The sequence below is a fragment of the Phoenix dactylifera genome, chromosome 9 (genome assembly GCF_009389715.1).
Source record: "Phoenix dactylifera cultivar Barhee BC4 chromosome 9, palm_55x_up_171113_PBpolish2nd_filt_p, whole genome shotgun sequence".
NCBI classification, from domain to species: Eukaryota; Viridiplantae; Streptophyta; class Magnoliopsida; order Arecales; family Arecaceae; genus Phoenix; species Phoenix dactylifera.
In genome coordinates this window covers 8,175,894-8,320,072 of record NC_052400.1, presented here as the reverse complement: position 1 = coordinate 8,320,072, position 144,179 = coordinate 8,175,894, and the positions used below count along the sequence as shown (strand labels likewise).

The following is a 144,179-nucleotide window of genomic DNA, read 5'->3' as shown; positions in this document are numbered from 1 at the left end:
GTCTGAAGCTTGAATGAATATCCTCATTCTAGCTTTCCAATATGTGTAGTTTGTGCCATTAAATAGAGGTGGTCTATTTGTGGATTGCCCCTCACTCATAGAACATCCCACTTGGGTTGTCATGATCTTTAACTCTTGATTGTGAGATCAATGAGTACTATTAGAGCACCTTGCTCTGATACCACTTGTTGCCCAAGGTGACAAGCCAAGGGGGGGGGGGGGTGAATTGGTTTCTTTTTAAATTTAAACTATCTTACTCAAGTCAAATGGATGGTTAGTAAGCTAAAGCAAATCACAACACAAACAACACAAAGTATAGTGGTTCGGTGCTCTCCTTAGCACCTACGTCCACTCCCCAAGCGACCCCTTGGGAATTCACTATAATCTCGCGGATTACAGTTGGATTGTTTTCCGGGCTCACAATCCAAAAACCTTTGTTGGTTTTACGGGCTCACCAACGAACCTTTACACTTTGGTTTTTCGGGTTCACCAAAAACCTTTGTTGGTTTTACGGGCTCACCAACGAACCTTTATAATTGGTTTTCCGGGTTCACCAATCAACCTACTCCGTTGGTTTTCCGGGCTCACCAACCAACCTTTACAAGTTGTTTAACAAATAAAGAAGGAAGATTTAAACTCCTAAATGAGCAAATGAAACAATATAAACTACAAAGAAGAGTATAGAAAATATTTATCGCTTTGAAGTGGCTTCTCTCTTCTTTGTCAAAAATGCTTCACTCTACAAGGGAGGATGGAGCTCTTGATGACTCTTTGAATCTGCTCAACCCTTTCCTTTGATTCTTGAATGAAGCACTTGGATGAAGAAGATTAGGGCACTTTTATTTTCTTGTGTACTCTTTGATATTGCTTTCAAAAGGTTGTTCTATCTGATGAATAGTGCCACTTTAAATAGTCTCCTACATCCATTGAATAAGCCCCAATGGTTAGAATTCAAAAACTAGTCGTTACTGACTTTGGGAAGGACAAAAAGTATATCTGCAGAACTAGCCGTTATGCTTCAGTCCGTGTTTGGGTCGGCTCAACCTGTCCTTGGGTCGACCCAACTTTCACTAGGGTCGACTCAAACATTCCTTGGGTCGACTCTCTCAGAAAACACAGAAACTTGAAATTCAGCCTTCCTTCCCTTGGGTCGACCCAACCATTCTTTGGGTCGACTCAAAGTTCACTTGGGTCGACTCAACTTCTTCTTGGGTCGACCCTCTCAGTAATTCCAGGGAACCATTTTCTGTCTTCTTTTCTGTCTTGCCTTTGGGTCGACTCAAGCTTGGGTCGACTCAACTACTTCTTGGGTCGACCCTCTCAGTGAATCCAGAGAACCATTGTTCTGTCTTATTTTGAGGATCTTGATGTTTGGGTCGACTCATGCTTTCCTTGGGTCGACCCAACTCACTGTTCATCTGTGCCATTTTTGCAGAAGTGTGCCAAATGATTTCTTGATGTGCCGGGGTCGACCCAATCATCCTTTGGGTCGACTCAATCCACACTTTGCTGCATCTCAAGGTTAGATTCATTCAAATAAACAATGAAATGTATCTATATCAATTTATACAAATATCCTGAGAGTAATAGTCTTATAAATGAAGTATCAATTTAACTTATAACATACTCTAGATAATTGCTTGTTAATCATCAAAATAACACTATCATCCTCAATATTCTTATATGTCCATGAATTGTCCAAGAAATTAATAAGATAAAGATGCATATTCTCAAGAGTTGAGAATTTGAGACATGTATCATTGGTGATTAATTCCTGAATTGCTCCTGATCGATGGATCATCACGAGGACGGTGATCGATTCGCTGAACTTAGTGCACAGATCACTTTCTTTGATGAACGAGTCTTGAGTCCACAGTGTGGGGATACTGGAGTGATTGTGCAAGTGCTTGTTAGAGAACAATAGTACCGAGCGTGACCATAGCAAGTAGCCAATTGGATGTCTATCCACTCGTCAGTGACTTACTTGATGCTGCAGTTGTATGACTGGTCCTTTGACTTGCGATGCTTTGGCTATTCACAGTGAGGTTGCTATAGTTTGACGAGCACATAAACATGGTCCCTATCCATTTGGATCCTTATGCTGCAGATTGGCTGCAGTAGGTTCATTGTAGGAATAGGGGTGCATCTAGATGGAATCTATTGACCTTGACAGATTAGGAGAGATTCTATGTGATTTATGAGACCGAGTTCGTAAATTCTTGGCCAAGGTAGTTTTTGGAAAAAAAGTTTTTTAATTTCGATCTAGAGTCGAATAAATTTTGACATATGATAAATGATGGGGTTTGACGAGTTATCCATGACCTCCATCATGTTGGGATCCATGATAGAAGGACTGTATCATACATTAACTGTACCTAGAGGTTCATCATTCCATTCTGCTGGGTTGCCACTACATACTGTTAGGTGTCACTGGCAGATCGTGAGACTCCAAGGCATTCACTTGGTAATCAGTGGACCCGAATGAGAAGAGTTGGAATTGTTCCAACCCATTGAAAGGAGTTTCAAGGATATTGTGATAGAGATCATAATATATCTCACTACCAGACAAAATAGAACCTATAAGGTCACACATATTAGAGGTATTGACCGATCTGATGGTTGAATTATGATTTGGAATCACAACAGTTTGTAATTATCAATTTGATTGATAATTGGTTTAAGAGTTAGTGAGTTGAAGAAGAATAATTGCAATTGGATTGCAATTTAATTGAATCAATTGAATTTAATTAATTAGGCTTGATCTTATTAAGTAAGAGTCATACTTAGAGTAGGATTTCTAAAGTTCTAATTGGATTAGGACTAAAATTAAATGAGTTCTAATTGGATTAGGATTCCTAAAGTCCTAATTGGATTAGGACTGAAATTATATAAGTCCTAATTGGATTAGGATTCCTTAGAGTCCAATTAATTAGGATCTAATAAATAAGATGACTCCTAATTGAATAAGGATTGAAGAGTTTAATCGAGTCATAATCTTAATGGATCCTAAATAGATTAGGATGCTTATGATTGGCCACCTAATCCTCGTTAGAGGATTAGGATTCACCACATAAGAGGAGGGGGCGTGCGCCCCTCCTTTTGGTTTTTCCTTGGTGCGGCAAAGGGAGGGGCGTATGCCCCTCCCAAGGATAAGTTTGGAGCTCTAAACTTTAGGAGCTCCACACGCCAAACTTAAAAGAAAAGAGGGAGGGGCATATGCCCCTCCCCTTGGCAAATACGGGATGAAAGAAAGGAGGGGCGTACGCCCCTCCTCTCTCTTTATGGATAGACTTAGAGCTCCTAATTTTTAGAAGCTCCACACACCTAGAAAAATAGGGCATAAGGGGCGGCAGCAAAAGCCCTATTCTCCCCTCCTTTTTCAGCCGTGAGATAAGTCTTGATCTCCCCTCTTTTGAGCCGCAAACAACTAAGGAAAAAGGGTGTGGCATGTGGCCTTTCTCCCTCTCCTATTCCTTCTTCTAACGCAAAAAAAAGAGGAAAAGGCTGAAAGGGTGGCTCTTCTTCCTCCCTTTCAAGTTCTTCTTCCTCCTCTCTAAGGCAATCAAGAGTTGATTCAAAAGAGAGGATTTCAGCCATCAAAACAAATCTCTGCAAGGAAGCTAGTACTCTGAGAAGATTCAGGCATTTGGATTGGTCCTCTGCCTTGTGTGGATACCCGTAGAGGCCGGATGCGTGTGCGGCTTCAAGCGAACCTTCCTACAATACCACGATCATCAGATTGCAGTGATCATCGACACGCACAAGATGAAGATATGATCTTCCTAATCTTATAAAAAATAATTAATCTTAATTTAACTACGAACATCGGTTTTAAAATACGTTCATGTGATGAACGGATTCGTGCATGCCTCTTGCTGCATCTCTGATTTTTCTGCGGCATGCGCGGGATCCCAACAATTGATGCATAAATTAGAGAGCATCAAAATAAAGTCTTCTCTAGCATATAGATCTTTTTAGTGGTATAGATCATAAACAATGGTATGGATCTTTAATTTAGGTGCTCCATTATGATTTTTTTCAACCTAAAAGGAGTGCATACTCTTTCCTTTCAAGAGGACCATAGTTCATCTTCTCTCTGTATATAGAATGGGCTACGCTCCTCTCAAGAGAAGGTACATACCCTCTCAAGTCTCAAATCAATAATGATACTCAACTCGAAGATCTAGATATTGATCATGATTTATACCACCAAAAATATCCCGACACTAAACATCATGTATTTCGGTTATCTCTAACCTATGCATTATCTAACTGCAAAATATGTAATTAAAATGATATGAGACCATATTTTGCCTGATCTAAGTATTAAAATCTATTGATTTTCATTCTATATATGTTTAACATATATAGATCATAATCAGTAAGGTGGATTCTCTTAAATTTTTTATCATATATTTTAATGCACTAGCTCTATAGTAACCAACAATTTTTTCAATTTAATGCAAATGTTAGAGACTGCGAAAACACATGATTTTGGTTACTAGATATTTTTAGTAGTATCAATCATGATCAATAGTCTAATCTTTGATTTGGATATTTTATTATTAATTTTAGACTTGAGAGGGGTAAATATTCTCTCCTTTCAATAGGAGCATAGTCCAACTTTCTCTCTTTCTCTCTTTATATATATATATATATATATATGAACTGGGCTCCTTTTGAAAGAATTTAGGGTCAAATTCTGAATCTCAAACCGTCTGATTGATAAGAATCATAGAGTGGCTATTTCCCCCTTTAATGTTAATGTTTGTCATTTGGGAAGAAAAAAATGAAAAAAGGAACATTTAATGTGATGGGATCGAAGGCCGCACACACTCCCATCCCTCAATCTCTTCCTTTCAAACCAGTAGGCTCTCTCTCTCTCTTTCCACAACCCTCTCTCTATTGAATCCCCCCACCTCTCTCTCCTCCCCGTTGAACCCTTCCACATCTTTCTCTCTTGCCAAAGCCCTAACCTCTCCACATCTCTCTCTTGTCAAAAAGAACCCCAACCCCCCAGCTCTCTCTTTCTCTCGCCAGAGGAAACCCCACCCTCCCATCTCTCTCTCTCTTGCCAGAAGAAACCTCTCTCTCTATTGAAACCCCCACCTCTCACTAGAAGAAGCCCTCTTCATTCTCACAAGAAGACACCCTTTGTCCCCTCTACGCAAGTTTGGTAGACCAGAGGTTCACCCCTTTTCCCCTTCCTTTTTTTTGGTTTTGCTCCAAGTTAATTGCTAGAATAGTCAATCATTAGAAATGATTGCTCCAAGTTGTTTCTCCATAGCTTATTTCCATTCATGTTGCATTTCGAGGATGGTATAGTTCCCATAATGCCACTATTGCATCCTTGGAGCAGAAAGCCATCAACTTACAGTCATTGTATTACATTATAGATACAAGAAAGTCTTGCAAATTACATTGGCTATCCAATTATTATGATTCCAAATTTGATGTTGTCGGTGATTAATTAGAGGATGCACTTTAATTTTGGAGTTCATAGAGTCTAGCCTTAAAAAAGACTTAAATCATTCCATAAATGGATTCTGAAGGAAATATAAACTTACATGAATCTTGATGTACTACAAATGTATTCAAGTTTTAGAAATATAATAAAATATATAATTAAATAAATATTCTAACAATATCTATTGACTAAATATATTTAGAAAAATGGTTTTAGATCTATTTACTTGCTAAACATGAGTTTGATGGGATTGGCTAAATCACTACATTGCCTCACCCTTCATTTGTTTAAGTTCATTCACAAATGATCTTTCTTTATTAGAATTGCACACAACCTTGATCGACAAAAGCATTAATATTTTTGTCATATAAGGAATTTAAAAGAAACCTCAATCATTTATTTGTACAAGATTAATTTGTTTCTTTCATAAAAGAATGAAATCATAAGCCATGAAATCTAATGGTTGGTTGAAAATATATGGGTCAAATTTGTCAGTTATCCAACCTTTGACTTATTTTTGACACAGGCTTCCAAGTGTATTGTAATGTTAGTTCAGAAATTTTGAATGATGTATGTAAACATATATTCTAATAAAAAAATTCCTTATTTTCTCTAAGAAAATAATAATCATATAAAGATGCTTATACTCCCAAAAATATGGAACCAAATTATGTACATGCTTTTGAATGAACTTAGAAATACTCTAAACATAGCCAATGATTACTCTGATAAAGATGCCAACATTACAAAACTTTTAGCTTACTAGTAATTTTTTGAAATTATTTTAGTTAATATTGCTAATTTTTGTCAATTTTGATAGTGTATGACATTACAATGGTATCTTCTGCATGAAGCATTAAAACAGTAATGGTGTTGCTAGCTACTTCTTAATTTCTTATTGCTAGATTGAAAGATACAGGATTAAAACTGCAACAGTATGATGCTGAGCTAGGAACAACAAGCATAATCATGTTGATAATTGATTATATCCATAGGAGCAAAACTACATAATTATATTAGCACACCGAAACACTATGATACTTCAATAATGCCAGAATATTCCCTTTACGATAATTATATACTCTAATCTGCCACATTATGTAAAATACTTAATCTATTTGTGCTTAGCATCAGTTGAAGGTTTAATGATTCATTTGTTTGTTTATTAGGCTCACTGATCTTGCAACCTAGACTTATGGTTTAGTGATGCATCTGTTTGTTCATTGGCATAAGAGACAAACCTTTTATGAATGAACAAGAAGATTGATTTTGGTATAGATTAGCTTCTATTTTTGTATGATCAATATCACATGTCTTGTGAACTCCTTAGTATGATCTTTTATAGATTCACTTCTATTTATTTACATTTTCTAGTAGTCTCATGCAACAAACTAATCAATTTCCATTCTTACATGCAGATGGATCATGCAAAGTCTAGTAAGAAAGCTCGAGGGGAGACCATCCAAATTTTCAAAGAGCAGAAGAAGCAGAAGAAAGCTCTCTGGTTTTTAATAAACTACCGGTTCTATCTTAAAAAAAATTATAAGGGGCATTCATGAGAGATTGATGGATGCCCATAGGATGCCCATAGGATGATGTTAGGGATGATGCCTTTCCATTATATGCTCGACATCCTGGTTATAACACAACAGTGGGTAGATAGACTAGCTTCTTCATGGTTGGGATGAGAGTTTTTAGATTGGGAGGCCAAATTTTGGTCTTCCACTCAGAGGACGTCGCCATCATTCTTGGACTATCCTTTATGTGTTGAACACAACACACTTCCAAGAGTCGAGAGTTAGGAGGGGCGCATTGGAATATAGAATACCGATACTATTACTTGATACTTCTTTTGATAGCATCCGTTCTACAATGTAATTGCTTGTTGTGTACCTTTTATGTACAATTTTCTTTCCTTCATCCACTCTTAGCATTGTACCGCGCATCCTCTCCTACATTGACTACATAAGTAAAATTGGTTGTTTTGTTTGGGTCAAAAAAGTCCATGAGCACTTAATGGAATTCATCCCTGGGGCTATTGAAAAAGTTAAAAGGAGGGATAGAGATGCCAAAGAGAGCACCGAATACTATGGTTGCATTACTGGTCTAATGGTAAGAGCTATATTTTATTATTATTTCATGGATAAATTTGATAAGTCATGAATGAATTTGATAACTAATTGTTGCTTACTTTTCTTATTGTTCACTTTTTTTTCCAAATTTAGCTTTTTGAGAGGATGGGCATAGTCCAACCAGAAAATTATGGATTGCTTCCAAGAATCATGAACTTGGAGAGACCCCAATTCATAAAATGGGCCTACTGTGGATAGTTGTTGAAGAGCTTGAAGGAGGAAGATGTAAGATAAGTTGTGACTTTATGCCATTTAATGTTTGTTTTTAATTGGAGGATTAATATTTTTTAATTGCTTTTAGATTACCAACCCACTACAAGCAACGAAGGATGAGGAGTTGCTCTTTAAAGTTGGATTTTTCAGCTATCCTATCAAGAAGGATGAAGGTCCTATTAATAGGATTAGGGCATCAAGAAAAAGAAATGATATTGAGATGGCACGCAACATTGTTGTGGTATCAACATATTATTTTGTTTTATTTTTTGACGTTTCGCTTCTTTTTCTTTTTCGTTTTATTTGTTGTCTATTTTTGCCTAGGTGAAGCTCCTTTGTATCTACCTACATGTGGCTATAGAGGTGGAGGGCCATGGAGAAGAATGCCGAGATTAAAGATCTAAGGAAGATTATTGCCGAGCAGCAGAAATTGATTACTGAGCTACAGGAGATAGTCAACGTGATGAAGCGGGAGACCGTTGCTGAGAGATCGAGCTATGAGATGGAGGCTGATGTGCCTTCTTCTGAGTTTGAGAGTGGTAGTAGACCAAGAGTGCTCAAGAGCAAGTGGAGATTTAGCTTATTGAGAAATGGGTGATACAGAAGATACTTAAGGGCTCCCTTCTCTTATGCAGTCCCTTCAGCCCACTATCATCGAGTTACCTTACTCTTGAAAGAAGGTAATGAAAAAATAAAGCCTGTAAAAGGGACGATAGGGAGGTAAGTGGACTCACAATTTAATTCAATATACATTTTCATTCTAATCCAACATACTTATATGTTTCATTGGAGTTTATTGAAAGTAAAGGTGATTTCCCCTGCTTGAAACTTCTAGAGGATGGGGAACGACAATATGCCATCAACTTCTTAGGGCAAAAATGGATTGATATGTACAAAAATTGTTAAATTTGGCCTTATTTGCTAATTGACCATAATTTTTGGTTTAAAATTCCAACCTAGGCTATTGGTTTGGAATGAAGGCATCAGCATCATCAATAGGCTGCAGGTACATGAGATCTTGGCAAGTAACATGATTGATGATGATGGAAGTATTAAATGCAAATTATGCACAAAATTAAGTATTATATGTAAATTATGATCCCTTTCATGATCGCTGCTGTGCAGGTCATAGATGCATTTTGGTCCCTAATGCAACAACATGCTTTGGGCAATCTATTAATGCCTTTGCAATCATGCTATTTTTTATGACCCTTCTTCATGGTAATTATTTTTTCTACTTATTGTATTGTTCTGCTTTAGTTTACTTGATTGAATGACAACATATGGTTTAAATTTATTTTCATTTAGAACATGTTGGTGAGGACATGGATGGTTGCTAAGAAGGCTATTAAAGACTTGATGCCACATTCCTTGTTGGAATTCAAGCCAATGTTAGTGCCCTTATGAATGGTAGCACCTGGGCACTTGTTGACTGTTGATCTTAGTGAAAGATATTTTACACACTATAGATTCATTTTTGAAGGGGAGTACAGAAGAGTCACCCGCAAATTTGTGAGCACCAATTTTGAAAATGGAAGATTTAGCAGATTAATATCATGCATTGTTATTCCTTCCATGTTGATTATTTCCAATTTTATGTTGTAGGTGAATTAGTTAGGCAAGGTGGCGCGAGAAGTCTTCTCCATTGGTGATATGGGTAGTTGACATCAGAAGCTTTATATATGGCTCTCATCTCTAACACTTCATTTTTTAGTAGATTCTTCTTCAATTGTACATACTTTTATGATTGGAAACTCCACTTCCTTCATATCATGATCATATATCTTGTGGAAGGTACAACCATCATAAGCTAATCTTAAAAACTTTTTACATTGCCCATTATATCTTATAGCTTTTGACGACTTGTCCTCCTAACCTTCAGTTGCCCTCATAGTCGTATCCTTTGTATATTTGGTCCCACGCTTAAATATGTACAGTGCAGGGATGATGAATTTTTAGATGAATAAGAACTCTTAAGACGTGAGTGCAGAGAATATCATTGAATTCAAATATTAGACACATACTAGAAAATTTCTCATCTGTCATAACACATGTTATATATAATATGGTGTTCTCTTGTTTTAGTTCCCATTGGAAGCATCGATCTAATGATCCAAGTTGCACTCCTCAACCTTCTCCATATTATACATGATGGTCATTTTGAGTTGCACCCTAAACACTTCAAATACACTTAGGGTATACAATTCAAGAGCATGCTTCTTAGTTCGGTATGTAGGCCATAAAGCCAACTGTGAATGCATCGTACAGAAGTCCTCATCCTCTTGGTCATATTGGCTCTCCAAGACTGCTGCTTCATATTGAGTCCTAAACTTGAAAATGTTCATATGATTGTCAACAAAATCCTTGAATAGGGAGTGAATACTTTCATTACGTTGTGTTGTAGATATGGAAGTGAAGAATATGTGTCTAGAGTATGGAGGTACCCGTTAGTCTCGTATGCTGAATGGGAGTTGAAGGAAAGTGTTGGACTCCAAGGATTGCTTTTTGATAAAGACATTCATCCGATAGTCAAATTGCTCTAGAGAAATAGAAGCATTGATGCAATGGTGAAGATCATCCTTCAGTCCTTCCTTTATATTAAACAGAATAGTCAGACGTTCTCTGACATTCTTCATGACATGCCACTTGCAAAATCGGGGGACGATATTAGGAAACACTTGCTCAATTGACTTTTTCATGGCTAGGTCTTGATCGGTGAAGATGTATTTTGGGTGCTTGCCATACATTACCTCTAGAAAATTTTGGAAGACCCAAATAAAAGATTCTGTGCTCTCATCTTGTACTAGTGCACCACCTCTAGTCTAGGGCCCTAGACCTGGCGGAGAACTACTTCAGCAATAATAAATCCTAATCCATCAGTGCCGTAGATAAATGGGTCATTAGAAGGATTTACTCGGGAAAGCTTTTTCAACTAGGTGATACATTTTCAGATATTATTTTATGTGAAAAGTCATCCGATAAAAGTTTGACTTTAAGGCAGATATAATCGGATCAAATTTCACCCACTTTAAAATTCATTTTTATAGAGGAAATCCACGCTTCAAAAAAGAAGTGAAGTGAGGCTTTCCAAGCCGAACGAAACGAGGACTTTCCTTTTTAAACTTGTAAGGACTCCCCCCGAGGGGGACGAGGCCATAGGCCGAAACTGCAAGTAGTTGTTAATGCTAACAAATGGTGCTAAAAGGCCATGCTGTATTTATTCGTCATGTACATGGTGTCAAAAGTGACCACACCACTGAAGAACTGGTAAGACATTCTAGATCTCCTATCAATTTAAAAATTATTTTGCGCACTGTTGTTGGCATCTAATTAGATGGCGTAAACAAAGGTTGGATTATCAGCTTGTAAAGATTGGAAATGATTAACTATTGTCTGAAAGTCAATGTTGAATAATTGTTTTCAGAGGTTGGATCTAAGGTTGCTCAGATCCTTCCTAGAAAAGCTTACATTGCATATACCTCTATGTAGTTATGAGATAGCACCCATAATTTGTTGAGTAGCTCATGTAAATTCCTTATAAATTCTCTATCTTCTGCGGTAATCTTTCCGTGTGATTGAGGGAAGCGAGTTTTAGATGGCCTATGAATGAGCTCATAATTGTGAACATTAACAAATATTATGACCTCCCACTTGCCAACTTCATTCTTCCTAATGCTCACTTTTGCTTTGCATCTAGTGCAGATGCTCTATGCATCCTTGCGTGGCATTGTAGGTCTTTCACGAGCTTCTTCATTGACAGGTTTCTTGATCTTAGGCTTATATATTCCTTCTTTGCAACATGCATATTCTTACCTGGTGATTTCATTAACCTTGGAAGATCAATAAGATGATCCTTTCCAAATACCAAACCCTTTGTGATATAAATATTGGTTGCATGCTCCCATTGCTTCTTCTAGACTATCGAAGACATGCCATCATGCAGTGCTAAAAGATCAGTGTTGCAATCAAATAATAGTTGCTCTTCCTCATTAAGAGGCTCATCAATACCATCTGTTGGCTGAGTTGGCCTCTCTACCTGATCACCAGATAGGGAAGTATCGTCGAGTGATATATAATCAGCCATATGCTTCCTCTATCTACAATATTGCTTGGTGTGCTGAAGATGGTTGCCATGTTATCATTGTACATACTTTCCACTTCCATCTGCAGTATAATTTGATATAATTAGTGAAACAAATAATAGAGTTAAGCTAAGCTCAATGCATGAGTAGTACATATATTCAAATTACACTTCTATACTTATCTCAAATTGCTTGAGCATGCTACCACTTACAATGGAAACTGTAATTTGGTTCCACTATGTAGAGTTCTGAAGTACATTCATGCTTCCATCTCAGCTTCTTCCGATCATGACAAGCTTCTCCTTGCATGCGAAGCAAGAGAGCATAGGAGAGGGGGGGGGGGGGGGGGGGGGCGGGGCGGTGTGGGGGGTGAGGGTGAGGTAGAGCAGTGGAGGAAGGGAGGGAGGGAGGCAGAGCAGGGGAAGAAGGTGGGGAAAAATATTTTTTGGCGATGGAGTGTTTGTGGTTTTTTTTTCACCGACAAAAAGAGAGCAAGAGGTACCTAGCAAGAGGGAGGCGGAGAAGAATGGACTTCGACGAGCGGCTGAGAAGGATCGTTTGATGGTTTGAAGTCTTCCTTTCGAGCAAGAGAGAATAAAGTTTTCTTTCCGGGGGAGACAGAGAGAGAGGTGTATGGTGTGTGTGAGAGAGAGAGGAGTTTCCTTACGAGCGAGATAAAGAGAGGGGGATACAAGGTCTTCCTTCTGGCCAGGTAAGAGAGAAGAGAGGTATTTCCTTCCGGCTGAGAGAGAGAGAAGAGAGGTGTTAAGAAGAGGGGGACAGAGAGAGAGGAGTGTGAGAGAGAGAAGAATTTCTCTCCAGAAAAAATACAGAGAGAGAGAGGGAGCCTGCTGGTTTGAAACGAAGAGACGGAGGGATAGGGCCGCGCATGGCCTTCCATCCCATCTCATTAAATATCTTTTTCTTTTGCTTTTCCTTCCCAAATGGAAAACATTAACGTTAAAGAAAAAAAGTGGTCGCTCTATGATTCATGCAGGCTAGAGGGTCCGGGATTCAACCAGCTTCGGCCCCAAATCCTTTTGAAAGAAGCCTAGTTCATCCATCCATACATTATATATGTTTATGTATACATATACATATATGTATATGTATATGTATATATATATATATATGTATGTATGTATGTGTGTGTGTACACACACACATGCACATTGCAAAGTTTAAGCGAGTTCATATCACTATCTCTATAGGGAGTCAGAAGAATGTAGCTCATAGAAGGTACAGCATCCTCTTACAAATTCTTGGTGCACGAGCTGATGACCATAAGGTTTATTATTTCTATTAAAATATGCTTCTTCCTCTCAGCTGCTCTATTTAATTGTGGTGTGTATAAACTAATGATCTCATTTAAATTCATGTTTTTCATAGAATAGGGTTATTTAATTTTAGGTATATTTTTCGCCTGGATCAAACCTAAATATTTTAGTTGTCCTGTCAGTCTAGCTCTAAATAGCAACATTGTCAAACTTTATCCCCGGTAGGAATATTAGTAGAGTCAAGCACATCATTATAACAAGTTTAAGGATTTTGCTGTTTCTTTCTATAGCTCAAAAAGATTTTCAGGTCTTTATCCTGAGCATGAATCTCACATTTAGACATTGGACCTAAGTTCATTCTAGAGATTAGGTTTATGTTCATCATATGTCTAATTCTAGTTTTACATATCTCTGATGACCATGCTGAAGAAGAGAAATTCAACATTATAAATGGAAGAAATTCTTTAATTAGAAAATGAGAGTACATTGAATTTGAACAAAGCCTCACTTGCAAAAACATCTATCAGCGCTCCTTGTTCCTAGAAATTACAAAACCCTCAGTGGAGGCCATGAGAGGGGGAGCGGGGTGACAATTTGCACGGGAATGCAATCACATCTCATTAACAGGTTGGTTTAATACATCATAGCACTCATAGTAGGCAAAAAACCTGTTTCTGTTAATTTTTATTATTCAACCTCTGCCAGATTGCTAGGGTAACCATGTTTTATGCGACATTTAAGATTTGTCTCCTGTGCAAGATTCTCAAATTGTTCGCCCCTTAACTTGAGAGTTTCACTACACGAACATAAAGTAGGTAGGACATAAGATTATTCCTTCCACTTTTTCTAATTGTTCCAGTTGCTAAGCCAGATCAGTGTGCTCCTTGTTGATCAAATTCTAGAAAAAAAGAAATTTCCCTACTGAATTTCTCCAATTCATGTACATGTTATTCGAATCTCTGCAATACAGAAGAAACACGTATCTGAAACTGTTTAATTCTTTCTCCAGTTTAGCATGATTCATGCTCAATGGTATTTACGTTCCATGATCAATACAAAACCACTGGAGTTCTATTTCAAGAGGTCATAAACAAATAGCAAAACCAAACCACAGAATTCTTATGATGGTTTGGTTTCATAAGCTTTAAAAGCTATTAGCCTCCTAAAACTATCAAAAGATTTAAACTTACTTCAGAAGCATTAAACTGCGCCTATCGGCTGCATTTGGATATCTAGTAAAATGCAATAAATCTATGATCTATCCTTGAGGGCTGCCAACCCCATGAGACACGTCAACCTGCTTTTCTGGAAATGTTACGGGTGAAGTCCCAACGGGTGAAGGATTGCTGGCTACCAATCTATTTCCTTGACATCTTTGCTGGTTTTGATTCCTTCTGAAAATTCATAGAACAGAAAAATGGTGCTATATCTTGCTAACTAGTTAACATGAAAATGACTTCAGAAACCAATTTATTCACAACCTGCTTAGTACACAAAGCACACAACTTATCATGAAGTACAAATTATGAGTAGAAAAAACCAACCCAAGTTTATTTAGGACAGCTGATTGCTGGGAACTGAACCACTAGGTTTCACCTAAAGACTGACCAGCTTGAGGGAATCACCCTTCTCTTGCAGGCTAACAAGCAAGCTATCAAAGCTCTTCTTGAAGGAGTCGACTCCTTCAACTTCAAGCTGAGACCCAACCTTGTTCCAGTCAATGCCCAACTTCTGGAGTGCACTATAGACACCCTCAGCCTCTGACAGATTTGAGTCGATGGTCCTCGAAACAGTGCCATGGTCAATGAATGCTTGCAGAGCTTGATCAGGCATGGTTGAAACCTGAAAGCATAGAACAACAAACATGTGCATAATTTAGTAACCAGTGCTCTCGGAAGTCTTTAACCTTTTTTAGGGGATCTGAAGGCCATAACCATCAGCTTGAATTAACTAGAATTAGAATATACCAGACTGAAACCTGCATGCTCAAAATAGTAGCATTTTACATTATCTTTGACAAAAAAAATTAGAATAATGATGTAAGAGCATATAATTCGGTGGCAAAACCAGATTAGAATCCAAGTTATCCACATTTCGAACAAAAAGCCAAACTGTGTGGAACCTATCTAACTGTTGCTCAAGAAATTATAAGTCCATCACCTCACACAGCTGAAAGAATTGCTAAATAATTAGCAAGTGTAAAACTACAATTGAGAATTGATTTGCCTGAATCGCTTTATCAAATAGATGAACTCCATGGGAAATCACCAATTCTCCTAATGCTTTGTTTCCTAGTTAATAATATCCAGTCCTCTGAATCAGATTACTCTTCATCGTATTCAGGTGTACCATATAAGAATGCTCATGTGACGAACAAATCTGGATTTGCTGATGACACTAATATACAGATCAACAAAACAAGAAAAAGAAAAAGAAAAGAAAAGAGCCGCTCTCTATGTAAAACAGCATCTTTTTCTGTAGTATACATGGTGAAAATTTTAGAAGTATAACTGAACAAGAAAGAATTCTGAAGCTCACCGTATCAGGTCCAATGAGAGGATCCACATACAAAGTGTCAGGATATGCAGGATTCTTAACACTGGTTGATGCCCACAACAATCTTTGCTTCTTAGCACCTTTCTTTACCAAAGCCTCCCATCTTGGACCAGAAAATTTTTTTTGATAGAGCTTATATGCCAAAGCTGCTTGAGCCACTGCAGCCTAAAGAAATTTTAAAAATAAAACCATGATTAAATTTCTAGCTTTTCCATCTTTCCAATAAGGTCCTTTAGATTTTTACCTTCCCACGGAGCTCAAGAGCTTCAGGTGTCCCAATTTTTTCAAGCATCTTGTCTATAAGGGTGTCGACACGGCTGACAAAAAAAGAAGCCACACTGGTAATCCTGGACAGGTCATCCAGCCCAGAAGACTCAAGGCCATCCAAATAAGCATCAATGACTGCTTCATATCTCGGTAGTGAGAAGATCAGCTGTCATCAGTAAGATATAATAATCAATCACTTGAACAATATATTGCTAAGGTTAAATGCAAAAGAGATTGCAGATAAATAAACATTGAGTAATTAATTTTCATAGGGAGATGATATGTAGACCAAAATTCAAAAAAAAAAAAAACAATCGAATAACATCAAATTAAGCATCTAACTATAAGAGAAAATAATTGAAAAGGATATAAAATATATAATAGGAAAACTGTGGTGCAATTGGTGGGTGGTTAGACCTTCCAGCAAGAGAGAAGGCAGAGTTAAGATGGAGGAGAAACAGAAGTTTTCTCAAAAGCGTGGGAAAAGTAAATTAGCTATTAAGTTTCATATTATACACATGGCGTTTTAGAAAGGAATTGTTTGTCCAGCAGATTTAAACAACAGATCATAGTATGCCATATTGGTTCATACTGGTGCGTACTAAGCATATCATACTGTACCAGAACCAAACCGGTACACATGATATGGGGGATGTATTGAGTATCGGCACACCGAACCAACCCCTGTATCATAACTAGACAATGTACCAAGATGGTGCCAGTACTAGGTTTGGGACCAAGATTTAGCTTGATAAAAATCAAAAGCATGTAGATATGATTGCTAAAGCAAGCAAGGTAGGAGTAAAGTACATATTCTACAAGTGCACGCAACATTCTGGAATTTTAAAACTAATGTCCAATAAGTAGGTTAGGCAGGTGTAAGCAATGGAACTTACTGTAACATTCACACTTATACCATTTGAGATTACTTCTTTTATAGAAGGAACACATTCTGCAGTAGCTGGAATCTTTATGTAGACATTGGGACGGTTAACCACCTTGTGCAACCATTTTGCAGCTTCAATAGTTCCACTGGTATCATTTGCAAGTCTAGGCGAGACTTCAACAGATACATAACCATCACCACCATCTGTTTGATCATAAATAGGTTCAAAAAGTTTGCATGCATCTTGAATATCCTTTATAACAAGCGCCCAGTAAACACTTTCTATGTCTTTTCCAGCTGATACAAGCTGCCTGAAATTATAATGAATTCAGAGATTATCACATAGTATGAGCTTGAAGGCACACACAATTATCAAAATAGTGAAAAAACAGCTGAATAGGATGAAATACATTCACCAAACTATGTTCACAACATCCATTTTTTTGCTGTCCACCTTCATTGAGAGAGATAGATCACATTGGGCATGAAAACTTCCATTCTAAAAGCAAAAAGGGTCGTGTTGGTTTGCAACATTGATATGGAAAAGGGTTAGACTACAATAATTAAGAAATTTCCTTATTTCATTGGAGGATGCCAATTATCTCTTTTCCCGTGATGTGTTTTCGACGTTGACTGACTTTCAAAAAATCCAACCCTATTTTTTCAAAATTATGGCTCTTGGGTCCTGATTGCCAATAAATAGAAAATGAAAAGTAGTTGTCAATCATGATATAATACATGATGGCGAAAAACTAAATTATGTTCACAACATCCAACATTTGCTGTCCGGTACCTTCTTTCAGAGAGATCCATCACAATGGAATGAATGCTTGCATTATAAAAGATAGAAGGCTGATACTGGTTTGCAACATTGATATGGAAAAGGCCTAGACTATATTAATGAGAAATGAAATTAATTTTATTGGAGGATGTTTTTAGTCTTTTTCTTATGATGTGTTTCACATGGGACTGACTTTCAAGAAAAACAACCCTATACTTTTAAAAATATGTCTTTTAAGCCTCAACTACCAATTAATAGAAAACCAAAAGGACTTTCCAATCATGACATAATATATGATGGCCAAAAAATATAAAGCTTTTGACCATAATAATATAACATTCTGTTTCAAGGCCAACCTAGCATGGTCTGCCACCAATTCGATGATGAGATAATCATGATAGGCAAAGTGAGAAATAATTTACCAGTGAAAAATTACAAATAATATCTATGTCATTGTAAGAAATAGCAATCTCTATGTGCTCATTACTATCCATTATTTGGTGTTGTATGAACTAGTCATTCTTCGCTGGAGGGAAATGGGAAATTGTTAAAAAAAGCCAATGTCAGCACTTTTTGCGTAAGTAATGATTTCTAGAGAATATTCTGCACAATATAGGAGAAAGGATGAACCAAGTAATCAATATGAAGAGTAAACTACCTACATAATAATCAATTGCTATGTTTTCCATAGAATACAAAGGTTAACAAAAATCCAGCAATTGCTGCTGTCCTAAAGATATTATACATCGACCCATTATTTCAGTAGCGACATTCAATTTAGCATTGATTGGAAAAATAAACACTAAAAGTTTGAGTGACAAAATAGGTAAAAATTGATTCATAAAGAAAATCTGCATTAGGTGATGTGGTATGCATAGAGAATTAAAGAGGTGGAGGTAGATACATAGTTAGCCAGATTACCTAAATTGTTCATCATAGGCACTGGATGATGAGATTGCTTTCTGGAAAATCTGCAACAGTAGCAGGCAAAGCGGATAATCAGATTAGAAGCCAAAAGATCAAAAATGTTAAGAAAAGGCCCTTTTTAACTTTCAACATATCTGATGCAGAAATCTTAAGAGAGAAATGTATTAATATATGTAACTATGTATGAAAGTAAAGATAGAATAAGTTACCGTTGGATTGCTAGTAACTCCTCGCACTCCACTTGTAATGAGTGGAAGCAGATCTGTTACTGGGCGGCAAAGATTATCATACCATGGAGATTGCCCTTGCTGCTCATAAAGATCATGGAGTGTTGTACTCTTTGCTGGAGCACCATTTCTATCTTGTTGGGAACATCTCCTGGAATATAGAGTTCATAAAAGAAGAAAAAGAAAAGTCATAAAGTACCAATTCAGAAAACCAGGATAACAGTAAAAATTAGAGAACAGAAAACCTATTGCTAATGGCTGCGAAGGGTTGCATGCACAGGCATGCATACGCTTGCAGATGCATCTATAGACATATACATACACATAGGATGCATGCATCCATGCTTGTATTACTAACACAAAATTTCAAAAACCTTTTTGTTTCTGGAAACTTTATTCACTTGGGGGTGTTGAATTCAGTCTCTCACGGCCCCAAATATCTTAAATTAATATTTTTATTAGGTAGCTCTTTCTCTACACATCTTTTCATCTATTAGAGCATTCTACATCTATATATAAACTGACTAATCCTTTTAAGAGTTCTAGAACCAATGCATTACCTCTACTATCATTTTTTTAACAATAGGAAATGAGAGTCGAGGCTTGCTAATTTTTTAATATTTTGCATCCTTGTGTTTCAAAATCCTTTCCTGTTCTGGGTGTCACTCCGTAGGCTCTCAGTGCAATCCGACATGGAAATCAATTTTTAATGTACCAAAATGCTAATTATCATCCTATTTTAACAAATAACGCTCAAATTCAAGAGAGAGACATTTCAGAACTGATGAAAATAAATAAAGAACAAAAAAAAAAAAAAAAACTACGTAAATAACTTACCAACATAGGTTAGGTCAGTTCAGATTCCTTTGAGACAGCAATACATAGGACCATGTACAATAATTTGAACTTTCAATAAAACTATATATATGCTATTTAAAGCTTGAACAGAGGATCATTTTAGACTTCGAAAGTGTCTAGTTACAAACATAAACCTAATCCAAGTCTATTACAACAAGGAAATCAAACCAAATCAACTCAAGCTTTTCAAGTTCTCAGCCAGTGATAACTAGACCGCCTATAACAGAGCCGACCTCTCCCCATCACCACGACTCCTAATTCATTTATGCTAGCAGAGACTCGAAGGCTCAGACAATCATAAGAACAAGACACATCAAAAATCCATCAATACCAGTAATCAAAACACAAATTTGTAACAAAAAAGAAGCGATCTTTCAGAATCTTTGAGCTACTCTGCTGCTCAAATAATGCATTGAGATCCATAGATATAAAGAAAAAAAAATCAAACCTAAAGCGAGAAAAAGGATGGAGAGATAAGAGAAGCATACACCAAAAAGCTCCTCTCGACGCGATCGGTTCGAATCGACAGGCGGAGAGGCGATACTCGCCTCTGAATCGGAACTCCCGTGCGGAAGCTGAGAGAGAGTTTCGGCTCAGATCGGAGAGCGGAAGAGGAGCGAGGAGAAGAGGCGGCGAGGGGAGGGTTTGAGAGCTTGGAGATCGAAGCCATGGGAGCACAGAGAGAGGAGGCGGTTTATTCTTAGATTTAAGGAGAAATTAAAAGTAGAGGGAGGTAGGTGTAATAAAAAAACAGAGAAGGGAGGTAGGTTGGAGGTAGGTTTATGGACAAACGTTCAACGAAAGGGAGTCGTCAGCGGTGGAGGTCAGAGGGGTAAAATCGGAAGAAAAATACAATTGGTAGGTGAATGGCAACAAGATATAATTTAGGTTAGAGATAAAAGTGATTGAATAATATTCATAGGATCCAGGTACAGAAATATGCACATTTGACTAATATTTATAATTATTTTTATATCTATAAAAAAAAATAGATATGGATATAAATAGATAAATGCTTGATTCATATCCAGATATCTAATTCTATATGTATTTATTTTTATATAACACTCATAAATTTTTTAAAAAAATAAATAACCACATTAATTTGTTATTAACTTAATTTATTATTATTTATTTAGTAATATTTTATATTTTATGGTTATAAAGTTTTATTATCCGAATTATATGTAATATGGTCCAGAGTCGCCATCCCCTGATATCTTGCCTCCTAGCTTAGCCCATCAACTAAACGATGACATATGTCCCATAAAATCAAGGACAATCAAATCTCTAAAAGATCAATGTGATAACATTTAGAGCCCGCCACACTCAAAAAGGAATATTATAATCGTCCAAATCAATAGATTGACACAAGAGAAATGGCCCTTGAAAGCTTTTTTAGAGATTTGAGAGAGATGAAATCTAGAAAAAACAATTACGAGTCCACTAACCAACCCCAAAAGGAGTTGTGGAGTGATTGATTATAACCCTATTTGATTTTGATGAGCTCAAAGCATTTGAGTATATCTTATGTTTACTAATGAAATCAATCTAGTGTTTCAGTAAAATTCTTGTAAATTTATGGTTAAGTGTCTCTAGATTTGGTTCGATACAATTTGGATAAATAAAGAACACAATGTGAACCAAAAGTCTGAGACTCAAGTCGACTCCGGGATATTACGAGTGATCCCAAGCGTATCAGAAGCACTGGCACAGGCTCAAGTCGACTCCTGTACATTACGAGTCGACTCCGACTGAGAACAGACAGACAGACAGAAAGATCCAACTCAAAACCTGTCAACGAGTCGACTCCTGAAGAGCGCGAGTCGACTCCAGGGAGTTACAGACAGAACGACAGAGAAGTTATTTTGGACTCTGAGAGCCGAGTCGACTCCTGAGGAATGCGAGTCGACTCCGATGGTTGGCAGGTCGACTCCAAAGGAAGCGAGAGTCGACTTCCAGTGTAATACAAGGCAAAAGTCAGAGAGCAACTTTCGGACACTGAGAGCCGAGTCGACTCCCGCAAAGCCCGAGTCGACTCCGAGACGGCGCGTCCCCAAAAAGACAGAAGACAGTATTGTCGTCTCTGAGAGGCGAGTCGACTTCAAGACAGTTCGAGTCGACTCCAAGGCAGCGCTACCCCAAAAAGACAGAAGACTGTTTTTCGGATACTGAGAGCCGAGTCGACTCCGAAACAGTCCGAGTCGACTCCAAGACGGCACGAGCCAAAAGACAGAAGATCGAAAGTTCGGACTCTGAGCGCCGAGTCGACTCCCAGAATTTCCGAGTCGACTCGAGTGAGCAAAGTTGAAGAATACATCTATGGATTCCTTGGAATGAGTCGACTCCAAAAGTGCCAGGTCAGCTTCAGACTTTGGGGAGTCGACTCCAGGTTAAGTCGAGTCGACTCCCAGTCGAGAAGAGCACTTTAATTCAAATCCGAAACAGTTGCCGAGCCGACTCCAGAAAAGCATGAGTCGACTCTTGCTGCAGCCGAGTCGACTCCAGATCGCGCGAGTCGACTCCGATCCCAACGGAAACATTGTCAGGATGTGCAGAATGTGCAGAACGGCTAGAAGATTGTGTCTAACGGCTAGTTTCCGTGGGGAATGGCTTAAATAGCCACAGAGAACTGTAGCAAGGGAGAGAAGTCATATTTTTTTGAAAGAAAACACGAAATCTTCATCTGCCAAAAGATTTCAACGGAAAAGAAGGAAGAGGGCCATTAACTCCATTCAACCAACTCTTCCCAGCATTAAAGAAGTCTCCTTCAGCCTTCAAGTCTTCAAGACATTCAAGAGGAAACCCAGAGTTCGAGAAGCCCTCCTCTACATCATCATAAACTTGTTTGAGGGCTCTTAACTTCTCTCCTATTCATATTGCTGAATATCTGCTTGTTTAGAAGCTGTATTTTTCTGTTTGTTTGTCTATTCATTTGGTCCTACTTGATTCAATCAGGGGATTGAATCAAGGGTGTAAAGGTTTGTTGGTGAGCCTAGGTTGAAACCAACGTGTAAGGGTTTGATTGTGATCCCGGAAAAATAATCGGGTGGTTCTAGTCGGTGAGCCTGGAAAAACCGACCGAGTTCGTTGTGATCTCGTAAAACAACAAGTTGGGTTGTGAGCTTGTAAAACAACCGGCTGTAATCCGAGGGGTTATAGTGAATTCCCAAATGAGGCTTGGGGAGTGGACGTAGGAGCAAGGGTTAGCTCCGAACCACTATAAAATCATTGTGTTTGTGATTGCCTTGTCATCTTTTACTTTCATTTCATTCACTGCACATAGCATCTAATTAATCAACTTGCAAAAAGTATTAATTAGTATTTCACAAACTATTTAATTGCAATAATTATTTTAAAACCCAATTCACCCCCCCCCCCTCTTGGGTTGTCTATCTGGGCAACAGGAGTCTAATGACTTCCGACCTAGCCCTCAAAGATCTCAAGTCCCATAGCCAGCTCCCGAGGTGGTAACTGCTGAGCAGTTCAATCTACTTGTGTAGCAAGTGCAAACCCTGACAATGGTAGTTCGAGATATGCAGCACTCGAACTAACAATGGGACGTTGCACCGCTAGATCGTCAACACGGCCTAGCGCAGCATAGTGCCTCTCATCTTAAGAACTTCGGCCAACATCAAGAAGATGATCGCCCCGGTACTTATTCCAAGATGGGCTCCTATTCGAGAGATTCGGAATCCCCCCAGCTAGAGAGGCTTTATAGAAGAGAAGTCGATCTCGATCGGAGGATCGAGAAAATGAATAACAAAATCAAGGCTTTAAGAGAAAGGCAAGTCAACCAGGGAGAAGATCTGGGGATGTCAATCAACTCACCATTCTCTAAGGCGATTATGGCAGAACCGTTACTAGAAGATTCAAAATGTCTACTTTGATGTGTATGATGTAACCTCGGTTCTAATAGACCACCTTGAGAGCTTCAAGTCTTTCATGATATTATAAGGAGCAACTGATGCAGTTCTATGCTAAGTTTTCTTGGCCACCCCAGGAAAGTAGCTCGTCTCTGGTATTTTGCTCTCTAACTAGGACCATTTATTCTTTTGATCAACTCAGCAGTCAGTTCATGGCTCATTTTTTGAGCAACCAGAGGTAGAGAAAGGATGCCAGCCTATTTGCTATGAAGCAGGGAGAAAATAAGTCCCTCAGGAGATACATTAATCATTTCAACATGGAGATATTAGAAATTAGTGACCTGGACAGGAAGGTTGCAGTGTCGGTGGCGAGGAATGGGTTAAAATCTTCTTGTTTCTCTTAGAAAATAGAACTCCAAAAGATTTGGCTAAACTATTGTCCCAAGCCAAAAATATATCCAGGCCAAGGAGGCCATGGCAGCACATAGGGAGGCAAATAAGGGTAGAAATAGCAAAAGTAAGGGCCAAGAAGATGGAGAAGGTTTGAGAAAGAGGCCCAGATATGAGACGGAGAGCTCCCAACGTTTGAGCAGCCTGTCCTAGATTCAAGAGGTATACTCATTCCAACATATCCGGAGCCTAGATTCTGATGGAGATAAAACACCAAGACTACTTGCAATGGCCGAAGAAGATGAGTACCCATGCTCATGGCTGCTAACCCAAGAAATACTGTTGGTTCTACAAAAATCACGACCATGATACCGAGGAATATATTCAATTGAGGGACGAGTTTGAGGCTCTTATTTGACGGGGGCACCTCTATCACTACATGGAGAATCGACGATAAGAAGAAGGAGTGCGATGGGACAGGAGCTCTCCCAAGAAGTTGGAAGACCGTCGACTTATTGTAGGGGTTATAAATACTATTCAAGTGGGCCTACAGCAAGATGCTCAAACTCATCAGTTCAAAAGTTTTGTGCCTGAGCTACATGAGCGGGAGATTTAATTCTAAAGAGACCAAGAGCCAAGGAGGTCACATCTTTCTTGGATGCCAATTTGGAGGGGATGCAGACCTCCCATGATAATGCAGTTGTAATATCTCTTATTGTTGCAAACTACGATGTAAGACGAGTTTTAGTAGATGATGGAAACTCTACAAATATTTTGTTCTACAGGGCATTCCAGAAAATGAACTTATTAATAGATTGGTTAAGGAGGATTAACTCTCCTTTAATCAGTTTTTTAGAAGACCCTATACCTATGGAAGGAGTAATTACCCTTTTGGTCATAGTAGACTAAGAACCTCGGCAGATGACCATCATGCTAGAGTTCATGGTCATTAAGGTCCCTTCTACATACAATGCCATTCTTGGTGGGCCCAAATTAAACATTATGCAAGCCGTGGTATCTACTTACCGCTTTACAATGAGATTCTCCACTAGCAACGGGGTTAGTAAAGTTAGAGACAACCAAGTGGTGGCTCGGTACTATTATGCAGCCACCCTCAGAAGAAATACTAAGCCTCCAGAAACATTGCTCGTTGAAGGTTGGGATGTCCCGTATAAATAGAAGGAGCAGCATAGGGAACCTATTGAGGAGCTTACCTCCATCCTACTTCCTAAGGTTAGCAAACTCCTTGAGGTTGAGATCATTCATGAAGTTGACTACACATAATGGATTGCTAATATGGTGATTATTAAGAAGGCTAATGGGCATTGGAGAGTCTATTAGACTTCACCAACATTCATAAGACTTGCCCAAATGACAACTTTCCACTAACAAGAATTTATCAACTTGTGGATGCTACCTCGGGCAACCAGCTCCTTAGTTTTATGGATATGTTCTCAGAATACAATTAAATTAAGATGTGCACTAAGAGGAAGAGGAGAAAATGACATTTGTCACTGACAAAGGGTTAGATTGTTACTAGATGATGCTATTTGAATTGAGGAACACTGGGATTGCAAATCAATGGCTGGTTAATCACATCTTCAAGGACCAATCAGCCAAATGATATGCTCATAAAGAGCTAGAGAGCCAAGCATCATGTCGCCGATCCATATGAAGTCTTCTAGAGCTTGAGAAAATACTGTATGAAGCTCAATCCAAGCATGTATGTGTTTGGAGTCACCTTGGGAAGTTCCTAAATTTATGGTAATCTAGTGGAGAATTGAGCTCAACCTGGAGAAGATCTGAGCAGTGTTAGGAATGGTAGATCCAAGGTAGATCCAAGGACAGTAAAAAGGGTCTAGGGCTTGCTATTAGGTGACTACCCTAAACTGATTTGTGTCAAGATCAGCAGAAAGATGTCTCCCCTTCTTCAAAGTCCTGGGGAATGCTAGAAATTTCAATGGATTAAGGAATGCCAAGCGGCATTCGATCAACTAAAGTGGTACCTCAGATTCCCTCCACTTTCTAGAGGCCACCAATTTGTTATCCTCGTAAGCTTGGCAAGTATGCCAAGGATCATATAATATGGACGAAATATCGGGCGAGTCTCACAAAGACCATCGATGGTGCCGCACTCGAGCACCACAGGTCGAGCAAGCCTCCCAAGAGGCCACCGGCCTGTTACTGACCAAGAATTGATTAAAGATCTAGTTGAAACTAGTCTCGGATGGGAGAAAGCATGCCTAGCTTGATCACCTAAGTGCTAAGATTCGCCATTTCTTGAAATCTCACCTACTAGCTCACCTCACCGACCAGATGATGATGCATATCCTATGAAATTAACAACCTATTAAATATCCAAATGATCAACATGATAATAGCGCATTTGGTTATAGCTCAATGCAATCTCGGCGTGCCCAAAAAAGAATGCCATAATTGTCTAGATCAGCCGATAAGGAAAGAGCTTAGCTGCTCATCTGCGAATCGTGTGATCTTAACTGCATAGATCGGCACCCTCTCCTCTATAAAAAGTAGGCACAAGGTCTCCTTAGATATGAAAAATCTTCTCTTTTTTTTCAATGCTCTACCTGACTAAGCATCAGAAGATTCTCAGGCCGACACATTCCGACGACCCCTTGATCGATTTCTCTAGTTGTAGATCAAACCCAATGTGGCACAACACTTCTCTGGCCCAATCGAGCATAGCAGCATCGCTCATCGGCTCGTCAACCCATTAGATTGAATTTTGAGTGGCAACAATATCCATATTTATTTCCATACTTTTGGTACCTCATTTATAGCTGCATTCATTTAAATCAAATATGATTATAAATTTTTGTATCCGACTAATATCCATATCCATACCTATATTTATCAAATAAAATAAATATGGATATGAATATAGTAGTATCCAATCTGTATCCGATCCGATTCAGCCCTAATTTATGATAATTAAAATGACAACTTTATCCTCAATTATTCATGAAAGTATATTGTTATATTTGGTTTTGTTGAGAATAGTTTGATGGTGGTTGATTGTAGCATATCTTTGGTTTAGTGGGTTAATAAAGGTTGTTTAATAAAATCTATATTGAAATTATTTTTATCATTAAGAATAATTTTATTTGATAATTGAATGATTCAAAATGAAAATATAATTATTTATTAAATTAATTGAATAATTTTATTTATTAATTAAATTTTAAAATATTAAATTACATAGGCAAAAGCATCAAAATACAATACTACCTTGCACATAACCCACATGATGCATGGAATGCTAATTTTTCTTTTTGTCTAATTGTTCTTGAAATGCAATATAGGATACATATTATAGGATAGGTAACGACAATCAAGTAAAGCATAATAAATATAAAGTCTAATTATTTTCTAAAATAAATTTTTGAAATTAGTATTATGACATACTATCATCATTCAAAATTCAAATAACATATGTGTATTTATTGATATAGTAAAATACTATATTACTGTAAAAATAATAAGATCATAATCCAACTTGCATATAATAATAAATAGAAAAGTATTGGATCTATGGATATTTAAATACAATATAGCAAGATCATTAGTTGTTGCCTTTTATTTTTAAGTAAGATCATAATCATAAAACTACACTAGAGATTAATAAAATATTAGCATAATCTAGTAACCTGCATAGGATATTTGTAGGATACAATACTAATAAAAAATATCTTTTATCAATATTAGTATATATTAAGCAAATATAGTTATTCATAACATCACTAATTTCTATAACAATTTAGTTGAACTAATGAATCATTTGTTTAATAAATATATATTAAAGAAATATAGTTAGTGATAATATTATTAACTTTTGTATCAATTTTGTAGAACTAATCAAATCTTTATCTGTTACAATTTAATAAGCTAATAATCTGATATTGTATTATTATATTTTGATAAAAAAGTCGTATTAAATAAAAGCTATAGATATTATTTAAAATAAGAAGTTCTATTAATAACATCGTTAATATAGATACTACAGATTGAATGGACAGTTCTGCCCAAGCAACATCCCTATATTAGTATAATATATATATATATATATTAGATAACCTCTCTTAGGGATGCAAGTCCTACATAAGCTATACGGTGGCTCTTGCAACTTTGTTTGCGTAAGTACAGTAATACTTCTCTTTTCCAAAATAAATTACTGATAAAACAGGTAAATTTATAAATTGAAACAGTATTTATTACACTACTAATAATATTTGTAATTTTTAAGTTGTGATGAGTGATAATTCTGACGAAGTTGTACATAAAAAAAAGATGGACTTTAACGCTTGGTGATTAATTATTTAATTTAATATTCCTGAATTTTTTAGTTTTTATTTAAACAATGAAAATTAATGGATTAAGCAAATTAGCGAACAGTCTTGTCGCTGGCAAGTCAGTATGCAATTTGGGCGGGGTAAAGTTGGGGTCCCCAGTTGGCACGGCCCGATAGCTACAGTGCCGGGCCGTGCCTGGCACGGCCCATTTAAGGGGGCCATGCTGGGTAACAGGTTACTGGCCCGCGGGCCGAGCCCGGCACGGCCCGCTTCGGGCCTGGGTCGGCACGGCCCGCTCTAGGCCCGCGGGCCAAGCACGGCACGGCCCGCGGGCCAGCCCGGCACGGCCCATAAGGGCCTGGGCCGGGCTGGCTCGCGGGCCTGGCACGGTCCGGGTCTGGGCCCGGCCCGGCCCGATAAAAATTAATGCTTCATAAATTTTTTTAATGAATTAATAAATATTGAAAACTAAGGATTTATGAATATAAAGCCACCGGAATGGTGGGGGGTTTGGTATAGACCCCTACCAGTTTATTAATTTAAATCAAAATGGTACATGAAGGGAGGTTTGGACCTTGGTCTGACCTCCAGAATATAATAAGAAAGGGCCGAGGTTTGGACCTTGGTCTGACCTCCAGAATACAATAAAAATGTACAATTATAAAAAATTAAGAAATCTTACTAATCATCAGTGATTCAGTGAATCAGTATTCACTCTTCAGTCTTCAGTAGTGTTTGTATCATCATCATCAGAGGATGTTGTATTATATCCACCTTTATCTTGAAGTCTTGCCTCAGCATCCAACCAATCTTTGAAGCAGAGAAGCATCTCCACCATTTCGCCCGTTATCCTACTTCTCTTTTCGTCAAGAACACGCCGACCTGCACTAAAAGCGGATTCCGATGCTACCGTGGATATCGGCACAGCTAAAATATCGTGTGCAATTGCAGACATAACAGGATATTGATTTCTAACACTCTTCCACCAAGATAATACATCTAGATTCTCTATTTGATTTTCATCATATGCAGACTGAAGATCATTTCGTAAATAAAATTCTAGTTCACTACTTAAAGATGAAGAAGATGAAGATAAACTTGAAGCATGTGTGTGTCTTCTCTGTGCAATGAATGAAAAAATAGATGACGAACGAGAACTACTAGAAGAAGAAATAGAGGTTTGTATTTGTGTTCTAGATCCACGAATTTTTTCATCATATATAGCATAAATATCATAAAGAAGTTGTTTTACCTCATTTTTAGCAGGTTCAAGATCTTTAATTATATTTTCACAGTATGCATCAAGTAAAATTAGCACGCCATTTAATTTAACTCTAGGATCAAATACAGCAGCTAAGTTATGCATAGGACATATCTTGTCCCAATACTCATTCCATTTAGATTCCATTAGGTCAATAATAGGCATTAAAACATTATCATATCTATGTTCTGAAAATTTTTGACTAATTATATATGCTTGTTGTAAAAATGAACATGAAGTTGGATAATAAATACCAGAAAGAACATTGGTAGCATTATAAAAACTAAGCAAAAAATCTTCCAAAATTTTTCTTTTATTCCAATCAGTTTCAGTCAATGTAAAGCCTAATCCACGATCATTAATATATGCACTTAATAAGTTTTTATATGGGTATGCATCATGTATCATGCTATATGTTGAGTTCCAACGAGTAATTACATCAAGTTTAAATTTTTTAAAACGTTTACCATGGTTTATACATAGTTCCTTAAATTCTTGAAGTCTTGATCTTGAAGCATGAATAAAAGAAACTGCATTTCTAATTTTACCAATCACATCTTGAATCATACCCATGCCAGCTTGAACAGAAAGATTTAAGATATGACATGCACATCTAATATGCAATAAATTTCCATCTAACATGAGATGCAATGAGTCTTTTAATAATGCAACAGCAGAATTATTATTAGATGCATTATCAAAAGTAATAGACATAATTTTATTATTAATATTATATGAACATGCAGTTTGATAAATGATATTTGAAATTTGTTGCCCAGAATGTGGAAAATCAAAAGCACGAAAAGCAAGAATACGTTTATTTAATTGCCAATCATTATCAATATAATGAGCAGTAATGGCAATAAAACAATTACTACCTACAGATGCTGACCAAATATCAGAAGTTAATAAAATTTTTACATTTAAAGTAGAAAGTTTTTTCAATTAAACTTTGTTTCATTGCTAAAAAGTTAGTCATAGCTACTCTTCTAAATGTACGCCTACTAGTTCTTTTGTAAGCAGGTTGTAGGTTTAATTGAACATATTCTTCAAAATTAAAAGATTCACATAAACTAAAAGGTAATTCATCCTTAACTATCCATTTTACAAGTGCTTTTCTTTGATTTTCATGATTTTATGCAAAATTACCTACAAGTAATCCCCCTTGTATATTAATGGTACTTTGAGTTTGAGCATGAGAATCATGCATCCTATGACTCTCTTGATGTCTTTTTAAATGCCCTGTTCCCCCACTACTACTACAACTATAAAGTTTGGCACATTTTTTACATTTAGCTTTCCAGACTCCATCAACCATAACTCTATCAAATTCATTCCATACAGCACTAGTCCTCTTACGAGAAGAGGTTTGATCTTCACTCGGTTCACTAGTTCTAGAGGAACTAGGAACATGGGGTTGGGGATTAGTTTCTTCTCCCTCAGAAACAGGAGGAATGCCAAACTGACTTTCCTTAAAAGATGACATATCTAAATTGATGAATTCAAAAAATAAAAACTAACCACAAGGAGGATTGGAGGAATTGAGTAGAGGGTCGGAGGGCAGAGGCAGAGCCGAGATTCTGAGCTTCCTCTTGTGCTCTCAACAGGAGTGACTTTCTCTTCTCAACAGGAACCTCCTCTTATGTAGCACTTGAACACTTGCTAAATGCAAACTAAAAATTAAATTGCTAGAAGAGCACTTTAGAAGAGAGAAATAATAGTAGTAGAGAAGGAGAGAATAGTTGGTTTGGTGTGGTGAGAATGAGGGAGGAAAGGGCTATTTAGAGAAGCCCAAATTTTTTTTCCCAAAATACCCCTCAATTCAGCCGTTTTTGGACTGTTGGGAGGGGTAAAAATGTCATTTTTCCAAAATAGCAGTTGGAAACGGCTATTTTCCTCCCCCCCACCGTTGCGGGCCGTGCCTGGCACGGCCCGTTTGCGCCTGTTACGGGCCGCCAATAAACGGGCCTGGGGCCGGGCCGGGCTTCCTTTTGCGCCCGAGACGGGCCGTGCCGGCACGGCCCGTTTAGACCTTGGGCCCGGTGGGCCTGGGCCGGGCCGGCCCGGCACGGCCCGATGCCCAACTCTAGTTGGGGAGGACAATCGTTAGTAGCAGGGCACAGATTGTAAGGTTAGGTTGCTTAATATTTACAAACCCAACATTGAGGGCTAGAACAGTCTTTTGGGCCCAACAACAGAAGAAAAAGTTGGTGAGAGCACGGAAGCGGTGTTACGCGTCTCCAGACTCCAAAAATGGAGTTTCGGGGTTGGTCGCCTCTTTTGTCGCTCGAAATTTTTTCTAGACGTCTGCATTAGATATTTTTTTTTTTTTGCTGTTATTACTTTTCTATGATTTGACTGATTATATTTATGTTAGACTTATATAAATGAGTAGTTGTTAAAATAAAAAAAAAAAAGAAAAAGAAAAAAGAAAGAAGAAGAAGAAGAAGAAGAAGAAGAAGAAGAGTTCCGGACTGTCTGTCTTCCGAAGGTCCCAGCTGTATGAGATGAGACGACCTCACGGACGTCTCACATGACGTTGGGGCCGAGTGAGATGGCTCTTCGTCTCGGAGATCGCGGAAAGGATTTCTATCTCGACCTTTCAGTGAAGGGAGGAGGCGCCCTTCCGAGCTTGAACAAGTTTTGATAGATTAAGGAGTCAAAATATGGGATTTGCCGTCTAAAATGTAATTTCCTTACGGCAGCCATCCAGGGAACCTTAAAGTAGGCCCATTTGAGATGAGAGCTGCAAAGTACCTGTGGTGGAAAGCAAGTAGCTACATGAAGGAAAACGCTGATGATACAACAATTGAAAAAGTTTTAGTTGTGCGGATTTTGTCACCTCCATGAATGGTTATATTTAAATTAAAATGATAGGAAAATTCATGATCACTGTATTTGTAATTCAATCACTTTTTGTTCTCCGAATGATGTATATGGTATATGGACTCTTCATATACATCTATACATACATACAAACAAACAAATAACCATATATGTATATTAATACACACACACACACACACACACACACACACACATATATATATATATGTATGTATGTATGTATGTACATATGTGTATGTATGTATGTATATACATATGTGTATGTATGTATATATACATATGTATGTATTTATGTATGTATGTGTGTGTGTGTGTGAGAGAGAGAGAGAGAGAGATAAAATAAGATAAATTTTCACTCAATTTTGGTCAAGTTATGACTGAAGGATGGGAGTCCAACATGGGTTATTTAAACTACTAGATGTAATCTACTACCTCTAAACATTTGACACCCCAAAAATAGTATGATTTGGAGACTTTTAGCTAATGCATATAGAGGTTCAAAATTAAATAATGTAAATAATACAAAGCAATACATTCTTGACTACTTCATGCGCAGGTTAGCAAGGGCAAGGCATGTCAGGGAAACACTGGTAGAACAGGCAAGGGAGAGAAACTAGGAGAGGGGAAGGTCAAGGGCCAACATGGCAAAAAGGAACTGAGAGGCCTTGGTCTTCGATTTGAAGCCAAATGTGGCAAGGAGGCAGGAGTGGCATGGGGTGCAAGGAGCTAGAAGATGATAGCATTGATGAGGGACGAGGAGAGGCTCAGTGATGGAGTGGAGGTTCTAGGGGTAGGAGGCGAAGGGGTGTAGTTAGGCAACAAAGAAGAAGTGGAGGTAGGTGATGGTGTCATAGATGGCGTGGAGTTGTTAGGAGAGTTGGATGAAATGTGTTAGTGGCGGTGTCCTGCAGGACTGGCTCAAGCTTTAGGCGAGTGAGGTGGTCGCTTATGGCCCTTGACCTAAAGAAGGCCCACCGCAGTCTTCACTCTTCATAGTGAAAGGCTGAAGCCTGAAAGCTAGTGCCTAATAGCTACAGGCTCTAGTGAGGTAACCAACCATAACTTAAACTTCAAGACGACAGTCAATAGGATGTGGCTACAACCTACAGGCTCTTCCCGATAGGCTACGACCCCTTTCCGACAACGGACAACCTCCAGCTTCTCTTTCCCCTTCTCTGCCTTTTTTTTGTTGAAATCTGAAAATCCTTCTCTGCCTTTCCCCCTTCTTAGCTTCTCTTCTGGTCTCCCCCCTTCGGCCCTTCTTCTGTTCTCTGCTTCTCGACTTCTCTCCAGTCTCCCTCCTTCTCGGTGCCAGTGCAAAGTCGAAGCTCAGGCTACGGCCCCCTTCCCAACAGGCTGATAACGACAACCTCCGGCCTTCGGGCTTCGGGCCTCCGGCTTCTCCTCCCTTCTCTGCCTTTGTTTTTTGCTGAAGCCTGAAGCCTAAAAATCAGAAAATCCTTCTCTCCCTCCTTCTCGGTTAGTCGGCTTCTCTCTCCCATTCCCGAGTTGAAGCTCAGTTCCCCTTCTCTCAATTCTAGCCTTTTTAGTTTTCACTGAGTTCTCTTCCAGTCTCTTCCCTTCTCGACTTCTTTCCCCCCCTTGGCCCCTTAGGCCCTTCTATGCTTCATATTTTTTAGAAAAAGTTGGAGGGTCTTACCATATATTTTATCCTTTTATTTTTACTAGCAAATATGAACGTGCAATGCACATTTTAGAAAAATTAATAATCAAAATATTGAAAAAATATTTGAAGAAGAAAAAGATAAATTAAAATAAAAATAGTAATATAAAATTAAATAAAATAAAAATATATATAATAGAAGGGATGGATTGCTTGTAAAATAGCAAAATTTTATAAATTATAAAATATAAGAAAAAAATGAATCCAAAAAATGATATAAAAGAAAATAAAATATAAAATATAAAATATAAAAATCAAACACATATATGTAAAAAAATGTTAGATGTATGCCCTAGAAGCCAATCTGGCTGACACATTGTTAATTCTAGAGACATAATTTTGTACTTGACTATTTATTATTGAATAAATAAAAGGCATCTTTTCATTCATATTATTTATGTGTCTATGAATCGTCCAAGAAATTAATAAGATGATGATACATATTCTCAAGAGTTGAGAATTTGAGCCATGTATCATTGGTGATTAATTTCTAAATGCTCCTGATCAATGGATCATCACGAGGACGGTGATCGATCCGATCAGTGCACAGATCACTTTCCTTCTGGATGGACGAGACTTGAGTCCACAGTGTAGGGACACTGAAGTGATAGTGCAGGTGCTTGTTAGAGAACAAGGATACTGAGCGTGACCAAGACAAGAAGTCACTTGGATGTCTATCCACTCGTCAGTGACTTGCTTGATGTTGCAGTAGTGTGATTGGTCCTTTGACCTGCGGTGCTTCGGCTACTCACAGTGAGGTTATTGTAGTTTGACTGCACACATACATGGTCTCTAGCCATATGGGTCAATGCAGTGTAGATTGGCTGCAGTAGGTTCACTGTAGGAGTAGGGTATGCACCTACAAAGAATCTATCGACCTTGATAGAAGAGGAGTGATCCTATGTGATTTGTTAGACTGAGTTCTAAGACCTTGGCCAGGGCAGTAATATAAAGTGGAGAAAGAGTTTTCTACTATCGAACTCGAGTCGAATAAATTTTGACATATGACAGACGATGGGGTTTGACGAGTTGTCCATGACCTCCGTCCTGTAGGGATCCACGATAGTAGGACTGTATCACACGTTAACTGCACCTAGAAGTTCATCTTTCTATTCTACTGGGTAGCCACTACATGCTGCTAGGTGTCACTGGTGGATGGTGGGACTCACAGGAATTATCTCGATGATCGATAAACCCTAATGAGTAGAGTTGGAATCGTTCCAATCCATTGAAAGGAGTTTTCAATGATATTATGATAGAGATCATAATATATCTCACTACCAGTCAGAGTAGAACCTATAGGGTCACACACACTAGAAGTATTGACCGATCCGATGGTTGAAAAGTGATTATGAATCACAAGTAATCAATTCGATTGATATTCAGTTGAAGAAGGAACAAAGGGAATTATTTAATTGGACTTGAAACAAGAGTCCTACTTCGAGTAGGATTCCTAGAGTCCTAATTGGATTAGGACTGGGAATCCTAGTTGGAGTAGGACTGGGATTCCTACTTGGAATAGGATTCCTGCAATCCTAATGAGATTAGGAGTTTTGAATCAAAATTGGATTCCTACTTGAAGTAGGATTCCTAGAGTCCTAATCGGATTAGGACTTCGGATTCAAATAGAGTCCTAATTGGATTAGGACTAAAATTATATATGTCCTAATTTGGATTAGAATTTCTTAAGTCACAATTAATTATTAATCTAATGAATCAATAAGACTCCTAATTGGATTAGGATTGAAGAGTTCAATTGAGTCAAAATTGATTTAAGTTCTAATTGGATTAGGACTTACCTAGATTGGATCCAAATTGGTTCACCCTTGGGCTAAGCCTAATTGGATTAGAGCTTGACCACATTAGGGCATTCCAATCCCTACCTAATATGGATTAGGGTTTACCATGAGGAAGGGGATAAGCCCCTCCCCTTTCCACGTGGAGAAGGGAGAAGAGACGGCGCCCCCTCTTAGGAAAGACATCAAGAACTCCTAAATGTTAGGAGCTCCACATGTCTATAAAAAGGGACTTGTGGGCGGCACCTAGGGCATAGAAGAAGTCCTCTTCCTCCTTGCCGTATGCCTCCCTCTCCTCTCCTCTTGGTTCAGCCGCAAGCAAGGAAGATAAAGCCAAAGGTGTTGGCGGCATCCTCTTCCTCCCTTCTTCCTTCCAACGCAGGGAAAAGAAAGAAGGCTGCGTGGGGATTCTTCTTCTTCCTCTTCTTCATCCTTCTTCTTCCTCCTCTCAAGCACAATCAAGGGTTGATTGAAAGAGGAAATCAGCCATCAAAAGAAGTCTTTGCAAGGGAGCTAGCACCCCGGGAAGACAAGAGAGCTTTGATCGGATCACTGCTTCGTGTGGATACTCGTAGAGGCCGGACACTTGAACGGCTTCAAGTGAACCTTCATCCTAGACCACGAACTTCAGTTTGCGGTGATCATCTACCCGCACAAGGTGAAGATCTGATCTTCTAAATGTTTTAAAAGTTTTTAATTCTTGCCTAACTACGAACGGTTCATGAAACAACGTTCATGCGATGAACGTCGATCCCGCTTATGCCGATTCCGCTGCCATCTGAATTTTTTTAAAATATCAGCAGCATGGGCGGGTTCCCAACAGTGGTATCAGAGCCTAGGCTTCGTAGATTAAGGTAAGAATTAATTATCTAAAGGCTTATTAGATCTGAAAATTGAATGATCATGCATGCTGAAAATTTCTGCATGCAGATTTTTCAGGGGTGCTGATTTTTGCATGCTGATTTTTATGTGATAAAATGATGATTCTAATTGCGTTGTTACTGAGATTACAAAGTTTAGAATCATGATTAGCATGATCAGCAACCTATGTCATGATATAATCAGTTAGTTTTCAGATCTGAAAATTATAATTGTTGCATATGGTGATGATCATAGGATTCAAACCCTTTTGGTATCAAATGTAATGACCTGCGATGTGATCTGCAATGTCATGTAATTTTTCAGATGCTTGCATGCATCTTATTTGATGTTTTGAGAGGCCTGCGTGCCTCCTAAAAGGAGATGTAATTTATTTTTATTTTTATTTTACAATCTGGTTGTATTTGTGTGATGTGATGTACGTCAACGATCAAGTTGAAGACTAGGCATGAGATGAACAGATGATCTAAGTGGTTGATGGCGATTGGATCAAGAGTTGATCAAGGATCAGATCAAGGAGGCTTGGAACCAATTCAAGAGTTGAAGACCAGTTGATCGATTGACGTGCATGTGCTTGTAATACGACCTAACTAGAATCCATGATCATCACCTATTTAAAATTTAGCTTTAATTATTGCTGCGATTATAACTGCCTGCAATGTGCCGTTTGCATGTGATGTGAATGTGAGTCGGATAGATAGGTTTACATGTGATGTAGCAAACCCAATTGAGACCTAAATCAAAACCTTCTCAATCAAATCGAGAGTGAACCGACATGAGCAAGTCATATTAGATTAATTGATCTAATTGGTGTCTAGGAAAGCATGAAAGCTGGTTACTTAATTAGGACCTTACTCTCTGAGTAAGGGGAGCCTCCCACCTGCTTACCTGGCCAATTGTTCGATTACCTCTTATGAAGAGCTCAAGTTGCAAACACTAAGACCTGATTAACCAATATTAAGTCAATAGGTCTTCCACTGTAGTAGAGCTGCTAAGGCCTTTCTGATGTTGATTTGTCTCGGCTGGACACAGTGGTCAAGTTGCATCGGGGGGCTGGACCTCTCTATAGACATGAGATGTTGTAGGGTAAAGGTGGGGTTGGGCACCAATAATTGTTAGGTGAGGACCCAATGACGACTTTATTCTTACGGTTATACGGTGGGTCTGACTTAACTAAGAAATGGAACCAATAACTGTTAGGTGAGGTCTTTATGGCTTAGAGACTAAGTTACACTGCAACATGCTTGAGAAGCATTGTACAAGAGTTGTACACTCATCCATCTATGTGTCACCAATAACTGTTAGGTGAGGTGGCATGTAGATTGGTGAGACCGCAGTACCTACTAGAAACCCTAGTCGTGTGGGATTTCCGTTTCCCTACCAGGGGAGTGTGAGGGATTCGAAAAAATAGTAGGAGTTACATTTGTTCTAAAAGACCTTAGAATAGATTAGGATTAAGTACAAAAGTCTAACTAGAATGTTTACTCTCTGCAGATACAATGTCAGCTTCAAACCCTTTGACCCGTATTCTTGAGACCAACCGACTGACCGGAACCAATTACAAAGACTGGCTTAGAAACCTCAAAATTATTTTGGACTGTGAGAAAATAGGCTACATACTCGATTCAGATATCCCCACATTACCAACACGTCCTACTGATGTTCAGCGTGAGATGCATAAAAAGTGGTTGGATGATGACATTAGAGTAAAATGCTATATGATGGCATCCATGTCAAATGAACTCCAATGCCAGCATGAAAATATGAAGACTGCTAGGGACATACTGGCACACCTGCAAGAGTTGTATGGTGAGCAGAGTTGCACAGCTCGTTTTGAAGTGTCCAAGAGGCTTTTCAAAACAAAGATGCGCGAGGGGCAGTCTGTCCATGATCACGGTCTGACTATGATCAAGGATCTGGAGGAGCTTGAGAAGCTCGGTATGGACATGCACAAGGAATTACAAGTGGATTTGATCCTACAGTCACTTTCTGATTCATTTGGTCAGTTTATAGTAAACTACCACATGAATAAGATTGAATGCACTAAGACTGAACTAATAAACATGTTGGTAACTGCTGAGGGAGCCTTGAAAGGTTCAAGGGGCAATGTCCTTGCTGCTGAGTTGACTTCTGGTTCCAAAAGAAAGTCTACTTGGAAGAAAAAGAAGCCTGCTAAGAAGCAGAAAAAGGACAAGAAGCCAAAGAAGGAAGTTCAAAAGAAAAGGGCTAACGACAAAGGAAAATGTTTCCACTGCAATGTCGACGGCCACTGGAAGAGAAACTGTCCTTCATACCTCGAGAGCCTGAAAAACAAGAAAGGTGACATACCTTCAGAAGATATAGACTTGCTCATTATTGAAACTAATCTAACGGTTTCTTCTACTTCTAGTTGGGTTATAGATTCTGGTTCTAGTGCTCATTTGTGCACTACCATGTAGGGTCTAAAGGAAAGTAGAAGGCTGGCGGAAGGTGCGGTAACCCTTCGGGTTGGCAATGGGGCAAAAGTTGCTGCTATAGCTGTGGGCACCTACCATCTGCGATTACCGTCTGGATTTAGTTTATTACTTAGAGACTCCTATTATGTACCTGCTGCTAGCAGAAATTTGATTTCTGTTTCATGTCTAGCACAGGAAGGTCATATTTTTATATTTGACAAAGACTGCTGTTCTATTTATTTCAGAAATAAAATAGTTGCACGTGGTTTCATGATCGACAGTCTCTATCATTTACATATGGATGTATCTGTGAATGTTACCAAGCAAGAAGTGAGTGCCAAAGGATCCAAAAGATCCAGAGATGAGATAAACCAAAAATATTTGTGGCACCTCAGACTTGGCCATATTGGAGAGGATAGGATGAACAAAATGGATAAAGATGGGCTTCTCGGCTCATTGACTTCCGAGTCATATCCAGTTTGCGAGTCCTGTCTTCAAGAAAAAATGGCTAGACTGCCCTTTGTAGGACATGGAGAGAGGACCACTGAAATACTTACCCTAGTACATACAGATGTATGTGGCCCATTCGATGTGCTAGTCAGGGGACGTTATTCTTACTTCATTACCTTTACCGATGATTATTCACGGTATGGGTATGTGTATCTTATGAGACACAAGTCTGAATCTTTTGAAAAGTTCAAAGAGTTCAAGAATGAAGTAGAAAAACAAACTGGAAAACCTCTTAAGGCTCTTCGATCAGATCGAGGAGGAGAATACCTTAGTGGGGAATTCTGGGACTATCTCAAGAAAAACGGCATAGTCTCACAGTGGACACCTCCGGGTACACCTCAACTCAACGGGGTGTCAGAGAGGAGGAATCGGACCCTATTGGATATGATCAGGTCCATGATGAGCTTCACTGATTTACCTATGTTTCTTTGGAGAGATGCCTTACTTACCACAGTATATCTACTGAATAGAGTTCCCTCTAAATCCGTTCCTACCACACCGTATGAGATATGGCATGGTAAGAAACCAAGTCTTGGTCATCTCAAGATTTGGGGATGTCCGGCCCACGTCAAGAGACTACAGGCAGACAAGTTAGAGGCTAGGACCATAAGTGCTCGTTTTATAGGATATCCTAAAGAGTCATTAGAATACAATTTTTACATCTCAGAGGATCATAATGTGTTTGTGAGCCGTCATGCCATCTTCTTAGAAAATCAGTTTATCCTTGATAGAGGCAGTGGGAGGAAAATTGAGCTTGAAGAGAAAGTCTCTGAAAAGCAACGAGTCATGGATCCTATTGAACCCATTCATACAGAGCCAGTACACGATGTCCCTCGACCACCTCGTAGATCTAGTAGGGTCTCCCATCCTCCCGATAGATACTTAGGTATACTAGAAGAGGATACCGAGGAAATGTTCCTAGTGGGAGATAGGGATCACATACAGGATCCCAAAACCTACAACGAGGCGATATCTGATATCGATTCCGAGAAATGGTTGGAAGCTATGAAGTCAGAGTTAGACTCCATGCATTCCAACCAAGTCTGGACCTTAGTAGACCCACCAGAAGGTATTGTATCTATTGGATGCAAATGGATCTACAAAGGAAGATAGGTTCGGATGGAGAGGTAGAGACCTATAAGGCAAGGCTTGTGGCGAAAGGGTATAGTCAGCGCGAAGGCATTGACTATCAGGAGACCTTTTCACCTGTAGCATGCTAAAATCCATCCGAACATTGCTTGCCATTGCAGCATTTCATGATTATGAAATCTGGTAGATGGATGTGAAAACTGCTTTCCTGAATGGATATCTTGATGAAGATATCTATATGGAACAGCCTTTGGGTTTTACTTCCAGTGATGGAGATCACAAGGTCTGCAAGCTGCAAAGGTCCATCTATGGACTAAAGCAAGCATCTCGGAGTTGGAACACTCGTTTCGATGACGCAATCAAAACGTTTGATTTCATCAAAAACGAAGAGGAACCGTGTGTTTACAAAAAGGTTAGTGGGAGTGCTGTCGTATTTCTTATACTGTACGTGGACGACATCCTACTGATAGGGAATGATATTCCCATGCTAACCTCGGTCAAGGTCTGGTTGTCAAAAGAATTCTCCATGAAAGACCTTGGGGAAGCATCCTATATTTTGGGAATAAAGGTCTATAGAGATAGATCTAAAAGGATGCTTGGCCTTTCACAGAAGATGTACATAGAGGAGGTGCTGAAGAGGTTCAGCATGAAAAACTCCAAGAGGGGTCTCTTACCCCTTAGGCATGGAATTCATCTCTCCAAGAAGATGTGCCCCAACACATCTGAAGAGATTCAACGCATGAGCAAGATTCCCTATGCATCGGCAATAGGAAGCCTCATGTATGCCATGCTATGTACACGACCTGATATAGCTCTTGCTGTGAGTGTCACAAGCAGATATCAGTTGAATCTAGGTGAAGAACACTAGACAGCTGTGAAGAATATTCTTAAGTACTTGAGAAGAACTAAAGATTTATTCTTGATTTTTGGAGGATCATCAGAGTTAAAGGTAGAAGGATACACAGATTCAGACTTCATGACTGATGTCGATGATAGGAAGTCAACATCTGGATATGTGTTCTTGTGCAATGGTGGTACGGTGAATTGGAAGAGTTCTAAACAACCGATCATTGCTGATTCTACTATGGAAGCTGAATACATCGCCGCCTCTGAAGCTGCTAAGGAAGGCTTCTGGTTCAAAAAATTCATTGCAAAGTTGGACGTGATGACATCGGATGCCATAACACTCTACTGCGATAATAATGGCGCCATAGCCCTTGCTAAGGAGCCAAGGTCTCATCAGAAGTCCAAGCACATAGAGCGGCGCTTCCATCTCATACGCGACTATGTTGAGAAGAAATATGTAGAGGTGCAGAGAGTAGACTCCGCGGATAACGTGGCAGACCCGTTCACTAAGCAGCTAAGTCAGCAAAAGACTGAATCCCACCTTGAGAAGATGGGGCTTAGATATATGACTGATTGGCTTTAGTGCAAGTGGGAGATTGTTAGATGTATGCCCTAGAAGCCAATCTGGCTGACACATTGTTAATTCTAGAGACATAATTTTGTACTTGACTATTTATTATTGAATAAATAAAAGGCATCTTTTCATTCATATTATTTATGTGTCTATGAATCGTCCAAGAAATTAATAAGATGATGATACATATTCTCAAGAGTTGAGAATTTGAGCCATGTATCATTGGTGATTAATTTCTAAATGCTCCTGATCAATGGATCATCACGAGGACGGTGATCGATCCGATCAGTGCACAGATCACTTTCCTTCTGGATGGACGAGACTTGAGTCCACAGTGTAGGGACACTGAAGTGATAGTGCAGGTGCTTGTTAGAGAACAAGGGTACTGAGCGTGACCAAGACAAGAAGTCACTTGGATGTCTATCCACTCGTCAGTGACTTGCTTGATGTTGCAGTAGTGTGATTGGTCCTTTGACCTGCGGTGCTTCGGCTACTCACAGTGAGGTTATTGTAGTTTGACTGCACACATACATGGTCTCTAGCCATATGGGTCAATGCAGTGTAGATTGGCTGCAGTAGGTTCACTGTAGGAGTAGGGTATGCACCTACAAGAAATCTATCGACCTTGATAGAAGAGGAGTGATCCTATGTGATTTGTTAGACTGAGTTCTAAGACCTTGGCCAGGGCAGTAATATAAAGTGGAGAAAGAGTTTTCCACTATCGAACTCGAGTCGAATAAATTTTGACATATGACAGACGATGGGGTTTGACGAGTTGTCCATGACCTCCGTCCTGTAGGGATCCACGATAGTAGGACTGTATCACACGTTAATTGCACCTAGAAGTTCATCTTTCTATTCTACTGGGTAGCCACTACATGCTGCTAGATGTCACTGGTGGATGGTGGGACTCACAGGAATTATCTCGATAATCGATAAACCCTAATGAGTAGAGTTGGAATCGTTCCAATCCATTGAAAGGAGTTTTCAATGATATTATGATAGAGATCATAATATATCTCACTACCAGTCAGAGTAGAACCTATAGGGTCACACATACTAGAAGTATTGACCGATCCGATGGTTGAAAAGTGATTATGAATCACAAGTAATCAATTCGATTGATATTCAGTTGAAGAAGGAACAAAGGGAATTATTTAATTGGACTTAAAACAAGAGTCCTACTTCGAGTAGGATTCCTAGAGTCCTAATTGGATTAGGACTGGGAATCCTAGTTGGAGTAGGACTGGGATTCCTACTTGGAATAGGATTCCTGCAATCCTAATGAGATTAGGAGTTTTGAATCAAAATTGGATTCCTACTTGGAGTAGGATTCCTAGAGTCCTAATCGGATTAGGACTTCGGATTCAAATAGAGTCCTAATTGGATTAGGACTAAAATTATATATGTCCTAATTTGGATTAGGGTTTCTTAAGTCACAATTAATTATTAATCTAATGAATCAATAAGACTCCTAATTGGATTAGGATTGAAGAGTTCAATTGAGTCAAAATTGATTTAAGTTCTAATTGGATTAGGACTTACCTAGATTGGATCCAAATTGGTTCACCCTTGGGCTAAGCCTAATTGGATTAAGGCTTGACCACATTAGGGCATTCCAATCCCTACCTAATATGGATTAGGGTTTACCATGAGGAAGGGGATAAGCCCCTCCCCTTTCCACGTGGAGAAGGGAGAAGAGACGGCGCCCCCTCTTAGGAAAGACATCAAGAACTCCTAAATGTTAGGAGCTCCACATGTCTATAAAAAGGGACTTGTGGGCGGCACCTAGGGCATAGAAGAAGTCCTCTTCCTCCTTGCCGTACGCCTCCCTCTCCTCTCCTCTTGGTTCAGCCGCAAGCAAGGAAGATAAAAGCCAAAGGTGTTGGGCATCCTCTTCCTCCCTTCTTCCTTCCAATGCAGGGAAAAGAAAGAAGGCTGCGTGGGGATTCTTCTTCTTCCTCTTCTTCATCCTTCTTCTTCCTCCTCTCAAGCACAATCAAAGGTTGATTGAAAGAGAGGAAATCAGCCATCAAAAGAAGTCTTTGCAAGGGAGCTAGCACCCCGGGAAGACAAGAGAGCTTTGATCGGATCACTGCTTCGTGTGGATACCCGTAGAGGCCGGACACTTGAACGGCTTCAAACGAACCTTCATCCTAGACCACGAACTTCAGTTTGCGGTGATCATCTACCCGCACAAGGTGAAGATATGATCTTCTAAATGTTTTAAAAGTTTTTAATTCTTGCCTAACTACGAACGGTTCATGAAACAACGTTCATGCGATGAACGTCGATCCCGCTTATGCCGATTCCGCTGCCATCTGAATTTTTTTGAAATATCAGCGGCATGGACGGGTTCCCAACAAAAAAAAATCAAAAATAGATAAATAAAATAAAAGTTAAAGGATAAAATTTAGAAATAATGTATATAAATTAAAATTTATAAATAAGTTGCAAAGAAATAGAAGAGGTCCCAAAAAAGTAATAGATATTATAAATTAAAGATATGTAAAAATAAAATAAAACAAACTATATCAGAATTTGAAAAAGAGAGATGGAGATTAGAGGATAGGAGAGGGAGAGACTAGGGTGCAAGGAAAGTTGTGGGAGAACGGAGGGGCCTATAGGGAAGGAAGGGTAAGGGCAGGGGCGGCCCAATACATTTGGGGTCTAAGGCAAACTTGCCTTTTTTTGAAAAATAATGAAAAAATTTGATAAGTACAAAATACTTTAAAAATTTATTTTAGAAATAATTCTGGGTAGTGCTTGCATGGTTCTAGATTTAATAGAGAAGGGTCCTAGGGGCTACAACATTGGTTGTTCAAACAAAGTTCTTGTTCATTGAGTGGTTTATTCAAGCAAATATGAAATGAGTTTCCTAAAGGTTAACACAAATAAATGAAAATTTTATTTGATGTGTCCGAGCCTTATTTCCTCGTCTAACTTTGGTCATAGAATAAAAAAAAACCTTAACAAATAACTAATTGACTTTCTTTAGTAGTCATCCTTAACCCTCCCCAATCAATTAATAATCAAATAGATTGTTCAGACATATAAGATATAAATTCCAATCGCTTTTGAAAACAAGGTCATCTTTATATGATGATCTAAATGTAATTTTGATATTTTAAGTGCATCTGTTTACAATATGCATTGGAACATGGACGTGGCTATTCTCGGATAGTTGTTCAACCTATGTATCACACACTACCTAATGCAAAATTAGTTCAAATCCATAGGCAAGTATATCTAACAAATCAGAATCAAAGAACACCTAGTCGAATATCAATAAGAAGAATCAAGATAATCCATATATTAAGATGTAGTTACTAAATCCAGCTCAATCTAAAACATACAAAAAACTAAGAAGCAGCAAGAATAATATACAACCAAAAAATATCAATATTACTAAACAAACTTTTCACATCAATACAAAAGCGAAAAACAAAATTCGAATTAAAAAAAGCAAATGAGCCAGATTCCCACATCATCGAGCAACAAAATCGAAACCTAACACTCATTTCTAACCATAAACACAATAATTTTAGGAATAGAGAATGCTCACCTAGATGGGGATCCTCCCACAGACTGTGAAAAGAAACCTTGAAAAATTCTTAGAAATGATATAATATAGCACAATCAGAGGATTATACGACCCGCCTTTGGTCGCCTTTCCGAGCCACGAGAAGCAGTAGACATAGACCACCACAAAGGACCCCTTGATCATAAGAGCAATGGGGTGCATTCCCAACCCTAGAATCCCCCACGCCAGGTATCTCAGAACAGATCCCAACCAAACCTATAGAAAAGAGACTAGAAAATTCGAGACAACAAGCCTAAACCAAGGCATTACTCTATCAAGCTCCACCTCTTCATCCGTTCCCTCTTTTCTTCCTCTCCGAGGAGTTGGGGGGGAGGGAGTCGAGCATTTGCTCGTGGTGTTAGAGGAGGAAAGATGGGATCCACTTAGCGATACAAATTGGTGATTGAGCTCATCGAGCTCGAAGCTTTAGAATGGGAGCTAGGAAGAGACTAGCACAGATCGGAAGACTAGATAAGGAGAAGAAGAGAGAGAGAGAGAGTTATGTCAAAAAAGGAAGACGACAACACCATGATGGAGAAGAGTGGGTGTGGCGAGGGCTTCACTATTTTACGGCAATTTTACTGTAGCTCTACTTTATTTGCGGGCTGCGGTGGGACTTTCTTTGAGCCCGGGCCTTAGGCGACCGTCTCAGTCATCTAAGGGTTGGGCCGGCCCTGAATAAGGAGAGAATACTAGAGGGTAGGGAGCTGGGATAGAAAGAGAAGAGTATAGTTGGTTAGGCAAGAGAGATCTGGAGGAGGGCATGTAAGAGAGGAAGGGTCGGAGGACGTGAATGAGAGGGGGTGGAGGAGAGGGGGGTTGGAGAATGGAGAGGAGAGTAGAGAGAGTTGCGAGAGAGATTGTTTAGAATTTTAGTTATTTTATTGACTTTTTGTTAGTTTAATTAGAGAAGTGTTAAAATTTTGATATTAAGAATATATCAATATTGATTGAAAAGATAATTTATAAGTAATAACTATAGAAGACTACAGAAAAATATATCAACATTTTTCATGCTTGTGATAATAGCTTAGGTTGATAATTGGTGTCATTGCCACTTTAATCAAAAGTTACAAAGATGAAAGGAACAAGTTACCTGAGAGGAACCCTCGTAAGCTATCCATTATTACTGAGACGCAAACTAGAGGAACCATTTATTTGAAATAACCAATGACCTCCTCTTCATTGCTCTAGGCATAACCCAAGATGCAAGGCATAGCCAAAGGGGTCCCACTCACAAGAATAGCCTCGGTAAGTGCAAGAGAGATCACAACACATACCGGTAACTAAGCTCTTTGCAGATTCCTTGCTTCTAATTTGTTTGACACCCGTGAACTATTCACAGGAAAATAAAAAAATAGACATCTTATCAATTATACATGAGGACATATAAAAAGATGAAATAAATTCAAATAGGTATTTGAGTTTTGAGCTTACCTGGAAACAACACCAAGTCCATAAGGAAAGTTGTAGAACAATGAGATACCAGTGAAACTATTCACAAGGATAAGGCCGGTATAGAGAGTACTGCCTCAATATAGATCACTTAGTTAAAGCTGTTCCTTACTAAATAGAAAAGTACCTTAGTTTCAAGCTCTATATTGGGCAAATAACTAAAAAATAATATAAAACGCTCAAATGACCACCATTCAAGACTGGAATTAACATCAACATAATATCCTTTATTCCATAAATTCGTTACAAAAATGAGAAGAAAATTTTAAAATATATAATGACTATTACCATATTGTTACAACGGATGGAAGTGCTAGCGTAAGAACTCATTGATCCCTCTAAACCATTCCATTGAGACTTTGCACAAGTAGACTCTGAGTACTTGATGTACAGCACAAGCATGAAGATGGTCAACGAATATGATATGCTTATGAAAAGAGCAGAACCATTATTGGCTCAAGCTATTCATGAACCATTGTTTCAGCTCAACATTACATAAGCCTGCTCAAGCCCAGTTGAACTAGAGCAAGAGCTATGTTAGATTGCTTGAACAGGCCAATCACCCTAGCATAATCCATAGTTTTTCAGCACTTGGGCCTTTCATGCTCTTCTTTAAGTGGGATCTGGAAAGGTTGGCAATAAGCACATCTTGATGGAGCAATGATCAAAGCACCAGGGGAAGGACCTTATATTTAGAGATCATAGCCAAAACCTAGAGGCAGCTAGTAGCTGTCATTCGAGCATAACAAATCCTTCTGAACTGGCAACATCTTACTACGCTGCCCCGCAGTATGATTTCTTTAGTAATATGGAACCGTCAGAAGGCCTTTCATTCAGGTGTAGGTGGCTCCATTTGATCTTCTTTGATTCACAGGGTTCAGAGAGCATCATGCTTTCCTGATGTCAGATAACAAACTCCTATCTGCTAGGATCCCTTAAACTGTTCACAATCTATCTAAATACGAGGATATGATATCAACAAATGTCTCATTCTAGTAACACAAACAACAAAAGGCAACACTATATAATGGAAAATCTTTGCCAAACTTGCGTGGAGCGCATTAAACTCCAATTATGGAGCTCTCCAATCTAACAAATACAAATGACTCTGCAACCCGTAAATGTGACCAAGCCCTTTTTAAAAAGTTGCAGTGTATTTTACCTCTTTCCTGTAACATAAAATGCCCTACGAGGATATATAGGTGATCAATATTTCCAATGAACTCATGTCTCAGACGGTCATAATCAGTATAACTATTATAAAAGAATAACAAGCAATTCATTGAACTATAATGAAACGAAAGATTAAAACACTTCATTTTATGTCAGCTATAACCACATACTGGGCAGAATACATATGCTTACAGAACCTAGCTAATGCTAAAAGTATGCGACATAACAAAAATGAACACATCATGGCGAGCACCATATCCTGATAGTAACAATGATAGCAGATGGAATGGGCTTGTTTGTAATGTCGGTAAGGATCGTTGCTGCCACTACCAAGGTTTCAAGTCACCCACAGGACCGGCGGTCCAGTTCAAGATTTTCTCCCCTGGTTTCAGGTAAGCATTCCTAGGATGTGGAAGCTTACGAGCCAGACCGTTCAATATCTGATGGAAGGCATCCCCTGGTTGGGCAGGCTGTGGGAACAGCATAGCCTGCTTCATTGAAGGGTTGGCAAGTAATCTTTGTTTCCTTAATACAACCTCTGGTGGTATTGAAGTAAGGATTGTGTCCAACTTGGGCACATCCTTCTCAGCTACAAACACACCAATGTCCTCCCACGGGATTGCATCTGCGAAAGGTAGCACAATATCATCTGCTATGATTACTGGGATGCAGCCAAAAATCACTCCTTCCACCAATCTGGGGCTCCATGGGGCCCAACCCAAGGGGCACAAGCAGAAAACAGCCCGTTGCATGTCTTCATAATAAGTAATTGGGTGTTCAGTAGAGATGTCAAATAGAGGGTTGTCCTTAAAGTTTTCCCACACTGAAGCCCGAGCACCTCTGTTCAGCAAAGTAAAAGCTTAATGTATGTGATCAATTAAAATAATCACATCCTATAGTCTTAAGGTGTCTAAGATTCTATTTTCAAACTCCTACCTTGCATAGTAACCACCCTCTGGATCATTGCCCACATCGTAGAATAAACCACGGAAGTAAACAAAGATAGATCGAGGAGTGTCTGGAGGAATCAAGTGAGCCTGCATTTTCTGTGGAGGAGCATATGGAGGAATGATGATGGAGCTCTCCTTCAAGCAAACATGGTTCCGTTGACCGAAGGTCTGAACCAACGTAGCACGTTGCAGCAAGGGTAGAATTCCACGTTCAATAGCTTTTTCTTCCTGGAACCATGATGTTTATTACATGAAAAGGCAAGAGAGTAGGAATTTCAGAAATAACTAATTGGCTGTAATGATAACAGGAAAGGTGTAAACGACGCACCAAAAGTTTTGAAAAGTTAAATAAAAAGAAGAAAAGATAAAATTATTAATGCATCCAACCAAGGTCCGCCGTACCGGTACCGGTCGGCGTACCGGTGGCGGCCCGGACTAGCTATGTAGAAATGGCAATAACAAGAGATAGCAGCAACAAAATGAACAAATACCGTAAATTATTCACATGTTGGTAAAAAGATTGTGAAAGAAATTATTGTAATGCAATGAATAAATCAACTTTTTGGGAAATAACTCAGAGATCAATATCCTAATAATCGTGATTCCTTAGAAAAGCCTTCGTAACTTTGAGAAATTATGGGACAATGGTTCCAAGGAAGAACTTCTAGAACTGGAATTTGTAATTTCATATGCAGGATGCAACCCAAGGAAATCAGTATCTGAAGGCCAATTTCTTACCTGATAATGGAAGCATGCTCCAAAGTCATGTGGAACAACAAAAAAGTGATCTGCCCCTTCCGATCTATTCCAGTAAGGCCAGTTCGAGGCAATTAGCTGGATAGCACTTCGCATCATTCTTGGTGATTTAAAGGGCAAAGGAAGACCATTTGGCGTCAGGTCACAAGTTGTATAAACTGGTGTATAAAACCAATCAGCTTCTTCAGGATTAAGTGTTCGGACTGGACTAGATAATAAGAACCGATGCATGAAGATTTCTGCAGCAAACATGTGAGTAAGGCACCTAGAGTCCTTCTGCAGAATCTTCTTGTTGTATTTGCTAGGCAGCTCATAAACAAACACCTTCAGCCTTCCGACAGGATCATCTTCTAGCACATCACCAGCACTCCCTACATTTTAATGATCAATAACACCATTAGAACAAGGGTATAGGGCCTTTAGTTGATACTTTCAGACAGCTTCAGCCTAAGAGACCAGAGACTAACATATTCTGAGAAAGCAGTAAGGGTCCAAATAGCAATTCAAAGTTTCAAGGAATGACAACTAAGATAATTCCTAAATACACATTGAAAAGAAATGCTGCACATTAAATCACAAAGAATTATCTAAAACAATATGAATATGCATCTTGAACACTTCCCATCCATAGCTATTAAACACAGTCCAATATAACATTCCAAGAATGAGTGTAATATTCCAGAAAACATGTTAACATACTGGTTTGATCAGAAATTTCCATCAAATGGAAATCCAACCTGCCATCATCACAAGTTCTAAATACAACACCAAAATAAAAAATTATGACTGATTATTACAGGTTCTGGAAAAAGGCCAAATTTCACCTGAAACTGATGTGAAGAAAATATACACAATATGACCAATCATGAACATTCCAAACAAGCAATGATGGTGAATTATAATAACCTGGGAATTGTAATAAGGGGACAAAAAAAAGAAAAATCAAATTCCATGAGATGGAGTCCCAAGTGCCAGCAAAACAATATAAAAATTTTAGGTTCAAACTTAGCCAAGATAAGCCACAAGGTTACAATGGCTCATGTTTTCTTATAATTATATACCTCAGTTTGTGATCATGACTACATTTTACACCTCCAACCAAGTGAATTGAGCCTTCTTGATGAGGCAGTAGAAAAATTAATCTAGGGGGAATACATACAAATGCAAAATATTTATTACTTCCTCATTATAGTGGACTCAAATCCAACAATATGTCTAGTTCCATTCAAAATGAAAGTGAGGCAATGAGTTTCTTCACCATTTTCCATTCAATTGTACCTTTGACCTTTCACAGTGAAGAATATACTGAACCTCCTCTTTGATATTCCTACTCCAATAATTGCCTAAAATCTGCTTCTTCAAACATTCACTCCCCATGAAACTGAATAAAACTTATAATCATCACCATCATTCTTCTACAAGCTTTTTACCATCAAATATGGGACAGCTATAAAGCAGAACTCTAACCTGAGAAGGCTCCATAGAAGATATGAACAGATTTTACAACTAGCAGTAAACATGACAATAACCCTCTAGAAATTTATACCAGTTTCCTGGCCAAGGAAATTTAAGCATGACAGGATCCTAAATGAAACCCATATGGTCGGTTGACAAGGATGGAGTTCTACCTTATTGGTCACATTTAAATCTCATGACATCAAGGAGCAACCCTCAAATTCCCCTTGACTTGCATAAGCCAAATGGCAATATGAAATCAGAATGATACATGCAGCTAATCATCAAAAGATGGCTTAATTCGGGGTAATGCCTTAACAATTAATATAATCTGTAGATCAAAGTTTTACCACCTTTCCACCAAAGCTTAGATTTCGTCCATTTCTAGGCTACTTTGAAGCATTTCTTCTGTGTTGCATGAGTATAAGCAACACAGAATGTCCCTAGGCATTCTCCTAGATTCTCCCTGCTCACTAATTCTGAATTTCAAAGGATGTCCCTAGGCATGGGTCTCCCTGCTCACCAATATTAAGTTTTCAATGATGTTGCAATCTTATTCAAGTTAGATTAGATGAAATCAACATTAATTAATAAAGGTTTGATATCAGGCAGTAAGTTATCAAAGATTCTAAAAACTTAATGGATCATCCCAAACCATATATCTGACACTAAGTAGGTGCAAATAGGTTTATCAGATGGTTGCAGGTATTGGTTAAACACAAAGTTTTAATTTGCTCAATTTTATGATATGAAAGCCAACATAAATTGTTCTAAGGAAAACGGCTGAGCCAACAAGCCTTAATTTCAGTCACAAACTCCAACTTTGAAATGATTGTCTCTCTAAAACTAAAGAAAACGTGCACAAGCCTTATGTATAATAATGATAACAGGCAATAGGGATTTATGTAAATGCATGACTTGGACAGTTAAGATGAGGTATGACAAGGTGTAGTAACTACAAAAACATAGAACAAATGTTTATGTTTTCTCTTCAGATATAATTCTCGAAATAAAGAGTTGGGTAACTCTATTTCCATGAGAAAATATAAACCACACCTTGGAGTTAGGAGAACAGCATAACATGATAAGCAAGATCAGCTGAGGGAGTCACATAACTACCAACAATAGAAACTCCATATCGAGCAACAAGCCAACATGATACAGAACAAGGAAACCTGCTACTACAAATTACAAAACAAAATGTGTGTCCTTATTTTTCCAATTCAGAAAGTTCTATCTTCTCACTGTGGTAGTATCTACAAGTTGCATATGAAAGTTGAAAATGTGACACCATGACATAAATCTAATAAGATGCAGAACAATATCAGATTTCATGGAAGTAACACCCCGGTCAAACCCACATCCAAACTTCCCTAACTTCTAACATCCACAAAAGCTAAACATGACACATCATTGCATCTTCTTTCAACACAAATCAAAAACCACAACAAGCACAATTTACTTAACGATCAACTAAGTCTCACACGCAAAGAATGAGACTGATCCAATCAAATTCTCAATTAACACAGATCCCAATCCAGAACCCAAATAAAAACCTGTAACTCATTGCATATGGAGTACAAAAACCGCGTACCGCCACCAAATCTAAATTCATCAAATCCAACCCCATACTCCCGCGTGAGCAATGATGAAAAGAAGAAATCCACATCAAAATAAATCCATCAACAAAGTTCAGACACAAATTCAATCCAAATCTAATTTAAAGCAGTAAACGAACGAACACGATAAAAGAAATGATCAAAATGTACCTGAAATTCTCTCAGTGCGGTGCCTCTGTTCCAGCTCCTGGACACTAATTGTTCCAAGAAGAGAAGAGACAAGGAGAAGGGGCAGAAGCCATGACCCTTTCCCCATATCCCCCTCCCCCCGCGAGACCCCAATCCCCAGCTCCAAGCACCAAAAAGAAGAGAAAGGCGGCCACTTTCCACCAAACAGGAAGGGAATCAGTCGTCGGTGAGCGATTTAGGGCAGGGGAGGGAGCTCTCTCGGGATTCCATCGGCTGGAAAGAGAGACAACAGAGCGAATGGGAGGTGGCGAGGGTACAAACTAAATAATAAAAAGAACTTGGGGGACAAGGGGTTGGTTTACTCCCTGTAGATTCTGTGGACTTGGCTCAAGGAAGAAGGCCCGAAGAGGTTGGATTAGGAAGTTTTTATATATTTTTTTATTTTTTATTCTTTCTCAGCGACTGAAGGTAGGGAGGGGGATTTTTAAAAAATGTGGTTTTATAGAGAGCTCCCCAGGGGCTTGGGGTTGGGTTCGAGTTGGATGGGAACCTCAACAATCAGAGAAAGTGGTAATAAGAAACCAAGGGGTTTCTTCGTGCAACACTCTTTCCATCCGCGACCCACCAAATCCCACTCTGTCCATGCCACATCCAAGTTCAAATATCGTCTATTGAGTACAATATTACAGGGATGAAGTATGCTTCTCTCAATGGAAGGAGATTTCTACTCTCCTCCAATCCAACATAAAAAAAGAAGTATTGAAACTAAAGATTTACACTATTGGACATAGTTTATATCATAAAAACAAATTATGGGCACAAAGATAGTTTTTATTATGCAAGTAGATAGTTTCTATTATTAAAATTATTTGTCAAGTTTTGAGAATTGCCATATTCCTCTTTTCTTTAAAAATTTATAAATAGATATTTTAAGTTACTAAAATGACTTTTCTCTCGTTCATTTTCATGAACAAAGTGGTGACACGTAATGATAATATAAAGTTATGGGATGAAGATGCTATTAGAATTAATTATTTGAGGCGAAGTCTTTGAGCATACCGGTCTCCACCCGGTTGGAGATCTCCATCAACTACATAATGATAGTGGTATACTGTCTGTCCCAGCCGCTACTAATGCCACTATCCAATTAAGAACTGCCACGGTACCCAGCTCATGGTTCGGCTCTCCTCTAAAATCTTGCACCTTGGACTTAAGAAGAAGATGAGAGCCCTCAACCTCAGCTACGGGCAACACAAGCAGAAGTTAGCCTTTTGAAAAACCAATCCGCCCAATTGGAGTCTCGGGTTTTGGCAACTCACCACCCAAGCTCTCCAACTTCAAGAAGAGAGAAGAAGGACAAGAAGGTGACAAGAAGCGGAAGAAAGAAGTTGATGAATGTGTAGAATCAGTGATCAAGGAGAATATTGTGATGCCAAGCGGCCGAAGGCCATGATGAATTTTTTTGCTGTCGATCTCCAAATCATTGATGTAAGCTACTTCTATCAATCCACAAGACAACAAGAGGGGTCAGAGAACTCGTCGGAGCTTGCTTCGACGAGGCCCTCCGATTCTTAAGTCAGAGAATGATGTTTTTGGTGTGAGAATGAAGGAGGAATAAAAAAGATAGAGTATCGTTCTAAGTACGATTTACTGATTACTTTTGATGGGGGTGTTTAGTTTATTTATAGCTGAGGGATATAGAATCTCTGAAGATTACACTCTAACAGCCTAGGGTCATGCTATAACTGCCTAAGATTCTGTTGTAGTTGCATGAGATCCGACTGGTGTAACCGCTTGAGATCATGCTGTAACAACCTAAGATCGTGCAATTACTATAGCGGAACGTGCTATAACCGTCCGAGTGAATGGGTGCTAGCTTTTTCTCCCATCTCTAGACATTGTTCGAGTTGACAGGATTCTAGTCGGCTTTGGATGACTGTTAAGCTGAAAAGATGTCTACTCGAGCTGCAAGACTTTACTTCAGGTGATATGTAACCTTGGAGTTCTTCTGATCTTTTCATTATGCTTCTTAACTCGATCGAGGTAGGCTTAGTTAGGCCTTATAGGACACCATATCAATTCTGAGTTGGACAATCTGATCGTGCTATGTCATCATGCTTATTTGATGCCACATCATCTGCCCCCCACTTTCTTGACCAAGCTAAGATCAGTAATGTGGCTCGAGGAAGTAGAAGTAGTCTTCTTGGGTGCTTTCAAGTCAGTAGGCTAATAATCTGTCATGTTACGATGTCAGCTTTGGATGTTTTGTGTTTTTCTTATAATTTCAAATCTTCCATCAAAATGTGCGATGCATGGAATCCCCCACTTCAACCATGGCTAATAGCTTTTGAATCCATAGCTTGTCATTCAGCATTTTAATATCGTCGCTTCATGCACCGCATAAGTTTCATGTGGCACCCCCTGTGTGAGGAGCTCAAAGGCAACAATTTGAGCTAGCCATTTGGTGGGCCGAGTATCATACTACTTATACACCTGGCAGCATTTGAACCATTCATTGCATTATAAAAGGAGAGGTAGCGGTTTTTTTCCTCTTTTTCATCACTGCCTTCTTCTACAAGCATATGAGATTAGAGTTCGGAGGTGTGCCTTGTTCTTGAGCTTAGATAGTAGTTTAGAGAGCAACTCTCCCTCTTTAGGTATGTCTTCTCCCATCTACTTCTCTTGTTAGGTTGCCCCCTAGGTAACCTACAACAAGTAGAACTAGGAAGATCAAGATGAGGGAAGTTAGTCTCTTTGACGTAGACCCCGACAAGATTAGGAAGACTTATGATATCCCTGCTTGCATAGGACTTAGGTTGCTCTACCTTGATGAGAGGGTCCTTGAGCAGAGAACAAACCATCTGCCTCTATACGACGATGCCCTCAACGTAGGGTTTAGGCTCCCGATTCATCCATTCATTGTGTCCTTGCTAGACTCTTATGGTCTAGCCCCCACACAACTCACTTCCAACTACTGAAAAACAATTATGGGTTTCATCTGCTTCTTGTTCTTTCATAGTCTTAGGCTTAGTGTAAATAATTTTAAATCCTTTTTTGTTTTGAAAAAATACCCCACTGAACATGGCTGGTGGTACCTGATCTCCAAGAGAGGGGTCATGTTTTTGCTTGATAATCCCTCTTCCATCCACGAATGGGATGAATGCCATTTTGTAGCCATTTCTCCCTCCAACCCATGGTCTATTTCGACTAGTTAGCAGCCCATCACCGATAAGCCCAATAGGATGTTGATGACCCAAAGATTGATTCAAAGATTGATTTTGATGATCACAAAACCTTGAAGTATAAATACTAATGTTTGTGTTGCAAGGAGAAAGATATTTATTTTGCAAGGAACATAGCAAGTTGGAAGAATGCAAGAAGGCCTCCAAAGTTCTCAAGAAAAGTTGGAAGAAAGCTACAATTCATTGGCCCAAGCTTCAAGTTCAAAGAATTCAAGTTGAAGGAGCAAATTCAAAGAAAAATTCAAAAGAATAGTCCTCGAGTCGACTCCTGAAAGTTTCGAGTCGACTCTGGCACTCTAGAGTTTCAAGGAACAGTGCTCGAGTCGACTCCGGGACTCTACGAGTCGACTCCGACTGAGAACAAACAAAAAGACAGAGAGTTGATTTTCTGCGCTACAGTGATCTCGAGTCGACTCCCAACTTCAGGAGTCGACTCCCAACTTCAGGAGTCGACTCCCAACTTCAGGAGTCGACTCCCAGCTACAGTGTCGGCAGACTACTATTCACAGATCAACTCCTGTTTCAGCCGAGTCGACTCCTACTTCAGCCGAGTCGACTCGAGCACGCTGGGAGGCATAACGGCTAGTTTTTTCTTGATTCCAACGGCTCTATTTTTGTCTCCAACGGCTAGATTTTTGTTGGGACTCCCTCTAAAGCTATAAAATCAAGAGAAGAGCTAGGAAAGAAGGTATGGAAGTGGGAGAAAACATTTAGGGAAGAGATTTGAAAGAGATTACAAGGAAAATCTTCCATAAGCACAAAAGGGCCATTCAAAGTAAAATAGAGAGAAGAAGAGCATCCAAGTGAATCCCAAAGCTTCCTCTCCATCCGTGTGCTGCCTCGGAGATCCTCTACTTCGTGCAAAATCAGAAGAGGGGGCAAGTGAAGAAGAAGCCGAGTTCCTCCATCTACAAATTAGTTTGAGGGCTTCTTCTCTTTTCTTTACTTATTTACATTTGCTATATTTGCTTATTTGAGAAGCTTGTATTTGATTTAAACTCTTGTTCTAATATCTTGTAACTTGATTCAATCAAGGGATTGAATCAAGGGGTTAAGGTTTGTTGGTGAGCCAAAGGGAAAAACCAACGTTGTAAGGTTGTGGTTGGTGAGCCTTTGGGGAAAACCAACCGGGTTGATTGTGAACCCGGAAAACAATCATTGTAAGGTTGTGGTTGGTGAGCCTTTGGGAAAACCAACTGGGTTGGATTGTGAGCCCGTGAAAATAATCGGTTGGTTCTAGTCGGTGAGCCTGTGAAAACCGACCGAGTTCGTTGTGATCTCGCAAAACAACAAGTTGGGTTGTGAGCTTGTAAAACAACCGACTGTAATCTAAGGGATTATAGTGAAATTCCCAAGAGGTCTTGGGGAGTGGATGTAGGTACTGGGGTGCACCGAACCACTATACATCTTTGTGTTTGTGATGCTTTATCTCTTGTATTTCATGCCTTCCATTCATGCTTGATTGTGTAATATCTCTAGATTTGTTTCTATAGAGTTATAAGTGATTTGCTTAGCTTCCACTCCATTCTTACCATACACATAGATTAAAATTGATCATACAACTATAAGTTAATGTTAGATCAATTGCACCCTAAAGCCATAGTATAATTGCTCTAGCTTAATCTTCCACTGCTTTACTTGTAATTGCCTAGAGCTTAAGTAAATAACATCTTATTATTCCGCTGCATTCTATTCAAAGTAAAAATTAGGGAACATAATTTTTAGAAAACCCAATTCACCCCCCCTCTTGGGTTGTCACCTTGGGCAACAAGTGGTATCAGAGCAGGTGCTCAAGATTAATTGTTGATCTCACGATTAAGAGCCAAAGATCATGACAACTCAAATAGATAGTTTTCTAGGAGAGGGACAGTTAATTGATAGGCCTCCACTGTTTAATGGCATAGACTACACATATTGGAAAGCACGCATGCGCATTTTTATTCAATCACAAAACTATTATTTATGGAAAATCATAATAAATGACCTTCACACACTCTCTCAAACTATTAATGAAAAGGACTTAGCACAATTGAATGCTAATGCTATGAACATATTATATTGTGCTATTCATAAAACGAAGTTTAATGAAATTTCTGCATGCTTATCTGCTAAGGAGATCTGGGATACTTTAGAAAATATTTATGATAAATCTCAGATTAGCTCACATGTGCTTCAATTGCATACTAACAATGAGATTGCAGAATCCTCCACAGTAGCCGAGTCGACTCCCAGTTTGTCCGAGTCGACTCCTAGAGAAGAACAGTCTGAAAGGCAGAGACACATTCTTGAAGACCCTGTGAACGAGTCGACTCCAAGTAGTTCCGAGTCGACTCCCAAGTTAGCCGAGTCGACTCCGACAAGGCCCGAGTCGACTCCGAGGCAGAACAATTCAAAAGACAGAGAATTATCTTTTAGGCCTCTGAGAACGAGACGTCTCCCGAAGATCTCGAGTCGACTCTCAAGTCAGTCGAGTCGACTCCATGTAAACTCGAGTCGACTCGAGGAAGAAATAACAGCAAGAAAATTCAAAAGCTTCCTAAAGTCAAAGAAGAAGAGGAAGCAAGAAGAAAGGAAGAAAGAGATAAAAAGCAAGAAAGCTAGAAGCAACAATGAACTACAAGAGGTAACTAACTTATGTTTTATGGCACTAGAAAATAAAGTAAAATCTGAATCTAGTGAATTTCATGAAGAATTTTCTTATGATGAACTTTTAAATGCTTTCCATGATTTGTATGGTGAATGTAGAAAATTAGCTATGAAAAATAAAAATCTTAAAAAGCTAAATTTGCAAATTTCAAAAGAAAGAAATTCTATTGCTGAAATACAAGACAAACTAAATTCTGAAAATAAAAGCTTAAGGTTAAATTCAGAAGAATTGATTCAAAAAAATCATAGCTTAATCAAAACAAACCAAAACTTGAGTAAAGAAGTTAACCAACTGAAATCTCTTATTAACAAGTTCACTGTAAGTTCAGAAAGATTAAAAATGATGTTTGAAAGCCAACATGCTGATTTTGATAAATCAAAATTTTGGCTTGATTCCTTCACTTAGCAATGAATCCCTAAAGAAAAATGTTTTGAATTTATCAAGCAAACCATTAAATAAGATAACATATTTCGAACATGAAAAGAATGGACATAACAACTTTACCTATCGTTCTAACATAATTAAATCAAGTAGTAAAGTTATTACAATTAAACAAATTTGGGTTCCAAAAGGAACCATATGTCCTAACTCTCAAGGACCCAAGCAAGCTTGGGTACCCAAAATAAAAATATGAGGATGTAGACATAGGTGTGCCAAGATACCCATGGAACAAATAGAACTTTCATACAAATGGGTGTTCTAGACACACGTCAAAAAAAATGAAACTTAAAACATACTTATGAAAAGTAATTTTTAAATAAAAAATAATAATAATAATAATAATGAAATCAGTAATCCTTGCATCTCATCATTATTTTTGCCTTAGTATTTGATTAAAATATGAATTGCAAGTATTGATCAATTTTATGATATAGAAAATACTTTTGGAAATATAATCAAATCACTTCATTTTATAGTATACTTTACTCACTATTGGATAAGTTGCTAAATGATTAATCAATTTATTAAAAATAACTCTATGAATTCTCTATATGCTTGATTGAGAGTTTTTTATCCATGGCATTATTGTTTATTGATCATAGATATGATAATGTGTACTTGGTGTGCTTTTGAATATATGCACTATGAATACCAAGATTAAAGAAACCATCTTTGGCATATAAAATCAACTCATGCTAGTATGTACTTAATCTCAAAAGACCTTGCCATTGGCTTACTTAGATTATCTTCTGAAAGGTCAAAGTTTGCTATGCATGCTAACTAAGGAAACAAACAAAAATCAATTTCTAAATTGTTGTTTCCATCACTAAGTTTTCAAAAGCTTACATTGGATTTGTTCTTGGCAAATAAAATTAAAATATTTTCTGTATTTGCTAAATCATGTAAAAATGTTTCAAATGATAAAGGTTTCCAAACTGTGAAGATAAAGAGTATCATGGCACAATGTTGAAAACCAAAATCTTGATAAAGTTTATACAGAAATTAATTATTTCAGCACCAAGGATACCTTAAGTAAAATAGGGTTAATAGAATTCTTGAAGAAATGAAAAAGACAATTGTGTATGATAGTCATCTACTTAAATAATTTTTAAAAAAAAGCTATCATCACTGCTTGTCATACATATGATTTCTATTAGATCTATTTTTTGATGAAAACTCCTTTTGATCTTCTGAAAAAATGGAAAATGAACCATTGCATATCTTTCACATTTTTCAGTCGTACATGTTATGCTTAATATGCTCTTATGAAAATAATGCCAAATCTGATAGAGATATGTCTACCCTTGGATATCATTCATCAAGCAATGCATATAGAGTATTCAATGAAAAGTTTTTAGGTGCAAAAATATCAAGGTATCTTATTCTTTATGAGACTACTGATTTATTATCAAAATACTAAAATTAAATTATATATGTATATGGTTAATCTTTTACATATAACAATCTAAAAACTTGTTAATAATTATAACCAAATTGAGTTTTTCAGAAATACATTTAATGAAGAAAAATTGTTTGCTTAGAAGATGAAATAGATCTTGATTCTTGCATGATTAGAAGTAAAGATCACCATTATTATTTGCTTGCTTTATGAGCTTTATATTCTATCAAATGAGTGTGTAGAATGGACTCCTATATGCTTACTTTATTAAAGAAGATATATGTTAAATAACCACCATATTTGAAAACACTCATTATAAATATGATAAAGCAATATATAATTTGGAACAAGCATCAAAAGCATAATATAAAAGCTTAAGTAACCTTTTTGATAGAAAGTAATAGTGATAAATCTACACATCAAAAAGAAGAATTTGTGATATCTTATTTGCCCAAAATATGCATTGATGACATCATTTTTGGTTCTACTAATGAAGAGTTATATGAAGATTTTACTGAGCTCATGTAAGGTGAGTTTGAAATACGTATGATGAATGAATTAACATCTTCTCTCAAACTCCAAATTAAGACAAACAAGAAAGGGGATCTTCATTGACCAAAGTTAGTCCACAAGAAAACTCTTATAGAAGATTGGCATGAAGAAGGTATGTCTATAACCCCATCTTGTAGAATTTGAAAAGGATGAGCAAAGTAGATCTATTATTTTAAAGCTGTAGTGAAGCATGATAGAATAATTATTTTATCATACAGCTAGTAGACCAGATTGTATGCTCATTATGTGCACTTGTGCAAGCCCTCAATCTAAGTTTAATGAATCATATTTTATTGATAACAAATAAATCATAATCTGAATTTTGATAGAAACAACTGTTTAAGATAAGTTGATTAAAACTTAGCTAGCATGTCTTATTAATAATTATCTTAAGCAAATAAAATCTAAACTAAATCGTTTTTGAGAAATTGATTTGACCTTGATAAAACTTCCTATTGCCTCACATACTTGTCCTTGAACCATCTTGGTTAATGAAACTATCTCTTTAGTTCAAGTGATATGTGCTTGCTTATATTTAGGCAATCTCTGGCGTAAAGTGACTCAATATTCAACTATTGTCATATCTTATATTGAGTCATCTAGTTAAAAAAAATATGTTGGATGAATGTTTTGTATCTTGAAGAAACCAATGACTTTCTTTCAAGAAAGAAAAGGAGTTTGTTAATAATGCAGGATCCTTGAGCAAGAAAATGAGAGATCTCAACTTGAAGGATATCTCCATGTAAGATACAATAAACATTTACTTGCAAACAAGAGAGAGGACCTTCTTCAGCCAAAGGTTCATACATAAGAAATCTAGTAGGTATTTGACTGAAGAATGCAGAATGGATTGGTAATTCTAGATACTTCTTGAGCAAAGTCAACAACTTAAGTCTTATTATGGCATGATTAAGTTTTTTAATTATTAACTTTTGATATCATGGCTCTATACATATTGATTGACTTATGCTCTTAGAAATTGTTTCATGGTTTGCCTAAACTAAATGATTTCTTTGCCTATATCATAACCATGAAATACACAAGTATATGCTTAAAAGTTTGATGTAAAATAACTTGTGAGAAGTTATGAATCCATGAGCATAATAAAAATGTTGTTTGCATGATATACATATATATGATACACAAGATTAATTCTTTATTCTGCTCTTTCATGTAAATTACTTGAGAATAACAAAAAGAGAGAGATAAAGAAAAGAAAATGAATATTATTCAAGAGGTGTAGAATCTAAGCAAAGGCAAATACTCCAATCTTAAGGAAAAGTAAAACAAGCATAATATATTTGGCACATTTGGAAGGGATAAAATCCATAATTAATTACACTTAAACAGGGAGAATTCGAAGCAAACATTTTAATCCTTCTATATTGCTCATCATAGGGATGGTGCCAATGAGGAGGCTAGTGGTAGTACCCGGCACTATTTGACCCAACTATTCGGTGTAGGGCATATTAGGGACGGCACAAGAGGGAGGCTAGTGGTAGTACCTCGTGCCCCTTCCCAACTCCACCGGATAGGGAGCAAATAGAATATAAAGCATAAGAAAGTTGAAAATGAAAGACAAAGTAAATGAAAATATATAAGAAGAATCAAGTCTAATTATTAGTCACTTGGAAACACACCATAAGGATGAAGTCAATGCAAGATGATATTTAAATAGGGGGAGTGTATTTGAAAAGAATTGACTTTGATCCTTGACATGCTTGTTATTATTATTTTAATGCATGACTTAACACTTAATATATTTTGCATATAGTATGATGTCTTGATTTATGGGTTCTCAATATTTTGTAATGTTTCATACTTGGACAATTTGATTGAATGCATGAATTGCTACATAACATCTTTTGTTTAGTTTTATTGAAAAGAAATTTCAGATTTGTCATTCACAATCATTGTTAAAATCTGAAAGCTAAATAAAATTGTAGAAAGGAGAAGAGAAGAATATCTCTATTTAGGGAAAATAAATTGATTTTGATCTATCTTTCTACTCGCCTAACTTTGATACATAATGTCCTAATACTTGTTAAAATATCCTTTATTTTGTATCGAAACTCAAAATTAAACACAAAGATTCTGAAAGTGCTTTAATGGTATTGAAATATGTATTTTTCAATCATAATAATTTAAGATGAGCCACAATGTGAAAGATATATATCTCAAATTATGACTTAAAAGGCCTCTATTGAAAATCTTTATGAAATTCAGAATTTGATTTTGTATAAAAGCTTAAACTCCATATGATTACTAAATAAAATGTTAATGTAAGAAAAACAGAATTTATTTTGATTGCTCCGATACGCATCCGAAACATATCTTTTCTTATCATTAAAATGTACCAATATTGGTCTAAATGATGTGTCTTTCAATGATCTTGATTGCAAGTAAATATTTTTAAAATATATGACTTTATTTTAATATTTAAAAATTTATTGAGTTTCATGTATACATTGCTGAAAAATTGTAATTAAGAAATTGAGTTCTATAAATACATATACTTCCATGATCATCTATATGTTTTTTCTCTCCTATATCATTAAAGACTTTCATCAATAGAGTGAATGATCTAAAAGAAAGAAAATGTAAATGCTTTTGAAAGAAACTAAGCTTCAAATGAATTACTTTTGATTAATATTTCCATACATTTTCTCTAAGATTAGGAGAAAGCATACTTGTTCTTAAAAGATTAAAAAGAGTGATTACTATAAATTGTGAATATTTCTAGATCACTCTACGTTCTTGATATCATAAAGTTTCAGCTCTATTCACGTTTATCATTAAAATCTGAAATTCGACAAAAGAAAAGAAAGATTAAAGAAGAATGCATCTTTTAAGGGGGAGCTTTAGATATTCAGTATCTTATCCTAAAGTCACTTCAATTTGATGCATACCTTGCACTTTATGGATTGATTTTGATGAACCTCCTTATATTGCAAGACATGCTTTAATTACCTTGAGATGAGTTCTATAAAGGTTGTCTTATCTCAAACCTTGAGTCTTGTGAAAATAAGCTGAAACTTATAGAAAATATATTTTTGAGATTGACGATTTTATTGAACATTATCTTCAAATTTTAAAACTCTTAGATGGAATGATCAATTGAGGGGGAGAAAGAAAATTTCAGAAGGAGAGGTCTGATGGAACTTAATTGCATAAATTTATAAAGGAGAGAGAAAGAATACTAAATGAAAAGTGATCCTAATACTCTCCAATATGTATCATCTGAAATTTAAATCTGAAAACCTTTATGATACACCTTGAGGCGTGTTATTTGGTTAGTATATCTTATGCATAAATCATGAACCAAATTGCAAGTTGATCTTAAGAGCCTTTAACTTAATGACAAAGGGGGAGAATAACGTGTTGAATGGTCTTGAGTATCTCTTAGAAAATTTATTTTGAAATTTACTAATAAGTCCTAATTAGCTTGCTCTTTAGAACGTCAATTCTGTGCCAATTCATATTTTTATATATGTATCAAATTGTGCTTATTTTCTAAAGAAATAAAAGAACTTTGAAGACATTAAAAATTAATGATCCAACATGATGATATGTCTCTCAAATATATAAGTTTTGATCTTTTACTCTGAAAATTAACTAAAATTGCTCTCATGTTTGATAAAATACTTAATAGATTGGGCAAAAGATCTTAAATGAACAAGCTTTCATACTTATTATTGAAGAGAGGTTAGATTTCCACTCGTGTTTTCTTTGAATATCATTTGTAGTACTTCTTGGATTAACCTAAGGAAGATTCCACCTACACTTGAATAGAAAACTATCTGTGGTATCAAATTAGAAAACTTCTTGAAATCACATTTAATGTGTTCTGTTCTGAAATTATCTTAATTGGCTCTGATCTGTGCTCATTAATCTGATTCCAATATTATTGCCTTGAGTTATATGATTCATATCCTTGCAATAATTTAACATTCAAATCAGAGTACAATAAGGAAAAGAAATATATGAGTATTCTGATCTTTGTGCTTAATGTTTCCCTATCTTTTTGATGTTGTCAAAAAGGGGGAGAAATATCTAAGTATATGCTCATAATGCTTTATGTTTTGAATTGAATACAAATCAGCTGGAATTGACATATATTGATTATCTTAAGTTGATTAAATCTAAAGCATTATCATGAAGTATGTTTTTCTAAATATATATGTTTTCTACTTCATGCAACTTTGCTATGTATTACTTCTAGAAAACAATATCTTTTATATTGCATATACTCCAAGTTTTGTCATCATCAAAAAGGGGGAGACTGATGACCCAAAGATTGATTCAAAGATTGATTTTGATGATCACAAAACCTTGAAGTATAAATACTAATGTTTGTGTTGCAAGGAGAAAGATATTTATTTTGCAAGGAACATAGCAAGTTGGAAGAATGCAAGAAGGCCTCCAAAGTTCTCAAGAAAAGTTGGAAGAAAGCTACAATTCATTGGCCCAAGCTTCAAGTTCAAAGAATTCAAGTTGAAGGAGCAAATTCAAAGAAAAATTCAAAAGAATAGTCCTCGAGTCGACTCCTGGAAGTTTCGAGTCGACTCTGGCACTCTAGAGTTTCAAGGAACAGTGCTCGAGTCGACTCCGGGACTCTACGAGTCGACTCCGACTGAGAACAAACAAAAAGACAGAGAGTTGATTTTCTGCGCTACAGTGATCTCGAGTCGACTCCTAACTTCAGGAGTCGACTCCCAACTTCAGGAGTCGACTCCCAGCTACAGTGCCAGCAGACTACTATTCACAGATCAACTCCTGTTTCAGCCGAGTCGACTCCTACTTCAGCCGAGTCGACTCGAGCACGCTGGGAGGCATAACGGCTAGTTTTTTCTTGATTCCAACGGCTCTATTTTTGTCTCTAACGGCTAGATTTTTGTTGGGACTCCCTCTAAAGCTATAAAATCAAGAGAAGAGCTAGGGGAGAAGGTATGGAAGTGGGAGAAAACATTTAGGGAAGAGATTTGAAAGAGATTACAAGGAAAATCTTCCATAAGCACAAAAGGGCCATTCAAAGTAAAATAGAGAGAAGAAGAGCATCCAAGTGAATCCCAAAGCTTCCTCTCCATCCGTGTGCTGCCTCGGAGATCCTCTACTTCGTGCAAAATCAGAAGAGGGGGCAAGTGAAGAAGAAGCCGAGTTCCTCCATCTACAAATTAGTTTGAGGGCTTCTTCTCTTTTCTTTACTTATTTACATTTGCTATATTTGCTTATTTGAGAAGCTTGTATTTGATTTAAACTCTTGTTCTAATATCTTGTAACTTGATTCAATCAAGGGATTGAATCAAGGGGTTAAGGTTTGTTGGTGAGCCAAAGGGAAAAACCAACGTTGTAAGGTTGTGGTTGGTGAGCCTTTGGGGAAAACCAACCGGGTTGATTGTGAACCCGGAAAACAATCATTGTAAGGTTGTGGTTGGTGAGCCTTTGGGAAAACCAACTGGGTTGGATTGTGAGCCCGTGAAAACAATCGGTTGGTTCTAGTCGGTGAGCCTGTGAAAACCGACCGAGTTCGTTGTGATCTCGCAAAACAACAAGTTGGGTTGTGAGCTTGTAAAACAACCGACTGTAATCTAAGGGATTATAGTGAAATTCCCAAGAGGTCTTGGGGAGTGGATGTAGGTGCTGGGGTGCACCGAACCACTATACATCTTTGTGTTTGTGATGCTTTATCTCTTGTATTTCATGCCTTCCATTCATGCTTGATTGTGTAATATCTCTAGATTTGTTTCTATAGAGTTATAAGTGATTTGCTTAGCTTCCACTCCATTCTTACCATACACATAGATTAAAATTGATCATACAACTATAAGTTAATGTTAGATCAATTGCACCCTAAAGCCATAGTATAATTGCTCTAGCTTAATCTTCCACTGCTTTACTTGTAATTGCCTAGAGCTTAAGTAAATAACATCTTATTATTCCGCTGCATTCTATTCAAAGTAAAAATTAGGGAACATAATTTTTAGAAAACCCAATTCACCCCCCCTCTTGGGTTGTCACCTTGGGCAACAGATGTGCTTTTTAGAGCACTAGGAGGAGGAGACTATGTAGACAATGGGCTGATTGAGGGCACTGAGACCCGAACAACTCTTCTTTGTTGAGGACTTGGTTCGAGATGGATTTGGTGGCACTAGGTCTTTAGGTAAACCATTGTTGCTTAGTTTTTTATTTTATTTACTTTTTTGCCTCACTTTTTGGTTTCTTTTCGAGTTGAACCCTTTTGCAGATTTAGAAATGGCTCCCAAAAGTAGACTTAATGAAGATTACATAGGAGGCCAGGAAGAGAGTAGTGGAGGGCATCTTGGCTAAGCCTTCTGCTAGGAGACAGCGGTTGCAACCATGGGCACCATGGGAGGAGCAGTGAGCTAAACCATGGCTTCCTTTGCCTCGGGAGGTCCAAGCTTAGGTGGCTTGAGAGGTGAATAAGTAGGAGTCCCCTGACATGGACCTTGTCCACCAACCTAGGAGTGAGCTCTGAGCTCATTGTCAAGGGGTTTCAGAGGGCAAGACTTTTGTGCCCAAGGCTCACCACAAGAAGGGTTTGGTTCTTAGGAGCCCAAATGAGTCCTGAGCTCTGAAGTGTCGGAGTTGAGTTCAAGATCCTTGAAGTCTAAGCAGCCCAATTCGTTGGCGGCAAGTCTACTATATGGTCGAGATGGCCAACACCATCTGCTAGGTGAGCTTTGCCTTCTTGGATTGAGCTTTGCCTTTTGGGATCAAGCTAAGTTTGGAGGAGATGCAGACCCTTGATCTTGGAATCTTTCCAACTCATGCAACCTTAATGGTAGGTGTTGATCCCTTTATCTTGTTGTTGCTAAGTAATCGAGATCGAAATAGTTGATAGTTCTTCCTACAAACCTCTTACGACATCATGCCTCTCAAGACGACCTAGAGAGAATGGGACTATAGTTAGATGAGGAGTATACTAGGACAAATATGGTGAAGAAAGAGGCCAAGGAGGACAAGAAGAGGGCCAAGGAGGCCACTAAAGAGGTAGAGGAGGTGAAGCGCTAGGAGGAGTGGTAGCGAACCACCCATGCCGAGGAGGCTGAGCAAGAAGTGCAGAATTGTGAGTCCCACATCACATGCCTCAAGGGAGATATTATATACTTGAGGAATTATATTAAGGCCATCGTAGAGAAAATACAAGTCTTTGAGGCTAAATGGTGGACAAGGCTAGGCAGGTAGTCCTTGAGTACAAGCACTCGGATGAGTTTGATGAGGAGTTGGCATGGGCCAAGGGTGACTCCTCTTTGGTGGGCTTCGAGTTCTTTCAAGAGTAGGTCAAAGTTCTTTTCCCTAGGGAGGACCTCAACCCTCTGGATCCCTACTGCTATCTTGAGATACTAAGGTGGGATCTATAGCGACCTATAGATGAGGAGCATCCCCCAAGGAACGAACATCCACTACAGAAGAGGTTATTGTAGGGGAACCTTCTATGGAGGAGCTTGTGGCCGAGGAGCCCATTGTCGAGGAACCTACTGCCGACCAACATCCAAGAAACCCATTATGCCTACAGTGGTCTAGGAGTTGGCACCGAGGTCAGCTGCCTTTAGTCCTACTCGCTGGGTGATCTGGCTAGGGAGCACCGAAATGTGCAATCTTGCTATCACTATGGTTGATGGCTATGGAAGATGGATCTCCTCAGATCCCAAATCTTGAGGATGACAAAGTTGGCCCAACTAGAGGGCCATTATGGTCGATGGCTATGAGAGAGATGGATCTCCTTAGACTCCAAACCACCAAGGGTGAAAAAGTTGGCCCAACCATAATTTTTATCGTTAAGTAGTTGGGCTACGGCTCTATTTGATAGCTACAGGAGATCGATCTCCTCGTACCCCAAACCTCGGGTGAAAAAGTTGGCACAATCATAGTTTTCTGTCTTGGAAGACATAGCTCATACACTACAAAAAAATACATATTCAGCGACTAAGATTCTAGTCGCCGAATAACCATATTTGGTCGCCGAAACCTTTTCGCGACTAGAATACTCTTCGTCGCCGAACCCTAGTCACTAAAAGGTTTTGGCGACCAATATTGTGTGGTCACCTAAGGTACACCAACAACGACCAATGTTTGGTTGCCGAAGAAACTTTTTAGCGACCAAATTTGTTGTTGCTCATTCCAACGCCGACCAAATAGTTGGTCGTGGAATGTTTGTCTTCCGCTACCAAAAAAATGGTCACTGAATGTCTATCTTTCCCCACCAATAGTTTGGTCGTAGAATGTATTGGAATGTATTGGCAACAAACATTTTTTGGTGGCAGAAGGTATTAACCTGTATTTAATTAATAATTCAAATTATAAGCTTAATATTTATTTTTGGGCTCGTTCTAAATCCTGTACAACCAACACAGCCTATCCATTATCCATATTGCACAATACATTTGCTCATCCAAATACAAGTATACACAATGTTGGAGAATCCATAATCATTCATTATAAATATCATCTATAAGTCTAAAGTCAAGCAAACCTATTAACCATTCATCAAAATGTTTCATCCATACCATATGTTAAGGTGATAATCATCACCAAACACATCAAAATGTAAATTAAAAATTTCAAAATATCTGATCTTGCTATTCATCCAAACAACCATCATGTGGACAAAAATATGAATAAACCAAAAACTGGATTCTGCTTGTAGACAACTCCACCATGATCATCTGAACAAAAGCTATCCATGTACCAGAAACTAGATTTCACATGCTCATAACTCCACCATGTATCTGAGAAAGCAAAAAAGAATACACAATCAATAACCACATGTTAAAAATAATAAACTAAAATTCAAGTATAAGTTCACAATGACATTTCGCTTAATTTGGTCCAAATCTCTAAATAACCTACGTAATATATATGAGAATACATACCAACGAGTATTTGTGCCACCAGTTGAATACATGGCCCCATCATGATGGATAGATGACTTGTGCGTTTGAGTCCTTTCCTTTAAGAACTCTGTCACCAAACTTGTAAGATGTGCAATTTGCTTCTGTTCTTCCTCTCGCTCTTTCTTTTCCTCCTCTCGCTCTCTCCTCTCCTGCTCCAATTGCCTCCGCAGCTCCTCACGCTCCATCTTCATCTCCTCCATCTCAGCTTTAAGTTTCTGCAACTCCCCAACATGATCTTGTGACACACGACTAGGTATGGAAGAAGATGAAAAGGGCTTCGGCCCATCCCCAAATCCAAGAATGTATCTCTTCCTTTTTCCAACCCCCAAACCTTAAGGGTGAAAAAGTTGGCCCAACCATAGTGCCACTATGGTCAATGGCTATGAGAAAAATGAATCTTCTCGGACCCCAAACCCTTGAGGCGACAAATTTAGTTCGACCATAGTCTTTAGTTTTAGGTAACTGGGCTACTACTCTAGTTGATGGCTGTGGGAGAAACACCTCCTACCCCATACCTTCAGGTGGCAATATTGGCATAATTGGGGCTTTATTTTTTGTGGCAATCATGCTTCCTTATCGATCGATTGTTATAAAATCCCAACAGCCTCCACTTTGCAAAATTTTGGAACTGCAAGCAATGGGAAAGAATTGTTCTTTCATTAATGGAGTGAAGTAGAGAATTTACAATTATGCAAGTAATGAGAGTTTAGTGATAGTATATTCTCTAATTTCTAGAGTTTTATGTCTGAGATAGCAGTGTTCCATCAAAATGCTCTAGCCGATATGTTTAGTTTGCAAATTCTTGGCAACTTTGTAGGTTTCTTCCTAGTTTAGGGTGAGCATTCTCAATCCTTTCCCTATGGGTTGTGTTCTTCTTAGCACAAGGTCTCCGGTTAGAATTGTAATATTTGGCCACTCTCTACTGGTACGCAGCCACATGTGGATCAATCTCATTCTCAGACTTCTTCAATGTGTCCAGTTTGGCTTTGAGGTCGTCCTGATTTTACTGCTTATTGCATTGCTCCACCATGTGAGTTGACATCTTGATCTCCACTAGTACCGCGACTTCTATCCTGAAGGCAAGATTAAAGGGCATTTATCCAATTGTAGTTCGGCTAGTCATGCAATACTCCTAAAAGATGCTCGGGAGCTCGTTGGCCTAGAGCTTATAGCTTTGTCACGCTGGGTCTTCAAAATCTATAGAATTATTCTATTTGTCACCTTGGCCGACTGTTGGTCTATGGGTAGACGACTGAGATGAACCTATTCTCCATGCCAAGCCCCTTGTAAAATCTTTGAATTGAGTAGTGTCGAATTGCTTTCATTATCAGTCACTAACACCCATGGAATGCCAAATCTGCAGATGATGGACCTCTAGACAAAGTCTCTTGCATTCTTCTCTATGATCTGAGATAAGGGCTCTACTTTAACCTACTTAGTAAAGTTGTCGATCGCCATGATCAAAAATTTTCTCTATCTGGTGGTGAGAGATAAAGGACCTAGGATGTCCATGCCCTATTGAACAAATAACCAGGGACTGCTGATAGGCATCAGTTTTGTAGCAGGTCGATGTGAGATACTTAAAAATCTCTAACATCGCTTTCATTTTTGGATGAATTAAGCAGTTTCCTCAAGGTGGGCCAATAGTAGCCCTGCCTTACCATCTTATAAACTAGTTCTCTACCCCCAAGGTGATTGCCGCAAACTCCGTCATATATCTCTTGGAGAACGTAGTATGCTTCATCTAACTTGAGGCACCTCAAATATGGCTGAGTAAAGAATCTTTTATAGAGGTTCCCATTAAGAAATGTGTACCTTGTAGCTTGAAGTTTGATCCTTCTGGCTTCTTTTCTATCCTCGGGAAGGTTCCCATCCCAAAGATAGTTGATCAAGGGATCCGTCCAACTTAGCTCATCGTCCACCTACATCATAGGTTTATTTTCTTCTTCAATGTTTTTGCTCTATAGGGCTACAATGTAGATTGCTCGTCTAAGGATGGTGGCTTCTAAGTTGGCTAACTTGGATAGCTAGTCTGTCTTATTGTTTTCAAACCTTGGTATTTGATGGATCTCGAGGTAGTTAAAGGTTGGAGATGAGCTGCCACACTTTGGTTAAATAATGGACCATTATTTGCTCCATGGCTTCATAATCCCTTCACACTTGGTTCACTATGAGTTGGGAGTTGCTGTATATTCTAAGTTGGTCTAATCCAAGCTCTTTAGCAAGCTTCAGTCTGGTCACTGAGGCTTCATACTCGACTTCATTATTGGAGGTTGAAAATTGGACCAACGTACATACTATGATGATTCACGCTCCAAGATCATCTGTATCAGCCCAACTTCACTTCCACCTATGTTGGAGAATCTATCGACATATAATATCTAAGTCAGAAGGTTATTGGCCGAGACAAGCACTTGCTCTATATTCTCCTCTTCTGGAAAGGTGCACTCGACCAAAAATTCTGCAACGACTTGAGCCTTAATGGCAGGTTGGGGTCAATATTAGATGTCGATTTTCTATGGTCCAAACACCATTTGACCAACTTTCTCGATGTCTCAAGCTTCTCTAAAATCTGTCATAGTGAATAGTTGGTCAGGACGACAATGGTGTGCACCCGAAAGTATGACCTTAGCTTCCAAGCTAAAATAACTAGATGATAGGCCAGCTTTGCCACTCTCTAGTACCTCATCTTAGCTTCTTGGAACATTCGGCTAACATAATAGACTAGCCTCCATTTTCTCTCTTCTTCTCGAACTAGAACTAAGTTGGCAGCTACTAGGGAGATGGCTAGTTATAGACAAAATTCTTCTTCGGGCTCTAGGTGAGAAAGGACTGGAGGTGACCCAAGGGCTTTCTTGAGCTCATCGAAGGCTTGTTGACATCCCTCGGTCTACTCACAATTCTTGATGTCCTTAAAGCCTTGAAGAAGAGGAAATATTTATCCACTGATCTCGAGACGAATCTACTTAGAGCAGCAACTCGTCCCATAAGGCACTAAATCTCCTTCACTATCCTCGGCAAGGTCATCTCTTGAAGGACTCAATTTTTTTTTCAAGATTTGCTTTTATGCCCTATTGTGTCTCCGTGAACCCTATAAATTTTCTCGAGGATACTCTGAAAATGCACTTCTAAGAATTGACCTTCATCCCGTAATGACGTAGAATTTTAGAGGCTTCCTCCTAGTTGGCAATGTTTTGCTCAATCTTCATACTCTTTACCGACATATCGTCCATGTACACCTCTATGTTATGGTCGACTAATTCTTGAAGATTTTGTAATAGTACATCCTTCTTTTTATGATAAAGAACGTCTTGTCCTCATTTATTAGATGCATCTTGATATGGTTGTACCTAGAGAAGATATCCATGAAGCTAAGAATTTCATATTCCAAGGTGGCATCCATGAGCTAATCTATCTTTGAGAGTGAAAAGTTGTCTTTTGGGCATGCCTTGTTGAGGTCGATGAATGTGATGCAGATTCGCAACTTTTTGTTTGTCTTCTTTACCATCACCACATTGATTAGCCAATCCAAGTATTGAGCCTCTAGGATAAATTCAAGCCGAAGAAGCTTGTTGACTTCCTCGTTAATGGCTTGACACCTCTCCAATGCATAGCTACACTTCTTTTGCTGGATGAGCTTGTAAGTTAGGTCCATAATTAGCTTGTGGACCATCATTGAGGTATTGTTGTCGGCCATATTTATGGTTTCCGATGCAAATACATCCGAATTAGCTCTAAGAAAATGAATGAGTGGAGCTCATATCTCGTGCTACAATAAGGAACCAATTCACCTTGTTCAAGAGTGTCTCTTTCTCATTAAGGAAACCAAAACTAGATCCTCCATAGGTGCCCCCCTCTGCTCCTTCATCTCATCTCAGAGTCCAGGTCTTTACTCTTCACCTTGAGAGAAGTCATTTAATATTACCAAGCTGCCACTTGATCTCCTCAAACTTTGTCAATCTAGTGCTCAGTTAGAAACTTCATCACCAACACCAAGTGATACATAGAAGTGATTGCTCTCATTGGATTAAGTGTCGATCGTCCGATAATAGCATTATAGGAAGAGGGAACCTAGATGATTATGAGTCCACCATCACCATCACCTACTGTTGTGCTCGACTAGCAATAACCGGTAGAGAGATGACCCCTTTTGGTTGCCCTAAATTCTCTATGAAGTTGACCATGGGAGCTTTGATCATCTTAAGCCGATCCTTCGGTATGCTCTTCTCTAATGCCTTGTAGGATAGGATATCAGTTAAGATACTGCTATTTGTGAGGATCCTCTTCACTTTAAAATTCATAATGGTCATTGAAATGACCAAAGCATCATCATGGGGGGCTCATATGCTTTGTAGGTCTTTGTCGAAGAAGGTAATGACCTCTCCTACTTTCTCTGTCTGTTGGGTAGGTGATCCTCCATTTTGATTTGGCAGACATAAGCTCTTCAAGCGGAGCTCCTTTCTCCTTCGTTGGCAGGTCTGTCTACAATGACTTCAATAACCCTGGCCATAGGTTGGCTGTCAAGAGAACGTTGGGTCGGGGGGCACTTTGCAAGCGAGCGCCAATCTCTTCTTTTATCTTCTTTTTGGCCATTCTTAACGAAATGGTTGAGACAACCATGCTGAACGAGCTTCTCAATATCGTCCTTCAATTGTCGACACTCCTCTATGTCATACCTATGTTCATGATAGAAATGACAATATTTATTACGATCTATCCTAGCAGGATCTAACCTTCATCTAATTGATATTCATTAAACTAGTAGAGGTCTTTCGATGACTATGGTTGGTTATAAAGTGCTCTATGAACCTTTGGCTCACTTAGTCAAATGAGCTAATCGAGCATGGTCGAAGGTTGGAATACCACACTAGAGCAACTTTATTTAGTGTGGCCATGAAGGCATTGCATATGATAGCATTAGAAGCTCCATACAGTAGCATGAGTGCCTTGAAGGACTCTAAGTGGTCGACGGGTTCTTTCGTGTCATCGTACAGTTCTATCATGTCATCGTACAGCTCTATCTGGTGCATCTTGAATATTGAGGGAAGAAGTTCCGCCAAAATTTGCTCGGTGAAGGCTAACAAGTTGTTGAGGAGGGCCTTTTTCGAAATGTCGACCCACTTTTTCTTCACTTTCTCCATGACCCAAGCTAGACACTTGTTCATCTTATTGAGCCAGTGGGTCAAATTGGTCCTTGGTTCCTTCTGGGACTGTCGCCACCTTCCGTGAGCAAGCAAGTCTCGCTCATCATAGAGCTTTCTCCAGATCTCTCGACTTATTCTTCAAATTGGAACTTTCTCTACTTTTCTCTGGAGACCAGCATTGGTGGGACCGATCGTTTTTTCAACTAGGCCTTGGTTGCTGATCTAGCTGGTATCGAGGACATTTTGTCGATTGGGCTTTCCTCTTTGGGACTAGACCCCTAACTAGATTAGTCGGGGCCTGGACCTATTGTTGGAGCTAGTTAAACTACTTTGTAGTCATAGGCACTCTAGAAGATGGTTGCGGCGGCAAAGTCAATAATCACAACTGAGGGATATGGGATTCTCCTAAGGGTGTCCTCTATCGAGGAACTCTGAGATTTAACAGGAGATATATCAAATTGGTTCCTCTTTCTAGATGGCATGACTTTTCGTTTGCTTTCCATAGGTGACGCCAATCCATTGTTGCTAATCTTCAGATCATTGATGTGAGTTGCTTCCATTATTTGTAAGACAATGAGGGGAGGTTAGAGAATCCATTAGGGCTTGCTTTGATCGGGCCCTCTGATGCTTAAGTCAAAAGAGGGTTTTTGATATGGAAATGAAGGAGTCAGAGATACATTGTATCGTTCTAACTATGATTATGTGATTACCTTTGATGAAGGGTCTTTGGTTTATTATAGTTGAGGGATATAGAATCCCTGAAGATTATGCTCTAATAGCCTAAAGTTGTATTGTAACCACTTGAGATTCACTATAACCACATGAGATCCACCTGTAACCACATCGGATCATGTTGTAATAGCCTAAGGTTGTAAAATAACTATAGTGGAATGTGTTCTAACCATCTGGGTGAGTGGGTGCAAATTTAACTTGCATCTCTTGCCATTGTCTGACGTGAGAGGGCTCTAGTCAGCTTGTGATGGATGCAGAGCTGAAAGGATGTCTGCTCAAGCTATAGGGGTTTATGTCGGGTGATACATAGGTTTTTTAGATTTTTTTTATGGCTTATTTTCTGATATAGGTTTTTTGCCCATAACAATATGTACTTTCTCATCATTTTTTTTTTGTTCGAGTAGATCCCTTTTGCGGGCTTGTTCCTCAATTTGAATATGTTGGAGCAATTCTTTCATAGAGTAAGATTCTTTCTTATGTTTTAAAATAGTACAATATTCTTTCCAAGAAGGTGGCAATTTGCCAATTGTAGTTGAAACTTAGAAAGTTCTCACTCATAGGCTAACCAATTGCCACATATATTGGGCAATTCATTGCATCTCATCAATTTGATCAAAAATAGATTTGGAATCTACCATACAGTACTCAATATATTTACTAATAAAAAAGGAATGATTTCCAGCATTATCTCGGCTTGAATAGCATTCTTTAATTCCAATGCCATGTTGTAATGCCAAAATATATCAAACAGTGGATCAGCAGCCTTATTCAAAATCATCCCTCGATATATAGTCATCTTCAAGCCATTTCAATTGCTCCTTGGTGTAGCCCTGATTATTTCCTTGACAAGATAATCCTGACGAAGAGTCGATCACTGGATCTCTGCTTTGCATAGATTATTTCTGTGAGAAAATGATCCTAATAAAGAGTCGATATATCATTGGAGCCGCACCTTGCATATTATTATTCTCCACTGAAATGTTATCTCGACCATTAACTAAGTTTCCATCTAGATATGGTAAGATAATAGTGTATGTTCAATATCAATCATTGGAAAAGATTCTCCTTCACTCGATTGAAGTCTCTATGTCAGCTGGAATCTTCACCACTTGACTTGCTATTGAAAAGTCACTTTCTTTATCTTGCTGTGGGATTGGTGAAGAAATAAAAATAACAAATGGGCAAGGCGTATCAAAGATACTGTCTTAAAGATAGTGTTTTCCCTGCTAGGATCATAATCCACAAATTTGCAGGCAGCTACTTGGAAAGCCTGCCTCCAAGATGCAATGCGCAACTCTAATCTTCTTCCTTTAAGTCTACGCAGTCAAAGAAAGATGGACCAATATGAACCTTTGATAGCCAAAAGAAAATAAGGAAATTTTAGCAAAATAAGAAAGATAGGATACCTCTCACATTTCCTATTTTACGAGGTTATATAACAATCCAAAATATATTATCCAACATACATATCCCTTTGGGCGGACACGCCCTTTTGGAGTAGATATAAACAAAATGGAATCTTTTATAGATTTTGGGTTTAAAAGAAGTGCAACTGCCATTAACTTTTGATGACCACCAAAACAACGAGCAAAAATAATGAGCGGTATGAGAAAATATGCCCGCGGACTCTTGATTTTTCCGCAAATGCAACAATCAAATGAAAGATGCCCGTTTGAGACGTCTATTAATCCACACTACCAAACCCCTCTATAAAAAAAATAAAAGACATCCGCTGGGAACATCAGATAACCAAGGATGAAGGCACCCGTTGTTGCCTTCTACAATCCAGCGACCCCTCCCCTTCTTAGTAGGTGTGGAAATCGGTGGCCAGGTCAAACTAGAGATTGTGACACTGCTCACGATTTCTTGAACCATTGATATAGGCATGGGTTTGTAGAAGGTGGGGCCTGTCAGAGGAAATTTGTAAGTTGGTGGTCATTTATATTGTAGGTATGGTGGTTGTTGTAATTGAGGTTGCTGGGTACCACCCGGTTGGAAAAAGATGAGGCTGTTGAGCCAAGTGTAAAAGAAATTATACCATACAATGCATGCACCATGCGGCCGTGCATGCCACCAATCACAACTACTTGCTCACATTGGCTTTATTTTTCGAGCGTTCATCTCGGTGCACTACCATAGAAACGAGCGACTGTGCTCACTCAGGCAAGGGTGATTGATTTGAGCAAGTGCTAGGTGGGTTTGTGGGAATCACTTTCAGCAGATACTAATTGATCAATTCTTTACGACGTTAATTTAATACAAATTTTCTCACAAAGGTTAATTAAAGATGTGACTTAGGCGTCTCATCAGATGCTTTTGACGTCTAGGTGGTTCATCAGTCATGCAGGCTTTTAGGGGCCTCAATGATGTACATTATGCAGGCAAGTTGAAGGCCTAAGCTGATCTGCTCTAGCTTCAGTTTAGAAAACTGGTGATTAGAGTTGAAGTCTAAAGTCTATCCTTATTGGACTTCAATAATGTAAAGATTACATAATTCAATGGGCTCTAATGATCACTTCAACCTCATTCGACTGCCTCATCTCTTTAATACACATGCAAGCAACCGCATGATAAAGTTTGTCAGAAACTAAACAAGCTCTCAAGAACTCAATGTCGAGTAACTAATTCAGGAATAAGACAACTGGAACCACAAAATTCACTTATAGCACCTTTCTACTCAGCCTAATGCAAATACTATAAAAGCAGCAATCTTTTCAGTACCAATAATAACTCTAACTAGCTTCCTCTTTCAGAGGTTTAAAACATGCTTAACATCCATACAAAAGGATCCTAACTTTTCAGTCCCAATAATAACTCTGGAGTCCATGTAGCACTTATTTTTAATTTAGTCTGGCAGGCATAATAGGAGGAAAATGTACTTGCAAAAATGAATTTATAGAGCACATTTTAGTAGATATTTTCCAACTCAAACAAAATGAAATACTAATATTGTACTCATCTTTAAATCATTCAGGATGATCAGACAACTGCTTAGTTCATTAATTTTCATATTACACTACTAAAGCTATCAGATGGTTATCAATACATAGTGGGACCTGAGAAGATATTAATAAAATCAAGACAGAGTTGAAACAATCTTGTTTCTTATGTGGGGTTATCAATTAGTTTTGTTTTCTAATGATGCTTGTTTTTCTCGTAGTGACTATAATTAGAAACATGCACTCCCATGTGCCCGTGCATGCCACGCAACCACATACACACAAAAAAAAGAAACTAAGGGCCGGCTTAGTATTGCTTTTTCCTGATACCTTTTTTTTAGAAAAACAGAAACAAGAAATCCCATACAAAAAATATATTTGATTACTATGTTTCTGTTTCTGTTTTTTTTTAAAAATAAATTCCATTATTTCTAAAAAAAAGTGAAAGTGAAAATCTTTCACTTCCATTTTTTTTAAAAATGGGTTTTCACCTTTCTCCTCCCAACCCCTCTTATTCCACAATCTCGCCCTCAGCCCCATCATCCCCACCTAACCACACCAGCTCTCCGGATCTCACAAGTTCTCTCCTGCTGATGCTGAGTTATCTCTTATCCTCGGCCGCATTGATGATTCCATCCCCACTTCCTTTTCCTCTACCGCTCTATTGATTACCCCTCTGCTCAATATCGAGCTCTCCCTCATCTTTGACCACATCACCAGCTCCTTCCCCCTCCCTCTCTCTCTCGTTGACAGCCACATCGCTGGCCCTTGTGAAAAGAAAAGAGAGCAAACCAAATATATTTTCTATCGTCAAAAATTGAAAAAAAAATTTAAATAGAATTTCTGTTTCCAGATTCTTTTAAATAAGAAAAATGACAACGATACCAAACACAACCTTGCCATGTCTCTTTCATTAAAAAAAATTGGTGTAGTCCTTAAGTTGTGATAATTAACTTCCTGCCACTTAGAAAGGGTCTTGCTTTTGTACCTAGTAGTTGTTCTACACTTATGAAGTCATGCTTAATGCTCTATAAGCCATAAACTCTAAAAGTATACTGCATACAACTAAGGAGCAGAATATACAATATAAGGCAAGTTCTGGAGAACGTAACCTCCCGATAGTTAACCAGAAGAGCCACGTGTATCAGACCTCACTATGTATAATTAGAAACTAGGAAGCCTGCACGAAGCATATATCACTGGTTCTGTTTCTTCTTTGGATACTCCCTTGGTCCAAATATAGTTGATCCAATTCTAACATTGGTACTGCCCATTTCAATCTGCACAGTCCAATGCAAAATTTAGAAGTACAAATTCCACATTTAACATGAATGCAACTTTTTCTTTTTTCGATTATTAGGTCAAGCTTGGCAAGAAGAGGTGAGGCTTTTAAGCAATACCATGAGAAACAGAAAAAAATTTGTTGTAACAATAATAATAGGAAAAAACAATGTTGTTATGCATATGACAGACCCTGCTCCATTCCTCAAGTGGCATTCACATTTATGCAGATAAATTCCTACTAACAAAACAAAAACAGATCCCCTAGCCCTGCCTTTTTCCTGTTTAAATTTCATAATACTGTATTTCTTACCGCTTGCTCAAAGTCACCAGACATGCCCATAGACAGCTCACAGTGCTCATCTGATATCCCAACTGCATTGCACACTTCGGTCCTACAATTTGACAGTGTCTGCTCTTCCAACATATGAAACCACATGTTAGTTAATCATGGGAGAAACATGTAACAGGCTCTTAATAGTTCAGGAAGAACCACCTTAAAATTTTCTGGAGTTGAGGAGTAATCTGACATTCCAATTGTCATAAGGCCAGAGAAAACAAGGTTCGGGCAACTCAGCTTGACATGCTTGGCTAGTTCAACACAACCCAAGGGATCCACACCAGATTTTGCTGCAAAAGAAGGAAGCATATCAGTATGGCTCTCCTGTAATGCAGGTAGAACAGAAGCCACCTTATTGACCTTCCAAAAGTTATTTAACATGACTAAAGCAGTCTTTAAGACAAAAGCTCATAGTTTCTACTATCAGTCATAAAACAAGAGTGTAATAACATTCTCTTTACATAAAGGTTTCAAATGAGGTCTTCCTGGCTGAGATCATTTTGTTTATGAGGGGGTTAGCATTGGCACCTTTGGATGCTCTTATGGCAAAAGAATAACGACTAGTGAGTCATGAAGGCATGTTTTATGTTAAAGGAAATCCTAACAATGGTGAGTACTTAAAGAACAAACCACTTCAACTTTATTCCTTCTTCATATGCCAGTGAATTATCAAGAGATCATGTGATGCTGTGCAGAGTTACATATCTGATAAAAAGCACAACATAGGCACTTCCAAGGCAGTGATTACCTGACTGAGTGAAAGGAAAATCTCCACAATCAGTTTATCTGGAATTACCTCCCTTGTATATAATTAGTTACTTGCTTTGAAATGCTTAGACCTATTATATTATGCTCTGCTGGTGTAATTTTGTTTCAAAGTGGTGGTATACATGACCTAAGAACTTTATTGTTTTACTTTAGCCTGATGAAATAGATAATTTGTAGTTTTTCAAGAACTAAAAACTTACTTTTGTTAAAAATCATATTTAGAAGTTAAATTCTACTGCAATAATGACCACTAAAGAAATGTCGTGTAGTACTCACACACTTCCCCGCTAGTATTTACTTGGACCAAAACCTTCAGAGGCTTCCTTCCCAGCTTAGCAACCATACGATCAAGAAGATTAGCAATCTGTAAAGCATGAATTGAAAAATAAAATATTGCACCATGTATTGACTGGCTAGACTTGTGCTCACAAGGCAGATTGGGTTTACCTTCAACAGGCTGATATTTCTTAAATTTAGGTAACTTTGAGATACAAATTTATCTATCACAAGAAATAGTGGCTACTTTTTGAATTCAGGCAATCTTGAAATGCAAATTTATCTATCGCAAGATATAGTGGACAGGACCATGAAAAGGATAACAGCAAAAAAATTCGTTTTACAGATTCACAGATTGATGCAAAATCTTCACAAGCCGGCAAATTGAGTGTATAAGAAAATTTTTGGGGATGAATAATGGTTCCAATTAGCTAATCATAGTTGGCACATCTAGGCTTTGACTAGTTCCAACAGCCGAGCCAGGCTTGTTGAGGTCATCAGGCGTATGCTTAAGTCTAATGAGACTCTGAGACTCAAATGAGAATGGATTTGGGAAGTCCGGTAAAGAGAGGACTAATCTTGGATTGTTATGATAATTCTAAAAATATCATATGTTAGTAAAAAAAAAAGGATTTAGTTGAACCCTAGTGATGCATAGATGATGTTCAATGATTAGATAAGTTAGATTAGCTCTGGATGAGTTAGGAGCCAGATTGGCACATGTAAGACCCGGATGAGATCAAAAAGGTCCAATTTGATGCTTCATTGTATTGAAAATCATATATAGCATGTATCAAGGTATGCTGAACCGATCAGTTCTGGTCGGTTCAGCCTGTACCGTACCGGTGCCGACAGGCACCGGTACGGTACAGTATATAAAAACGGTTCCGACTGGATCGGAACCGATTGGTTCCGTACTTGTACCGGTGCGAACCGGTCCGGTTCGCACGGGCCCAAACGCGTTTTTTCCGTGCATCCACATGCGGGGAAGAGCGCAGACGCGTGCGGACACATAGTTTTTTTTTTTTTGGGAATCACGCGTAGACGCGCGAGCGGAGAATCATGTGCCCGCACGCGATTCCCCGTGCAGGAACCGCGCCCGCGGCTGATTCCCCAATAGAGAATCACGCTCGCGCGTGGTTCCCCGCACAGGGCAGTGCGCCCACGCAGGCTGCCAGCCCGCGTATGGCATTAAATGCCACTATATGGCATTTAACGCATTTGCGGACGCGCGCGGACGCATTGTTTTCTTATTTTTTTTAGTTTTTTTTTTGACGTCCGCGCACGCGCGGCTGCGAACGCGCTCGTCTCCAGTTCGGTATCGGTTCCAACCGGTACCGAACCGGTACCGTACCAGTACCGGTGTTCACCGGTACGGTCGGTCCGGCGAACCTTGCCATGTATGAATTTCAATGGGAGAAAAAACCTGTCTTTTTATGGCATGTTAGTTTACTAAATGAGTGTAATTATCTTGAGCTGAATTAGGTATAGAACATGATGTTGCTTGAGGCCATCAAACATGCTGAAGTATCATGCTGTACATTGTTCATGGTTATAGAATGAAGTGATGATAAAGTGCTGCAAGGAAATGGACCCTAGAAACAGATTTAAACATATACCCAAGTGCCTGGTCAACAAGAATATGGAGAAGGGGGACATGTAGGTGTGAGACACGGGCTGAAGTCGGCAGCCCCTGCCGACTTCAGTCCCGTTCTCTTTTTGGAAGGCCGGAACAGAGGATCGCGATTTGCGATCCTCTCCGGCTCTTCCGGGGATGATCGGGGCGGGGATGTCGCTAGTCCCGCGGCACCCCCCCTCCAGCTCATCCGCGGCCGAACCGCGGCCGCGGATCTCGCTCGGCCGCCGCGATCTTCGCGGCGGAGAGCCATCACGAGGGGGGTGATAAAAACCCCCCAAATCCTCCTCCCTAGGGCAAACCGAGCCCTCTTCCTCCTTCTCTTTCCTCCTTCCCTCCTCTCCGATCGGTGTGTCTTCCCGACCGAGCGCCGCCCGGATCCCCTCCGCGAGCTTCCCCTACTCCGAGATCCAACCCCTCGGCTTCAAACATCGCCGCCGTCGCTTGACGCCGGACCGAGCCTCCCTCGGCCGGGATTTGCCACCTTCGTCGACCGCCGGTAAGCCCTCCTCCGTCGAGATCCTCCTTTCCTCTGTTTCAGCCCAAGCAGCCGAGATCATCATCTCGGTTGCTTCTCCTCCCCGTCGGTCCCTGCAACGCCGCCGGCCGCCATGGCGGCTGGCTGGCAGTCGATCGAGGGGTGGCCCCCGGCCACCCCCGCCGGCCACCTCCCTCTCTCCTCCGTCTCTTCTTCTCCCCCTGTTCGTGGGGGGGAGTTTGGGGAAGGAGGAGGCCCATCACGGGCCAAACTGGGCCGTTGGGCCCAGTCCATTGCAGGCCCAACTTGGGCCCAGTCCAGTCCGGTTGGGCCCAGTTGGGCAATACCCCCATGGGCCCAACTTGGATCCAGATCAAACCCGAGAATCCGAACCCGAACCCGAACCCGAACCCGAACCTGAACCTGAACTGAAACCCGAACCCGAAACCCGGGATCCGAAACCCAAACCCATTTGACCAATAAACAGATTTTTTGCAGTTAAGCCCTTGGCAGTATGCTATTTCAGAAATAGGGACTCCTGTAATTTGTATTTGATCCCTATAGGAAAGATTTATTACATAAAGGCCCCCAACTATATTTATTTAGTCCCCTCACTCAAGTTTTATTATAGAATAGTACCCTGTAATTAAGTATTAGTCCCTGCAATAAATCTTATTGTATAAATGAATAAATTAGAAGCCAACCTTGGGGGCCCTATTTAGCCGAGTCTATGCGGGCCCATTGGGCCGAGTCCGATATGGGCCCTATCAGGCCGTGCCCATTATGGGCCAACTTTGGGCTCTGTTGGGCCATGTCCAATAGTATTATTTTTGAATTTTGCTTAGTCTGAAATTAACAAGAAATTAATTAAACTTTAACAGGTGAACCTGATCCGTCTACCTGAAGTAGGAATCAAGCGAGAAGAGGTAAGTAACTTAATACTTCGAGTGTGATTTCTAAATTATTTGATAAATAGATTAAATTCTGAAATATGTTTTGTATTTAGTAAAATGGGTCTGGCATGTTAAATTTCTGAAAATTATGCTTTGAAATCCGTAAACTATGACTGGAAAATTTATGAAAATCTGTTTTTATATATATGTATTCTCAGCATGGCTATGATCTGTTCTGTTCTGTTCTGGCCCCGCCAATGGGGATTATACGTTGGCCCTGTCGACTTGTAATCTGTGAGGAACCGGTTTCGACACCGTACCACCGGTGATTAGAATAGTGGTATTTGGACACCGTACCACCGGTGCTTAATAATAGTGGTGTTTGGCACCTTGTGCAACCCATGCCACTGGGTTACGTGGCCGCAGCCTATTATGTTGAGATTCTGGTATAAGAGTTTTTGGAAAAATGATAATAAGTTTTGAAAACAACAAAACGATGTTATTTATGATTTATTCCAGACATTATCCTGTATTTTGATCTGATATGCTCTGACCCCACTCTGGGGTATTTTGTTGCTTACTGGGCTAGTGTAGCTCATTATTCTATTTTCTCCATTTTTCAGATCCAGAGGCTTGATCTCACGGGATTGAGGAGTGCGTTAGATTTTCCGACGATTCCTTCAGTTATTGGTCCTTTAGTTAGATTGATTAAAGTATTTAACTTACGTAAGCATATGTTATTTGAAATTTTGTAAGACTGCTTTTGAATAAATTTAAATAATTATGTCAGTTTTGAACATCTGTATTTGCTTTGATATGATCCGATGCCTTGCACGCCTGTGCGGCCCGCCGTGCGGGCGTGCGGCGTCTGCCGCGCCTCGGGCTCGGGGCGTGACAGATTTGGTGGTATCAGAGCTTAGGTTTCAGATTCCTAGGGATTGTATTTGAAATAGTCAGATGGAGCTTAAGTTTTAGGATCTTTAGGATTCGTCAGAAAGTTTGAGAGATGGGTAGACATTAGGCTATTAGATGAAGGCATTTATTTGCTTTTGTTATTGATAAATTTGAGTTATTTTATCATAATTTTGAAATGCTAAAATTAGACTGCAACCTAATTATGGTCGTAACCAAAGTGTGAATGAGCTACTCTAAGAGTTTTCTTGGTAGAGCAATTTGTATTTCAAGTTATGATTAATTAGATTTTGACTAAATTAAGTGAAGGAATATTAATCATGAGTTATTATCGTGCAATGTAATTATTTGGGAAGTTTAACTTGATATGAGGCACTGTGGATATTGCTTCTAGTTGAAGTTAATTATTTTGGTAGCAATTTAAGATTCATTTATAAAAAGATGTTTAAAGCTTGGACTAGAAAATATTCATTGAAATCTGTATGTGGATCATGCATGGAGCTCGTATATAGAAGGAAAATATACTTTGGGATGAGACTTAATAATTCTTATTTGGCTCTACTTGAGACTTAAAACAATTAAGATTGATATTTTGATGGAAAGTCAATTAGTAATCTTGAGAATATTGGTGGATTTAAATATTTTTTTGGGTTGGTCGAAAATAGGACTTGCTTGATTTAGAAAAGTTCTTGATGCTTGAAAGAAAATAAAAAATAAAAATAAAAATAAAAATCATTGAAAAGTATAGTATTTTTGATTTTGATCGATATGGATATCATTGTGTTATTAGTAAATTCTCTAAAGTCCAGTAGATTTACAAGATCCTGAAATGTTTGCAGTATTACAAATAAAAATATTTTACTTATTTGAGGAGTTGATCTCAATGTAAAATCATAGAGTTTATATCTTTGTGGAATTTCTTGTAAATCTTTGAACCAGATTATTAGATTCTTGTTAGTTAAATATTTATAAATCAAGGCTATGAGTTGATTATGGATTTTGTATCACCGTATGAGAAATGCAAGGGGGATTTCATGAGAGGCCAAAATAAGTTTAGCCTAAAAGAAAAGATTCGGGATGATTAAATAAGCTCCTGAGTAAGTTAATCGATCGAGAATCTTTTAATTATCGAAGCTTCGAATAAATATCAACTTGTATAATGGAATTGTTAAGGAAAACTAGAATTGGCTTAGTTCAAATTTGGATCTAGAATATGATTGCTTGATTATATGATGGTACAAATACGATAACTATCTCAAGGGTTAATCATGATCTAGTGTACTTGGGAAGCAAGGATAAAATTTTGTTTGGATATTAAAAAAAAAAAAAATTTGCTGATGATGTGGGATCAATAAGAAAGTTTGGAAAATATTGATCTGAGTTGTGCAGCAGAAATTTGATTAACTGAGTAAATTTAAACTGGTCAAAAATATTGACTGTGTTTTGGTAACATGTTATGATGAAAGACTATGTTATTCAATAATGAAAGATTTTGTTAATAAGGGAAGGTGAACACTATTGATTCTCAGGTCAATCCTGATATGATTATGTTATTTCTTGGATAGACTTTGCTATTTTTGGGTATGCTAAGAAAATAATAATAATAATGATAATTTGAACGTATCATGACTCGGGTTAGTTGATTGATGACCAAATATGGTCTAATTTGTTAAATATCTGAATAAACCATGCATTATTTGCTCTCATCTTATGATTTATAAGTTTAAGTTAAAGGCTTTGTGGCATATTGAATCATGGTATCAATACTTTGCCTTCTTAGACCTACTTTTGCGATTTGATACAAATCATTTTTGAGATAAATCGTTGCTATCTAATGATTATCAGTACATGTTCATTTTGTGAATCATATTCTTAGCAACATAATAATTTGACTCTAAGGTTAGTCATTATCCTTTGAGGGATCAGCACACTACCGGTTGCTTCTGTTTATGCTTATATACTATTTCATACTGGTGCTGCACATTCATTATGTCATCGATATTTGTGCGAAAACATGATCTACCTTGCATGCTGTTAGAGTATGATTTGCATGTTAACACCCCTGCTGGAAGTGGGATGATGGGTAATCAGGTCTGCAAGACTTGTCCGGTTCAGATAGTAGGTAAAGACTTGCCTGCTGATTTGATAGTTATAGATACGCATGACTTTGGCATAATTCTCGGTATGGGCTACTTAGCATCACACTTTGCTACCATTAACTGTCATGAAAAGCGGATAAAATTTTAGATCCCTCGAGATACTGAATTCAGCTTCATCGGCAGTGGTGCATATACCTCCCCTCGAATTATTTCTGCTATGCAAATTAAGCGACTACTTAGAAAGGGGAGTATGGCATATATTGCCACAGTGGTTGACACTAGACAGTCAGATCAAAGATTTGAAGATATCCCAGTAGTAAATGAATACCCCGATGTCTTTCCGGAAGACCTCCCCAGCTTGCCACCAGATAGAGAAATTGATTTTGCAATTGATTTGATTCCTGGTACCACACCAATCTCTAAGACCCCCTATAGAATGGCTCCAGTTGAAATGAAAGAATTAAAGGAGCAGTTGCAGGATCTTCTTGATAAGGGTTTCATCAGACCTAGTGTTTCACCTTGGGGAGCCCTAGTCTTATTTGTAAAGAAGAAGGATGGTAGTATGAGATTATGTATTGATTATCGAGAGATAAATAAAGTAACAATAAAGAACAAGTATCCTCTACCAAGAATTGATGACTTATTTGATCAGTTAAAGGGGTGATGCGATTTGGAATACGTGGAAAACTCAGTCCACGCTATGTGGGCCCCTTTTGAGATTCTGGAAAGAGTAGGAGCTGTGGCATACAAATTGACACTCCCACCTTCACTGTCTGGAGTCCACAACGTTTTTCATGTTTCTATGATAAGAAAGTATATTCCAGATATGAGCCATGTGGTAGAAGTGGCTCCTTTGCAGCTTAGAGAAGATTTGACATATCCTGAGCAGCCTGTACGTGTGGTTGATAGAAAAGAGCAAGCATTGAGGAGGCACACGATTCCTTATGTTAAGATCCAGTGGAGCAATCACTCAGAACGTGAAGCCACATGGGAGCTGGAGGACAAGATGAAGGAAAAATATCCGGACCTTTTTGCAAGCTAAGGTATGTTAAATTTCGAGGACGAAATTTTTCTAAGGGGGAGAGAATGTGAGACACGGGCTGAAGTCGGCAGCCCCTGCCGACTTCAGTCCCGTTCTCTTTTTGGAAGGCCGGAACAGAGGATCGCGATTTGCGATCCTCTCCGGCTCTTCCGGGGATGATCGGGGCGGGGATGTCGCTAGTCCCGCGGCACCCCCCCTCCAGCTCATCCGCGGCCGAACCGCGGCCGCGGATCTCGCTCGGCCGCCGCGATCTTCGCGGTGGAGAGCCATCACGAGGGGGGTGATAAAAACCCCCCAAATCCTCCTCCCTAGGGCAAACCGAGCCCTCTTCCTCCTCTTTCCTCCTTCCCTCCTCCTCTCCGATCGGTGTCTTCCCGACCGAGCGCCGCCCGGATCCCCTCCGCGAGCTTCCCCTGCTCCGAGATCCAACCCCTCGGCTTCAAACATCGCCGCCGTCGCTTGACGCCGGACCGAGCCTCCCTCGGCCGGGATTTGCCACCTCCGTCGACCGCCGGTAAGCCCTCCTCCGTCGAGATCCTCCTCTCCTCTGTTTCAGCCCAAGCAGCCGAGATCATCATCTCGGTTGCTTCTCCTCCCCGTCGGTCCCTGCAACGCCGCCGGCCGCCATGGCGGCTGGCTGGCAGTCGATCGAGGGGTGGCCCCCGGCCACCCAAGCCGGCCACCCCCGCCGGCCACCTCCCTCTCTCCTCTGTCTCTTCTTCTCCCCCTGTTCGTGGGGGGGAGTTTGGGGAAGGAGGAGGCCCATCACGGGCCAAACTGGGCCGTTGGGCCCAGTCCATTGCAGGCCCAACTTGGGCCCAGTCCAGTCCGGTTGGGCCCAGTTGGGCAATACCCCCATGGGCCCAACTTGGATCCAGATCAAACCCGAGAATCCGAACCCGAACCCGAACCCGAACCCAAACCTGAACCTGAACCTGAACTGGAACCCGAACCCGAAACCCGGGATCCGAAACCCAAACCCATTTGACCAATAAACAGATTTTTTGCAGTTAAGCCCTTGGCAGTATGCTATTTCAGAAATAGGGACTCCTGTAATTTGTATTTGATCCCTATAGGAAAGATTTATTACATAAAGGCCCCCAACTATATTTATTTAGTCCCCTCACTCAAGTTTTATTATAGAATAGTACCCTGTAATTAAGTATTAGTCCCTGCAATAAATCTTATTGTATAAATGAATAAATTAGAAGCCAACCTTGGGGGCCCTATTTAGCCGAGTCTATGCGGGCCCATTGGGCCGAGTCCGATATGGGCCCTATCAGGCCGTGCCCATTATGGGCCAACTTTGGGCTCTGTTGGGCCATGTCCAATAGTATTATTTTTGAATTTTGCTTAGTCTGAAATTAACAAGAAATTAATTAAACTTTAACAGGTGAACCTGATCCGTCTATCTGAAGTAGGAATCAAGCGAGAAGAGGTAAGTAACTTAATACTTCGAGTGTGATTTCTAAATTATTTGATAAATAGATTAAATTCTGAAATATGTTTTGTATTTAGTAAAATGGGTCTGGCATGTTAAATTTCTGAAAATTATGCTTTGAAATCCGTAAACTATGACTGGAAAATTTATGAAATCTGTTTTTATATATATGTATTCTCAGCATGGCTATGATCTGTTCTGTTCTGTTCTGGCCCCGCCAATGGGGATTATACGTTGGCCCTGTCGACTTGTAATCTGTGAGGAACCGGTTTCGACACCGTACCACCGGTGATTAGAATAGTGGTATTTGGACACCGTACCACCGGTGCTTAATAATAGTGGTGTTTGGCACCTTGTGCAACCCATGCCACTGGGTTACGTGGCCGCAGCCTATTATGTTGAGATTCTGGTATAAGAGTTTTTGGAAAAATGATAATAAGTTTTGAAAACAACAAAACGATGTTATTTATGATTTATTCCAGACATTATCCTGTATTTTGATCTGATATGCTCTGACCCCACTCTGGGGTATTTTGTTGCTTACTGGGCTAGTGTAGCTCATTATTCTATTTTCTCCATTTTTCAGATCCAGAGGCTTGATCTCACGGGATTGAGGAGTGCGTTAGATTTTCCGACGATTCCTTCAGTTATTGGTCCTTTAGTTAGATTGATTAAAGTATTTGACTTACGTAAGCATATGTTATTTGAAATTTTGTAAGACTGCTTTTGAATAAATTTAAATAATTATGTCAGTTTTGAACATCTGTATTTGCTTTGATATGATCCGATGCCTTGCACGCCTGTGCGGCCCGCCGTGCGGGCGTGCGGCGTCTGCCGCGCCTCGGGCTCGGGGCGTGACAGTAGGAAAAAATAAATTATTTCAACCAAGTTATGCATTTTAAACTTAGAATATTGAAGGGAAGAAAAAATTTAAAGATCTTACTTGTTAATGTTCTCCAATATATGCATCTAACAACTAAGATCCCAAATTATCTAAAAGGTTATAAGAAAGATGACATTTCGGATAAGTTATTTAGTATTTATTCCTTGACTAATACTCTAAAAGGAAGATAAGCTCATTTTAAACATCATTATGGCGGATCAAACCTATTGTTGGAAAATTCTACTATTACAGCTTAACTTGGAAGCCTAATCCTATGTACATGGATGTCAAAGTCATGGAATGGCCATGCGAGCCATGCAACATGATTTTGCAGCATGTCACTCAAGTATGCTGGTTTAGTTGTGAAATATCGGTCTTTAGAGCAAAGTCCGAGTCTTTATAGTTTGCCACACAAATAACGTACTTAGTTGGAAGCAAAGTTTTCCATACCGATCGATACCGTACCATACCAGGCAATACCGTAGTAGTACCAAACTGGTATGGGGTACAGCACTGTATTGACACTCGGTACGTTGAATCTTATGACACCATACCATGTATTGATACTGTAATAAGATGGTACCAGTATGGGATCTAGTACTGAGATGGCAAACCTCGGTTGGATGAATTGTATAGTTGAGAAGCCCTAATGTTGTCTAGAACTCTCTTCTCTAAAATCTATAACTAAAGAATCTGATAGCAGTGTGTCACATATCTGACTCACTTTTATGTATTTGAAACAGAATCTTCAAAGTGGACAGGAGTTGAACCAAGGGAAGCGATGATGTGGCACAACTATTATGTGTGGTAAATAGTGTGATGAGATCTTCAACATTGTTACTCCCACAGCAGTTTTTTTCTCTTTATTCTATTGAATAAAGGCTCTGATTTTTTAAAATTAACATGTCATGGTTTGTCACATTTAAGGAGAGCTGCATGCCTGCATCTATGTTGTGGCCACATATTTTTTACCAATCAAGACTTGAGGAAAACGAAATAAGAATGGAATGAGCATTGCACAGAAAATATTACTGATGAAGATGTCTGAATCTATACTTTATCAAATATATGATTCTGTGCTAAATCGCAGAAAAAAAAAAATATTTGACATGTCCTCTATATTATCACAACAAGAATGGAGAGATGAATGTATAGGCAAGCAAGCTCATTATCATATCCATGAGTGAAAATTTTAAATTAGAAATGGCCAAGATACTCGGATTGTAGTATTATTCTGAATTTTGCATGGTCAATTAATTATTTTTTTCCATTTCAACTTCAACATGAATGAGGGAAAATATAACTGTTAGAGAGGCTGCAATTGGAACAATTATTTGAAGATGATGTCCAGTCAGTGTTGGCCTTTAAATGCCTGGCTTGCTGAAGGGGCTATAACCTAATATTTGAGCAGCAATAAATGCAAGAAGGCAAGAAAGTTGTACTCTACATGTGAACAAAACACCAATTGTGGTGGATGTTCATCCTTTTTCTTTCCATGGGGTGAGAGCATAAGATGGAGAGTCTTCATTTGATGATATTGTAGATTATTTTTTAATTTTGATGATAATAATATTGTAGGGAAGGATTATTAGCATTTACGAGGCTGATTTGCACAAATAAGATTCAGAAAACATCCTAGAAAGAGAGATTCTGGATGATGGCAAGTAAGAGCTGCCTTCCCTCATGACGACCCAAACTGCTCGGGACAACTAAATGTGAAGTGTATCAATGCTTTAAGTCAGGCAAAGAAATGAATGTGGAATTATGCAAAATAACCCTGATGGAAGCAACCATGCCGCATCTGAAGAGGCACAGGTTGAACATTAAACCTGTGGGTTTTGCAATGTAAGCATATGCCTATTATAAGGCCACTAAATTTGCCTATCATAGTCACCAGAAATTCTCAGAAAACAAACAGGTTATTGCAGATCACCGAAATAAAGTTGAAACATTTTATGTTGAAAAACATCCATTGGGAAACAAGCCAAAATAGTGGATAGGAAGGATTTAAATTTTAAATACAGGACATGTTGGCATTGCAAATATGTTAATCTGTTCAACAGTCACAGTTAGTGTGAGAACAGAAGAAATAAGGCACAAACTTTGAGTGGGTTAAGCCTCTCTGGATGTGATGCAGACTGTTGAGGAATTATAAAGAAAAGATAAATTGTAGAAAGATGGTTTTCTTCACTCCAATACCAGGTTGAACTCAGAAAAGGTCTTAGTAGAAGTCTTACAATGGTTGGAACCATGAGAGTATAGAAGTAAACAAACCCATACCTGTCTTTCCTGAAGGTAGGTTGGAAGCATTACCCATACAACAATTAAGATGACTAAATTGCCACATATTAGTGGAGATCGCAGTAATTTTCCAAAGATTTTCTTCAACTAAAAGGCTATTTGAAGTGAAGTAAAACAGTAGAAATACAAATCATAAAATTTTTGCATCAATGTAGAAGCTAACATATTGTTGGATGGACTGACAAATCTGTGAGATCTTTATGGAGCTATGAGAGAAGTAGCCAGAGCTTGGCAAATTTAGAACACCATATTCTTGCACCTAGATTTTATTGAATCAAGGTAAGCCAGGTAAATTTTACATAGTATTTTACATAGTCTAAATGATAAGAGAAAAAAACTCTTTACAGTGGGAAATTAACAATACTCACCATCATGTACATTATATATGACATAAATACAAAGCAGATGGGTGTTTCCAAACCCCTTTTTTCCTGACATTATATATATATATATATATATATATATATATATATATATATATATATATATATATATATATATATATATATATATATATATATATGCGTTCATTTAAAATTTACCTAGTCATATAAGCACCTCAAGTATGTTGGTTTAATTGTACTGGTATAAAGTAATAGACAAATTATTCTTTTAAATAATAAAAAAATGAATGAATGAAGTTAACATTATCTCCTCACATTTGGAGATTGACTAAACTCACATGAGGGCGTATGGTTTGACTAACTTTCACCACAGTCTCATGCATGCCACTTACTCTTGACTGATAAGTCAGAAGCAGTCTTAAATTCTTTCACAACCAACTGGGAGAAGCATTAGCTGTTAAGGGTTAAATAGCCGTCTCCCAATAGAAGGCTATTCAGATTCTAAATGTAGATTCCTTTTCTGATGAGTTTTTATATACATTGACAAAGCCATATGTGCATGTTCAAGAATTTGGAGAATAGAAATTTTGCTAGCCACTAGATTGATAATTTACCTTCTTATTGTCTACACTCTCGACCATGTCAAGATTGGGGACAGCAGCTGCATAATTAAACCAAAAAAGGCTAGTTATTAATGATACCAGAACTACTCAACGAAAGAGATGCATTGAGAGCATTTGTCTTAGGAAACAATTTTTTGAGAGCCAAAGTAAGCCTCACTTGTCAATGAACAAAGTGATTTCTTCCATCTTTCGATGTATGTGCCATGTCTTTACACAGAGGTCACATAAAAGGATACAAAGTGAAAGGGAAAAAAATGCAAAAGAAAAGAAGTAAATACTCTAATATTCATTTATAGTACCTTTCCCTACAACTCAACTCAACTCAAATAAGCCTTAATCCCAAACTAATTACGGTCTGCTACAATCATTCTATTCCAGGTTTAGGGACACTACTTCTCTCTACATTGGAGAAAATTTACTAGTTTTGTTGCTGTATCGTTTCACAGAATACGAATGCAAATTCAAATCATATTGTTTATCTTCACAACAAGTGCCAGTGAATAAAAATAACAAATAACAGTGGTATAGACATAACTACATAATGTGCAAGGAAGATTTCCACGAACTTGTGAGTGATACAAGAAGAGTACATAGACTTCATAAGATTTTGTTAATGAATGAGTACAAATGATTTCAGTCTGCTTAGACTAACTTGGAGCTTCACAATTAAAAGCATTTGCATTGCATTCTTAGTACAAAATTATGAAGCGGAGAAAAGCCTGACAAACATCAAAAGCACAGGGGACACCATCATATGACAAGCTGCTGAAGACGTGAATCTGAGGGTATCTACTACTTCAACGGTGCTCCTTCACCTGTTGTGTGTTCTGTTCTAGTTTCTCCTCTTCAAATTCACTGCCACCTTGGTCATCCATCCTTGATGAATTAGAAGAGACTTGTTCCAAGTTTGTGTCATGTTAAATCTCTAGAGTGTGAGTTATGTCAAGCAGGAAAGCACCATTGTGTTTCATTTGCTTCCCGAGGCAATAGACGAGCCACAGCGACTTTTATGTTAGTCCACTCTGATGTTTGAGGTCCAATTTATTTTACATCTAAATTAGAATTTCGGTATTTCTCCACATTTATAGATGATTATTCCAAAGTTACCTGGCTTTATTTAATAGAAGATCATTTTGAGTTATGTTCAATCTTTTGTCCTAATGTGCTGAAATTAAAACTCAATTTGGTTTACCAATTTGCATAATTCGTAGTGAAAATACCAGACAGAGTCGGTGGAACCGTCCCAAACTGGACGGTTCCGGCCGTCCAGAGCTATACCGATGGCTCACCGGCACGGTTTCGATAACAGAAACGAAATCCGTTGCTAGAGCCGAAGAAAAAGAAGGAAAGAGAGGGCGAGGAGGGGAGGGAGATGGAGAGGGAGAGGGAGAGGGCAGGAGGCCAGCCTAGGCTGCGGAAAGTAAGGTCGTGGATGCTTCCCCTATTTCGGTCGGCCTCCGTCGCCCCTCCGCCAACATCCGAAACCCTCCTCCGGCCTCCCTCCCTCTCTCCCCCTTCTCTCTCTCTCTCTCTTTTCCTCTCTGCATGTCGTCTCTTCCGTCAGTACAGTCCCAGCACGGTACGTACCGACTCGTGTCAGCGGAGAATTAGTACGGTGCTCGGTACTGGTTCTGCCGACTATGATACCAGAGAATATTTTTCATCAGTCATCTTATCCACATACTCCACATCAAAATAGAATTGCTGAAAGAAAGAATAGGCATCCTCTAGAAGTCATTAGAGCCCTTCTATTTCATATGAATGTTCGTAAGTTTTCTAGGCTAACGCAGTTCTCACTGCTTGTTATCTAATTAATCTATGCCTTCTTCTTATCTCCGTAGTAAGTTCCCACATTCCACTTTATTTTCTTAAGAACCTCTATTTCCTTTACCACCTTGTATTTTTGGGTCTGCCAATTTGGTTCACCAGTGTGCATCCAATGTTGATAAGTTAAATCCTCGTGCTATCAAATGTTTGTTTTTAGGTTATTCTTATACTCAAAAAGGATATCGGTGCTATATTCTATCATTAAATTGTTTCTTTGTCTCAACTGATGTTACTTTCTGGGCTCGTTTGATTCGCGGGAAGCATTTTTTCTCCTAGAAATATGATTTCTGGAAAGATTTCTAGGAAGAGAATACCTGAGAATGTACTTTTGGCATGTTTGGTTAAACATGAAAAAGTGACAGATTTTCAGAGTGCTTATGTTTGGTTGACCATCCACTTTCCTAGAAAAGTTATGCGTAATTCCTATTATACCCTTAATAAAAATTAAGTCTTTAATGTCTCTTTAATGCTGAAGGATCTTTTTGAAAAAAATAAAGATGGAGTGATTCCCGCCTCATGGAAAAGTAACTTTCCCATATTTCTCATGGGAATCATGGAAAAGACTTTTCAATGAAATGTGAGAATCATATTCCTATGGGAATACAACTTTCTCATCTCTCTCCTTTGAAAACTCCAACCAAACAAGAAGCATCTCATTACTTTCCCGGTGACCACACTTTCCCTCCTTCTTTTCCCGCGAACCAAACGAGCCCTCTTTGAGTCAACTCCTTACTACCCTATGTTTTACTTTCAACATGACATTGATGAACCTTTTCCCCTTCCTGTTCCTCCTATCTCCTTCGGGTCTCCAATATCTTCTAGTTCCTCGAATGTGCAGTCACCTGGTCCTTTGCAAGTGTATACTCATCAACAGAAGGCAGTAGATACCAACCTCCCAGATGCCACCTATTCTCCATTTACCTCATTGTCATCGGATCTAGTTCAACCTCCCAATACCACTTCAAAGCTCGATCTTTCTATTACGGTTTGAAAGTGTAAGCGTACCTATACAGCATACCTATGTCTAACTTTGTCACATATAATAACTTGTCTCCCTCATACTGTGCATTTGTTTCTTCTTTATCATCTCTCTCCCTAGGTCAGTTTCAGAGGCATTGTATTAGTTGGAAAGCTGCAATGGAAGAGGAAATGTATGCCTTACATTAGAATGATACATAGAAATTGATATCTCTTCCTCCTGGTAAATCTACTATTAGTCATCACAAGGTGTTTGCTATGAAAGTTCATCCTGATGATACCATTGATAGGTTGCGAGTTTGTTTGGTGGTGAAAGGCTTACCCAAATTTATGGTCTTGATTATTCAGAAACTTACTCACCTGTACCAAAAATTTCTTCTATTCGTCTATTTATTTCTCTTGCTGCTATTTTTCACTGGCCCTTCCATCAATTAGATGTCAAGAATGCTTTCTTACATGGTGATCTCCAAAAGGAGGTTTATATGGAGCAACCTTCCGGGTTTGTTGCTTAGGAGTCTAGATTAGTATGTTGTTTCAAGAAAACTTTATATGGCTTAAAATAGTCTCTTGGAGCACGGTTTGGTATTGAGGATGATAGTGGTATTTTGATGATTAATACAATAATTAATAATGAGATAAAATTTGCGATAGGAAAAGGATAGTGAATTCTAAATTCCAATTCGGCAAAGTTTCAAGTGAAACGTACTCTTAAGTGGACAATAGTAATTTTCATTGTTTAGAGTATGTAGCACCACCATGACATATATTCAAAATTGTTTAAAGTTTATTTCATTGATTATATGGATAAATCTAACCTTAAGTTGCAGCAAAGTATGGATTGAGTCGACCCCAAGCTTGATTGAGTCGACCCAGGCACATCAAGAAAACATCTGGCACACTTCTGCAAAAATGGCACGGATGAACAGTACTTGGGTCAACCCAAGTGAAAGTTGAGTCGACCCCATCTTCAAGCTTCAAGAAAACAAATCTCTGGAATCCCTGAGAGGGTCGACCCAAATGGAACTTGAGTCGACCCAACCTTGAGTCGACCCCAACAGAACATGAGTCGATGCAAAGGCTATGTCATTCAAAAATCAGTTCTCTGGAATCTCTGAGAGGGTCGACCCAAGTGAAATTTGAGTCGACCCAACCCAACCTTGAGACGATCCAAAAAATGTTGAGTCGACCCAAGTGAAGGAAGGCTGAAACACAAGGTTCTGTGGTTCCTGAGAGGGTCGACCCCAATGTTGCATGAGTCGACCCAAGTGAAAGCTGGGTCGACCCCAGTAAAAGTTGAGTCGACTCAAGCACGGGCAGAAGCATAACAGCTAGTTCTGCAGAAGTACTTTTTGACCTCCAAACAGTAAGTAACGGCTAGTTTTTGAAATCTGACCAATGAGGAATGTCCAATGGGTGAGGAAAACTATTTAAAGGGACACTATTCATCAGAGAAAGACATCCTTTTGCAAAAAAATCAAAGCTTACACAAGAAAGACAAGTGCCCTAATCTTCTTCATCCAAGCGCTTCATTCAAGAGTTGAAAGGAAGTGGTTGAGCAGATTCCAAGAGATATCAAGAGCTCCATCCACCCTTGAAGAGTGAAGCATTCTTGACAAAGAAGAGAGAAGTCTCATCAAGCGATAACTATTCTCTAAACTCTTCTTTGTAGCTTATAATTATTATATTTGCTCATCTAGGAGTTTCAACTTTCTTCTTTCTTTTGTTAATCACCTTGTAAAGGTTTGTTGGTGAGCCCGCAAAACCAACGGTATAGGTTTATTGGTGAACCCGTAAAACCAATTGTGAAGGTTCGTTGGTGAGCCCATAAAACCAACAAAGGTTATTGGTGATCTCGGAAAACCAAAGTGTAAAGATTTTTGGATTGTGAGCCCGGAAAACAATCCAACTGTAATCCGAGAGATTATAGTGAATTCCCAAGGGGTCGCTTGGGGAGTGGACGTAGGTGCTTAGGAGAGCACCGAACCACTATACTTCTTGTGTGTTTGTATTGTGCATTGTTCTAATTTCACTCACTCATCAATTAACTAAAGTAAGATAGCAAAAATTTAGAAAAACTAATTCACCCCCCTCTTGGCTTGTCACCTTGGGCAACAAGTGGTATCAGAGCCATAGGTCTCGAGTTCGAAACCCAGGCATCACGTTGGGGGGGGGATTGTTGGCGGAGGCCTGAGGGGCCGAGTCAACGTTGGCGGAGGCCTGGAGGGCCGAGTCAGTCCTGCCGCCTGCCAACGTGGATGCGCTGGAGGAGTAGGGTGGGTTATACCACTAGGGGGTCCCTGAACCCACTGGCGAGGCTCTGTCGGAGTTCGGAGTTGGGCGAGGCTTGGTCGGAGTCGACTCGTGGCGCTATGGGCCCCTGTGCTAGTTTAAGGAAATAAAGTTGCACCTTCACTAACACCTGCGGGTTTTAGTGTAATGGTAGCGCTTGATCCTGACAATTGGTATCAGAGCGAGGTGCTCATATAGTATTTGTTGATCTCACAATCAAGAGACAAAGATCATGACAACCCAAATGGGATGTTCTATGAGTGAGGGGCAATCCACAAATAGACCTCCTCTATTTAATGACACTAATTACACATACTGGAAAGCTAGGATGAGGATATTCATTCAAGCTCGACTATGAATTGTGGCATATTATAACTAGAGGACCTCACACACCCACAATTAGTGTAGAGGGCACTATCATACCCAAACCAAAAATGGATTGGAATGAAAGTGATAGAAGACTAGCACAACTAAATGCTAAAGCGATTAATGTACTTTACTGTTCACTAGATGTAAGTGAATTCAATAGAATATCTACATGCATCTCCGCAAAAGAAATTTGGGATAAACTTGAGGTCACACATGAAGGAACTAATCAAGTTAAGAAGTCAAAAATAAAACATATTAGTACATAAGTATGAGTTGTTTAAAATGGAATCCACTGAGTCCATAACTGAAATGTTTACTCGTTTCACAAAAATCATAAATGGGCTAAAGAGTTTAGGAAAGTCTTATACTAACTCTGAATTGGTGCGAAAAAATCTCAGGTCTCTACCAAGAGTTTGGGAGGCCAAGGTAACAGCAATTCAGGAAGCAAAGGACCTCAATACACTGCAATTGGAGGAACTTCTAGGATCACTCATGACCCATGAGTTGACCATGAGGCAAAATTCAGAAGATGAAGTCAAGAAAAGAAAGACCATTGCATTAAAGACTACCACTCCAAAACAGAAAACTGAATCGGAAGAATCTGATGATGAGGAATTTGATGAAGAAGGAATGGCTATGCTTGGAAGAAAATTCAGAAAATTTATGAGAGGAAAGAAGAAACTTCATAAAAAGAAGCCCTTCTTCAAAGGTAGTTCAAGCAAAGAAAAGGGTAAGGACAAGGAAAAAGAAAAGGAAACGCCAATTTGCTATGAGTGTAACAAGCCCGGGCATTTCAAGATAGATTGTCCGGAATTGAAGTGGATGGCACGAAAACTTAAAAAGAAGAACTTCATGGCTGAATGGAGTGAAAGTGAGGCGTCAAGTTCGGAAGAGGAAGATCAACAAGAGACGGCTCAAATCTGCCATATGGCTAATGACGATGAGGTAGATTCTGAACTTGAATGTGATTTTACTGTTGATGAATTACATGATGCATTTTTAGAACTCATGGAAGAACACAAAAAACTAATCAACAAAAAAAAAGTTCTAAAAGATGAAAATCAATCTCTTATCAAAGATAAGCTGAAACTATCTAATAACTATGAAACATTAAGTAGGAGATTCGCAAATGAAACCAAGAATCTAATTGCTGAAAATGTCAAGTTAAAAGAAGACGCTGAAAAATACAAATCCTTAGTAGACAAGTTTACACTTAGCTCAACCAAATTAAATATGATTCTTGATAGTCAAAAAGCTGTATATGATAAAGCTGGATTAGGATATAAAACAAATAGGAAACAAAAATACTTAAAGAATATATTTGTGAAAGCCAAAAATGAAAATATAACTTATCATTGCTGCAATAAATTAGGACATAAAGCATATGAATGTAACTATAGAAATTCCAGCTACAACAAATTGAGTAATAATTATAAGTTTAAATCTAAGAAAGTTTGGGTTCCAAAAGGAACATCAAGTACTAACCCTAAAGGACCCAACATAGTTTGGGTACCTAAAGTTTATTCTTGATCTTGATTGCAGGGGTGTCTTGCAGCTAATAAGGTGGATAAACGATGGTATCTAGATAGCGACTGTTCAAGACACATGACAAGTGACGTAGAACAATTTGTCACCTTGGAATCTAAAAAGGGTGGAGTAGTGACCTATGGAGACAATGGAAAAGGATATATCATTGGAAAGGATAAAATTTTCATTACTCCATCTATCTTTATAGAAAATGTCTTATTAGTTAATGGTTTGAAACATAACTTACTTAGCATAAGTCAATTTTGTGATAAAGGGTTTAAAGTCACATTTGAAGCCTCAGTTTGAATAATCACAAATCCTAAAGATAATAGCATTGTACTTATAGGTCAAAGGCAAAGAAATATTTACTTGGTAGACCTTCATGAATTAGGCAAGAAAAATGGATTATGTTTAATTACTAATGAAGAAAAGAAAAATGAACAAGTTGGCTTTGGCATCGTAGACTAGGACATGCTAGTATGGACTTAATATCAAAACTAGTCAAGAAAGAATTAATAAAAGATGTGCCAAATTTGATTTTTGAAAAGGACAAAATCTGTGGACCATGTTCATTAGGAAAGCAAACAAAATCATCCTTTAAATCAAAGAATATAGTATCGACCACTAGGCCCTTTGAACTCATACATATGGATCTATTTGGACCTACTAGAACCGCGAGTCTAGGTGGAAAGAAGTATGGACTAGTTATAGTAGATGATTTTTCAAGGTATACATGGGTTTCATTTCTTGCACATAAGAATGAAGCATTTTCAGCATTCTTTAAATATTATAAAAATATCATAAATGAAAAGAAGCTCACCTTAATAGCAATTCGAAGTGATCATGGAACTGAATTTGAAAATCAACACTTTGAAGAATTTTGTAATGAAAATGGTATATCATATTAATTTTCAGCACCTAGAACGCCTCAACAAAATGGGATTGTTGAAAGAAAAAATAGGACCTTGGCAGAAATGGCACGCACAATGTTGTGCGAGTCAAATCTTCCAAAGTATTTTTGGGCTGAAGCTATAAGTACCGCTTGCCATATTTTAAATCGGGTTTTAATACGACCAATAACCAAGAAAACTCCCTATGAACTTTGGAAGAATAAGAAACCAACTGCTAAGTATCTTAGAGTATTTGGATGTAGATGTTTCATTTTAAACAATGACAAGGAGGATCTAAGTAAATTTGATGCCAAGTCAGATGAAGGTATCTTCTTAGGATACTCTACATCTAGCAGGGCATACAGAGTATTCAATAAAAGAACTCCTATAGTTGAAGAGTCAGTTAATATCATTTTTGATGAGTCTGATAGTGAGTCTCCTAGGAGAGAAAGTATTCTTGATGATGATGCAGGAATTATTGACTTTGAAAAATTGAATCTTGATGACGTGCCAAATCAAGAGATGGAAAATGATTGCGTGCCACCACAATCTCAAGACTTAGCAAAGGAATGGAGGTATGCATATGGACACCCTAAAGACTTAATCATTGGTGATCCATCTCAAGGGGTAAGAACTCGATCCTCTCTTAGAAATTTAAATGATTATCTTGCTTTTGTTTCACAGTTAGAACCTAAGACTTATGAAGAAGCTGAAAAAGACACCAATTGGATAAATGCTATGCAAGAAGAATTAAATCAATTCAAAAGAAGTAATGTATGGACATTAACTGAGAGACCAAAGCATAACTCTGTAATTGGAACAAAATGGGTCTTTAGAAATAAATTAGATGAAAATGGGGTAGTTATCAGAAATAAAGCTAAACTTGTAGCTAAGGGATACAATCAAGAAGAAGGGATAGATTTTGAGGAAACATTTGCTCCCGTGGCTAGATTAAAGGCTATTAGATTACTTCTAGCTTTTGCATGTTTCATGGATTTCAAATTATATCAAATGGATGTAAAAAGTGCCTTCTTAAATGGTTTTATAGAGAAAGAGGTATATGTAGAGCAACCTCCTGATTTTGAAAATCATGAATTGCCAAATCATGTGTTTAGACTACATAAGGCATTATATGGATTAAAACAAGCACCTAGGGCTTGGTATGATCGACTAAGCAAATTTCTACTGAATAATGATTTCAGTAGAGGAAATGTAGATAAAACACTTTTTCTCAAAAGAAAAGACAAAAATCTGCTAGTGGTACAAATATATGTAGATGACATAATTTTTGGTGCCACAGATGATAATCTTTGCAAAGAGTTTGCTAATTTGATTCAAGGAGAATTCGAGATGAGTTTGATGGGAGAACTAAATTTCTTTCTCGGATTACAAATCAAACAAACTAAAGGTATCTTCATTCATCAAACTAAGTATACAAAAAAAATATTAAAGAAGTTTGGGAATGAAAATTACAAGGAAGTAGGCACCCCAATGAATCCCACTAGTAAGCTAGACAAAGATGAGAAAGGAAAAAGTATAGATATGAAGCTTTATAGAGGATTAATTGGATCCTTGCTCTACCTTACTGCTAGTAGACCAGACATAGTGTTCAGTGTAGGAATATGTGCTAGATACCAATCAGATCCTAAGGAGTCACATTTAAGTGCTGTTAAAGAATTCTTAGATATTTGAGAGGAACTACAAACATAGGATTATGGTACTCAAGAGACTCCTGTCTAGATTTGCTTGCCTACTCTGATGCAGATTTTGCTGGATGCAAATTAGATAGGAAGAGCACTAGTGGAACATGTCAATTTTTAGGAAATAATTTAGTATCATGGTTTAGCAAAAAGCAGAATTCAGTAGCACTGTCAACGGCTGAAGCCGAATATATAGCCGCCGGCAGTTGCTGTGCTCAAGTATTATGGCTTAAGCAACAACTAGAGGACTATGGAATTAAACTAGATAACATTCCTATAAAGTGTGATAATACTAGTGCCATCAACCTTACTAAAAATCCGGTTCAGCACTCTAAAGCCAAACACATTGAAATAAGATATCATTTTATTAGAGATCATGTGCAAAATGGGAACATATGTATTGAGCATGTATGTACTGACAAACAATTAGCTGACATATTCACAAAACCTTTGAGTGAAGATAGATTTTGCATGCTTAGGAGGGAATTAGGCATATGTGATCCTTTTGATTAAGGAGATATACAAAGGAGCAAGATGTCTCATGATACTCTCCTTCCATTTCTAAAAACCTATGAAACATTAGTCAAACTAGTCGTCTATAGATTCCTTACTAATGTATTATTGTCCCAGTAAGAATTTGTAAGGATTGGAAGAAAGGAAAATTTTTTTTTGAAAGGGAAAGGAAGAGAAGGAAAAATTTCTGAACTTGGGTCGACCCAACCCAGAATGGGGTCGACCCAACCCAGAATGGGGTCGACCCAAGAAAAATCTAGGGTTGACCCAACGACGGGACCCCACTGTTAAAAGGGGGACCCGTGAGCAATCTAGGGCACTGTTTTCACTTTGTCCTCTTCCAAAAATCCTATTCTCCACTCTCAAATCTCCTCCAATCATCTCCAAACAGTAGAAGGAAGCTTTCCAAAGCTGTTAGATCAAAATCTTGAAGAAATGAGACCCAAGAGAGCCATAGCCAAGCGATCCGGGAGGGTTTCACGGACCACCCGTGTTGATAGAAATGCTACAGAGCCTTCTACAGTGCCTCCACAAGGTGAGACACGTGTAGAGCCTCCTCCTCCTCCCTCCCCTTCAGTCCAACTTGCAAAATTTGCGGGGAGACCGGTTACCACGGGAAGAAGGATCCACTCCGAGTTTTTGGATCAAGGGTTCCGGTTGGGTGATTGGATCCAAAGGCAAGGATGGGAGTATCTTTGCTCCCTAGATGTGGTGATCTACCCAGGGTTGGTTCGTGAGTTCTATGCCTTCCTGAAATCTGGAATGGGAGGGCTTATATCTGAAGTCCGAGGAGTAAGGGTTAGGGTTTCCGAAAAAAGTTTGAGTGAGTTGCTTCATCTCCCCTGCGAAGGAGCAACTCTAGAAAAGCCTGAAAATAAGTTGAGAGCTCTACAGTTGATTCTTGAGAATGATGATTTCGACTATTCCAAAAATGTAATAGCAAGCTCTCTTTCAGCTGAGATGAGGTTGTTGCACAACTTCATAGGTCGGATTTTGTTTCCGAAAAGCAGAAGATTTGATCTCATTTCTGAGCGAGACCTGGTCGTCATGGAGCACATTATTCAGGGCATTCCTCTGAACCTCCCAGCTATGATGCTTAGGCAGATGAGAAAGGTCATATGCAACTCGAGAGTCTCCCTGCCTTATGGTATGATACTCACCCTGATCTTCCGACAGCATGATATATCAGTAGAGGGAGAGATCTCTAGGCATCTACTATTTACTGACACATACACTGCACGATCCCTTATTCGCATGGGGTATGAGAAGGTGAACGGGCAGTGGGTGCGTGCAGGAGCTGGGATTCATGCTGTATCAGAGGGTGATGCACCAGAGGGTGATGCACCAGAGATTGGAGATCCCATCCCTGAGATGAGGAGCCTGAGGATCATCCTACAGCACCTTCAGAGGCTGGACCTTCGTCATCTGTTCCCGCGGGATACACAGATGAGTTTTGGAGTAGGATGACTGAGCTTATGACAGCTCAGGCGAGGACTATCACTGATGGATTGACGAGCAGATTGGATATCATGACTGCTGAGATTAGCGATCTTAGAGAGCAGGTAGGAGCTCTACGGAGAGAGAGAGAGGTTCATGGACCATCTGTGCCCCAGGCAGCTGAGTCAGAGATTTCGGCACAGAGTCATCCAGCTTACCGAGCTCCACGCCAGACTCAGTCCCATCAGGCCCGACCTCCCCTCGCCACATATGCTCGGAGGATGAGGACTAGATCACAGCCATTAGATACCCCTTAGGCTGATGTTAGCACTTTTGGTATTAGTGCCTAGGATTTATCTAGTTCTCATATGTATTTTGTGATTGATCATGTACTTTGTGTGATTGATCATGTACTTTGTACTTTGATTGAGGAATATTATATTTGTTTTGTTTTGGCATTAATGTACTACAATGTTCCATTTTGATCAATGAAACTGAACTGTTTATTAATTATTGTGTCTATTTATCTATTACCATGCACCTATTTGATGATAACAAAAAGGGGGAGAAGCAAGGAAAGAGAAATAAGTTGACAAACAAGGTTGAAAATTATAATAGGAAAGACTATACATTTAAGGGGGAGCAATTTGTACAATGAAAATGTTAAAGTCTAAAATTTAAATCGAATTTCAGATTTTGGCACATACCTTTCATACCTCAATATATAATCTGAAACTCTTTCATTATCTCAAATTTTTGAAGTATCATCTTTAACCAAGTATAAAAGAAAGGGGGAGAAGACCATAAGTTCAAATTGGCAACATTTGGATGAAATAGGGAGAGACTTCACTCTTATTTGAAAAGCTGAAATTCAGCAACTTGAGCCCTTCTAAAATTAATTTCAAGACAATTTGATCATACTCAATATTTTGTAATCATCAAAAAGGAGGAGATTGAGGATGATAGTGGTATTTTGATGATTAATACAATGATTAATAATGAGATAAAATTTGCGATAGGAAAGGGATAGTGAATTCTAAATTCCAATTCGGCAAAGTTTCAAGTGAAACGTACTCTTAAGTGGACAATAGTAATTTTCATTGTTTAGAGTATGTAGCACCACCATGACATATATTCAAAATTGTTTAAAGTTTATTTCATTGATTATATGGATAAATCTAACCTTAAGTTGCAGCAAAGTATGAATTGAGTCGACCCCAAGCTTGATTGAGTCGACCCCGGCACATCAAGGAAACATCTGGCACACTTCTGCAAAAATGGCACGGATGAACAGTACTTGGATCGACCCAAGTGAAAGTTGAGTCGACCCCATCTTCAAGCTTCAAGAAAACAAGTCTCTGGAATCCCTGAGAGGGTCGACCCAAATGGAACTTGAGTCGACCCAACCTTGAGTCGACCCCAACAGAACATGAGTCGACCCAAAGGCTATGTCATTCAAAAATCAGTTCTCTGGAATCTCTGAGAGGGTCGACCCAAGTGAAATTTGAGTCGACCCAACCCAACCTTGAGTCGACCCAAAAAGTGTTGAGTCGACCCAAGTGAAGGAAGACTGAAACACAAGGTTCTGTGATTCCTGAGAGGGTCGACCCCAATGTTGCATGAGTCGACCCAAGTGAAAGTTGGGTCGACCCCAGTAAAAGTTGAGTCGACCCAAGCACGGGCAGAAGCATAACGGCTAGTTCTGCAGAAGTACTTTTTGACCTCCAAACAGTAAGTAACGGCTAGTTTTTGAAATCTGACCAATGAGGGATGTCCAATGGGTGAGGAAAACTATTTAAAGGGACACTATTCATCAGAGAAAGACATCCTTTTGCAAAAAGATCAAAGCTTACACAAGAAAGACAAGTGCCCTAATCTTCTTCATCCAAGTGCTTCATTCAAGAGTTGAAAGGAAGTGGTTGAGCAGATTCCAAAAGATATCAAGAGCTCCATCCACCCTTGAAGAGTAAAGCATTCTTGACAAAGAAGAGAGAAGTCTCATCAAGCGATAACTATTCTCTAAACTCTTCTTTGTAGCTTATAATTATTATATTTGCTCATCTAGGAGCTTCAACTTTCTTCTTTCTTTTGTTAATCATCTTGTAAAGGTTTGTTGGTGAGCCCGCAAAACCAACGGTGTAGGTTTATTGGTGAACCCGTAAAACCAATTGTGAAGGTTCGTTGGTGAGCCCGTAAAACCAACAAAGGTTATTGGTGATCCCGGAAAACCAAAGTGCAAAGGTTTTTGGATTGTGAGCCCGGAAAACAATCCAACTGTAATCCGAGGGATTATAGTGAATTCCCAAGGGGTCGCTTGGGGAGTGGACGTAGGTGCTTAGGAGAGCACCGAACCACTATACTTCTTGTGTGTTTGTATTGTGCATTGTTCTAATTTCACTCACTCATCAATTAACTAAAGTAAGATAGCAAAAATTTAGAAAAACCAATTCACCCCCCCCCCTCTTGGCTTGTCACCTTGGGCAACAGGTATATTCAGTGATGTGGTTATTAAATTTGGACTTCGAAAGTGTGGAGTTGGTTGTTCTATATTTTACCATTATATGGGAGAAGACAGAATACTCTTGATTGTGCATGTGGACGATATTGTGATTATGTGGGATGACAGTACAAGGATTTCAGAGTTGAAACTGTTTCGACAAAGTAAATTTCAAACAAAGAATCTTGGCCAATTGAGGTATTTTCTGGGTATTGAGGTTGCTAGATCCAACCTTAGAATTTATTTGTCTCAAAGAAAATATACTCTTGATCTGCTTTATAAAACAGGGATGTTAGGCTCCAAGCTGATAAATGCTCCAATGGATCCAAACACCAAACTTGTAGGAGACCAGGGTGAGTTATTAACTGATTCAAGATGATATAGGAGATTGGTTAGGAAACTGAATTATTTGACACCAAAACGGATATTTCCTTTGCAATAAATGCAGTGATTCAATTTCTGGATGCTTAAAGGATTAGTCACTAGGATGTTGTAATACGTATTTCGAGATATCTTAAGGGTGCTCCAGGCCGTGTTTTACTATATAAAAATAACGGACATACTCAGATTGAAGGTTATACTGATGCAGATTGGGTTGGATCTCCTTCTGATAGAAGCTCCACTACTGGGTACTATCTTTGTTGGCAGTAATTTGGTATCTTGAAAGAGTATGAAGCAAAATGTTGTGATATCTAGTGCAAAGTTTGAATATCAAGCCATGGCCTACAATACATGTGAGTTGACTTGGTTGAAGCACATGTTGGAAGAACTAGGTTTTAAACAATCACATCTTATGAGTCTGATGTGTGACAATCAAGCATCTATTTATATTGCATCAAATCCAGTGTTCCATGAGCGAACCAAATATATTGAGATTGATTGTCACTTTGTTCGAGAGAAACTCTTACAGAATGTGATTCGTACAGAGTCTATGAGATCAGTGGACCAGTTAGCAGATTTATTTGCTAAATCTTAAGGTGGTTCCAAAGTGAGTTGTATTTGTAATAAGTTGGGCGCATATGATATATGTGCTCCAGCTTGGGAGGCGAGTGTTAAGGGTAATTAAGTATATGCATACAGGCATTTGCGTCATTGTATTATTTTGTTATTAATATAAATACAACAGGGGGTCAGATCTAAGGTAACCGACGCTTTTAATTTGCTCTTTCTCAACAATATGGAATATACATATTTTGATTGGAATATGATTATATTATTCAAATAAATTATAAATCAATTTAGATGCAATTTTTGAATTTCACAAAATTGTGCTTTGAAAAAGAAATTTGTGATCTAAAGTAATCTTTTAAATATTATGCAAGCCATTTTCAGATTTTATATAGAATGTGCATATGTTGATTGGAATATGATTTATACGATTATATAGAAAGAGATTTGATATATTTCGGATTTGGACTCTTAGTCGGGCTATTTGATATCTTGTTAATAGATGTTATACATTGGCACTTCACTACCCTTATAGTGGTGATTATATGTTTGCACTTTGATTCCCTGCTAATTGGAGGTTATATGTTAGCACGTTAATGACCCTGCCAGTGAGAGTTATATATTGGCACTTTGATACCCTGCCAATGAGGGTTATCATTAGTACTTTGATATCCTTCTAATCAGGGTTATATGTTGGCGCTTTGATACTTCATCAATGGGGGTTATATGTTGGTACTTTGATACCCTACTATTAGTGATGACCCAAAGATTGATTCATAGATTGATTTTGATGATCACAAAACCTTGAAGTATAGATACTAATGTTTATGTTGCAAGGAGAAAGATATTTATCTTGCAAGGAACATAGCAAGTTGGAAGAACACAAGAAGGCCTCCAAAAGCTCTCAAGAAAAGTTAGAAGAAAGCTACAATTCATTGGCCCAAGTTTAAAGTTCAAAAGGTTCAAATTGGAGGAGTAAAATCAAAGGAAAAATTCGAAAGAATAGTCTTCGAGTCGACTCCTGAGGAATTCGAGTCGACTCCAATGTTTACCGAGTCGACTCCGGAGAAGTTTGAGTCGACTCCTAGGAGTCACAGGCAGAAAAGTCAGAGAGCAGTTTTCGGGTCTGAGATTCGAGTCGACTCCAGTGGAACGCGAGTCGACTCCGATGGTTGGTAGGTCGACTCCAAAGAAAGCAAGAGTCGACTCTCAGCGGAACACAAGAAAAAAAGTCAGAGAGCATTTTTGGGACTCTAAGATTCGAGTCGACTCCCGCATTGCACGAGTCGACTCCGAGACTCCGCGACCATCAACAGACAGAAAACCAAGTTACTGCCTCTGAGATTCGAGTCGACTCCAAGGAAGTTCGAGTCGACTCCAAGACTGGATGAGCCAAAAGACAGAGAATCGAGAGTTCGGGCTCTGAGATTCGAGTCGACTCCCAGGACAGTCGAGTCGACTCGAATGGACAAAATTCAAATTTGGATCCACGGACTTCAGTGGATGAGCCGACTCCAAAAATTGCCAGGTCAACTCCAGAAGTTGGCGAGTCGACTCCAGGTCAAGACGAGTCGACTCCCAGTCAAGACGGCAACTTTAATTCAAATTTGGAATAGTTGCCGAGTCGACTCGGGAAAAGTATGAGTCGACTCCCGCTACAGCCGAGTCGACTCCTGATCGCGTGAGTCGACTCCAACCCACCAACGGTCATATTGTCAGGAGGTGCAGACTGGTTCCAACGGCTCTATTTTTGTCTCCAACGGCTATATTCTTGTTTCCACGTTATCAAAAGCTATAAAAACAAGAAGAGAGCTAGGAGAGAACTTATGGAAGTGGGAGAAAACATTTAGGGAAGAGATTCTAAGGGAAATCTCCCATAAGCACAAGAAGGGCCATTCAAAGTGAAATAGAGAGAAGAAGAGCTTCCAAGTGTATCCCAAAGCTTCCTCTCCATCCGTGTGCTGCCGCGGTGATCCTCTACTTCGTGCCAAATCAGAAGAGGGTCAAGTAAAGAAGAAGTCGAGCTCCTCCATCTTCAAAACTCGTTTGAGGGCTTCTCTTTACTCTATTTGTTTATATTGCTATATTTGCTTGTTTAAGAAGCTTTGATTTGTTTTAAACTTTGTTTTTAATATCTTGTAACTTGATTCAATCAAGGGATTGAATCAAGAGGTTAAGGTTTGTTGGTGAGCCAAAGGGAAAACCAACGGTGAGAGGTTTGTTGGTGAGCCTAGGTCAAAACCAACGGTGTAAGGGTTTGATTGTAATCCCGGGAAAACAATCGGGGAGGTTCTAGTCGGTGAGCCTGGAAAAACCGACCGAGTTCGTTGTGACCTCGTAAAACAACAAGTTGGGTTGTGAGCTTGTAAAACAACCGGCTGTAATCTGTAGGATTATAGTGAAATTCCCAAGAGGTCTTGGGGAGTGGATGTAGGTGCTGGGATGCCACCGAACCACTATATTTTTTGTTGTGTTTGTGATGCTCTTTGTTGACTGACCTTCTCACTCACTTACTTAGATATTAAGCCTGCTTAACTCTTCTTCGTGCATCCTTTAGTTGCAAGCATAATCAATTTACTCAATCATTAAATTGAATAGCATACTAGGGAAAAATTAGACTAATCTTTTATTGAACCCGCTGCTTAATAGTTGATTAGATTAGAATCATACTCTTGCTAAGGTTAAGCTTCACTAAGCATCCATACAACTTAGCATAATTAATCTAAAAGATTAGAAGTAGTTTAAAAGTTTTTAAAAGACCCAATTCACCCCCCCTTTTGGGTTGTCACCTTGGGCAACAAGTGGTATCAGAGCAGGTGCTCTAAGATTAATTATTGATCTCACGATCAAGAGCCAAAGATCATGACAACTCAAATAGATAGTTTTCTAGGAGAAGGACAATCAATTGATACACCTCCACTATTTGATGGCATAGACTACACATATTGGAAAGCACGCATGCGCATTTTTATTCAATCACAAAACTATTATTTATGGAAAATCCTAATAAATGACCTTCATACACTCTCTCAAACTATTAATGAAAAGGACTTAGCACAATTGAATGCTAATGCTATGAACATATTATATTGTGCTATTCGTGAAACGAAGTTTAATGAAATTTCTGCATGCTTATCTGCTAAGGAGATCTGGGATACTTAGAAACTATTTATGATAAATCTCAGATTAGCTCACATGTGCTTCAATTGCGTACTAACAATGAGATTGCAGAATCCTCCACAGTAGCCGAGTCGACTTCCAGTTTGTCCGAGTCGACTCCTAGAGAAGAACAGTCTGAAAGGCAGAGACACAGTCTTGAAGACCCTGTGAACGAGTCGACTCCAAGTAGTTCCGAGTCGACTCCAAGCTAGCCGAGTCGACTCCAATAAGGTCCGAGTCGACTCCGAGGCAAATCAGCTTCCTAAAGACAAGGAAAAAGAGGAAGCAAGAAGAAAGGAAGAAAGAGATAAAAAGGAAGAAAGCCTTGACCAAGAAAGAGTCAAGCCAGAAAATAAAGGTTAGGAGGAACAATGATGATATTAGCTCCAAGAAACTACAAGAGGTAACTGACTTATGCTTTATGGCACAAGAAGACAAGTTAAAATCTGAATCTACTCTTACCTCAAATGATTTTCAAGAAGAATTCTTTTATGATGAACTATTAAATGCTTTTCATGATTTGTATAGTGAATGTAGAAAATTAGCTGTGAAGAATAAAAATCTTAAGAAACTAAATCTAAAAATATCAAAAGAAAGAAATTCTAATGATAAAATACAAGATAAACTAAACTCTGAAAATGAAAGCTTAAGGTCAAATTCAGAAACAATTAATCAAGAAAAATCAGAATTTAATTAAAGAAAATCAAAACTTAAGCGAAGAAATTAACCAATTAAGATCTTTTATTAACAAATTCACCGTAAGTTCAGAAAGATTAAAGATAATGTTTGAAAGCCAACATGCTGATTTTGATAAATCAAAACTTAGCTTGACTCCTTCACTTAGCCATAAATCTCTAGAGAAAAAGGTTATCAATCCACCAAGCAAACCATTAAATAAGATAACTTATTTCAAACATGAAAAGATGGACATAACAACTTTACCTATCATTCTAACACAATTAAATCAAATGGTAAAGTTATTACTATTAAACAGATTTGGGTTCCAAAAGGAACCATATGTCCTAACTCTCAAGGACCCAAGCAAGCTTGGGTACCCAAAATGAAAATATGAGGAGGTAGACATAGATGTGCCAAGATACCCATGGAACAAATAGAACTTTCATACAAATGGGTGATCTAGACACACGTCAAAAGGAAACTTAAAATATACTTATAAAAAGTATATTTTAAATGAATGAAATCAGTAATCTTTGCATCTCATCATTATTTTTGTATTCGATTAAAATATGAAGTGCATGTATTGATCAATTTTGTGAAAAATACTTTTTGAAATATAATCAAATCACTTCATTTTATAGTATACTGTACTCACTATTGGATAAGTTGCAAAATGATTAATTTATTAAGAATAACTCTATGAATTCTCTATATGCTTGATTGAGAGTTTTTATCCATGGCATTATTATTTATTGATCATAGATATGATAATGTGTACTTAGTATATCTTTGAATACATGTATTTAAATACTAAGATCAAAGGATCCTTTTGGCATGTAAACTTACCTTATGCTAGTATGGACCTAATTTCAAAAGACCTTGTCATCGGTTTACTTAGATTATCTTCTGTAAGGTCAAAGTTTACTATGCATGCTAACTAAGGAAACAAACGAAAATCAATTTCTAAATCTGAACTGTTGTTTCCATCACCAAGTTTTTCAAAAGCTTACATTGGATGTGTTCTTGGCAAATTAAAATTGAAATATTTTCTGTATTTGCTAAATCTTGTAAAAGTGTTTCAAATGATAAAGGTTTCCAAACTGTGAAGATAAAGAGTATCATGGCAACAGTGTTGAAAACCAATATCCTGATTAAGGTTATACAGAAAATAATTTAAATTCAATTATTTCAGCTCCAAGGACATCATAAGTAAAATAGGATTAATAGAATTCTTGAAGAAATGAAAAAGACAATTATGTATGATAGTCATCTACTTGAATAATTTTTTAAAAAAAAAGACTATCATCACTGCTTGTCATACATATGATTTCTATTAGATCTATTTCTGATGAAAATTTTGATCTTCTGAAAAAATGAAAAATGAACCAGTGCATATCTTTCATATTTTTCAGTCATACACGTTATACTTGATATGTTCTTTTGAAAATAATGCCAAATCTGATAAGATACTTCTATCTTTGGATATAATTCATCAAGCAATGCATATAGAACATTCAATGAAAAGATTCGAGTTGTAGAAATATCAATTTATTTTCTTCCCGTATGAGATTAATGATTTATTATCAAGATCTAAAATTAAATTATGTATGTATATGGTTAATCTTTTACATATAACAATCTGAAAAACTTGTTAATAATTTAGAAACCACTTGGATTTTTCAGATATGCCTCTTAATGAAGAAAAAGTGATGACTATTAAAAGACTAAATCAAGAAAAGATGAAATAGATCTTGATAAGATTCTTGCATAATTAAAAGTAAAAATCACCATTATCATTTGTTTACTTCATGAGCTTTATTTTCTATCAAATGAATGTGTAGAATGCACTCCTATGTGGTTATTTCATTAAAAAGTAGATCTATGTTAAATAACCACCATATTTGAAAACACTCATTACAAATATGATAAAGCAATATATGGTTTGATACAAGCATCAAGAGCATGATATAAGAGCTTAAATAACCTTTTTGATAGAAGGTAATAATGATAAATCTATGTATCAAAAGGAAGAATTTGTGACATCATTTTTGGTTCTGCTAATGAAGATTTATATGTAGATTTTTACTAAAGCTCATACAAGGTGAGTTTGAAATATGTATGATGAATGAATTAACATCTTCTCTCAAACTCCAAATTAAGACAAACAGGAAAGGGGATCTTCTTTGACCAACGTTAGACCACAAGAAACTCTTATAGAAAATTGGCATGAAGAAGGTATATCTATGACCCCATCTTGTAGAATTTGAAAAGGGATGAGCAAAGTAGATCTATTGTTTAAAGCTGTATTGAAGCATGATCATTTTATCATACAGCTAGTAGACCAGAATGTATGCTTATTATGTGCCCTTTATGCAAAACTTCAATCCAACTTTAATGAATCATATTGATAACAAATAAATCATAATCTGAATTTTGATAGAAACAACCGGCTTAAGATAAGTTGATTAAAACTTAGACAACATATCTTATTGATAATTATCTTAAGCAAGTAGAATCTAAACTAAATTGATCTTGGAAATAAGAAATTAATTTGACCTTGATAAATCTTCCTACTGCCTCACATGCTTGTCCTTGAACCATCTAATTTAATGAAACTATCTCTTTAGTTCAAGTGATATGTGCTTGCTTATATTTAGGGAATCTCTTGAGTAAAGTGACTCAACATGCAACTATTGTCATATCTCATATTGAGTCATCTAATTAAAAAAATATATATGTGTTGGATGAATGCTTTGTATCTTAAAGAAACTAATGACATTCCTTCATGAAAGAAAAATGAGAAATTTCAACTTGAAGGATATCTTCATGTAAAGATACACTAAACATTCACATGCAAACAAGAGAGAGGATCTTCTTCAGTCAAAGTTCACACATAAGAAATCTAGTTTGGCTTGAAGAAACATATAATGAATAGGTAATTTAGATACCTTTCTCACAAATTAATTGAGCAAAGTCAATAACTTAAATCCTATTAATGGCATGATTAAATTCTTTAATTATTAATTTTTGATATCATGTCTATATGTGTATTGACTGACTTATACTTTTAGAAATTATTTCATGGTTTGACCACAACTAATGATTTCTTTAGCCGATATCATAACCATGAAATACACAAGTTTATGCTTAAAATTTTGATTTAAAATAACTTGTGAAAAAATTATGAATCCTTGAGCACAATGAAAAGGTTGTTTGCATGATATACATCTAAATGATACATAAGATTAGTTCTTTATTCTGCTCTTTCATGTAAATTACTTGAGAATAACAAAAAGAGAGAGAGATAAAGAAAAGAAATTGGATATTATTCAAGAGATGAAAAATCTAAGCAAAGGCAAGTACTCCAATCTTAAGAAAAAGCAAAACAAGTATAATATATTCGGCACATTTGGAAGGGATAAAATCCGTAATTAATTACACTTAAACAGAGAGAGTTTTGAAGTAAACATTTTAACCTTTCTATATTGCTCATCATAGGGATGGTGCCAATGGGGAGGCTAGTGGTAGTACCCGGCACTATTTGACCCCAACTATTCGGTGTAGGGCATATTAGGGACGGCACAAGAGGGAGGCTAGTGGTAGTACCTCGTGCCCCTTCCCAACTCCACCGGATAGGGAGCAAATAGAGTATAGAGCATAAGAAAGTAAAATGAAAAAAAAAAGAAAATAAGAAGAATCAAGTCAAATTTAATCACTTGAAAACACACTTTAAGGATGAAATCATGCAAGATTATATTTAAATAGGGGGAGTTTATTTGAAAAGAATTGATTTGATCCTTGACATGCTTGTTCTTAATATTTTAATGCATGACTTAACACATAATTTTTGCATATGGTATGATGTTTGATTATGGGTTCTCAATATTTTGTAATGCTTCATACTTGGACAATTGATTGAATGTTTGAATTGCTACATAACATCTTTTGTTTGATTATTGAAAAGAAATTTCAGATTTGTCATTCACAATCATTGTTAAAATCTGAAAGCTAAATAAAATTGTAGAAAGGAGAAGAGAAGAATATCTCTATTTAGGAAAATAAATTGATTTTGATCTATCTTTCTACTTGCCTAACTTTGATACATAATGTCCTAATACTTGTTAAAATATCCTTTATTTGTATCGAAACTCAAAATTAAACACAAAGATTCTGAAAGTGCTTTAATGTTTTGAAATATGTATTTTTCAATCGTAATCATTTAAGATGAGCTACAATGTGAAATACATATCTCAATTATGATTAGAAAGCCTTTATTGAAAATCCTATGTAATTCAGAATCTGATTTTGTATAAAAGCTTAAACTAAATGTGATTTTAAAATAAAGTCTTACTTTAAGAAAAACAGAATTAATTTTGATGCCTTTGGTGATTGCTCCGATACGCATCCGAAACATATCATTTCTTATCTTCAAAGTATACTAATATTGGTTCAAATGATGTGTCTTTCGATGATCTTGATTGCAAAAAATTTTAAAATATGATTTATTTTGATATTAAAAATTTATTGTGAGCTTCATGTATACATTGCTGAAAAACTAGATTAAGAAATTGAGTTCTATAAATATATATACCTCAATGATCATCTATATGTTTTTCTCTCCTACATTATTAAAGACTTCCATCAATAGAGTGAATGATCTTAAAGCTAGAAATATTTCACTCACTCAAATGATTCTAAAAGAAAGAAAATGTAAATGCTTTGAAAGAAACTGAGCTTCAAATGAATCATTTTCTGATTAAATTACTATATATTCTCTCTAAGATTAAGAGAAAGCATAACTTGTTCTTAAAGGATTAGAAAGAGTGATTACTATAAATTTTGAATAATTCTAGATCACTCTACATTCTCGATATTACAGAATTTCAGTGTTATTCACGTTTATCACTAAAATCTGAAATTCAACAATTAAAATGATTAAAGAAGAATGCATCTTTTGAGGGGGAGCTTTAGATATTCAGTATCTATCCTAAAGACACTTTATTTGATGCATACTTTGAATTTTATGGATTGATTTTGATGAACCTCCTTATATTGCAAGACATGCTTTAATTACCTTGAGATGAGTTCTATAAAGGTTGTCTTATTCAAACCTTGAGTCTTATGAAAATAAGCTGAAACTTATATTTTTGAGATTGACAATTTATTGAACATTATCTTCATTCTAAACTCTTAAATGGAATGATCAATTGAGGGGGAGAAAGAAAATTTCAGAAGGAGAGGTCTCATGGAACTTAATTACATAAATCTATAGGAGAGGGAAAGAATACTAAATGAAAAGTGATCCTAATACTCTCCAATATGTATCATCTGAAATTTAAATCTGAAAATCTTTATGATACACCTTGAGGCGTGTTATTTGGTTAGTATATCTTATGCATCACTCATGAACCAAATTACAAATCTTAAGAGCCTCTAATTTAATGAAAAAGGGAGAACAATGTATTAAATTTTCTTGAGTATCTTTTAGAAAATCTATTTTGAATCACTAATGAGTTAATTGACTTGCTCTTTAGAACTTATTTTGTGCCAATTCATATTTTTATGTATCAAATTTTTTTTGGAATAAAGAATAAAGTCTTTAAAAGAGCTTTAAAAGAACCTTCAAAGCCTTGAACTTTATGTATACTCTAAGATATATTATAAATTGCATGAATTCATATTTTGGTATTTATGCCACAATATTTTTACACCATAAAAGAACTTTGCAATCATACTTAATATATTGTTCTTATACTCAGAAAATTAGTTAAATTGCTCTCATGTTGATAAAATACTTAATAGATTGGGCACAAGATCTTAAATGAACAAGCTTTCACACTTATTATTGAAGAGAGGTTAGATTTCCACTTCTTGAATTAACCTAAGGAAGATCCACCTACACTTGATTAGAAAACTATCTGTGGTATCAACTTAGAAAACTTCTTGAAAACTATCTTAATTGGCTCTGATCTGTGCTCACTAATCTGATTTCAATATTATTGCCTTAAGTTATATGATTCATATCCTTGCAATAATTTAACATTCAATCAGAGTACAATAAGGGAAAGAAATATTTGAGTGTTCTTATCTTTGTGCTTAATGTTTCCCTATCTTTTTGATGTTGTCAAAAAGGGGGAGAAATATCTAAGTATATGCAAATATCTAAGTATATGCTCATAATGCTTTATTACTTTGAATTGAATACAAATCAGCTTAAATTTAAATATGTTGATTGTGTTAAGCTGATTAAATCTAAAGCATTATCATGAAGTATGTTTTTAAATATATGTTTTCTACTTCATGCAACTTAGCTATGTATTACTTCTAGAAATCAATATCTTTTATATTGCATATACTCCAAGTTTTGTCATCATCAAAAAGGGGGAGATTGATGACCCAAAGATTGATTCATAGATTGATTTTGATGATCACAAAACCTTGAAGTATAGATACTAATGTTTATGTTGCAAGGAGAAAGATATTTATTTGCAAGGAACATAGCAAGTTGGAAGAACACAAGAAGGCCTCCAAAAGCTCTCAAGAAAAGTTAGAAGAAAGCTACAATTCATTGGCCCAAGTTTAAAGTTCAAAAGGTTCAAATTGGAGGAGTAAAATCAAAGGAAAAATTCGAAAGAATAGTCTTCGAGTCGACTCCTGAGGAATTCGAGTCGACTCCAATGTTTACCGAGTCGACTCCGGAGAAGTTTGAGTCGACTCCTAGGAGTCACAGGCAGAAAAGTCAGAGAGCAGTTTTCGGGTCTGAGATTCGAGTCGACTCCAGTGGAACGCGAGTCGACTCCGATGGTTGGTAGGTCGACTCCAAAGAAAGCAAGAGTCGACTCTCAGCGGAACACAAGAAAAAGTCAGAGAGCATTTTTGGGACTCTAAGATTCGAGTCGACTCCCGCATTGCACGAGTCGACTCCGAGACTCCGCGACCATCAACAGACAGAAAACCAAGTTACTGTCTGAGATTCGAGTCGACTCCAAGGAAGTTCGAGTCGACTCCAAGACTGGATGAGCCAAAAGACAGAGAATCGAGAGTTCGGGCTCTGAGATTCGAGTCGACTCCCAGGACAGTCGAGTCGACTCGAGTGGACAAAATTCAAATTTGGATCCACGGACTTCAGTGGATGAGCCGACTCCAAAAATTGCCAGGTCAACTCCAGAAGTTGGCGAGTCGACTCCAGGTCAAGACGAGTCGACTCCCAGTCAAGACGGCAACTTTAATTCAAATTTGGAACAGTTGCCGAGTCGACTCGGGAAAAGCATGAGTCGACTCCCGCTACAGCCGAGTCGACTCCTGATCGCGCGAGTCGACTCCAACCCACCAACGGTCATATTGTCAGGAGGTGCAGACTGGTTCCAACGGCTCTATTTTTGTCTCTAACGGCTATATTCTTGTTTCCACGTTATCAAAAGCTATAAAAACAAGAAGAGAGCTAGGAGAGAACTTATGGAAGTGGGAGAAAACATTTAGGGAAGAGATTCTAAGGGAAATCTCCCATAAGCACAAGAAGGGCCATTCAAAGTGAAATAGAGAGAAGAAGAGCTTCCAAGTGTATCCCAAAGCTTCCTCTCCATCCGTGTGCTGCCGCGGTGATCCTCTACTTCGTGCCAAATCAGAAGAGGGTCAAGTAAAGAAGAAGTCGAGCTCCTCCATCTTCAAAACTCGTTTGAGGGCTTCTCTTTACTCTATTTGTTTATATTGCTATATTTGCTTGTTTAAGAAGCTTTGATTTGTTTTAAACTTTGTTTTTAATATCTTGTAACTTGATTCAATCAAGGGATTGAATCAAGAGGTTAAGGTTTGTTGGTGAGCCAAAGGGAAAACCAACGGTGAGAGGTTTGTTGGTGAGCCTAGGTCAAAACCAACGGTGTAAGGGTTTGATTGTAATCCCGGGAAAACAATCGGGGAGGTTCTAGTCGGTGAGCCTGGGAAAACCGACCGAGTTCGTTGTGACCTCGTAAAACAACAAGTTGGGTTGTGAGCTTGTAAAACAACCGGCTGTAATCTGTAGGATTATAGTGAAATTCCCAAGAGGTCTTGGGGAGTGGATGTAGGTGCTGGGATGCACCGAACCACTATATTTTTGTTGTGTTTGTGATGCTCTTTGTTGACTGACCTTCTCACTCACTTACTTAGATATTAAGCCTGCTTAACTCTTCTTCGTGCATCCTTTAGTTGCAAGCATAATCAATTTACTCAATCATTAAATTGAATAGCATACTAGGGAAAAATTAGACTAATCTTTTATTGAACCCGCTGCTTAATAGTTGATTAGATTAGAATCATACTCTTGCTAAGGTTAAGCTTCACTAAGCATCCATACAACTTAGCATAATTAATCTAAAAGATTAGAAGTAGTTTAAAAGTTTTTAAAAGACCCAATTCACCCCCCCCCCCCCCTCTTGGGTTGTCACCTTGGGCAACAATTAGGAATTTGCATTGGCACTTTGACTATTTTTTATTTTCTGAGCTTACCATTTAAGCCTGGCCACAGGGTACAAGTGTGCTCATAGTTGTAAAGGTTGTTAAGTTGAATTACGATATTTTTTAATTGTATGAGTATGGACATGATAGTCTAAATTGTATTTATGAATATGAACTAAAAATTTAAGGAATTATGGATATTCTAAATTTTCCTTATTTAAACATATGGACTTTGCTTATATGCTTAGTATCAATAATAAAACTTGTCTAATTTATTACTTGAATTATCTAATTAAAATATTTATTACTTACTGGGTTGTTGAACTCAGTATTTAAACTTTTCTTTTATTACATATTTCGAGAATTAGATGATGATGGGGTAGTGCTATGGACCTGATTAGAAGCAAGAGCAGATTGTACTGATATAGCCTAAAATTAGTATTATTTTCATAGTTTATTATTGGAAACATGTTATCGGTTCCTTATTTTGATTAGTGTCTCAAGAATAGTTGATGTAAGACTATTGTGAAAAAAAATTCTGGACATTTCTTAATAGCTTGGATTTATTAAATATTGGAATTTGGAAATTTGATTTTAGTTGCTTGATTTTATTCTGCCATGATTGTTATGATATCATTATGGAAGCCTTGCAAGTTTGTGGAGAAATTGCTCTATGAGTATGCATCGGTTGCCATAAACCTGCCTCTTGATTTTGGGTTGGAGCCATGATAGCAACCAAGTGTAAATCCTTCACAAAAAAGTCATTTCATTTAATAGAATCAATAAATCATGCATAACTAATCACTCATCATGGATCTATATTGATAGACATTCAAACAACCCTAAGATGATGTATCCTAATCATAGGACTCTCAACTTACCTATAATTGACCTGAGATTCTAACTGGCATTATTTGACTCCAAATAGAACTCCTAATCAATGTACGACTCCATAGTCCATATCAAAAGAGAAAGATAACTAAAGACTGTCTAATCTTAAAAAAATGTAATCTTACAGGATCCTACATAAAAAACCATTAAAATATTTCCAAATCACAAACCTAATAGGATCTTTAGATGAAAATCCTACTCATAACAAGGCTCAAAACCCACAAGAAAAATAGCTTCAAAATAGTATGAAAATTGTAAGAAATTAAAAGTACTTAACCTACTCTTTAATAAAACTAGTAAACTAACTAAAACCTGATTTAGACCTAAACTGCATCGTGGACCTGACCCACTAGCTGATCAGGTCAGTTTTTCGTGAAAACTTTTAGATTCATTGGGTCATCAGGCCAGGCTAAGTCAAGAATGATAAGTACTCTTTCGTTCTATATCTGGAAGGAAAACTGAAAAAGCAGAAAACTAAAAATGGGTGTTGTTGCAGAATGCTACCACTAATGTCATTGATAAGGAACAGTTCAACCATTATCAAGCCTTCAACCTACAATTAGTAGTCTTAGTTTCCAAGCTACAATGAGTGATAGAGGGGTTAGGAATTTCAAAGTTGTAAGACTGAGGTTGAGATGGATAAGACTAGGCTGGGTCCAATCAGGTCAGATAAGGTAGGGCTAGATCTAATGTTTCACCTATTTTAGTCCTTGTTAGTACATGGTTGGGTCAGACTGGGATGATAGGAAAAATATGACAGACCAGACCTGGTCTTTGAAACAGGTCTTTTTCAACTTGGACCACCACCATGTGTCTAAATGATGACATCAAGCCAGGTCTAAATGAAAAAGGAATAGTCAAGTCACAAGTTTACCTGAGCTATTTGCAGCCAATAGGCCTAATATCTATGCCATATTACAAAACATTGAAATTGGAAACTTAAAAACTTACGTTTAAAGCAAGTTTACCCATGATAAAAAAGAAAATACTATGCAACTTTTTCGAACTTTAATTTTCCTAGCATGTTTACCTTGATATAATGCTTATTCAAATGTAATTATGCTAACTTAGTCCTTCTAGTATGAAAATTTACTTTATTCAAAAGCGAATGCCCATATGCCAACAACTACAATCCCTAAGTATAGAAGAAAAGACAAATCAACTTTGCCTTAAGTGGAAAGTAGTAAAATACCTAGGAGGGATTTGACTTTGTTGCTCTGGAGATGACCAATAAAATGCCATTCAATATCTGCTGGAAGCTGCAACTGCAGAGTAATTAATTTTGCATTCTTTCTCATAAATGAAACATTGCAAGAATAGAAGTTTATTAAATCCTATTAACATGTCGTTTGCAACTTTGCATACAATTGCATTTCAATGCTTAAGGTTCACTAAAGCCCTGTTTGGGGGAGTTTTTGGAGAGCCAAAAAGCACTTTCTGACCCTCCAAAAGTACTTTAGATAAAAAATGGTGTTTGGTAAAATTTTTGGAAAGCTGTTTCAGCTTTTGCGGGATGCTGAAAACAGCTTTTAGGAAGAAGCTCCAATTTGGAGCTTTCCGAAAACGCTGTTTTCAGCTTTGTCGGGAAGCTGTTTTTTGGACTAAAATACCCCCATTTAAATCACACTTTTTTTTCCCAAAATTTTCATCCCGCCTCTTCCTCTCTCACCCATCCTCTCCCTCTCCCTCTCTATCTTCTTCTTCCTCTTAACGCCACCGCCTCTGTTCCTTCTTCCTCTTCTTTTTTTTTTTTCTTTTTTTTTTGTTTTGGGAGCTCGTGGCTGCCCACGGTGACAGCCACCATGCCGACCACCACCCAGGGCCGGCGACCCCTCTATATTTCAATGAAATAAAATAATAAATAAATAAATAAAATAAATAAATAAATAAAAAGAAAAATAAGAGTGAGTGGCAAATAATCTGATCTAAATAAATAAATAAATAAAAATATTAGTAATTATTTAACCAATTTTATCACCTAGCTAGAAATTTGTTAGAGAGATAAATAGTCATTAGAAGGATGAAAAATTAATTTACACTAATAATTATAATATTTTATATATTTATATTATATTATACTATAAATATAATATTATATTACATTATATCATAATACATTGATATGTTATGTTAAATAATTTAATATTATATTAAATTATTATTCTATAATACATAATGTTATAGTACTATATTATAATAATATTATATTACATTACATTAATATTATACTATATCATATATTTATGTATTAATAGATATTATATTTTATTATGCTCTGTTGTATAATACTGGTAATATCCTTTATGCTCATTTTGTCACACAAAAGTACTTTCTTAGTTTGTTTACCAAACACATGTTAAAATGCCACAGCATTTTAGAAATATAGTTACCAAACAGCAAACAGTTTTTTATAAACGCTCTGCTTCAGACAGCTCTACTTCCAACAGCTCTACTTCCAAAAGCTCTACTACTAACAGCTCTCCCAAATAGGGCCTAAGTTTCCTAGCAGCTATACTAGTCAATTAGCTTAACATATTGAGAGCCAACAAACTCAAGGTAACATAATAAAGTTCATGCAATCTATTAGAAATGGAAAGAAATCCAGAAAGACAGTATGCTTACATAAGATTAATTGTGAGCCAACTATTTCAAGTTAACACTATAAAGTTTATGCATCTACTATCTGTGAATCGATCAAGGAAATATCCAGATATTCAGAAATCCAGAAATCCATCATGCTTATTTAAGATAAAATGGAAGCCTAGCCTTCCAAAAGTGCCTTAAAAATCACAAAGATTTCCTTCCATCTCCAAAAAATTAAGAACAGCTGTGTAACAAGGAACTAAAATCCTGAAATTATCAGAGGTTGTAAGATCAAATCTTTCTTGGCAGCTTCTCTAACATAAATATTTTGGACTCAAAATTATATTCTATTGCTGCATAGGACCAACCATGTTGTTCTTCTCATGGAACAAGTAATACACCACCTAAGCTTGCTTGCAGGCAGCAACTCTGAGAATAAAATATAACGACCCCACACAACATTTATCATATCGATCGATACCATACTGTACCGGATAAACTATACTATACTGATACTGAACCAGTACGCAACCTTGTACTGTACTGACATCTAGTGCACCTCGCTATTTCATACCTTATTGCATATCGACACTGTAATAGAATAGTACCCGTGCGAGTTTGTCCCATAACTCACAACGGGAGTTTCAAAATCCTTAAAATTTCAACAATCCATTTTCTAATTAAATGAAGTTCACAGGACTTGGAAATTGAAGCAACCTTCCGAATTACAATTGAAGTAACCTTGCCTATACCATTTATACCCTTTATTTTTATTTTTTGATATAATCATTTTCTACTGGTTTTTTTTAGAAAGATTTCCCACAACCATTTTCATGGACACGAAATGTCTTGAAACTTCTACTTTTACATGCTTATGCCTCTCCACAAAATGCACATAAGTAAAAGATTTTCTCTCAAAAAAAAATCATTAGATAACCAGAAAGTTTGAATTCCATCTATGTAAGAATACGTAGATCTCGCGTCAAGAATTCTCAAATTTTCATTGAATTAAGGGAACCAAAGGGGTGACGGATAAGGAGTACCTGAGGGGCCTTCTCGATGAATTCCTGGACGTAGTTCTCGCCGAAGCAGCGGTGGCCAGCGTCGTAGACGTGGCGGATGAGGGAGGTGGGCTTGGTCTTGCCGACAGCCACCACCCGGACCTGTTCCGGACGCCGGCCGGACCTCTCGGCGGCGCGCTGCACCCGGAGGAGACGGAGCGCAGGGCCGTCACCGCGGCGCCTTCCATGAGCGGAGCAGCCATTGCGTCCAATTCCCCGAGGTGAATCTCGGGCCCTGTCCCGCGCGGAGGTTCGACGAAAGAGTACCGCTGTTTGGACCTCTTTACCGCGACTCAGCAGCCACAAAAGCGTGATCGCTTCTGAAATAAGGGAAACTAAAACACCTGCCACCAAAAAAAAAAAAAATGAAGATTCACCTGCACGTCATACTCATCTCCCAGAGCTTGAGAAGGCATTAATTTGGAGTCTAAGAAGACAACCGAAAAAAAAAAAAAAAATTATAGCAACATCTTCAACTTTAGACCAATTTCACTTACACTTCAGCTTTCCAAAAGTACCAAATCAATTCTTCAAATTTTCAAAATATTTCAAAATAATTCTATCATAAATCTGCATTACAAAATTATATCACGTGACCATCACATAGTAATATAACATTATCTAATGATCAAACTATCCTTTGCATCGGTTACTAGCAGGGTGTAAGTTTTGGTGCCAAAATGCCTCAACACATGCGAGGTATCATACAACCCCAAGTGATTCCTTTCCAAAACTGTTGTTCCTACGCCTAATAAACCCCTAAATCAAACAAGAAGGAGAAAGAGGGTGTAGGAAGGGAGAGGGAGACCAAGCATCTCAATCAAATTCTTTCGCTTCCTTGTTCTCTCGGCCTATCGACGTTTGTAATTGTGGAATAAGGTCGTCGCCTTTGAAGATCTCATGGACCGTTGGAAACCTCGGCCAGGATGTATAAGCTATGTTGTTATTTTCTTGTTTTCGTATTTATTCTCCGATTTTTGGGTTGACTCACCAGCCTCAACTTGGTGTTCCAGGTAAATGGAGGTTGTAGTTATTTTCATTGGCATGATCCGCCTCCAGAGTCCAGATGGAACAAGGACATTATTAACAAGCTCTCGTAATGGAATAGGAAGCTCGAGCCCAGCTTTTGAGCTACAAAAGAAGGATCAAATGGACCTGGTTATGTATGCTCGCATCCTAGGTTGTTATGTCTTGGGATTTTATGGTGTCTCAATTTTAAATGTGTTAGGGATCCCAGATTGAATATTTGAGATTTGGGAAGTGTTCTAGGTGGATGTTTTGGGGTTGTCCTATGTTGAATGTTTTACTTTGGGGCTATTCCAACTTGTGTTATAATCTCTAGCTATTTATATAATTAGAATAATATTCTTGCCTTAAATAAACGGCTTTATCTGACCTACTAAGACCAATTTTTGCACTAACAGCATTCTAAAGGTTTTTGATCCCAAGCATCTTACAAATAAATGCCTTGCACATTTGAAGCCGAAATGCGTAAACAAATATTCACTAAAGATACACCTAAATTTTTACATTTTTCCAGCTACACCCTCATACCTTTCTAGCAGTTCCTCTAACACCCCCTCTATTTTACTTATGTTCCTGTTACACTCCCTCTACATTTAATGTGTTGCAGGCACACCCCTGTAATTTGAAAATGATGAATAGAGGTATCCTAACAAATCCAGACTCTAAGGACCTATAACCTAGATACCTACTACATCATCCATTGATGTCTAACAATTTAGAACAAAATTATAAGAGAAAAACAAAATAAATTAAAACACTTGATACATCACCCAGTGATACCTGTTATTTCACAAATAAATCAAAGAAAAAAAATCAAATCTATATTTGACAAATTGGTGCTCTAGCCGATACAGACTGCATGTACATATCTGCATAATTACATTTGGATGCTTGCCACATCATCCACTGATACCTAATAATTCAAAACAGAAAAGAATCAGAAGAGAAGAATCATTAGATAAAATACTTGGCACATCATCCACTTATACATACTATTTCACAAACAATTCAATACAAAAAATCAAATCAAATCAAAATATAAATAACACATAGTCAAAACAAATAACACATAATCAAAAGAGAAGAATGCTTATATTGGCACATACTTTCTAACAATAGAGTGTACATAATATATCATAATGGATCATAGTATTTCACAATAAACACCATAAGTGTCATAGTTAAAACTAAAAGTATCACACCAAAAGTGATAAACCAAAGGTATCATACCAAAAGTGTAAAGAACCAAAAGAATCTTAATGTTCAATAACACATACATAACAATCTTAATGTTCACTAACGCATACATAACCAAAAGTGTGCTGAAAATGGATGAAGAACATCATAGCTGTAAGAGTGTTTTTGCATGCTATGAAGAGAATGCAGGCTGTAGAGAGGCAGACTAGGAGGATGCAGGCTGTGAGGAGGCAGGCTAGAAGATTGAGACTGTGAGGAGGTGGGCAAGGAGGCTAATAGCTAAGAAGGCAAGTTGTGAGGAGGCAGGCTGTGAGGCTAATGGTCGTGAGGATGCAAGCTGAGAGCTTGCAGCTTTTTTCTTCAATGGTCTCAATTATGCTGAACCTAAAAATAGATAGAAGATGAAACATAAGTACATATGAGATATAGTGGCTGAGTAATAAAACATAATATATAATACCCGTCCTCTCTCCTTTTTGCTGTGACCTTAGCTACTAGTTTGATTGGATCTAGTGCCTTGATCCTTTTTATGGCCTTCTCCTTCCTAGGGCTTTGCATGTCTAGAGTAGCCCTATTATTTGCAATTGCCAATCTTAGAGAGCTGCTCTTTCTCCTTATTCTAGCAGAATCTTTTAGCTCATCCTTTTCTTTTCTTCTTGCCTTTTGAGTCTTTTCTGGAGGAGCCCTTAGGAGAGGAGGAGAAATAGTCGGGTACTCTATCCTTGGCCAAGACTCGTAAACTCTGGCAAGTGTATCTTTGTTGTATCAGGCACTGACAAAGTGCTCTGTCTCCTTTCTGATGAACATATTGCTTCCACAGCATGGCAACATGGGTGCTAATAGATTCCATGTCCTACATCCTAGGCACTCTCCTCCAAATCTATGACATATCACTCATTATGATGCTCAACTTCAAATTTCTGCCCTCCTCCCCACTAGAATTTGTTGGGGATTGTGGACTTAGATCAAGGAGTAAATCGGAGTTTTAAATCCGGAAGGAAGATTGAGTTTGTAAACAATTTTTTCTTTAAACTTGTAAACACTTTGGAATCAGAGCCTTATCTTACATCAGGTATTGACAATGGCAGTCCATGGCCTTTAACTTAGCTCTCTCTCCAACTTGTTCTATATCCTGGAACACAGAAGATCTGCAATTTTATCTAAGCCATCTCTCTTAGCTTAGAATCGCTGCATCAACAATCTTTTTATAGTCTCCAACAAGATGATTATAGGCTTGTCTCAAGCATCAATTATATACTTGTTGAAGGACCCCCATATGTTATTCAACAGTATGCTCAACTTGCTTTTTGAGCTGAAGACGCGCCATGACCTCAATTCAGGTGATTGTTGTGCAAGCCACTGCCTTTTTGTCAAACTATTGAATCTCTTATATGGTAGCTTGAAAGTCATGTAATGTGATTGTCCTAGCACATTTCCAAAGTACATCTCTAAAATTTTTGCGCTTGAATCCAACACTTTGTAAATTTATATGCAAGTGTCACACACAAAATCTATGATCGGCATTAGGAACAATGGTTTAAAATGTGTCAACAAGACCCTGCACAAGTGTTGAACAAGCGAACAAGTTAGAAAAAATTAAGCATAAGTTAGTACTGAAAACTAGATATATTGAACAACTAATACGTACTTTCTATCTATCAGACATGAGGGTCCATCCATATTCCTCCATATGCCTAATGTCTCGTAACAGGCATGTAAAAAACTAGCTCTAGCTATCCTTCATCTTATCCCACTACAACTAGCAGCTGCCCCAAAGGATCCCTTTAGGTGGCACTTATCGAGTCCAATGATAGGTCTGTAACCTCTTATAAGCCCATACTTACATGTTGCAAGATAGCAATACAACCTCTTAAAAATAGACTGGCTAGCCTCATCTGGCCTCCTGACATCCTACAACTTCATGCTCCTAGGATTAGTTTTCCTGATGATCTTTTCCGTACTCTCATAAGTGGGCATACTGCTCTTTGTGGCTCCCCTAAATGATCTCCAGTGCTCTTGTCTTGGCTCTAAAGCGTATATCATCCACCCACAATCTTTCTTTCATATTGCCATAACTTGGATTCTCTCATTCTTCTTGTACATAAAATCAAATTCTCTCTGAATTGAATTAAGCTGCAACACCTTTCTAAACATAGTGGCGGAGCTGAACCTCATGCCAACTGCAAGCTTGATTGTCCAATTAATATCTGAAGTTTCATTGAATTGGGGATAATCTGAACTCTGAACCCCATCATCTAAATTACTGACACTAGCCAAGCTATGAAGCTAAGAGTTGTGACCACTCTCTGGTTCTCTTCCTATAGATTGCTCCTCTCCAAAAAAAATATGCATCTCCATTGAGCCTAGATGCTCTATCCAGGATCTCATGTTTTTTTCAATAAGATCTTTATTAACATACTCATCAAATAAATTATAATTCTCATCGTCTAACTCCCTTAGCTCACTAAGGAATGCATTTAGGTCACTGCTGGTGCCACAAGCATCTGTAGGTAGCACCTCCTCTCTTCTTCCCCTTCCTAGTACTTATCTCTTCCAAATGTGTGGCTGCAACTCCCTTCCCCTTATCATCAACAGCTTTCCCCTTTCCAACCACAACTAATCTCCTTCCACCAACCCTTTTGATTGCTATGCTCTTAATCCTAATCTTGGGCTTGAATGCAATTGCTTCCTTGATAGTAGCTACTACCTCAGCCTCATTACCACCGTGAAGAGACATCTTTCCACTAGCTACTACCATGGCACCAATAGCTTCATCCACCTAGTGCCTCATATACATTTAACAACATCCCTCCCTCTTATACACTCCAAGATTTCTAAAATATCTTTGTCACACCTAAGTTCCCTCAAGCCATTCAAAAAGGTGTGTCTTAGCATGAGGTAGTAGAAATAAGTACAAGCCTGGTACCCTAACTAGCCCATCATATCTTCAAGCTCTGTGATATTAAACCAATCTAGGTCAGTTATTGAAGTAGCTAATGGATCCGCCACCATAATGATTGTGGAGAAGATACTTGATGGATCCACCATAGTAGATTTGGACACTGAATAAATCACTTTTCATTCCTAGAAAAATGAACAAGCAAAATACATAAACTTAATATGAACTTACATGAAATAGATAACTTACATGAAATGAGAATACTTTTCATCCCCTTTGCAGTAGCTATCTCTTCTACATGTGGCTGCAACTCCCTTCCCCTTATCATCAACAACTTTTTTTTTTCCAACCGCAACTGATCTCCTTCCACCAACCCTTTTGATTATTATGCTCTTAATCCTAGTCTTGGGCTTGAATGTAGTTGCTTCCTTAACAGTGGCTACATAACCTACTACGTCAGCTTTATTATCCCATTGAAGAGGCATCTTTCCACTAGCTACTGTCATGGCACCAATAACTTCATCCACTAGTGCTCTACATACACTTTAACAACATCCCTCCCTATCGTATACTAAGATTTCTAAAATATCTTTGTCACACTTAAGTTCTCTCAAACAATTCTAAAAGCTGCATCAGAGCATGAGGTAGTAGAAATAAATACAAGTTTGGTACCCTAACTAGCCTAGCATATCTTCAAGCTCTATGATATTATACCAATCTGGGTCATAGTTATTTAAGTGACTAATGGATCCACCACCATAATGACAATGAGGAAGATACTTAATGGATCTACAGTAGTAGATCTGGACAGTGAATAAATCACTTTCCATCCCTAAATATGGACAAGCAAAATACATAAACTTAATATGAACTTACATGAAAATAGAAAACTTACATGAAATGAGAATAGTTGTGCTTAACAAGAAATAGGTAACTCCATGATCTTCTTACATGAACGTAAACAACTATATATGAACATAGACAACTACATAAAATGGCACATTATAACTTACATGAAATTAGTGACAGGTGCAACCATAATACAAAAGGAACTATGGTTCCATTACAAGAGATAGTTATAAGTGCCTTGGACTCAATTGAAAATTATTGCATGCATGCCTTGACTCCTATTTCAGAGGTCAAAAAATTAAAACAGAGTGCTCAAGTCAACTGGCCTTTTGTCAACGACTTTAGCACAAAAAATCACAATAGTAGTTAAGTCTTTTTTTATACTTTCACTATGCATTCAAAAAGCCACCGCATCAAACAAAAACCATGTGTTCTTAAGCCTTCCACAATGGCTACTGCAGTCAAAAACATAGTTTGGCTCCCACAATGGGTATTGCAATAAAAAAGGATTTGTTTTATGCTTCCACTATAGCATAGTTATACTAAAAAGGGAATGCACACACAACACATAAGAACCACAACACATGGGTACAAAGTCAAAAAAAATTCTTTAACAAGAGACTATTGAATACCAATCATTGGATCCAGGTAAGAGGGACCATGACACAACATATACTAATGAACATTGCATTTATGTAAACAACATTAAACCACGAAACCATATAGAACAATCAACTGCATGCACGAATATATATTGTGCACAAACAAACTAAACTTTTGCCTCTGAATCTAGGGTCATGATGGCTAAATTGACGTCGGCCTAATAGACATCACACCACATAATGTGTACTAAATCAATATTTTTCAAGAAAAAAATTGAGAAAAAAAAAAAGCATTATCGGCCAAAAAGAGGTAAAGCTCCCTTCACGGCTCGATAGAGAGTTCTCATACTCTTTAGATATTTGCTATAGTGGTGCGCAAGGAGGGACAGTCGGACTTGAGTGGAGGGTGGGATTGTTGGTGCTCACCGAAAAATCGCCAGAGGATGGAGGATGGGAGCAGGGTATTCGAATGGAATAACCCTCAGAATTGGAAAGGGGTAACCGAAATCCATTTCAAATCATCTAAATGATGGAGGGGCATTTTTGTCAATTGAAACGACAAGCTAACACCATCCACTGGTCAAGAAGCCATAGGACCACTTTGGAATATTTTAAAAAACTTGAAGGGTTAGTCTGGCACTTTATAAAGCAGTGGGAGTGCGAGTGAGAGTGGCCTAAAGTTGAGTAGTTGTCCATGTAATTTTTCCAAAAAACTTTTATAACATACATATTGGTTTCTAAAATCTTTTAATCTGCATAATAATTTTTAATATTAATCATCAATTGTGTACATAGTCATGCAGTCAAATAATCAACCATACTTGAATTGGATAATTGTAGAGTATTATTTGATAGGGGATTAAGCAATCTAATTGAACTTGAAATTTTTTTGGTCCATTAACTTCAACTAATTTAGATTCCTATTTTAGTTTCTTAAAAGCATAAACCATTATGGAAACATCCATCAATTTCCTATTCATCCCTTTGGCAAAACCCTTTCCATTCTTTGAGAACATAACAATTTTATAAATCGTGAAAATATGTGCTTACCGATTTTGGTCATTTAGAAGGTACTTCTTGATGGATTCCATGGAAAATAAGAGAAACCTTGTTGAGTGAAAAAACAAAAGGCTTAATAAAAATCCTATGAGCAGATGTCAATAAGAATAATAAAGGATAGATATATGAATTTACATATCAAGTTGTACAAATGCCAAATATAGTGTAAAATTAAAATGTCGATAAAAATGGAGAGGTTTATTGATCCTTCATCAGTAAAAGGCTTTTTGCCTAAAATGCCTAGAATGAGTTGCGACAACGCAGACACAAGCTATTGGATATTGGACATGACAAGCACAAGACGATGGGAATAAGAAAGGATAAAGAACTTTTTAACTCTTTTATAGTGACTGGTTAACTGAAGAACAAGATGAACTGACCAAGAAATCTTATATGGAGTTGATGGACATACATGAAAAAGGCATATATTTAGACAAAATTTTAAGGGGTCACTGATTTCATGTACCATGAAAGAAAGAAGAGGAAAAATTAGAATGGACAAGCACTCAATAAACTTATTTTGAATTATATTATACATTAAACCATTGAATTTGTATATGATGTTATACTGAAAGAGGAATTTTTTCAGGGAGGAGAACAAGTCATGGAGCTGGAGGCTTATAGTTGAATAGACTTATCAAGAGATTAGGTTGTTTGGTGACAGTTTTTGTTGAGGAGAGAGAACGTGCCAGTTTCCTTCTACCAACATATATTTTTTTTCCGAGAGAGAGATGAGGTTGTTTACTTTGGGAGAGTAGGAAAGCTTCAATTTATTGCTTTGGGAGAGAAGGTAATGCTTTGCAAGCACTCCTCTTGAACATACACCAATAAATGAGCTTACCACCCGCCCTGGATTGGGATGATAATAACAACTGACAAAACTTCTGTTCTGTGAAACATATTCCATTTCTTCTCCTCCCTTAAGTAGCATTTCAGAGGGTCAGAAGGGCTGTAAGTTATAAAATGGGATATATCTTTAAACCCTATAAAATATTATACCGAACGAGATCCTGCAAAGATTTCTACTATTTACAAACCGAACGCTTAGACATGCAGCTCCAAACCCCAACATCAACACCATTTTTAATTTATTTTTGAATTGCCCAACCACTTTTTCTTAACTCCTTGTCATCACAAATGCCCAGAACTAGTGTACACAATCATGAGCTTCATAACTAATCAAACTTATTGCATGCATTAACACCTTCTAGCATTAGCTTTGGAATGTAACTGAATTAAATTGACACAATCTAAGACCACAAATCTGCAGTGATTCTCCTCTAGGGGAAGTAATGATTTGACCCTGCAAATTCATAGGGAATTTCTGCGATGCCATGACATGCGATTTTAAAATAGGATTTTTCTTCGAGTAAGAAATTGGGCTAAAATGCTCCAGTAAAAAAAGAAAGTATGATCCATTAAATACTCCATGCAGTACACCAATCCTATTACATTTTATGCCAGCAATTATCACTGATAATGTGCTTCATCTTGACCTGTTACTGTTGCTTTTGGAAGGTCTTGCAGTACCGGTAATTGGCGGATGTTTTTCCTCAGAACTGCATAATATAGGGCTTTTATCATACTTTATACCTTGGAACATTCTACTTTCTCTTGGACTGTCTTATGGAAATCTGTATGCTAGAAATTAGATCAGCAACACAAGCGTGCTGAAATATACTCCAGAACATTTGGGTTGTATCAGTAATGAGAGGATTAGCTGATGAGCTCTGAAAGGGTACTCCATGCACCTGTCATCACTTCTGGTCCCAGCTTTACTAATAAAACATTGATACATCAAAAGCTTCATTTGTCTCTACTGTGAATTCATTAAATGTTGCTTAACAGGTTATGCAACCATATCCTGATTTCCCTGGACCATCAGTATATTTGATGCACATGAAAAATAGTTGTTCATCAGCACTCTAAAGTGCTACACTTTCAGCTTCACCATATAAATCTGTGCTAAAGAAAGTAACCATGTCATAATTCAATAAAGAAATCCTGCATCTTGATTGAAGCTTCTTAACTTATGCTGTACTAAACAGAATAAAAAGGTACACAAGCTAAATGTGGCCTACTTCCTCTTTCCTTGTGGTCTGCCAGTATTTTATTTTGCTTTATACATTGCATCCCTAAAAATTGCTTACAATACATGACATGCTTGTGTCAAGAATTTGCCACATCTTACCAAGATATACCTGCAAGTACTGTCATATAATGCTTTTACGCATTTGCAAAATGGATCTTTAATTGCTTAAGGTAAGGAATGCACAGTAAGTTGTTTCAAGTAGTGAAGTAAGGTTTGTATCTTTGAGCCAATCCAAACATGCCAAGGGTGCCACCAGTATGGAGCATCACCACTTTGGCATCCTTCTCAAGTTCTTCAAGTGGATGAAGAATAGCCTGCTCCCAAGCAGCCAAGGATAGACAGGATCCACAAGTATGCCAGTTTGCTGTGCAATTTGTCGCATACCTCAATTTCCCCTTTCAAAACCTTTCCAAATCTGGAGACATGCAGAGCATTTAGTCAAGATTGGGAAGACTAGAAAGAGACAGAATTATGATCCTCATTGTTGCCTCCTAAATATGACTAACAGATTATTTGACTGAATATATAACGAATTTCATCAAACAATGTTGTGAAGGTTCCAATGATACTGAATTAGCTGAATAGTAACCTATATAAAGAAAGTGCCATCAAAGTAAGAATCAAATATTAGACCCTTTATCAGCATACTCAAAATCATGGGACCAGAAGCATAATCTTAATGTGTGAAAGCCTAAACAAATCATTGTCGTTATATATTAACCCAATTATTACAAATTAATCTAATCTAATGCTCATTTTTCTCACCAGTCTTGTAAGCGAAAAACTTAACAAAAATGTTAAAGATTGATTATAGATTAATTACATATTCATGAGTTTCTGAAAAAATAAACAGAATCTTGAGCAAGTCTACAAAATAGTATCCATGTAGGCAAGGTATACGGTCTCAGTATCGAGCCTCCTACTGCGTCACACTTTCACTATTTAGTACAGTACGATATAGGCCGGTTCGCGTACCGACACACACTACGCCCCTCGTACCATGTACAATACGAACCGGTACAATATGGTATAGCTTGCCTCATCCGATTCAGTAACGTACGCGAGCCTGCATGTAGGAAGTTCCATATGCATGCTTGTATTGTGTGTGTCGAAAATGAGAGAGAAGAGAGAGAGAGAGAGAGGAGATAGAGAGAGAGAAAGAAGGTCAAAGCCTCAACAAATCAGCGTTCTATACATATTTGTTCGTCTTAAATAAAATCCAAATCTCTAATATGATCTTATCAATAAAATGCCCAAAAATGGAAAACATTACTTTGGAGATTTTAGCTTCCTTAGGTGGAGAATAAACTGTTAAATACAAGATACAACATTTGGAATTTATTATGGCTTAGAAGCACTCAACAACAATGAATTTGGTTTCTAAGTGAGCTTCGATATTAGACCATGAAAATGATGTGGCTTCTTAATGTGCCCTATCTTTACTTCTTTTAACCTAGAACAACTGCATTGTTGTTGCAAACGTAACCTATAGATAACAAACTCAATTATTTGAATTATTCAGGAACTTAGATGTTCAAGATATAACCAATGGAATATATTCTAAATTATAATGATACATCATGTAACTTGCCATAAGATTGAGCTCAATCCTCTTGGTAGAATAACTTAAAATAGTGTGTCATATGAAGGAAACTATAAAAATGCTTAAATATTTAGTCCGTAGTGTCATATAAAAACTTCGCATCTTATGCCATATGACCAAGGTTTATTGTGCTGGAACAGAGCCCGGACCGGTTGCCCAACGGCACAGGTCGATGCCCATGTACCATTCCATGTCGTTCAATAAAGGAGGCGGGAAAAGGAGAACGGGAGAGAGGAAAAGAGAGAAAGAGAGAAGGGGGAGAGAGAGGGAGAGAGAAAGAATGGTGGTGGCCAATGAAGGCCGGGGAAGTCGGCAAGTGCGTGGAGGCTGCAGAGGAGGGCCTCATGCTCGCCGACCTTCGCCTTCTCCTCTCCTCTCCGCTCGCTCCTTTTCCTCTCTTCCTTCCTCTCCCTCGGCGCGCTCGCCAGTCTCTGCTCTCCTCTTCTCTCCCCTTCCCTCTCCCTCTCCGCTACCTCTCTCTTTCCTCTTCCTTCTTCTCCCTCTCGCGCACTTGCGGGCCTCCGCTCTCCTCCATCCTACCCTCGCTCTCTCCTCCTCTTTTTCTCTCCCCTCCGTTGGATGCTTGCGTTTCAGTTGCTGGAACCGCCTAGTCGCTATCAGTACGCTCGGTGCTATCCGAACCGCTCAGTTCAGGATGGTTCGCCGACCTACATATAACTAAAATGAACCTTCTAAATGTCTCTTTGCTCTTGACCCTAGCTTTTCTCTAAATTCAAGAAAATAAATCTTAAAACATATATACAGACTCCAAATCAATCACTCAAAATCCTCATGCTCATGTTCTACTCCAACTAATGCAGTGAAAGCCAAAAAAATGACTTGCAGGCACAAAAAAAAATAACAATCACTACAATAAAAACTCACCTAGATCAGTATTTCCTTGCCATCCCCAAATCAAATGTCATAGGAAAAAAAAATTAAGGATCAAGTAAATTTACTAGAGCAAATCTACAACCCACCAAGTATTACCAGTGTTGAGAGAGTGAAGAATAAGTACAGTGATTAAAATCTTTAATCCTACACTGTGTCTACATAATGCATCTAACTGATGGTTCCATATCAAAATCAAATGGACAGAGTATAGCTTAGAATCGACCATTCACATTGTATATTTGTTGCATGTGCTTAAAAATGTTTGATCATGATCAACAGTGTGGATTCTAGTACTATCCCAGAAGTTCACTTCTTAACCAGGCAAGAAGCTTATGTTGTTCTAAAACTGTACAACTATAGGTATGAGATCTTCAACACATTGATTGTTTAGGAATTTAATTTCTATATTTAAATGATGCATCAAGAAAACTGCATGAAAGAATTGAGGTCTCAATCCTCTCAATTTAAATATTTGTGTGTATAACCTGCATAAAAGCTAATTTATGTCATGAAACTTATGCCCAAAACACCAATAATTAAATATCCGTTCTATACATCCTTTCATCTTGGTCTAGCTTCCTGGCATAGATCAATGAATCAAATTACTATTAGCGCTCATAATCCTTGGTACAAGAGAAATATCTTCATGTGAACAAGTGAATCACAACTCTCAATGTGCTAGATTCCTAGCAAATCAAATGAAATAAAATTTTTGCATATTGAACATAAAAAGGAAATGTAATTAAAAATGAAATTAAACATATTTCTAGTACAATCACCACCAACCTTGAAGCAAATCAAAGCTGAACTTGTCCAAGCAAACTCAATAAGTTTACTTATTTACATTCAATGCAATATAAAATAAAGTAATCATGTTCCACAGTTGCTAATGCATGTTATGCACACTACATTTCCATAATTGTACTTATACTCATGAGCATTAACATTAAGCCATGCCTAAAATTGCATGTATCATGGGCTTTTTAATATAATCTAATGCATGTATTTATATAAGAAATTAATAAACTAAAATTAAATAAGGCTTATTCACTATACATGGGTTCAAGCTCTCAATATTACAAGATGAATCAAGCTGTTTGTAAGATCAGGGATCGATCTACAAAAAAATTGATGAAGGAGAGCATCTTGGAACATATAGATACAATAAGCAAAAGTCTACTTATTTGATTTTTTGGATATTTTCATCTTGATTAGCATTGTTATTGGATCTTAAAACATGAAACAAACAAATAAAAATAACAAGACCAACAAATGCAAAAACTATTGAATAAGAAATATCATATATTGTTGGGCTTTAGTTTCAATATTTTGAAAATCGGGTGTATCAAGTTACTATAATGCTAAATAAATATTGGAACTCAGCAGTGTTCATCCTTAATAGGCACACATTCTTGAAGAACAGATCAAAGAGGTTCTTCTATTCCAATTTTAGGACTGACGTGACACCTGGAAAAATAAAGAGCATACTGTAGTTGCAACTTTAATAACTCCTTGAAACTCAAGAGGTGGAAAATAGTTAAGGTGGAGTTTACATATGTTACTAATATAGAATGATGCAGCTTAAAATATTACAGTTTAAAGATGATGAAGTCTTAAATATACAATAATTTAGTTATTTTCTTTTCATATTTAATAAAATTATAGTTTCAAGGTCCTAACATGAACCTGCATAAGGTTTCAGCTATACATATACATTTTTAATGCATACATATCAGATGATGTCAACAAGCAATGAACTCAATGGTGTCACACAAACATACCATGATTCTTAAATCATTTAAGACTTTGGTTGCTAACAGTATGATATGAAAACAGAGATTAACTGTTGAGACATAATCCACATGCTCTTAATCTTGTCCACATATGGTACAAAAAGTCATTGATCTTTATGACATCTCATTCATCTCTCTAAAAGTCCCTCCCACTACAATTATTGCATTCCATTGAACGGCTTGCAAGCTATTTTTTTGGTATTGTACTAACTATATGATCAAAGCATCATTTGAAGTACAGATTATATTGCCCCTTATGGGGCATATTATTCGTACAGTAGGGTAGTGAGACTCCTATGCCTTGAACAGAGTGTTGGTGTCAAGTTATGTGTCATACTGACATTCAATATCAGGCATACTAGTCGGTTACCTATATAGGTCCAATACAAGATGCAAAGTGCAAACATTGGAGCACCTACTCAATAAAAACATCTCTACATTAAATCATATATACTTCTTGCTGCATTCATATGAATGAAAAATAGTAGGATAGGAAGTTGCAACTCGTAATCTATCTTGCTTCACCTTTTCCCAGTAGTAGTGGAGACAAAACCTACTAGATTCTCATCTCTTAAATGTCATGTTGCATATCTACATAATTTGTGCAAACTAAGATCACCGATGATACAAAACTTATGCAATAAGTGAAGTCTACGGACAAAGCATCACTAACAAGAAACTAACTAGAAAATTGGTTTATCTGATGTTTAGGACTATCAAACCTATGAATATGTTATACTGATGTTAAAGTAGGTACTATAATCCTTACAAATCAAAATAGACTCAAATTAATGAAAGACTAAACCATAAACAGGTAATCAAGTAATATAATTAAATATCCAAGTTAAACAACTTATGTTCTTAATAAGTAAATATTCATGTTCAATATTAATTGAAAAAATTCTCACCAACATAACGCTAGATATGTTAGTAATAAATTCATAGGTAATCAAGAATGTAATATAGTACTATATCAGAGAAACTAATTTTCCATCTATAATAATTCATCAACAAGAACATGCAAATAATAGTCATAGAATATTGAAATCACCTAACAAAACAATGGATCAATACAAATATTTTCTCATTCATGGATTATTCTACTCTACGACATTGGTTAAAATTAAATAAAAAATCTGAGAATTTATTAGCATAAAATGCCTTTTAGAGGAGAAAAAACAAAGTCTACATTGTCTTAAATGAAGTATTTGGTTCTAAGGGAGGTCTAGCTAGGCTAAACATTAAAACCAAGTTCACAGTCCGACGCTAGACTATGTACCGGTAGGAGATTTTAGTATGGCACGGTAACAATATTGTACCATACCATAGCAAATTGTACCAGTACACCAGAAAATTATTTTTATGCTGTTTTGCTTTCAAGGTCTTTAAGCTTCATTTATATGGTTTTGAGTGGAAAATAGTGTACAATATAATATAATAATTCATCTATTAAATATTTATAAATTTTATTTTATATATATATATTAATATAAAATAAATAATTTTAATTTTTATATACATGCCTAAAGAATGGTGTGCTATATAATACATGTTAAACTAACTAAATATGTTAAACTAATTAAGTATAATGTTGACAAAATTGGAAATGCAACAAACATGTATCTATTCAATTCCAATTAGAGTGTTGATGCCCCCATACATGTCTGGATCATGAAAGATACTAATTTTGGAATCTGACATTTACTTTAATTTTATCTATTAATTTCTTATCTAACAATATTTTTAATAAAAAAAAAGTTACACCATTGCGTTGATCTAGGTAAGATCTATGATACATCTCCAAATCTTGCCAACATACAAAACTTTGCATTAACATATTTTTCAGTTCCTGCCCATTTATGGGATGTAATAGAAAAGAAAAAGGAAAAGAGAAATACCTAGATTAGACCTCTTGCTTACCCTTCCACTCTCTCCATTTATTTCTCCTCTCTTCCCCTTCCTCTCTTACCATGAAACTGAGGGAGAAAAGGGTCTCGGGCTCCTTCTCACTCAACTATTAAGGCCCTGAACCGACATAGGTCCCTCACTAGGTCAACCCCTTGCAAATAAATGATTCCAGGTGGTTTGCCTAATAAGGACGGCTTCACACCAATTCGGGCAAAATACTATACCAAGCCCATGAATCATCAAGGTTCATAAGGGTATGTTACAATACTGACTCGACAGTATAGTAGAGTATTGTATACCTTGATTAAAACTAAATATGATATTATATGCAGCAACTATTTATAGAATATTGATGTGTAAAACTGAAGCTCTATCCAAGAATACTCTATCCGAGTTCTATGACACATGAGAAACCACCTATCATGACATTACCATCTTTTACATTTTCATTGCTTAGTCCCTTTAATACACCTTTTTGAATATATTTATTCTTAGCTTAGATTTGCTTCTTCTCTACTAATTTCATTTTTTTTCATCTTGTTCATTGTTATGGCTGACTCTAGGTTCTGAATCCTTGGACTCGCAGCTACTATATATGACTGAATCCTCATGATCTATCATTTGGATAGGCTCATCTATAGCTGGTGACAAAGACAAACTTGACTATAGCTTGAATCGTCAAGCGATGACATTAATCAAACTAGATCTAGGCACACGCAATGCACATGAGAGGAAACATGATGGCTGTGATCAATCCTGTCTGATTAAAGATTTTTTCTACCACATATGTACCTTGATAAATGCATCCCCATTTTTAGCTAGTGCATTTCTATTTCTTCTTCCCTTTAGAGCACGATCTCAATTGAATGGAGTGTTTTTGTTAAAAATAGAAGAAGCTATGAAGCTACTAATGTATCAATTTTGGGGATGCAGATGCCCGCCCAGCCATGTGTCTTGATCATAAAGGATTATTTTGTTATTATGTTAGATGATGGTTTCGTGGAAACTCAAAAAATGACTTCCAATTAAGGAAAGCCATATGATTGGCCATGAAGCTCAAGGCCCAACCTTTCCATCAAAGGTTTAAATCCCGTGGGATGGAGGTGTCCAGTATCTCCGTAGAATGGGATGCACCACTATCTTGTCCCATCCCGGCGATCTTACTGATCAAGCATCTTGTTAGGTACCCTTTGCCTCTCTCCTCTTCTTTCCTTTATTTCATTCTTTCTCTATTTGTTTCTTTTCTTCTTTCTTTCTTTCTTTTCTTCCTTCTTTCCTTCCTCTCTTTTTATTCTTCCCTCCTTTCTTCTTTCCTTTGCTTCTTCTTTCCCGTTTTCTTTCTTTCCTTCCTTTTTTCCCCCTTCCTTTCTTTCTTTCCTTTTTTCTTCTTTCTTCCTTTCTCATTTTTCCTCCCTTCCTTCCTTTCCTTTTCCTAATGCTTCATTTCTTTCTTTCCTTCATTTCTTTCTTTCCTTTTCTTTTTCTCTTCCTTTTTCCTTTTTCTTCTTCTTTCTTTTGTCTAGATGGGTTTCAGAGCCCCACCATCGTCCTAATTCCCATTCTCTCACATGCCTGCAGTACTCATGAGTTTCCACCATGATTCTATGTAGTTGCTGTTACTGCTATCTAACATATCTGCAGATTTCTTCTCCAGGTTAGTACACTAAATATTCTCCTTTCATCAACTACATCTAGCTCCTGGTCTTAAAGAAGTAGTATTCCATCCACCTACATTCCTAGCCATATAGAAGTATAGCAAAAATGTAAAGGAATCAGAGTGGTGAGAATAAACAACCAGGAGCACTGTGTTCATGTATCATTGCAGTGTTTTGAGGGGTATATGCCTATCCTGAACCATCCTGATTTGTC

At 37.8% G+C, this 144,179-nt stretch overlaps 4 protein-coding genes, 1 long non-coding RNA gene and 1 pseudogene across 6 annotated transcripts in view; 1 reads left to right on the top strand and 5 right to left on the bottom strand.

Moving 5' to 3' along the window:
* Positions 1-14,605: 14,605 nt before the first annotated feature.
* LOC103697961 (transaldolase-like) lies at positions 14,606-20,434 on the bottom strand. The gene is made up of 7 exons (XM_008779911.3): positions 20,162-20,434; positions 18,798-18,966; positions 18,583-18,632; positions 16,891-17,191; positions 15,972-16,160; positions 15,710-15,892; positions 14,606-15,013 (listed from the first exon to the last, which is right to left on the bottom strand). The coding sequence occupies exons 1-7, from the start codon at positions 20,341-20,343 to the stop codon at positions 14,768-14,770; spliced, it is 1,320 nt and encodes a 439-aa protein (XP_008778133.1). The 5' UTR covers positions 20,344-20,434; the 3' UTR covers positions 14,606-14,767.
* A 27,998-nt stretch (positions 20,435-48,432) lies between these two features.
* LOC103697298 (probable beta-1,4-xylosyltransferase IRX10L) lies at positions 48,433-53,672 on the bottom strand. Its single transcript, XM_008779131.4, has 4 exons — positions 53,302-53,672; positions 50,060-50,448; positions 49,308-49,549; positions 48,433-49,211 (listed from the first exon to the last, which is right to left on the bottom strand). Exons 1-4 carry the CDS (start codon positions 53,405-53,407, stop codon positions 48,698-48,700), a joined length of 1,251 nt encoding a protein of 416 aa, XP_008777353.1. The 5' UTR covers positions 53,408-53,672; the 3' UTR covers positions 48,433-48,697.
* Positions 53,673-70,034: 16,362 nt separating this feature from the next.
* On the bottom strand, positions 70,035-70,856 carry LOC120112043 (stress response protein NST1-like). 2 transcript variants are annotated; one of them, XR_005513553.1, is made up of 2 exons: positions 70,456-70,743; positions 70,035-70,311 (listed from the first exon to the last, which is right to left on the bottom strand). XR_005513553.1 is itself a non-coding variant. In XM_039130633.1 (2 exons), exons 1-2 carry the CDS (start codon positions 70,674-70,676, stop codon positions 70,181-70,183), a joined length of 333 nt encoding a protein of 110 aa, XP_038986561.1. In that variant the 5' UTR covers positions 70,677-70,856; the 3' UTR covers positions 70,035-70,180. The 2 variants fall into 2 exon arrangements, 1 of the variants encoding a protein (XP_038986561.1); XM_039130633.1 differs by having other exon boundaries at positions 70,475-70,856.
* A 9,315-nt stretch (positions 70,857-80,171) lies between these two features.
* LOC103697299 lies at positions 80,172-126,704 on the bottom strand (annotated as a pseudogene).
* LOC120111861 lies at positions 82,052-92,045 on the top strand. Its single transcript, XR_005513270.1, has 2 exons — positions 82,052-83,619; positions 91,322-92,045. It is a non-coding gene; the product is annotated as an uncharacterized LOC120111861 (long non-coding RNA).
* Positions 126,705-136,025: 9,321 nt separating the features above from the next.
* LOC103697385 (putative D-cysteine desulfhydrase 2, mitochondrial) overlaps positions 136,026-144,179 on the bottom strand; it is an 18,482-nt gene continuing 10,328 nt past the window's right edge. The window contains 3 exon segments of the mRNA XM_039129927.1: positions 136,026-136,446; positions 136,449-136,490; positions 136,493-136,527. Coding sequence (XP_038985855.1) covers positions 136,307-136,446; positions 136,449-136,490; positions 136,493-136,527 — 217 coding nt within the window. The 3' untranslated portion in view covers positions 136,026-136,306.

Coding starts and splice junctions, on each gene's coding strand:
- LOC103697961 (XM_008779911.3), bottom strand. CDS start 20,343: ATGGCTTCGATCTCCAAGCTCTCAAACCCTCCCCTCGCCGCCTCTTCT. Junction 18,633..18,797: donor GAGTTACTAGCAATCCAACG/GTAACTTATTCT, acceptor CTACTGTTGCAG/ATTTTCCAGAAAGCAATCTC. Junction 17,192..18,582: donor GCCTATGATGAACAATTTAG/GTAATCTGGCTA, acceptor TTATAATTTCAG/GCAGCTTGTATCAGCTGGAA.
- LOC103697298 (XM_008779131.4), bottom strand. CDS start 53,407: ATGGGGAAAGGGTCATGGCTTCTGCCCCTTCTCCTTGTCTCTTCTCTT. Junction 49,550..50,059: donor GAGCATGCTTCCATTATCAG/GTAAGAAATTGG, acceptor TCATGGTTCCAG/GAAGAAAAAGCTATTGAACG. Junction 49,212..49,307: donor GAGGGTGGTTACTATGCAAG/GTAGGAGTTTGA, acceptor TTTGCTGAACAG/AGGTGCTCGGGCTTCAGTGT.
- LOC120112043 (XM_039130633.1), bottom strand. CDS start 70,676: ATGGAGGAGATGAAGATGGAGCGTGAGGAGCTGCGGAGGCAATTGGAG. Junction 70,312..70,474: donor TGGGGCCATGTATTCAACTG/GTGGCACAAATA, acceptor TTGCTTTCTCAG/ATACATGGTGGAGTTATGAG.